Below are 144,179 nucleotides of genomic sequence, written 5' to 3' on the forward strand. Positions count from 1 at the left end.
ACTGGTCACCATACCTGTGTTTGTAAGGATAAAAATTTCGTATGCTATTATATGCAAGGTTTTCTGAATAAGTAGTCTACTGTTCGAATGAATTCCTCATTATCTTCGTGGCCGTGTTTTATTTCCTTTTGGTATTCATACGTTTGGCGTGACTAGTCTGTAGCGAGGTACGCTCCATAGTGGTATAAAGAACACGGTGTTTCTCCAGCCCAAACGTCTACTGAATGCAACCGCTGCATTCACTAACCTAGTGGGTATTCACTCCGTACTTCCGTGTATATTTCTTTATATTTCAGAATTACATTGACATCATGTACGATCCCGAATTTTTTGTAACAAAAAATTAGGATTATACATATCTCAGATTTTTCTTTGAATACAGACAAGTCCGGTGGATTGGGCACTGCCATAGGTGACTTCAGTTCAATTTTCACTCTTGCTCTGCTGAGACACTAATATGTGTGGAATCGTTTTAAGATTGGTGCAGTACGAATACTTCGATTTATCGGTAGATATGGGATGTAAATGTGCAGTATATTTGTCTAGCCTTTCAGTAAACACAATAAATGGTACCACATCATTTCTGCTGACCTGTTGTGATTTTGTTTATGTTCATGCACATTTTGTACTAGAGGAGGTTACTGATACTCCGCATAATTAGTGCTTCTTGAGAACGTACTACTACGGGTCTACATTGAGCAGGATGTGCATCTACTGTCTGAACCACGTCGACATCTATATCAGATACTGTGTTATATTCAGCATGAAAAAGTTTATGTTGCAGTCCAGTATCTTCTTGGACTGTGGTAGTTGCACTTACGCCTGTAAATAAGAATGTGCTGCTTTTGGGGTAACATTCATCGGACTGAGCTGTTATTCAGTTCGTTGCTGTGTTAACACATTCTGATGTTGTTGCCGCAGCTACTGTTGTTACTCTTGGTGTTGTAAACGCTAATGGTACTGTATATAGAGCAAGATGTACGAAATTCTGAGGAAAACAGTGTAAGCGACAGGGAGAGACGGGTGATATACAACATCTACAAGACCCAAGAGCGAATAATAAGAGTGAAACACCAAGAACGCAGAGCTCGGATTAATAAGGGTGTACTCATTCACTCCTACTGTTCAATTTAGACATCGAAGAAGCAATGACAGAAATAAAAGAAAGGGTCAGGTGTGGAATTAAAATTCAAGGTGAAAGAATATAAATGATAAGATTTGCTGATGTCATTACTATCCTCAGTGAGAGGGAAAAAGAATTACATGATTTCCTGAAATGAATGAACAGTCTAATGAGCACAGAATATGGATTGAGAGTAAATCGGCGAAAGAAGAAAATAATGAGAAGTAACAGAAATGAGAACAGATAGAAACTTAATATCGGGATTGATGTTCACGAAGTAAATGAAGTTAAGGAATTCTGCTATCTAAGCAGCAAAGTAACCAATGACGGACGGAGCATGGACGGTAACAAAAGCAGACCTGCACTGGCAAAAAGGGCATTCTTCGCCAAGAGAAGACTACTGGTATCAAACATAGGCCGTAATTTGGGACAGAAATTTCTGAGGACGTACGTTTGGAGCAAATCGTTGTATGGTAGCGGAATGTGAACTGTGTGATAACCGGAACAGAAGAGAATGTGTGTATTTGGGATGTGGTGCTACAGACAAATGTTTAGAATTAGGTGGACTGATAAGGTAAGGAATGAAGAGGTTCTCCAGAGAATCGGCGAGGAAATCAGTAGATGGAAAACACTGACAAGAGGAAGAGCTAGAGTGGTAGAACATCTGTTAACACATCGGGAAAAATTTCCACGATACTAGAGAAAGCTGCAGAGAGTAAATGTGTACAGGAAGACAGAAATTGGAATACACCCAGCAAATAGTTGACGACGGTAGTTGCAAGTGCTAATCTGATATGAACAGATTAGCACAGGAGAGGAATCTGTGGCGGGCTGCATCAAACCAGTCAGAAGACCCATAATCTCAACAACAACTCCAACAAAAAATGTAGTACAGGGTGGTCAAAATAAAACTGGCCCAGAAAATGCATGTAAGACTAACGCAGAATTCTGCCCACCATAAACAATTTCTGTAAACCGTGATTCCGTGTACCAATTGGTTGCTGTCAGGTATTTGCGCATCTCCTGCATGCTCAGTCCCAAATACTTTGCAGTGTCATTACTCTTGAGCGAGTGAGAGGAGCAAACGTGTTCAATGGCAAGTTCGCTGCAAGACCAAATGGTGCTTGCGATAAAACATTGGGTGTTCATTAGCGATCGTTACGCGAAGCACAATTCCTGGAAACTATTGCGGAAAAATACACTCCTGGAAATTGAAATAAGAACACCGTGAATTCATTGTCCCAGGAAGGGGAAACTTTATTGACACATTCCTGCGGTCAGATACATCACATGATCACACTGACAGAACCACAGGCACATAGACACAGGCAACAGAGCACGCACAATGTCGGCACTAGTACAGTGTATATCCACCTTTCGCAGCAATGCAGGCTGCTATTCTCCCATGGAGACGATCGTAGAGACGCTGGATGTAGTCCTGTGGAACGGCTTGCCATGCCATTTCCACCTGGCGCCTCAGTTGGACCACGTTGCAGGCCGCGTGAGACGACGCTTCATCCACTCCCAAACATGCTCAATGGGGGACAGATCCGGAGATCTTGCTGGCCAGGGTAGTTGACTTACACCTTCTAGAGCACGTTGGGTGGCACGGGATACATGCGGACGTGCATTGTCCTGTTGGAGCAGCAAGTTCCCTTGCCGGTCTAGGAATGGTAGAACGATGGGTTCGATGACGGTTTGGATGTCTGTGCACTATTCAGTGTCCCCTCGACGATCACCAGAGGTGTATGGCCAGTGTAGGAGATCGCTCCCCACACCATGATGCCGGGTGTGGGCCCTGTGTGCCTCGGTCGTATGCAGTCCTGATCGTGGCGCTCACCTGCACGGCGCCAAACACGCATACGACCATCATTGGCACCAAGGCAGAAGCGACTCTCATCGCTGAAGACGACACGTCTCCATTCGTCCCTCCATTCACGCCTGTTGTGACACCACTGGAGGCGGGCTGCACGATGTTGGGGCGTGAGCGGAAGACGGCCTAACGGTGTGCGGGACCGTAGCCCAGCTTCATGGAGACGGTTGCGAATGGTCCTCGCCGATACCCCAGGAGCAACAGTGTCCCTAATTTGCTGGGAAGTGGCGGTGCGGTCCCCTACGGCACTGCGTAGGATCCTACGGTCTTGGCGTGCATCCGTGCGTCGCTGCGGTCCGGTCCCAGGTCGACGGGCACGTGCACCGGTGTCAATGTGTTCTTTTTTTCCATTTCCAGGAGTGTATATGAAAATGTCCGGAAGAACAGATGGCATCAAGGCTCACCGGCCATGATGTTCTTCTGTGCAGATGCACAAACAGTGCCCAAAGTCTTACGGGAATCGGCGAAAAGCCGCGAGTAATGAGTATAATGGGCAGGGGCGCTATGAATATAGTGCTGGATAGTAAGTTGGGAATGTGGGTCTCATGGGAGGCGTGCCAGAGATAAGTCCCTGCAGTTGTATTATACTCAGTGTCCTCGGTGGCTCAGATGAATAGAGCGGCTGCCATGTAAGTAGGAGATCCCAGGTTCGAGTCCCGGTCGGGGCACACATTTTCAGCTGTCCCCGTTGACTTATATCAACCCCTGTACGCAGCTATGGGTATTCGGTTCATTGTAAAACTTGTTAATGCTATCCCTCAGACACAACTGCTACGCGTGTCTCGCAGTTTGATAAATCGAGCACAGCGCTGTATAGCCGTCAACGGTGGCCATTTCCAGCATAGTTTGTGATGTTCATTGACAAGGATCAATCCAACGTCAGTTTTATTTTGTCTATACTGTTATGTGATGGGGTAGCTCCTGTTGTTATTGCTGCAGAATTCGCCGCTACTGTCCTTGTTGTTCGAACTGGTGCAGTGCCTGCTGTTGTAGTATCCACTATGGAGGATGTTGCTGCTGCAGTGTAACACGTTGTACAAGAGCGTGTACATGACCTGACAACAGCCTTCTAACTCTGCCTTTACAACTTGACCCGCGTCAGGCGGATCTGCTATGTCTTCCGCCGACATTGCGCGCGTAAGCACACTTGAACGAAACACTATGCCACAGTCGCTCGCTGGAAGGAAATACTAGCAGTTCAATATAAAAGCAAAACTTTTATTCTGAAAGCAGGTTGTGTTCATTTAAGATTCCAAATCACCATATCGTTCCCCACTTTTTTGGCTACAAAAGCCTATTTTTCAACATAATCTCTGTTCAATGTGACGGCCTTACGGCAGCTAACAGGGATGGCATGTACGGCCGCATGGTACCAATGTACTGGTCGACGTCGGCGCCAACGTGTTGCTGCCTCAATAACCTCCCCATCAGCCACGTACTGCTTTCCGCACAGTGCACCTTTCATTGAGCCAAACAGATGGAAGTCAGAAGGTGCCATATGCGGGCAGTAGCGTGGATCTCCATACTGAGCAAGCAGTAAAGAAAACAAAAGAAAAACTCGGAATAGGAATTAAAATCCATGGAGAAGAACTAAAAATTGTAATTCTGTCAGAGACAGCAAACGACCTGGAAGAGCAGCTCTACGGAATGGACAGTGTCTTGAAAGGAGGGTATAAGATGAACATCAACAAAAGCAAAACAAGGATAATGGAATGTAGTCGAATTAAGTCGGATGATGCTGAGAGTATTAAATTAGGAAGTGGGACACTTAAAGTAGTAAAGGAGTTTTCCTATTTGGGGAGCAAAGTAACTGATGATGGTCGAAGTAGAGAGGATATAAAATGTAGACTGGCAATGGCAAGGAAAGCGTTTCTGAAGATGAGAAATTTGTTAACATCGAGTATACATTTAAGTGTCAGGAAGCCGTTTCTGAAAGTATTTGTATGGAGTGTAGCCATGTATGGAAGTGAAACGTGGACGATAAATAGTTTAGACAAGAAGAGAATAGAAGCTTTCGAAATGTGGTGCTACAGAAGAATGCTGAAGATTAGGTGGGTAGATCAAATAACTAGTGAGGAGGTATTGAATAGAATTGGGGAGAAGAGAAATTTGTGGCACAATTTGATAAGAAGAAGGGATCGGTTCATCATCATCATCATCATTTAAGACTGATTATGCCTTTCAGCGTTCAGTCTGGAGCATAGCCCCATTATAAAATTCCTCCATGATCCCCTATTCAGTGCTAACATTGGTGCCTCTTCTGATGTTAAACCTATTACTTCAAAATCATTCTTAACCGAATCCAGGTACCTTCTCCTTGGTCTGCCCCGACTCCTCCTACCCTCTACTGCTGAACCCATGAGTCTCTTGGGTAACTTTTCTTCTCCCATGCGTGTAACATGACCCCACCATCTAAGCCTGTTCATCCTGACTGCTACATTTATACAGTTCATTCCCAGTTTTTCTTTGATTTCCTCATTGTGGACACCCTCCTGCTATTGTTCTCTTCTACTAGTACCTGCAATCATCCTAGCTACTTTCATATCCGTAACCTCAACCTTGTTGATAAGGTAACCTGAATCCACCCAGCTTTCGCTCCCATACAACAAAGTTGGTCGAAAGATTGAACGGTGCTCAGATAACTTAGTCTTGGTACTGACTTCCTTCTTGCAGAAGAGAGTAGATGGTAGCTGAGCGCTCACTGCATTAGCTTTGCTACACCTCGCTTGCAGTTCTTTCACTATGTTGCCATCCTGTGAGAATATGCATCCTAAGTACTTGAAACTGTCCACCTGTTCTAACTTTTTTCCTCCTATTTGGCACTCAATCCGTTTATATTTCTTTCCCACTGACATTACTTTCGTTTTGGAGATGCTAATCTTCATACCATAATCCTTACATTTCTGATCTAGCTCTGAAATATTACTTTGCAAACTTTCAATCGAATCTGCCATCACAACTAAGTCATCCGCATATGAAAGACTGCTTATTTTGTGTTCACATATCTTGATCTCACGCAGCCAGTCTATTGTTTTCAACATATGATCCATAAATAATATGAACAACAGTGGAGACAGGTTGCAGCCTTGTCTTACCCCTGAAACTACTCTGAACCATGAACTCAATTTATCGTCAACACTAACTGCTGCCTGACTATCCATGTAAAGACCTTTAATTGCTTGCAAAAGTTTGCCTCCTATTCCATAATCACGTAGAACAGACAATAACTTTCTCCTAGGAAACCGGTCATATGCCTTTTCTAGGTCTATAAAGCATAGATACAGTTCCCTGTTCCACTCATAATACTTCTCCATTATTTGCCGTAAGGTAAAGATCTGGTCCTGACAACCTCTAAGAGGCCTAAACCCACACTGATTTTCATCCAATTGGTCCTCAACTAATACTCGCACTTTCCTTTCAACAATACCTGAGAAGATTTTACCCACAACGCTGATTAAAGAGATACCTCTGTAGTTGTTACAATCTTTTCTGTTTCCATGTTTAAAGATTGGTGTGATTACTGCTTTTGTCCAGTCTGATGGAACCTGTCCCGACTCCCAGGCCATTTCAATTATCCTGTGTAGCCATTTAAGACCCGACGTTCCACTGTATTTGATGAGTTCCGACTTAATTTCATCCACCCCAGCTGGTTTATTGCACTGCAATCTGTTGACCATTTTCTCCACTCAAATGTGATTTTATTTCCATCCTCATTCCTAGCCCATTCTACCTCGAAATCTGAAACATTGCTGATCGCATTTTCACCTACATTGAGCAACTCTTCAAAATATTCCCTCCATCTCCCCAAGGCATCCACAGGATTCACCAGCAGTTTTCCTGACCTGTCCAAAATACTTGTCATTTCCTTCTTGCTCCCTTTCGAAGACTGCTAATTACACTCCAGAATGGTTTTCCAGCAGCTTGACCCACAGTCTCCAACCTGTTTCCAAAGTCTTCCCAAGATTTCTTCTTGGATGCTGCAATTATCTGTTTAGCTTTGTTTCTTTCTTCAACATAACTTTCTCTGTCTACCTGAGTTCTAGTATGTAGCCATTTTTGATACGCCTTCTTGACTGTGTCATTCCACCAAGCTGTTTGCTTCATCCTACTTTTACACACTACTGTTCCAAGACATTCTTTAGCCACTTCTAGTACTGTGTCCCTGTACCTTGTCCATTCCTTTTCCAATGTCTGTAATTGACTACATTGAACTAACTGGTATCTTTCTGAGATCGCTGTTATGTACTTGTGCCTGATTTCCTTATCCTGAAGTTTCTCCACTCTTATCCTCCTACATATGGACCTGACTTCCTGCACTTTCGGCCTCACAATCCCAATTTCACTGCAGATTAAATAATGATCAGTGTCATCAAAGAATCCCCTGAATACACGTGTGTCCCTCACAGGCTTCCTGAATTCCTGATCTGTTATTATATAGTCAATAACAGATCTGGTTCCCGTGCCTTCCCAAGTATACCGGTGAATGTTCTTATGTTTAAAAAAAGGAATTTGTGATTACTAAGCCCATACTGGCACAGAAATCCAAGAGTTGTTTCCCATTCCTGTTGGCCTCCATGTCCTCTCCAAATTTACCCATAACCTTTTTATACCCTTCTGTTCGATTTCCAATCCTGGCGTTAAAATCACCCATGAGCAGAACACTGTCCTTGTCCTTTACTCTAACAACTACATCAGTGAGTGCCTCATAAAAACTATCCATCTTATCTTTATCTGTCCCTTCACAATGCAAATATACTGACACTATCCTAATTTTCTTGCTGGACACTGTCAGATCTATCCACATCAGTCGTTCGTTTACATACCTTACTGCAACTACGCTGGGTTCCATTTCTTTCCTGATGTAAATCCCTACACCCCATTGTGCTATTCCTGCTTTGACTCCTTACAGGTAGACCTTGTATTCTCCCACTTCCTCTTCTTTCTCACCCCTTACCCGAATGTCACTAACAGCTAAAACGGCCAGCCCCATCTTACTTGCAGCCTCGGTCAGCTCTACCTTCTTCCCAGTGTAGCCCCCATTGATATTAATAGCTCCCCATCTCATTACCATTTATTTGCCAAGTCGTATCTTAGGAGTCCCTAGTTTGTCAGTTAGAGGTGGAACTCCGTCACCTCCAAAGGTCCGATGCATTTTGCTCTGATTGTTGCTAGCATCATATTTAAAGTATCGGGAAAGCAGATTGCTAGCCTTACTTGCCCCGAGTCCCATTGAGTTTTACCCCTAACGGTTGAGGGACTAATCGGTGGATTTGGTAGTCTTTGCCGTATGAGCACAAAGGTGACCACGACTCAGTATATGTCCGAGATGCCCTGCCTTATTCCAAAGGAACTGGTATCCCGACTGTCGGGACCACTTACTTGGCCACTCATACGTTGCCCGTGGTTCATGAACTAGGACATGACTACAGGAACCCACACCATGAACGGGATCGGTTGGTAAGACATATTCTGAGGCATCAATGGATCACAAATTTAGCATTGGAGGGCAGCATGGAGGGTAAAAATCGTAGAGGGGAGACCAAGAGATGAATGCACTAAACAGATTCAGAAGGATGTAGGTTGCAGAAGGTACTTGGAGATGAAGAAGCTTGCACAGGGTAGAGTAGCATGGAAAGCTGCATCAAACCACTCTCTGGACTGAAGACCACAAAAACAGGGTGGATGAGTTCAAAGAAGTTTTCTGATCTCCTCTCGGGCTGCAGACTTGTGTGAGGCCTTGCGTTTGCATTTTTCTGACGATGATGTGCTGAATCCGTTTCTTGAATTTCCTGAGTTTAGTACAGTACACACCAGAACTTATGATTGTACCACGAGGGACTGCATCAAACAGAATAACACCTTCTGGGTCACAGGAGACCGTCGCCATGACTTTACCGGCTGCGGGTACCGCCCTGAACTTTTTATTTGGAGAAAAGGTGGTGCAATGCCACGCCGTTTTGTTCCGCTTCGAAGTGATGAACCCGTGTTTTATCGCCTGTGGTGACGTTCTACAAAAATTTTCACGATCAGCTTCATAACGACCAAGCAATACCACAGAGATTGTCCTTTGTTGCTCTTTATAGTTGTATGTAAGGCGGCGAGGATCCCAACAGAAACACGCCTTTGTGTACCCCAAATGGTGGTCGAGTGTGCCAGCACTATCAACAGAGAAGTCCAGTTGAGCAGCGAGGTGCTTGGTTGTGATCCGCCTATCACGTTGAATGAGAGTTTATATTAAAAATGAAGAAATGCCTCCAGCTGTATTTAAGGTGTCGATTTTATTTTGACAACTAGTTTCAACGTTTTACCAACGTCATCTTCAAGTCCGTACACTTAGTGATGTCAACTGCGTGCGGCTGATACTAGAAGTCAGTGGTGAGATACGGACGTACTCCGTGTGGAAGTTGGTTAGTAACTAACCACCTTCCACACGGAGCACGTTGGTTAGTAACTAACCACCTTCCACACGGAGCACGTCCGTATCTCACCACTGACTTCTAGTATCTGCCGGACGCCGCTGACGTCAAGTGTATGGGCCTGAAGATGACGTTGTTACAACGTTGAAACTAGTTGTCAAAATAAAATCGACACCTTAAATACAGCTGGAGGAATTTCTTCATTTTTAATATAAATTTATACCGGTTGACGTCCCACTGTCCTCCATTGCAACTATGGATGTACGAAGATCAAATGAGAGTGTCCGCACGTTCCAACATTGGAGGAGTCGCAGCTGTGTGCGACCGGCCTTACTCGCGTGAGATCGGACTTCGGTGCGGTGATCAACTCGCCCAACGAGTAACCGTGCTTTTCTTCGCTGCCAGGTCACCGCAGACGATCTGCAAGGACCTATGAATATCTGCGATTCTCTAGTTTTCGGTGAAAAAAAACTCAAAGACAGCTCTCTGCTTGGAGCTCATCTCCATTACAGGTGCCACTTTAAAGGCTACGTACGGCGCCGGCACCTATCGGAACTTCATGAAACTATAGGGGCTGAAGCGGGAATATTTAGTGGTGTCCCAAAACACATTCCTAATTTTTTTCAACCGAAATCGGCTGAGGAAAAAAATTGTTCCATTCCTTACTGCACACCCTTCGTAATTTTCGATCACGTGGTCCGCACTGCGCAAGACCCGGAGGTGAAGGGAGCGACACACCTGAGCAGCTGGGACACCAGTGCTTCTGGCAACCTCAAAGAGTTTTCTTTTTCGCTGTAACCGTTTTTATTAACCATTTCTTCTTATATGTCATGGTTTACAGATTCGTTTATCAGTCCTTTTCTTATGATCCCTTCTGTATCTCACTACCTCTGCTGAAGCTCTCACTGGTTAACCCCAAATCAAACATCTTCGTTATCGTTACCCCACCCTCACAACTATACCGAGGAGCCATTATCGTGTCAGATATACCTTAATTCGAACTCTTTACGTTTTTATTTGATCTCGATCCGTAGTGCCACAAAAATATTGTCTGTCTAATGTGTTATTTTCCATCTCATTCGCGTAGTCCGTGTACCAGGGTTGGAACTTTAATAGTGGCAATTATTTATTTACAGTTAATAAAAAATAGATACGTGTTTCAAAGTTTACTGACCTTCAAAGTAGTCACCAGCGTTGTGTATAACCTGTTGCCAGCGTTGTGGAAGTCGTAGGATACTCTTAGCAGTGCCAGTTGTGTTGACAGTTCGAGAGGCGCGGTCTACTGCAGTTCTGAAGGGAATGCCGTGAAATGTTTCCTTCAGTTTAGAAATCGAGTTGAACTCACGAGGGCTTAAGTCAGGGGACTGCAGTGGATGGTATAGCACTTAGCACCCCCTTCAGTCAAACAAATCAGCAGCATCTTGCACTGTACGTGCTTGAGCATTGTCCTGCAAAATGAGGGTCAGATCCTGCAGAAAGTGTCATCACTTCTGTCTCTAAGGTGGTGATTGGTTGCGTCCCAAAAATGAATAGCATAGAGACAAACCTCACCATCATTTTGCAGGACAATGCTCAAGCACGTACAGTGCAAGAGTGATTTCCCTAAATCGCTCCAGGCAAATGCCGGGATGGTTCCTTTAAAAGGGCACGGCAGGCTTCCTTCCCCGTCCTTCCCTAATCCGATGAGACCGATGACCTCGCTGTCTGGTCTCCTTCCCCAAACCAACCAACCAACCAACAGTGCATGATATTACTGATTTGTTTGACTGATGAAGCTGCTAAGTGCTGTACCTCCTACTGCACACCCCTGACATAAACCCTCGTGAGGTCAACTCGATTTCTAAACTGAAGGAAACACTTCACGGCATTCGCTTCGGAACTGCAATAGACCGAACTGTCAACACAACTGGCACAGCTAAGAGTTTCCTACGACTTCCACATCCCTGACAACTGGTTATACACAATGCTCATGACTACTTTGAAGGTCAGTAAAACTGAAAAGCTACAAGTTGAAATGATCTTGTTATTGCATTTTTATTAAATAATAATAATAATAATAATAAAGTCTGCAAGTCTTTTAAACCCATATTATGGTATTCAACACTTGTTGAACTTGTCAGTTTTAACGTTGAAGTTAGCAAACAGATGTCGCTCGAATTAGACTAATTCGATTAGATAATAATTTTGTATTCATTATGTCCTATAATTAATATCGTAGACAGTTTTTCCGAAACAACTAAAGAATTAACTCCTCGCAGAAATCTTTCACCGGGGTTTTACACGTACTAGAGATTGTTTAGCAGATTCGAACAGTGAGTCACGGTGACAAAGCTCTATTGTAGCCCTACGTGATGGGGTGCCACCCATTCTCTATCCAGTACATCGTGTTAAGCCAAGCAGGAAAATTTCCCAGCTGTAGCGGATAACATTAGACATGCCTTAACACGCTGCCGAAACGATTTCATCTTCTTTATTATAAGGCACTAGGAAAACAGACGTTACTGACCCCGATATACTACTTTTTCTGCGCTTCCATCATTTTCTTTAGTCCTTTCCTCCCTGCGGATCTATCCTGAACTGTAACGCATGGAGGGAATACGTCAAAGACATAAAGTCATGCAGAACTGGAAACTGTCTTCTTCCGAGGCCACGTAAAACAAGCTGTCTCGCCGCTCCTGGTCGTACTTTCCCTGAAACATCATTTGTTACTCCTATCGGAGCTTCGCTAACCACTCTGAAGCTTTTAATTTCTTATGAGAAAATTTTACAACCCAAAGCTATTCGAGTGGCTTTAAAAGGCTTCAGATTTATTGGTAAGCAGAAACGCATGGTCAGCATCAAACAGTATTCAATTTTACAGTACATTTTCTAACCAGATTTTTTAAATGTATTGCAGAACGAATTCCACTCCCTTTCACATTGTGATAAGCTGGTTTTTTTTTTATCTATGTACAACACGCAAGTACCTACAACATTTTTCACGTGATCTTCTTTCTCTATTCTTCTAATGCATTTATTTCCTAATTTGACGATACCATAAACATTTGTAGATGGTAAAACAGATGTTCCAAAAAGAAATCTCTTTTACTGTGCCTAATAATAGGCTTTAGGCGACTGTGGGAGAAAAGATAAGATCAAGACAAAGAAGTCATTTGAATAATAATGCAGTACTCCATTACTACCCACTGTATTCGTCTTATGTACTGACACATCAACAACGTTACGCTTTGATTGGAAATACTGTTACGAAAGACTCTTTCCCGTTTTTTTTTCCCTAACATGGGCATTATTTCTGTCGGCAATGTGAGTAGATGCGTCTGTTTGTAAACTGATTTGAAAACTAAATAGGGTATTATCCGAATATAAAACACTAATTGAAAATAAAAACGCACTTTCGTTTGTGGTAAATATTTTTGTTTGATCAGGCCGCGAAATTTTTGGAGCAGTACTCGTCATTCCTGTGGTCGCAGCAGCTGTTACGAGTACACACGTAGCATGACAAAAAACAAGCTGATTATTCTTTTCGACTCGAGTACATTCATTTCTGGCACTAGAAATAAAATACCGCTTTTTCCTAGAGCTATGGTTTGGATCCGGCCTCTCTAACCATATCACTCTTGATAAATCAGCACTTTTTCTTTTACATTTCTCAATAAACGGTTGTCTAAACAACATGAGAACAGATAAAACAAATAAATTTTCTCAATAGAACATACCGACTTCACTGTCTGCATCTAATGTTAAACGAATATTCCTCGCGGCCGACGTATCTTTACAACCATTTGTACCAAGATATCACGTGTCAGCCAGTTGTAAGCTTTCATTCCAACTATAGCCTATATATTTCACGAACATTATCGGCCGATAATTTAATGAAAATCAATGTGAATTAATTCAGTTGGAGACCAGAGCTCATACACACTGAAACATGAGAATGTTAAGTGTTAAGTGCCTCGCACTCATATCAATTTCCTGTGTCGATTTAAATGAATTTTCATTATTATTCATCCCAGTTCAGCCAATTACGTGACAAATGTCAATATTCAATCATTCAGAACGAGCAGAATGCATAAATATGACCACTGTTTGTACAACAAACATGATAACCACAACAGCTGCAGTTCGTGCAGACGTTTGTCACCATTGTTACAATACAATTTTCTCTACGATTGGAGTAACTGTGAATTGTTTCTCATGAAAACCCGAAAATTTAGTTGAAACTCAGTATACGATACTTATTGTTTAGTATTGTTCTCACATGACATTTAATGTTAACCATTTGAGCTAAACTGAAAAATATTATTACGATAAAAATCACATCACTACATCTTTCAGCTAACGGCACAGTAACCTCTTGAGATGTTCAAGAAAGAACAGGCACTCTCGGTTGCAAAATGGTCTTTTATTTATTTAATTTGTGAAGCGTTTCACTCTCACAAGAGCAACATCAGACATCTGGGAGAAAACAAGTTTCCTCAGTACAAATTTATGAGCCAGGAATAAAGTTACATTGTCTGTTAAACAAAGCATCAGGGAAACCACGACCCGAATTGTGGAAAGAGCGTAACCAAACACAAACTCAGCTGGTTAAAACACTCGAGGACCATTGGCGAATGTACAGAACGTCCCACAATCGCCAAAAATGGCCTTTTATTCAACAAAATTTACAGGACACATTCACCAATGAAATAAATGAGAACATGTTCCAAGGTGAAGAGCGGTAAATGGAACAAACATATGAAACCACGTAAATAAGGGTGGAAATAAAGAAAGAAATATTGAGGGCTAAGAGACCTTGCTTGTGGTCCTCGAGTGTTTTTATCCATTGAATATCTCAAATCTCTTCAGCCACAGCTCTTTATTTCGATTAAATTTTTTTGTGACTGGCGTTTCAGCGAGGTGAGTGTAACCGACGGGACGTCAGCCAATTGCAACTGTTTCTCAGATACCATATGCTTGCCGTGTTGCATATTTTGTTGGCGTAAGTAGCAGAAGCCTTGTTGTGTGTGTGTGTGCGTGTTGTGTGTGTGTGTGTGTGTGTGTGTGTGTGTGTGTGTGTGTCGGACGCACGCGCTACTGTCGTACGTTCCAAGTTGCTCACGAGCAGGCAATCCCGGTCCCATTTCAGATCGCTGTCAGTCACAAAGTTATTTTAATCGAAGTATAAGTAATAATCCTCTTCGCATCACGTTTTCTCTCTATACTCGTTAATTCCGTACTTCACCTTCTGTTCCACGTAACGCTACTCCTCCAAATTCTGACTGCCTCCACTCTGCTTCAGTGCCTCATTCGCCATAAAACGCTCGATCGTCAGATTCAAGAAGTTTACATTCTCAACACTGCAGTGCCCAACCACCAAATGCCTGGTTACCAACGAAATAGATCTGGTTGGATATGACACACGTACCTAGTCATTCATTTACTGGTGTTTTAACTGCAAAGGCATCATAAACTGTTATACAAGTTCAGACATCTTCGCCAGGCCGCTCTGGGCCTGGCATAATATTTTAAATTTATCATACTGTCCAAAAAAGAACGAACTATAGCTATAAGAATTTCAATAGTTAATGTCTGAACCTGAACTTCCAAAAGTCGTTTTGAACTACTGGAACTACGCCGACACAAAAGAAAAAATTAAAACATTCTATTGAAAGTGTTTCCAAGCTTTAAAAAAAACCATGAGCTGTAACATAGTGCAAAAACTAAAATGAAATGTACCTTATAGCTTACTGGTGACATACGACACGTAATGAATCCAAAAAATGCTGCATGTAAAGGTTACAGAGTGACTACTCTCAAAAATATTAACAGCAGATATTAACCCTGAGAAAGCAAATTGCGAATCGTGCAAAAGATACATGGAACATGAAATTAAGTGACTAACTAACAGTTTGCAGAGAAGTGAAATAGTTTTTGGTGGCAGCTTAAAGATTGCAGTCTTTATAAACACGTTTTCTACTTGTTCTATACAATTTATCTGAGTTCCAGAACTGTCGTCCATGAAGAGAAAGTCTGACCAAATAAACCTGTGTAGAAGAGTGTCAGATAGATTAGGTGTACTTTTCATTCCATTTATCCGCTGTGAGGAGATCCATTATTGGGAGATCCTCAGGGAATTACAACATGTCAAAGTGAAAACACATAATATCTGTTATACAGATAGATGCCAGAACGAGTCAAGACCAGACCATAGAAGGAAAAGAGAAGAAGATAATAATGATCCTTCCAAAAATCATAAGAGATAAGGTGATGTGTAATAAGACTGAAATATGAAACCCATCTTCATTTAAGAGGTAAAACCATATTTCTCTCTCTCTCTCTCTCTCTCTCTCTCTCTCTCTCTTTTTCTGTGTCTCTGTCTCTCTCTCTCTCTCCCCCCCCCCCCGCCCACCTGTCTCTCTCTCTCTCTGTCTCTCTCTCTCTCTCTCTCTCTCTCTCTCTCTCCCCCCTCCCACCTGTCTCTCTCTCTCTCTCTCTCTCGCACACACACACACACACACACACGACAGAGAGAGAGAGAGAGAGAGAGAGAGAGAGAGAGAGACAGAGACAGAGAGAGAAAGAGGAGACATAGAGAGAAAGAGACAGATAGTGCATAAGATAATAATTGTACCAAGCGGCAAAGAAATAATCCGTTAAGATCATAAGATAATTTTCTTCGGCTGTTGTAGCCATACAGCGTCGAACCTGCAGTTTAAAACACTTATTTATGTAGATCACAATGCACTGGCGATGTGCAGAAGTCAAGTGTTACATAATGCTCACGTTATTTGATATTAGTAATTATTTATTTATCAGTTGGTCCTTGTAAGAAATTCGTTGGTGGAGACGAGTTTTAAAACGAATTTTGTTGGTAGCAAATTAGTGTATGGCTCCTGGCAAGTTATTGAAAAAATGTGTTGCGAAATAACGGGATATCCCAATGCAGCACAATAAACGACTTTAAGTCTTTGTGAACCACAGGCATATTTGTAGTATTGATTGCGTCAAGTGAACGGTTGGTTTGGAAAAAAATATTATTTATGACGAATTTAATTAAGAAATAAATACAGTGGGAAGAAATAGTTAGTAACTGCAGTTTTTTGTACAGTCCATGGCAGGATGTTTATGAGTTAACACTGCAAATAATTCGCAGTACACGCTTTAGTATTGGAAAAATTTTCCATGGCTTGATGAGTTACTCCAAAAAATGAATCCTTCTGACTTTATGGGATGAAAGTAAACGAAGTTTTAATAGCTTCTCTACTTCTGTATCACTTATGTCTGATCTCATCGCCGGGGTAGCCGTGCGGTCTGAGGCGCCTTGCCACGAATCGCGCGACTCCCCCAGTTGGAGGTTCGACTCTATCCTCGGGCATGGGTGTGTGTGTTGTCCTTAGCGTAAGTTAGGTTAAGTTAGATTAAGTAGAGTGTAAGTCTAGGAACCGATGATCTCAGCAGTTTGGTCCCACAGGAACTTACACAAATTTCCAAAATTGTCTGACCTCATCCACGTTGCAAATAAAGATTTGAGATGATGCTGCGGCAGTTCTGTGGCACTCTCTCCCAACTGAATTCATTATTAAGTTTTATTCCGTAGAATGTAAAAGCAGCAACCTTTTCTATATGAAGATGGTATCTGTTCTTTCGGACATGTCCAAAAGAACAGATACCATCTTCATATAGTTAAGTCTAACCGGCCATTGACCTTGAACTCTTACGGGACTCTGTAAGATTGTCTGCGGTGAGTAATGAGTGTAATGGGCAGGGCACTAAGAATTTAGTGTGTGGATATTAAGTTGGAAATGTGGGTCTCACGGGGAGCGTGCAATGGATAAATCCCTGCAGTCACACTATCATTTGTGCCCTTGGTGGCTCAGATGGATAGAGCGTGTGCCATGTAAGTAGGAGATCCCGGGTTCGAGTCCCGATCAGTGCACACATTTTCTACGGTTCTCGCTGATGTATAACAACGCCTGTCGACAGTTTAGGGTCTTGATTTAATTATAATTTCAGCAACCTTTACTGTCTACTTGTCGTCATATTTACACATATGTTAGGAGGAAACTTCTTACCAGTTCTCAACTCCATATAGTGAGTTTCTTCAAAGTTCAGTGAAACATAATTATCTAGGAATCATTTATAAATGCCAAAGAAAATTTCGCTAAGTGTTCTTTCTAAGCTAATGCTTCATTTGCCACTTATTGTAATACAGGGTGTTCTGAAATGAACATTCTGCTTTTAAGGCTTTGTAGCATTTATTGCTTATAAACTTAACAGATTTGTGGGTATGCGTATACACTAAGGGAAGAGTATGGACCGACGAAGACTAACTGAATAACGTGTTGAACCAGTGAGAGTCTTTCAAGCCTAGGCATAAGAAAACAGTTCGTAAAGCTAATCGTGAATTAGGAATTCCAGTGGCACCTGTGTGGAAACTTTTAAGGTGACGTTTACAACTACGATTTTATCGTTTGCACTTTCTTCAACCTCTAATGCCTACAGACTACGGTTTACGTGTCAACTTTTTTAAGAACAAAATCTTGCTATATGACGATGAAGATTTTCTGGATCGTGTCGTCTTCATTCATGAATCGACATCTCACCTAAGTGGAAATATGAACACACATAAGGTGCACACCTAGTGGCCAGCAATTCCCCACGAGCTGGTACAGTTGCAGCGACAGCATCCTAAATTCAATGATTTTTGTGCCATAAGCCGACGGAGGATTACTGGGCCTTCATTTTTTGGTGAGGCAACTGTAACTGGTGTTTCTTATCTTGATCCGCTATAACTATGGCTCTTCCCTCGCTGGGAAGAAGATGAACCACAGAACGTTATCTGGGATAACTCAGTATGCGACTCGTGATGACTGGGTGTTGTTTGATGTCCTTACGTTAGTTAGGTTTAAGTAGTTCTACGTTCTAGGGAACTGATGACCATAGCTGCTAAGTCCCGTAGTGCTCAGAGCCATTTGAACCATCAGTATGCGACTGGTTAAGTGATGCCGTGCCCGACCGCCGGATTGGGCTTAAGGGCCTTGTGACAGAGCTTATTCTGCATGACCTCTGCGTTCACACAATATCTGAGGACACGCGATATTTACCATACAGGATCATGTGCATGTGCCCCTACCAGCTGATGTATCCAGCTATTGTTGCAACAATTATTCCAGACACGTTGATCATGGTAGAAGAAATCTTCTATTGACTTGATGCGTGACAAATGGTGCTCACATTAAACACTTGCAAGATAAACTGTCTGAGTTGCTCTTTTTAAGTTGATGATGCATAATTGTAAGTGAAATGTAATAAACGCTACAAAGCCTTCAAACCGGTGTACTGATTTTGAAACATCCTGTATTTGTATCATCTGCAGACAAAACAAACTTCGCAACCTGGCAAAGCTATTGACTAAAGGTCAATAATATATCCAAGTTAAAGTAATGGCCGTGTGAGGGAACCTTGTGGCACGTGTAATTACTTTCCAGAATGGTTGTGACTGACATCTTATTATAAGACTCTTTCTTGTTAACACCCTTCGTTTGCCATCAGACATACATGACATACCTACATCCTTTGTTTCTCATCACAGTTATATGATCTGAACCATTCTGGACCTTTAGCTGTGACACCACATGTATCATCTATCTTTAATCTATGTATTATTTTTCCTTTATTGTTATTCCGTCCCCCTCACCTCTTATGAACAGGAGATGGGCTGTCAGCCAATACAAATAGCAGATCTTCAACCATATGATAGTAATAAATTCCAAAACACATTACAAAACTTGACAGTACGACATTAAGCAGAGAAATGGAAAACAGCATGCTGTTTGATATTTTGTTTTAGTATATAAGCTTATCTCGGCTTTATTACCTTCGTCAGTACATCCGCAAATAATTGCATTTGTTTGTAATATATATAATATATATTTTATAAACGTTTTTTACGTTTGATGTTGCACTCACGCCCTGACTTTGCGGGTGGACATAGGTCAACTTTGAGTAAACTCTTATTGCTGTCTAAAGTTCTTGGCTGTAATATTATTCTCAATAACATTTCAAAGTTGTTCGATAATTTGCTGTTGCACGTATATTACGATATGTTTTTTACCATCTAACTGTTGTAAATTTGACAGCTACTTGTTTACTCAAAGATATTTATGTTGTTTGGGGTAGTATAGCTTTTGAACTGTTACTGATGTGTTTGTAATCTCTGGCATTTTTGTTACCCGTTATCCCCACACCACAGTCCAATACATTCAGTCACGACATTCTGTGGTGTGAAAGCTGTTACCGTTTAATAGCCAGAGCGACACTAGTGCTCCATGTGGTGAGAAAGCAGTCAGGAGCGTCGTAAGGGTAACGTTCGTTTTTAATTATTTTCTACTTAATTAACGAAATAGTTGCTAAATCTTTGCGTTCCATGAGTTAGTAAATTAGTAATAGACATGAATTACCGTGAAATAATTGAAAAACAGCCGAATCACACTGAGTCAGTGACGTGTGCTACAACGTATTCATGAAGAAATAATTTCGAGTAAGCATATATTTACTGCTAATTCCGCTCAAAGCAAGAGAATATAAAAACATATCTCATGCATGAGAGGCATATATATTTACGTTGTTGTTTGTTGTTATTATCGTAGGCACTTTCATTGATACTGTAAATATTTTTATGGAGTCTAATGATTAGAAATTCTTACACTTCACTCGACTTTCTAATAGACGAATGTTTTTCTAAACGTAATTACTTTTGATTCAAAACTAAATATGTTAAGGATTCTTACAGTTTGCGGCTCAGATTTAGCATCTATTGTGAAATTGGTTTCTTCTGTACTGGGAAACAGTTTTATTGCTTTTGACGATTTGTCATCACGTCTGTGTCGTTTTTCCTTAAGCTACAGTTGTGGTGGCTTATGTGGAAAGTTAAATAATATCTGTCTACATTCCGTATAGGGTTCCTACGTTCCACATTCACCAATTTGGCTGAAGTGTAGAGAACAAAACTCTACTGTATTGGGTAGATATACGACGACCTTCTATAAAAGGCCATGTCTTCTGGTATATACTAGCTTTTTTTATTAAAGGAAAATGACATTATTCATCAAATGTATGTACGCTAGAAGAGAACCGTGCATAAACTATCCTGTAACGTGCCGTTTCGCACCTTCAAATTTCCTTAGGAAACTGAATGACAGAAATTGTGTAATTTTCTAGTTGTTGTCGATTTTTATGGCATTACATACATTCTCTATTGTAAGAACTGTATTAAAAATCTATATAAACGTTAGTATTCGCTCTCATCAGATAATGTATTCAGAAGTGCCACTTGCTGGCCGCTTGGGGCGCTGCTATCGCTGTCGGTAACAAAAAAGAGACGGAGTGTCGCGACTGTTATGTTTGACTCTGCCTATAGAAAATCGATTTGTTCATTTAATATATCGTAAGAATAATCCTTGATGTGTTTATGTATATCAAATTCTTCCAAAATATTCATCATTGGACCTTTTGGACATGGCAGTTTACAAGAATGAATATTTTGACACACTAAACAGACAGATCGTCAGTTATATACGTTAAAATATAAAATACTGATTTCTCGAGTAGTTATGATATTGACACAGATGAAATGGCAAATGAATGTTTCACAAAATATAAAAGAGTATTGGGAATTTCATAAGTTATCGGGTAAAAAGCCGATGTGGTGACTGATTAAGATAGAGACATAGGGGTGACTGCATATAGATCGCCAAGAACAGGGTTATGATGAGAACATATCAGTCGTGGTACTGAATGAGAGGGTGTTTGTGACGGCAGACGTTTGGAGGAGGGATTTAAGCGAGTGAAGACGAATACCGTTCCGGACCAAGGCCTAGCATGTGGAAGGAGAGCAGTGGAGAGAAAGGAAGCCCTTACCAGGGGAGGAGGTGCGGATTTCATGGTCAGGGAAGGGAAAGCGATGAAAGTTTCGGTGGGACAGGATGTGGAAATGTGGAGGTGTGGTGCTGGGGGAATTTGATAGCAGAGGTGTGGCAGAGTACCTGGATCACTGAGCAGGGAGAAAATTAGCGGGTGGGCAGTGTCAAGTTTACTGGGAACATGGTGTACTCGGGATTAAAGTATTCGGGTGGATGAAGGGAAGCGGATCTGAAAGGCTAGGCGGAGAGCATGGCGTTACAGGATCTTGTGGGAGCGATAAAAGGAGGCAAGAGCGGTAGTTCAAGCCACATTTGCCTAGCAAAGATCCGTCAGCCTATACATAGGTTCTATATGAATTGAAGTCTCCTTTTCGTGTTCGTCTGTATCTATTTTACAGGCTAAGCCCAATAACTGCTGGAGGGATTTTGATCCGGTATTCACTGAGAGAAACACTGATTCATGAGGAAGGTTTTTGTATATCATTTATAGATATTTCGTACAAACTGCCTCATTTATGACGAACTGAAGTTATGTTGTGAAAGTCATGAAGTCGCCACCCAGCGAACAGCCGCCATGACTCGACAGAGCAGCAGTGACTTGAAGATGCAACAAGCGTGACCAAATATGCCCCTGGATTGGTGGACCAGCGGCCGCTCTATTTTTACCACTGTGATGCGATTTCGGTTGCTGAAGTCACTTCTGTCCATTGTGCCTTTGCCTTTTTGGATCTTAATAAAGGTTTCGATCGTGTAAATCATGACTTCCCCTTCAGACTCTGGAGATGACGGGTTTACTGTTGAGGCTCGTAGAGTATTATCAACCATGTTCACGGGGATTCCAGTTTTGGTAGTTGTGAATGGGCAACTGTCAACCCCGATTCCCGTCCGTCGTGATGTGCCACAGGGGAGCCCACTCTCGATACGTTTGTTTATCTTATCTCTGGAGCCCTGCTTCGCAACGTTGCATCCCAGCTTTAGGGTTGGACACTTTCTGGAAGGAGTCTCGCTGTTCGCGCGTACGCTGATGATATGATGGTTTTACGCCGTCGACGTGCAAAGATACTTCTGCTGAAGGCGATCATCGATGATTATTGCTGTGTATCGGGAGCGCAACTTAACGAGAGCATAAGTAAAGTCCTTAATTTACGGGATTTTGATGCATCAGTAATCAAATAGGCCATTGCTGTGGACCGTCACGCATCACTACGACTTGTTATTGATCGTTATCCGCTCCATATGGTGACTTTCAATTGATAATCGGTTATTGATTAGATTCAGAGGGCACTACTGGAACCTGAACGCCGCCCTCTTAACCTTCTTCATGAGGTACGAATTTTGGATACTTATGTATTGTGCAAGGCGTATTACACATCACAACTTTTCCCTCTTCCCTCAGTGATGGCTAAGAAACAGAAGCTGTTGTCTGGTCGCTTTTTATGGAAGGGTCATATGTTCGCGTTGCGATACGAGACTGACGAAGCCACGTTCCCTCGGTTGATTGGGCCTTTGTCTTACACATTCGGTGCACCATTTTGATGATTACTCGGGAATTACATACCTTCACGCCACGACCTTAGTGCTTCCAGCGACTCCTGTTGATGTTGGTCATCTGGATATTACGCTGAGCCACATTCGAGAGTTCTACCTAGCCGTGAGATATTTATGGACTGACGTGTTGCAGCTACCGGTGCTGACGACCAAGTTTTTATTGACTGAGTGGGAAGGGATTCCATGCCCCAGTCAAGCGGAACTATTATCACCGCATATTTCCTGAAAAGTTTTGTGGGCCTACATCAGCCTCCCTGTCCTATTAATAGAGCGCCCTCCTCCTGCTACAGGGTGGTCAGTAATTTGATTTTCACAAACGAGCGTATATATAGTATAGGGATTGCTGATACGGACAAATGCGGTATCTGTACATCCCTTATCTGTACATATACTGCAGCGTCAATTTACTTGTCGTGGTCACCTAGCAAGATGGTCCTGGCTCAGGACTGACTTTCCTCACTCGCTCTGTTGAAAGTGCGTATTCCAATGATATCATTTTGGAGCCGGCTACTTCAATTTTTCAAGGACAAAGACAAATACGGTAATTTGGCTGGTCGGTGATTTTGTTCATTTTGTCGTTCCTGGTGAAGAGGTGATAACCAGAATGAGATTTTCACTCTGCATCGGAGTGTGCGCTGATGTGAAATTTCCTGGCAGATTAAAACTGTGTGATGGACCGAGACTCGAGCTCGGGACCTTTGCCTTTCGCGAGCAAGTACCCATACAGGCCTTCGATGTACTCTTTCCACTACCCGCTCTCTCCTCTCCACTTAACAATGGAATTCCGGTTTCACTCTTAACGTTACCAACCTTGCTTTTAATTTCACGGCAAGTCCTTTTGAATTTCCTATATGCTGAGACAGTCCTTCCGACAATCATTTCTCTTTCGATTTCTTCACATTTTTCATGCAGCCGTCTTGTCTTAGCTTGCCTGCGCTTTCTATTTATTTCATTCCTCAACGACTTGTATTTCTGTATTCCTGAATTTCCTTGAACATTTTTGTACATTCTTCTTTCATCGATCAGCTGAAATATTTCTTCTATTACTCATGGTTTCTTTGCGATTACGTTCTTTGTACCTATGTTTCTCTTTCGAGATTTCCTATCTTCCCAAGATTTCCGCGACGTTATTCTTAAACAAGGTAATGCGGAACGCCACGTTGTCTTTACTGTCATATCTCAATACGGTGGATATTCATCTGCTGCCCAGCCCAGCACCTTCTCCTGATGTCTCACGCGCACGTAGCACCTGGGCATAGGTTCTCTAGAGTCTGGGCGGCCAAACTCAAGCCAAACACTCTGACATTGTTGAAGTATCTGTATCTAAGATCCAAGATGAATTCGCTTCGATGCCCAGTCGGATTAGAACACTTCTTGCAGCCACAGATGGCACCTCTGACTCTGTACATCCCGAAATCACCAACAAATCATATAGATTTGCCACTATACACAGTATGCACAATAAGTAAAATAAAAGTACATGCTATCTTGTTGTAATACACACTGGTGTGCAAAACTTAAGGACACAAATAACTTTCGTATGATGTAACACAACCAATTAACAGAGTTGAAAGAAATTTGGGCCATACACGGAAATACTTTCTACGGGATATCACAGAAGATAACTGAAAGAAATACGTAATGAGATGAACATAAATAAGATTTTGTTTTCTGAAAGACAGTAATTACATTGGAGTCACCACGTTCAGTGATGGTCCCCTGGACATTACAGAAGGTGGGACTTGGTTCTTAATACGGTTGCTCGCTGCCAGGTCTCCGTAGACATTCTGCACGCTCTGCAACGTGCTCCAGTCCTGCCACAAGACAGGTAAGTAGGTCTTGTGGTAAGGCGTTACATTCCTGCACCAGCGCCGATGAAAACTAAAAACACTAAACCTCCTCACACCATAAATCCTGAACCACCAAAACTGTTATGTTCGACAAATGTGCTGCGTCATTGCGGGTCACAGGCTGGAGCCATCCGGCACAGACCTGGGAATCTTTGAACAAGGTACACTCGTTTCCTGCGTGTTTCTTTTCATCGGTGTATTCGGCCATGTCTTCATTTTCATGGATGACAAAGCGCAACCACTTCGAATAGCTCTGGTGAAGGAGCTCTTGGCGAATGGACTTTTGCCTGCCCATTACCCCGACTTAAATCCCACCTAGCCCTTGCGAGATGCTTTCTATATCTACATTTACACTCCGCAAGCCACCCAACGGTGTGTGGCGGAGGGAACTTTACGTGTCACTGTCATTACCTCCCTATCCTTCTCCTGTCTCGTATGGTTCGCGGGAAGAACGACTGCCGGAAAGCCACTGTGCGCGCTCGAATCTCTCTAATTTTACATTCGTAATCTCCTCCGGAGGTATAAGTAGGGGAAGCAATATATTCGATACCTCATGCAGAAACGCTCCCTCTCGAAACCTGGACAGCAAGCTACACCGCGATGCAGATCGCCTCTCTTACAGAGCCTGCCACTTGAGTTTGCTAACCATTTCCGAAACGCTATCACGCTTACCAAATAACCTTGTAATGGAACCCCTCCGCTCTTATTTGGATCTTCTCTATCTCCTCCGTCAACCTAACCTGGTACGGATTCCACACTGATGAGCAATACTCAAGTATAGGTCGAACGAGTGTTTTGTGTGGTGACACCGCCAGACACCACACTTGCTAGATGGTAGCCTTCAAATCGGCCGCGGTCCATTAGTGTACGTCGGACCCGCGTGTCGTAACTATCAGTGATTGCAGACCGAGCGCCGCCACACGGCAGGTCTAGTCTAGAGAGAGTCCCTAGCACTCGCCCTAGTTGTACAGCCGACTTTGCTAGCGATGGCTCACTGTCTACATACGCTCTCATTTGCGGAGACGACAGTTTAGCATAGCCTTCAGCTATGTCATTTGCTACGACCTAGCAAGGCGCCATGTTCAATTAACGCGTGCATTTCGGCCTTCACTCGCAACACGGTGTTGGCTCTTCTGCTAACACAACATTTTTTAAGCCACCTCCTTTGTTGATGGACTACATTTTCTAAGGACTCTCCCAGTGACTCTCAACCTGGCACCCGCCTTACCAACAACTAATTTTATATGATCATTCCAATTCAAATTATTAGGCATCCCGTTTTGTATTATCGCGAAATATGGGAGAGAATGTCACAGCAATCATACAGGATGTGTGCTGGCCAGCATTAAAAGAAAGACGTTTTTCGTTGTGATGGAATCTTCTCACGAAATTCCAATCACCAATTTTTTCTTCCGAATGCAAAAATGTTTTGTTGACACCGACCTACATAGGAAGGAACGATCACAACGATAAGATAAGGGAAATCAGAGCTCGCACCGAAAGATATAGTGTTCATTCTTTCCGCGCGCTATACGAGATTGGAATAATAGAGAATTGTGAAGGTGATTCTATGAACCCTCTGCCAGGCACGCAAATGTGGTTTGCAGAGTATCCATGTAAGTGTCGATGTTCTGTACTGAACAGCCGATACAGAGTTGGTGATACAGAGACCGACGTACTACGTCTTCCAACACACGCAAAAAGGATTCAGAAACTAGTGAGCCCATCACCACGTTATAAAAGGGGAATGAAGTTACATAAAGCACCCTACTACCAGTCCATGAAAACATTCTCAATGTATTCCCCTTCGTTATCATCCTCTAATCACGTAACAAGTGTCAAATTAAATCCGAAGGGCATGCAGATTTGATTGCTACGTTTCAGATTTAACGCGGGCTCGCAGCTCGACACCTCTACTGCTGAACTTGCACGTCGAACAAACAATAAAGGTAATAGAAGAAAGTTTCGAAGGAGGAATCATAGTTGGAAGTCTGCAGACGACTTGGCATTTCCGGACAGATGACTGTGGGCCAGGAGCCAGCCAAAGCTAGTGGGCAGTGGGTGAGTACACTGAGGCAGGGCAGTGCTGTGCCAGGCTAACAGCTGACGGTGCTGACGACAGCTTTGCTGATGCAGAACAAGTGTCTGCTCCACAGTTACAGCGTGCTTATGATTGGACTCGCGTACATTGCAAACGATCAAGGCATCTGGCAGGGGACTTCCGGAATCTGGCTGGAGTGTCAGGCGATGGCACCCAATGGTTGGCCTCGCCTTGGCGGATCCAATTCAAAGTCCTAAACAATCACGGCTAGCTGACAGATTATAAATCAGTAGCTTCGCGCTTATGACGCTGTAGCTGCTTGGCAGAAATTTGATTGATGACAGGCTCAGGGACTATGCCATCTGAATGCAAGGCGGTGATGAAATCCGGCAATCGGCTGGGCTGGGAGCACTCATATTCGCGATATCCAGCCGTGTTACCACTAGAGGCAGCGTCTGGTAATCAGGTGCGGAAACACCATGTTGTGCTACGGTACGTACAAGGAGCTTTCGGCAAGTAATGCAACACTTTTCTCTGAAAGTAGGTTGGTTTTGTTCAGGTTTCCAGTAATCAGTATTATTCTCGTGAGAAGATTCCGTCGCAAGGAACAACGTCTTTCTTTTAATGCTGGCCAGCCCACATTCTGTATGATTTCTGTGACATTCTCTCCCATATTTCGCGATAATACAAAACGGGATGCCTTTCTTTGAACATTTTCGATGTACTCCGTGAGTCCTATCCAGTAAGGATCCCACACCGCGCAGCAGTATTCTAAAAAATGAATGGACAAGCGTAGTGTAGGCAGTCTCCTTAGTAGGTCTGTTACATTTTATAAATGTCCTGCCATTAAAACTCAGTCTTTGGTTAGCCTTCCCCACAAGATTTTCTATGTGTCCCTTCCAATTTAAGTTGTTAGTAATTGTAATACCTAGGTGTTTAGTTGAATTTACGGCTTTTAGATTAGACTGATCTATCGTGTAACCGAACTTTAACGAGTTCCTTTTAGCACTCCTGTGGATGACCTCACACTATTCGTTATTTAGGGTCAACTGCCATTTTGCACCATTCAGATATCTTTTCTAAATCGTTTTGCAGTTTGTTTTGATCTTCTGATGACTTTATTAGTCGACAAACGACATAGTCATCTGCAAATAACAGAAGACGGCTGCTCAGATTGTCTCCCAAATCGTTTATGTAGATAAGGAACAGGAAAGGGCCTATAACACTACCTTGGGGGATGCCAGAAATCACTTACACGATGACTTTCCGTCAATTATTACGAAGTGTGACCTCTCTGACAGGGAATCACAAATCCAGTCACAAAACTGAGACGATATTCCATAAACACGCAATTTCACTACGCTTTCCGGAAATCCCTTGTCAATAGCACTCAACGCTTCTTGTGAATAAAGAGCTAGTCGTGTTTCATAGGAACGATATTTTCTAAATCCATGTTGACTGTGTGTCAATAGAACGACAAATCAAACATATTTCAGCCGTCCAAATTTTCTAACAGTTATTTTATTGGGCTACCAGTTTCGGCGATATATCACTCAATATTCAGGCACTCTGACCGACGTGTAGGAAGATTCCAGCCTCAGTTCCGGTCAACATTAAAAGACTGGTATTTGTAGATTTTTGATACACCGATCCAGTTCATGGCGTAATATATCGCCAAAATTGATAGCCCAGTAAAATTACAGTTTGGTAATTTATAAAAGTGTTTAATTTGGCATTCTAGAGCTCATTGGGATTGAGACGAAAACCGAATGCAACGGAAAACAGTACTTCCTTAGAGTGTAAACGCGAGGCACACGTGGACTTCACGAAACTGGGGCTCCTCTAGGGGTAGCAAACCATTGTCCAGCTTTACAACCTCACTCAGGCTAGTGTCTGCCAGGGGACAGAGAGGATCCTTGAGCAGTAGACGGCGGCTCTTCCTCATGTTTTGGCTGCAAAACCCTGTTTTTCAACTTAATCCACGTTCATTGCGACGGTCTCACTTCACCTTATAGGGAGGGCCTGTGTACCCGCACGGTACGACCCTAGTGATCGACATCGGAGACAACGTCATAGTGCATCAGTAGCCTGCCCATCATCCACACATTTCTTCCCGCAGAGTGCAGCCTTCATAGAGCCAAACACACGGAATACAGCCCCCCTTAGTGTAGTAAATAACATCAACAAAAGAGGCACCCTATTTATGAAAATTAGCCAGATACGTGCATATGCTGATCACATTACTATACTAGGAAGAAATATCACTACATTCCAAGAAACATACGGGGTAATTGAAACACAAGCCTTAAAAATTGGCCTCATAGTTAGTGAAAGCAAAACAGAGTATATGGTGACGTCACAATCTGAAGCAAGAGGAACGTCTAGAAACCTAAACATCAATGGGAAATGCTTCAAAGGAGTGTCCTCTTTTTAACAACTTGGGAGCCCTAACAAAAAACGATAAAAGTCGTGGAAAGGTTATAAGGGAAAGAATACAAGCTGAAAACAGAGCTTACTTTGAAAATATGCAACTTTTCCGAAATAGCCTTGCTACAAGAAAAACAAAACTGCTAATATATAATTTCCTAGTACGCCGCCGGCCGCGGTGGTCTCGCGGTTCTAGGCGCACAGTCCGGAACCGTGCGACTGCTACGGTTGCAGGTTCGAATCCTGCCTCGGGCATGGATGTGTGTTATGTCCTTGGGTTAGTTAGGTTTAAGTAGTTCTAAGTTCTAGGGGAGTGATGACCTCAAGTTAAGTCCCATAGTGCTCAGAGCCACTTGAGCCCTTAGTACGCCCAGTTATCACATATGGTCCAGAGGCATGTACGTTGACAGAACATGATAAAAATGCACTAAGAATCATTGAGCGGAAAATACTACGCAAAATCTATGGGCCAATAAAGGGGGAAGAAAGCTGGAGAAGACGCTACAGTGCCGAATTACATGGGTTAATTAAAGGTAAATGTAAATCTCGTGTGACTCGGGCCTCCCGTCTAGTATACCTTTCACCGGGTGCAAGTCTTTTGATTTGACGCGACTTCGGCGACTTGCGCGTGACTGGGAATGAAATGATGATGATTAGGACAGCCCAACAGCCACTACCTGAGCTGAGAATATCTCCGACCCAGGCGGGAATCGAACACGGCCTCCTAGGATTGACAGTCTGTCGCGTTGACCACTCAGCTACTGAGGGCGGACAGTTAATTAAAGGTAGGGACATACTAAAATTTGTGAAATCACATCGAATACGATGGCTAGGACATTTGGAGAGAATGGCAGAGTATAAGTTCCAAAGAAAATGATGAAAGGTGGGATCCATTTAGCTAGGCGAAAAGGGAGACCTAGAAGAAGATGGATCGACGACGTAATAGTGGGTTTCCCAGTATGGGAGTCCGGGAGTGGAAAAGATCAGCAAATAACCGATAAGTGTGGAGGAAGATCTTTGAAGGGGTCAGGGCTCAACAAGGGCTTTAGCGCTACTGCGGAAGAAGAAAATGAAGAAGTGGAGTGCGTAAAAAAAAGAAAAGAAATTAGAAACACTTTACAAAAGTTGCAATTCGGGAGCACTAGCGACAAAGAAATTGACGCGCAGACAAAGTCTGGTTTGGGTAAATAAATTTAATTGCGTGGTAGACATGGTAAATCAACAGAAAGGGAATCAAACCACTCGACTGACGAGAGGAGGAAGAGAAAAAGAGGGGCGAGCAGCGTCATAGATTGTCGATATCCGGATTCTCCGGAAAAGAATCCCGATTTGCTTAGGAACGTGTGGCTTGACTGGGCCACGTATCTGTGCGCCTGCAGCGGGACTGCCGCTGAGGCAGTGGCTTCATTTCCGCCGTACGTGTGAGGCTGGGCTCACGCGTGCGGGAGGCAGCCCCATGTATCGCCGACCGCCGTGAGCTATGTGGCGGAACCGGCCGATAGGCGCTGCAGCCGCAAGCGGGCTGAGCCGGGCACGCCCACCCTCTGAGCAGTGCTCGACGCACCTAGTACGGGACATCCAAGCAAGCCTACACTGTCACAAATTTATCTTCAACAATCGTAGTGACGTGCCTGTAAGAAATACGTAGGGACGCGGTTGAAACCTTGTCCCACAGCCTAGATTTAATTTCTCCGTGGTGATCCCCAACACAATGATGCACGGAAAGTAAGGACGAAAGGAACTTTCTCATGATGTCTGAAACGCCCGCTAAACACGCTGGGCAGAACAGGTAATAGGATTGTGGAAAGGGCCAAGTGTTGAGGTCAGTTTCTGCTTGATTGTCATTTATTGTAATTTAGCAACTCTTTCAAGGCTGAAGGCCTACAACAAGAAATCTCAACAAGATAAAAATCCAATTAAGACAACAATAAAACAATTCAAATAGCAACATACTTAAAGTGCAACACAAATGGCTGAGGGCCACAATTAAATTTCAAAATTTTGCAATATATTACCATAGACCTTTAAAGCAGAAGGTCAAAAAAATAAATATTCAATTAAGATTTGGTCTTCTGATGACTTTATTAGTCGACAAACGAAATCGTCATCTGCAAATAACCAAAGACGGCTGCTCAGATTTTCTCCCAAATCGTTTATATAGATAAGGAACATCAAAGGGCCTATAACACTACCTTGGAGGATGCCAGAAATCTGTTTTACTCGATGACTTTCCGTCAATTATTACGAAGTGTGATCTCTCTGACAGGAAATCACAAATCCAGTCACAAAACTGAGACGATATTCCATAAACACGCAATTTCACTACGTCTACGCCTTCCGGAAATCCCTTGTCAATAGCACTCAACGCTTCATGTGAATAAAGAGCTAGTCGTGTTTCATAGGAACGATATTTTCTAAACTTATGTTGACTGTGTGTCAATAGAACGACAAATCAAACATCTTTCAGCCTTCCAAGTTTTCGAACGGTTATTTTATTGGGCTACCAGTTTCGGCGATATATTACGCAATATTCAGGCACTCTGACCGACGTGTAGGAAGATTCCAGCCTCAGTTCCGGTCAACATTAAAAGACTGGTATTCGTAGATTTTTGATACACCGATCCAATTCATGGCGTAATATATCGCCAAAATTGATAGCCCAGTAAAATTACAGTTTGGTAATTTATAAAAGTGTTTAATTTGGCATTCTAGAGCTCATTGGAATTGAGACGAAAACCGAATGCAACGGAAAACAGTACTTCCTTAGAGTGTAAACCCGAGGCACACGTGGACTTCACGAAACTGGGGCTCCTCTAGGGGTAGCAAACCATTGTCCAGCTTTACAACCTCACTCAGGCTAGTGTCTGCCAGGGGACAGAGAGGATCCTTGAGCAGTAGACGGCGGCTCTAGAGATCATGCGCTGTAGAAAATAATATATTGTTATGTGTATTGTGTATTGAAACCGGGGACCTAGAAACGAAGAATTTGTTTCGTCCCGCTGTAGCCCTCAGTGGTTCACAACCCCACAACAGACCACAGTGGTCCACCCACCCCACCGCCGCCCAGCATTGAACCCAGGTTTGTTGTCTAGTTCAACACCGCCGGTGGACCACCTGGGAAAGTCTAATACCAAATGAGTATAACCCCAAATGTTTGTGTGGTAGAGTAATGGTGGTATGTTTGTACATGGAGACAGTGTTTGTGCAGAAATCGCTGCCATAGTGTAACTGAGGCGGAATAACGGGAACCAGTCCGCATTCACTCAGGCAGATGGAAAACCGCCTTGGAAGCCATCCACAAGCTGGTCGGCACACCGTACTTCGACATTAATCCGCTGGGCTGATTCGTGCTGAGAATCGGCACGCCTTCACGCTCGGGAAGAAACGCGTTAGACCGCGTGGCTAGTCGGGCAGGCTAGCTGTCGTTCCTAATTTCAGACGTCCTCTCCCACGAGTCTAGTACGGTACGTGTGGAAACGCGTGACTGGTGTATTAGAGTGTGATGTCATGAACACAGAGCTGGAGCAGACGTTTTTTTAGTAGTAGGGTAGATGATTGGCTTCTGATCACGAGCCAGTGTTTTGGCAGAGTTCTCTGTGCTGGAGGGAGACCTGGCTACTGGGTCACATTGTTTTGAATTTTCGTTATTGGGGACTGGCACAGTTTGGCGGGAAAGTAGACCATGGCGTAATAGAAAGCCAAATAGTAAGGGCTACAGATCGAGTCGCGGTGGAAGTGGCATTAACTTCGGCTGAGACGTAGTGCAAACCACAGTGACTTCTGAGTTAGAAGACGTCCAGGGAACGGTGTTGCAGACGTAGCAACGCGCCTCGTCTTATCGAGACAGTCTACACAACAGCGGTTTTCATCACACGGCACGACAATTAAATTACAGTGAATGTTCATAGCGGCATCGGCAAGCTAGACCATTCCTATTCCACACTTGAGGAATTACACACGATCGCCTTTCTCAGATTCAATGCACATTGTTGAACGCATGAATGTCTCAGCCAGTCACCCACATTTAAGACACTGTTCTTCCGTCAGGAAATTGCGATTTTTGAAATTGAGTTTCACCGTCAATTTTATGTTAACAGGGCGTAATTTCTCATGCAGTTGAGTAACACTGCTGTCCGTATAATCGCTACTATAATCTCCAATCAGAATTTTAATACAGATGACATTTTTCAACTGTGATTGTCTCCCTTTTATGAGTTGTGATCATCAAAATTTTAATGAACAAATTAGAGTGTTTAGATAACAGATTGTTTTTCGTCAGACACTTCCCTGTCACATTAGATTGTCGTGCAAATCCCTCACGTTAGAATCTACGCTTAGGGCCTAATAGTCGCGTTATCCAGTAGAAGTTGTGCACATTAAATTCGTAGGATAGGTCTTAAACGAATGGCCCGTCCACAATTAGTTTTCTAGGTTAGGGAAATTTTCCACGTTGGGAGGATTTCGTGCGTCATTCTTAAGGTGAACTTGTATTTCATGATCATTCAATTTCATTACTCCTACTTGGTTGTTATTGTTGTTGCGGATTATTCCTTTGTCGCTATACTTGATCCTCAACGTTGAAACAACTTTTTTCCACCTGTCATTGTCTAAATCTTTCTCTAAGTCCACAAACGCTAGAATCATATTCAGATCTTTATAACTCTGCCTTCCTATACCAAGCGGTATGTCAGAATTACCACAGTGGCTTGAAACACGTCAGTTTTTTGGGCAAATCGCGTACTCGCGTGACTTGCATTAATTCCCTTGTCAACTCACATATGATGTGACGCTAGCCGACTCTCTCTACTAGAGCGGTGCATCTTTGAAAACGAATCGGCAGTTACCTCCTTGTGACACACGGAAGCTTTGATCGGTGCCAGCCATGTAGAGCGCTGGTCACGTACATTTCTGTATGGACGTCCCGTGCAGTTTCGTACAAAGCACTGTTGCTCCTGCCAGCAAGTCTGATGTACGTGGTTTAGACACATATCTTGTGTTTCGACATGTGCGAATTCAACCCACAACTGACAGCGATACTGTGAGAAGGCAGCAAGCGAAGTGTATTCTGGATGGATTTATGTGTTCGGAATTTACTCCTGCTTTAAGGTTGTGGGAAATTATGTTTCTTTTCGCTTTGCATTTTGAATTTCTTCTTGCCTTGGGAAGTACTATACCTTTGTTTCTCTTTTGATCTTATCAGCATATGCTGTAGCCGTGAGTGGTCTGCTACAGACGATGGCATGGTAGCTAATAAAGTAATTAATGAAGCAGGCGAATTCTCCGTTCCCTGCAAGCGGTGAGATCTGTCTTCCATCTACTTGTCGGCTACTGTCCCGGCTTTGGCTGGTACCGAACTTCCTTTCTTCTAGCAGGGGTTCAGTTGTTGGTTAACTGAAGTAATGACAGGGACAACAGGAGAAATTACACACCAGTTAAAAAATGGCTCTGAGCACTATGGAACTTAACATCCCCTATAACTCAGAACTAGTTAAACCTAACTAAACTGAGGACATCACACACACATCCATGCCCGAGGAGGATTCGAACCTGTGACCGTAGCAGTTGCAGAGGTTCCGGACTGAAGTGCCGAGAATACAGACCAGAGAAAATAAGTCTGTTCTAGTAAAATCATAGTATATTGTACTTCCAGTAGCACACAAAAAGAATCCAAGATAAACTAATTTGGTAGTTTGACGGTAAGTATGTAAAAAGCAGTTCCTGTCTCTTCTTGCTGCAGACCAAGTCCTGTCTCTTTTGCTGCAGATCAAGCATACTACACAGAAAACATTCAGTTGACAGTAAAACCTTGAATTAGCTTGGTCCAGGTCCTGAACTACGCCAGAGCGCGCGGAGGAAGTCCCCGGAGAACGTTGATTATCGGCAAGAAAGGGAACGGAAGCCCGGACAGGGCACATCATAAAATCACTTACCATCTTAAATACCGGCCAGACTACGGAGGGCAGAACGATAGCCAGTACATCGGCGAACGCCGCTGAATGTAGGTACTGACAAAACTTACCCTCTGTCATCTCGTGACTGGAACGAACATGACGGTAAGCCGTCCTCTGTGGCCGTGAGGCTCTAGGGGCTACAGTCTGGAACCGCGCGACGGCAACGGTCGCAGGTTCGAATCCGGCCTCGGGCATGGATGTGTGTGATGTCCTTAGGTTAGTTAGGTTTAAGTACTTCTAAGTTCTGGGGGACTAATGACCACATATGTTAAGTCCCATTGTGCTCAGAGCCATTTGAACCATTTGAACAGCGCCGGTAAACGTTGTACCGAGATGTCGATGTGCTGGTTGGCTCCTAACCGACGACCCTTGTAGCTCAGTCCACTATTAACATCTGCCTTTTAGTGCCAACTCTCCTCATTTCACTGATGGAGGAGCTCTCAGCACAGTACATTTCCGCCGCCGAGAAGAGGGGTGTATAGCCAATCTAGCCAGCGTGGCTTGGCGTTCCTTGGGCAGTGGTCAGAGCCGAGGTTCTACATCAACATCTACTTGATTACTCTGCTATTCACAATAAAGTGCCTGGTAGAGGGTTCAATGAACCACCTTCATGCCGTCTCTCTACCGTTCCACTCTCCAACGGTACGCGGGAAAAACGAGCACTTAAATTTTTCGGTGCAAGCCCTGATTTCTCTTATTCTGTCGTGATGAACATTTCTCCTTATGTCTGTGGGTGCCAAAAGAATGGTTTCGCATTCGGAGGAGAAAACTTGTGATTGAAATTTCATGAGAAGATCCAGTCGCAAAGAAAACTGCCTTTGTTTCAATGATTGCCACTCCAATTCACGTATCATGTCTGTGACACTATCTCCCCTATTTTGCATTAATACAAAACGAGGTGCCCTTCTTTGTACTTTTTCGATGTCATCCGTCAGTCCCACCTGATGCGGATCCCACACCGTACAACAGTACTCCAGAATAGGACGGACAAGCGTAGAGTAAGCAGTCTCTTTGGTACACCTGTTGCACCTTCTAAGTGTTCCGCCAATAAATCGTAGTCTTTGGTTTGATCTACCCACAATATTATCTGTGTGATCATTCCAATTTAGGTTATTTGTAATTGTAATTCCTAAGTATTTAGCTGAATTTACAGCCTTCAGATTTGTGTAACTTATCGCGTAATCGAAATTTAGCTGATTTCTTTTAGTACTCGTGTGAATAACTTCACACTTTTCTTTATTAAGGGTCAGTTGCCTCTTTTCGCACCATACAGATATCTTATCAAAAGCTGGTGCTCTTACTACGGTGAGAATTCCGCGGAAACGGCAGGCCGTTGTGTGTTCTTGCGCCGCTAGTAGCCGTGGCCTGTACTTGAAACTAATGGATGACTGGCCTCTGCCGATATTCGCCATCTCGTGGTATTGTAGAATTAATTGAATTTGGACCCTGAAAATCCGACCGCCCCCACGACTGCGTACTCCGCTGGTTAGGCATGCCGACGGCGGTCTGAAATCGTCGAGGGAAACTAATTTTAGATCGTATAATTAAATATTAATTATAACGAATGAAGAGATAAATATTTGATTAGTTCTAGTGGCATACCAAACAAACAGTTAATTTAAAGAACAACCCGAATCTTAAGTCAAAATTATCAATTTAATTTAATCTGTGCTCTGAGGTCCTTTGTCACTGAGCTGTGCCATGCGGCTGTGTAGACTGGTGACACCTCCTGGCCAGTCCACGAAAAGTCTGCACTCAACGATGTGGTGATCGTTATCCATTTATGACTTATGAAGCTATTGAATTAAAGCGACTTACAAACAGTGTCTCTCTCTCGTAAGATCATGTTTCAGAGACGACCGGAGTGGCCGAGCGGTTCTAGGCGCTACAGTCTGGAACCGCACGACCACTACAGTCGCAGGTTCGAATCCTGCCTCGGGCATGGATGTGTGTGATGTCCTTGGGTTAGTTAAGTTTAAGTAGTTCCAAGTTCTGGGGGACCGATGACCTCAGCAGTTATGTCCCATAGTGATCAGAACCATTTGAACCATCATGTTTCAGAAGCTTGTAACTTTAATTTGACTTTTTCTTTGAGCCACAGTGTTTGGTGGGAATGTGAAACGGTTAGGATCCTATACTTGTATTTATCTAAGACTAACAGCCTTCTGTGTATCTCTTTCTAACATTATATCAAAATTTTCATACGGTCGGTCTTCGCGAATTAAATGCACAACTTCCCTTGTTCACAAGTTCCACCAAGTGTCCCAAATCTCTATAGAGAGGGTTTCAGTACAACGGTTACAAACACATAGCATTCCATGGTCAGAAACGCTTTTCTGAGGCAATAGTGGCGACACCACATACAAGAAAATAAGGACACGAACAAGGTGAGAACACATGTTTATTGGGCTTACTACAGTAGAAAGCAAGAAATAGGAAGAAATTGGGTCCCCACACCGAGATGCAAGCCCGTCATGTCTGGTGCGTGGAAGGTCTGATATTCTGGAAAATAGCAGCCGTTTCCCAGACTTACACAACAACTGCCACGATGTGTCCCTCAACAGTGTTAAAGGGGGCTACGTACACCATTATCTTGACGTACCACAGGGACACAGCCGTTATTTTTCAGATCATATCTTCCATGGTCCAGACATTAGACACGTGCATCAAGGTCCTGAGTCGTAAACTCAAATAGCTTTTTTCATGACGATAGTTGCTGATTTTGCTCGTATTTATTGGTTGCTGTTGTACTAAGCACAATAACCATGTTTTCTCATCCTGTTCGTGTTCTTCCTTTTTTGTGCTTTGTGACGCCACTATTGTCAGGAAATCGTTTCCTACTACACGTTGCTAGTTATTTTCCATCGTCTAGATCAAATAACCTTTTTTTTTTCTTTTTCATCTACCACCCGCATCTGTATTTGGTTGGTGATTTAGTTCCTACCGTTGTTCGTAAGTTTACTAAACACAACTGACACATTTTACGGAGATTGTAGTTATCAACCATATTCTGATTCACTATTTACAATAGTCGGTCAACACTGGGGTAACTTTTCGATTCCGAGACTGTAGAAATCACGTGATCAGCAAAATGCTGAGCTCCTGCGCCGTAGGAGACTGGTGGCGTCGTGGAGATGCAGCGTGACGTCCAGAAAACAAATGCGGCTACACAATGAACATATTATTACGTCCGAAAACTCCTATGGTAGGAGCTACTCAGTTATCGCTATCGTTTAGGGGACTGCAGTCTGCTTACCTACAGTGGCCAAGAGCAGAAGCGTGTCTCTGTGCACGAGCATAAATAAGCATTTCTCAGTATTATAAGCGACACAATGAAGTACCAACCTGTTCCTCTCTTTCTACAGAGAAACAATCTGCTCGTACATCAAGTAGTGCAGCCAGCACTGCACTAAGTAAGACAAAGACTAGTTAGTGGACACGTTGCCAGCAACGTATCGGAGCAGTCTTGCTCTGTGACTGTCTCCCTCCCCTCCTCTCGCTACAATAGGTTGCACCTTCGCTACCAAGCCTCCGTTACTCCAGTGTCTGTTTTGAACACAGCCTCTAAACATTCATGGTGGTGTCTGTTTGTTCTATATCGTGTCTCCCTACTACTTTCGCGCAACGACGCTCTGAGCGTGTTTTTCAGGGAATTGACTAGTTTGAACCTGGGACCTGTTGCTGATAAGGAGACGCCAGACCACACATGACATGTAGATCTCAGAAGAGTTCAGTGAGACTAGCGATGATATAACCAAATACTTGATGATTTCAGCGTCAGCTACACTGCACTCTCTGTAAAAGAATCTTAATACTAACTAAATTTAGTGGAAGGGGTTCAAGGCTTTCCTATTTTTAGTTATCTGGTAAAATAGCTTCGAAAAAGCAGTTAAGTTTACCATGGGAAATTTTATTCTACTCACAAAACATTGTTTATAAATTGCACTATTGATAAAAGGAAGTGTTTCAATACAGGATGGTAAGAAACCAACTGCGTTTAACAAAAATGTGAACGAATATTCCCTGAGTGGTTTTCCAAGTTCTACAATGGATCGAAGGATGACCTATGCCGTATCACATCTATAATCTAGGTTTAAATTAAGTTTCACAAGAAAAATATCAATCTTTAATTACTTATCTAACTTGTCGTAAATTACAGTGGCTGATGTGGCTTCTCAATAATTACATAACAGAGAAATCATCGCGTTTCAGATTTTTACTTCAACTGGCAAATGTGAACACCATGAGCTTTAATTGACGATCGATACTAGTATTACCCAAAAAGGGGGTGTAACAGATGAGACTTCTGCAGTTCTGAGTGTTTTAAAGTTTGCAACGTAACAGAGACGCGAAAAAGTCTCACGCTAAAACTCGCAGCTGGTGTAGTCCTTTTAGCGTTATCGTAAGATCTATACTGTTCTTCTGGAGGGCTGTAGCTTTTAACATGGGCTGGGGGGGGGGGGGGGGTCCTTGACGTAACAGAGACGCGATAAAGTCTCACGCTAAAGGTTGCAGGTGGTGTGGTCTTAGCGGATAGCTGGCGACATGCGTGTCCGTCCATCCCTTATCGTAGGGCCTTCCAGCTTAACACGGTTCTGCTCTCGGCTTCTGTTCTCGTTTCTCCCCTCGTAACTGCTCTGTCTCACAGTGGGAAGGTATGACATGCATTTAGGCATTCTTGTGTCTAGTCTGTGGTATTCCATTTGCTCACTCGATACTCGTATTACTTCGGTTAATTTAATGTCACGATTTATTCGGAGCTATGTGACATACTACTGGATTTGCTTATCATGTCAGGGTTTTCATGGAGGGTGTCGGATTTGCCTGATACCTTACAAGCCAATCACGGCTCTCCTTTTGAAACGATTTCCTCCCAGCCTTGTAGGATGTGAAACCGCTCGCCAGCCTTCCAGAGCCTTCGAGGTGTTTCCCTAAAGACTGTTGCAAACGCGTGCTTAAACCTCCAACCAACCGTTTCACAGCCTTACCAGCCGGCCATGGAGGCCGAGCGGTTATAGGCGCTTCAGTCTGGAACCGCGCGACTGCTACGGTCGCAAGTTCGAATCCTGCCTCGGACATGGATGTGTGTGATCTCCTTAGGATAGTTAGGTTTAACTAGTTCTAAGTTCTAGAGGACTGATGACCTCAGCTGTTGAGTCCCATAGTGCTCAGAGACATTTGAACCACAGCCTCACCTTGGAGCGAAACGGCCACTCGCCGAAACAACGTCAATAAAGTCAGATTGTGTTATTAACGGGCCATGTTCAGTATGTGGCTTTGCTGGGGCGGCTCCCACGGTCCACATCCGCAGCAGGCACCCTTCGCCGCCCACAGCGCTTAGACCCACTGCCTGCCTCTTCGTTGCTATGGCCTGTCAAAAATTTAATTTTCCCAGCTCATGTAATTGTATTGTTTTGGGGAGAAGGTAGCCAGTATCAACCCTTTTCCTTAATAAGGAGACCACTTTCCAAAGCATCGATCTGTCTTCATATAAAGTGTGTGTGTTAATTAACATGATTGATGACCTTTAACTAACAATTATTACAAGTAAGGTGACCAAAATACCGTAGCCTTAAAGTAATAATTACTTGCCAAATGTGAAGAGGTTCAAAAATTACCCAACCGGTTGAAAGCAAAGATTTATTTGCCCTTGACCTAGGTTTCGATATTTGTAAAAATATTTTCTTCAGAAGTGAAACTTCCTGACAGATTAAAACTGTGTGCCGGACCGAGACTAAAACTCGGGACCTTTGCCTTTCGTGGGCAAGTGCTCTACCAATTTTTTTTACCTTTTTTTTTCTCCAGGAACAGGGTAATTGAACAAAAGATCTTTATTGGTACAAACTTAAATACAAGAAAAATGCCATCCTTCCGGCGAAAATAACACAAGACATGATACTCGTACAAGGTGAGCAAGTTTTTTTTATGAACAAGGTGTACGGAAAAAAACTAATAATACTGATGGAAGCTAAGCGGTGTAAAGCAATATACAGTGGAGTGAGGGAAAAACCAGTGTTTATCTGGTGTAGTGCATAAAAGAAAGGAGGCGCGTGTCCATGCGCCTACTCCACTATGGGTTACAATGTAGAAAGCAGCGCGAGGGGTCTCAGATGTCAGCAGGGGGGGGGGGGGGGGGGAGTGCTGTTGGCGTGTGGCACCATCCAACGGAGCGGAGGTGACGTAAGGATTGCGTGTAGGTAATTAGCGAAGAAGGCGCGGTAACGCGGTCGCTGTTCGACTTCACTGTGGGCGGTTTGTAAGTACTGCCAGAAATCAAGGCGTGATTTGTCGCCATCATTATACATGTAGGTGGCGGTCCATCCCTTGACCCATACAATCGCATGATTTTTGGTGGCGGGGAAATAAGTATTCTCAGGATGGATAAAAGTCTATGGGTCAATCGAGTTCGGCGGAACACGGAGGTAACAGGCAACGAACTGTCGGGCAAGTTTCCAGACGTCACTGGTGGCAGCACAAGTCAGTTGATAGACATCGTCATCCATGAGGTGGCAAATGGAGCAGAGTGGAGAGTCCTTTAGTCCGATGGCGTGAAGACGATGATTTGTGGCGAATTTTTCATTTGCGATGGTACCATGTCGCCCGGACGTTGGAGGGAAGAAAAGGCTGGTGGATGTGACCCCAAACCGTGGGCCACCGCGTGGACGGATGTCGCAGTTCGATATTGTTGCTGGATATGGAACGAAGGAGTGGGGTGTAAAAATCTTTAGGTCGAGGAGAACGCGTGGTCGGTAAGTGTGTGTGAGCATAACTGAAGTCGACGATGAAATCAGAAATGTGTGTCTGATGGTGCTTGATGTGTCCGACTGGTACTGGTGGTGTTATGGTCGCGGGCACAAGAATTTCCAGCAAGCTGCGCGTAAGGGAGGTGCCCCCGTGCCACTGCTTGTGCATGGTGGACATGTACAAGGACGCCGCGTGGAGTCGCACATTGACAAGACCGAGGCCACCCGCTCGCAGGGGAAGGGTGAGCGCGTCGCTGCTGCACGCCGCTGCCAGTGCAATTAAGTCGCGACATTCTCCTATCTACATCTACATGACTACTCTGCAATTCACATTTAAGTGCTTGGCAGAAGGTTCATCGAACCTCAATCATACTATCTCTCTACTGTTCCACTCCCGAACAGCGAGCGGGAAAAACGAACACCTAAACCTTTCTGTTCGAGCTCTGATTTCTCTTATTTTATTTTGATGATCATTCCTACCTATGTAGGTTGGGCTCAACAAAATATTTTCGCATTCGGAAGAGAAAGTTGGTGACTGAAATTTCGTAAAAAGGTCTCGCCGCGACGAAAAACGTCAACTCGTGTATCATATCTGCCACACTCTCTCCCCTATAACGCGATAATACAAAACGAGTTGCCCTTTTTTGCACCCTTTCGATGTCCTCCGTCAATCCCACCTGGTAAGGATCCCACACCGCGCAGCAATATTCTAACAGAGGACGAACGAGTGTAGTGTAAGCTGTCTCTTTAGTGGACTTGTTGCATCTTCTAAGTGTCCTGCCAATGAAACGCAACCTTTGGCTCGCCTTCCCGACAATATTATCTATGTGGTCCTTCCAACTGAAGTTGTTCGTAATTTTAACACCCGGGTACTTAGTTGAATTGACAGCCTTGAGAATTGTACTATTTATCGAGTAATCGAATTCCAACGGATTTCTTTTGGAACTCATGTGGATCATCTCACACTTTTCGTTATTTAGCGTCAACTGCCACCTGACACACCATACAGCAATCTTTTCTAAATCGCTTTGCAGCTGATACTGGTCTTCGGATGACCTTACTAGACGGTAAATTACAGCATCATCTGCGAACAGTCTAAGAGAACTGCTCAGATTGTCACCCAGGTCATTTATATAGATCAGGAACAGTAGAGGTCCCAGGACGCTTCCCTGGGGAAGTATATTAACTGAGCCGCCCGGAGTTGTCTGTTCCGGGGATAGAATGCTAGGCAGGACCTTGCGGCATAGCGTTGCCAGGAGGTGTGTAAAAATTTTACAGTCTGCGTTAAGCAGAGTCAGGTGACGGTAATGTGCTGTCGTCACACCTGGTGTCGGTTTGTGGATGGGTATAATAATTCCCGTGACGAAGAACGGCGGTACGGCGTTCCCCATCGTCAGCAGTTCATGAAACATCGTTGTCCACCGTGACGCCATTAGTGTGAAGAAAGCGCGATAAAATTCTATCGGCAATCCGTCGACACCAGGTGACTTATTCAGAGCACCTTTTTTGATTGCATCGTGGATTTCGTCACGCGTAATAGGCTCCATCAGCTCATCCGCTTCGTCGCTGGTGAGAGTGCGAGTTACGTGTGGTAACACAGACTCCTCAGCGTGGTTGTTGGTAGTCTTCTCCTGGTACATTGTGCGGTAGTGGTCGACAAAGGCACTGACGATTTCGGACTGGCAAGTGACGTGCTGGCCACGACAGGTTGTGATCTCGGTGATGAGTTGTTGTCGCCGATGTTTCCTATCGGAGGCGATATGATGCATGGTCGGATGTTCCTGTTCCGCCGAATCTTGATATCGGGTTCCCACCATAACCCCCTGCAGTCGACGGCGTGTCAAAGTTACAATTTGGGCCTTAATCCTGCTGCGTTCCCTCTGGGTGTCGGGTGTGGGCAGTTGGGCGTCCAGGTCGCGGAGAACGGTGTAGAAATAGTCGGTAGTGTGCCGGTGCCGCATAGCAACTTCCTTTCCATACTGAATCAATGTACGTCGAATGGCAGGTTTGGCACATTCCAGCCACCAGGTCAAGGTCGTGCAGTATTTAGATAAGCGACGTTCACAGGTGGCCCATGTCTCGGTAACACGTTGAAGACATTCGGGATCATGAAGATGGGAGGTGTTTAGCTTCCACGGCGCACGACTGCGCCAGACCACTTGCTTATGGAAGAGAATGTTGTAGATGTAGGCACAGTGGTCCGAAAACGCCAGGGGCCAAAGTTCTGCACCTTGGACTGCAGGTGTGAGTTCCCGAGAGACGTAAATTCTGTCCAGGCGGCTCGGGAAGTGACTCGTCTGGTAAGTATGTTCAGGGGCGTCTCCGTGCTGAACTTCCCAACTGTCGCGGAGCAACATATCTCCGACGACAAGACGCAGTTCTTGACAGGTGTTGTAGTGGGTCCCTTGATCTTTAGGGTGCAAGACACAATTAAAATCACCTCCAAGCAAGTAATGGTTGCAGCGCCCAAGAAACAAAGGAGCGATTTCTTCTGAATAGAAGAGTGCCCTGTCGCGTTTGCGGGTGGAGCCTGACGGAGCGTAAATGTTGACGATACGAGTCCCCATGACGGTGACGGCCATGCCTCTGGCAGATGGAAGGTTTGTGATATCGGTCACTGGAATGCCTTCTCTGGCGTAGATGGCTACGCCGCGTCCCAGGTGGACACCAGGAGAAGGATAAGTGTTATATCCCGCGACGTCTGGAAGTGTGGCCAAGTGTACTTCCTGTAGTAGTGCTATATCGACGTCCGACGCCCATATCATCTCTCACAGCAGTTGAAGTTTCATGGGTGAGCTGATGGTGTTAGTGTTGATCGTCGCTATTCGGTAGGTTTGGAGCCGTCCCCCGCCGTGAAGGGGAACTCCACCAGCGGAGGATGAAGAGGGGCGAGGCAACGGCGAGTCGTGCCGTGCGCCACCTGACGGCGTTATCAGCGGCGTAACGATGCTTCCGTCTGGGGTAACTCTGTCCCCAGCGTGTGGTCCGGGTCCTCATCGATGTCCTCACTCCACACCATTGAGGGCGCTGTCGTTGTGATGGTCGTACGTTCCACTTCGGTCGTAGGGGCGGAGGACGTCTCGGCGGCAATCGCATCGGTGGAGTCTATTGGTTCAGGAGCACCTAAGCGAGCCAGTAGAGTTGGCATCGAAACATCCACAGTCGGCGTCATGTTGTCGTCATTCGTATCGTCGTGTAGGTTCTCTGAGGCCTCGTCGTGTCGGACGGCCTCTGGAGCATCAGGGGGAAGTGATCCGTCTCGTTCCGAGACCGTACGGCGCCTCCTCTTGCCCCTCTTAGGTGAAAGTTGTTTGCGGGTTCGTCCCTCTGTGTCGGAAGACGGGAGGGAGTCGCGTCGCTCTGAGAGGAAGGCCGTCGCGGGAACGTCAAATGAAGGGGTGTCCATATGTTCAGGCGGGTGGGTGTCGGAAGTCGACGCTGTTGGTAGTGGCGCCGTAGTAGCGTCTGGCTTTGAGCGCGACGTGTCGGCCCCCGGCGGTATCCATAGCAGCTGGAAGGGTCACCGGTACGTGGTCCGATGAGCGGCGGCCGGTGGGAGGAGAAGAGAGTGCCGATGCGTAGGTGATCGGTAAAATCGTCGTCGGAGCCGTAGGTGCCACGGTAGCGCCTGGCAATTGGGTGATCCGTCGCTGAAGACACTCAGATCTGAGGTGGGCTTCTTTTCCGCACCCGGAACAGGTCTTGGGTTGGCCGTCGTATATGACAACCGCTCGACACCCGCTAATTTGCAAGTAAGATGGCACATGGCGATGGAGGTCGATGGTGATCTGCCGTACACCGTTAAGAGCGGGGTATGTTTGGAATTGCGCCCAGCGTTCGGCAGTGTGGCCATGTACAGTGCCATAGGAGCGGAAAACCGCGATAACGTCTTCCGCCGGTAGCTCGAACGGGAGTTCGAAAACTCGTATGGTGCGCATGGTCGACAGTGACCGCTCCGACATTGCCGTCGGCGTGGCAAAAGCGTAATCCATAGTTGGTGTCACGAAGTATTCTTTCATACACCGCGTCATTGACGACTTTCACGTACACAGTACTGCTTAATATGGACAAATGGATGCCCATGATGTCGGAAGCTGGGATCTTAGCAACGTCGCGTAGGAAGCGTTCCACTTCCAAGGCCTTTGGTCGTGCGTATTCGTTGCAGAAGTTGAATCGTAAAGTTGGTTTTCGAAAACGATTGGCCATGGCTCTAGTGCACGTAAGCGACACGTAAGTGACGGCCAATGAAATGTAAACAACAGCGAGCGCACGCGCTCCGCAGGCGGAAACAACACGTCCGCACTGCACGGTGGCGAAAGCCGGACTAAACCAACTGAGCTACCCAAGCACGACTCACGCCTCGTCCCCACAGCTTTACTTCCGCCAGTACCTCATCTCCTAACTTCCAAACTTCTTCAGAAGTATTGGGCGTTGTTGCATCACATGACCCGAAGTACGCTCTACATCTACATCAACATCTACGTCATTACTCTGCTATTCACAATTAAGTGCCTGTCAGAGGGTTCAATGATCCACCTTCAAGCTGTGTCTTTACCGTTCCACTCAGGAACGGCGCGCGGTAAAAACGAGCACGAAAATATTTCTGTGCGAGCCCTGATTTCTCTTATTTCATCGTAATTATCATTTCTCGCTATGTAGATGAGTGCCAACAGGATGTTTTTGCAATCGGAGGAGATAACTGGTGATTGAAATTTCATGAGAAGATACCGTCGCAACGAAAAACGCCTTTGTTTTAATTATTGACACTCCAATTTCCTATCTTGTCTGTGGCACTCCCTATTTCGTGATAATACAAAACGATCCGCCCTACTTGGAACTTTTTCAATATCATCCGTCAGTCCCACCTGATGCGGATCCCACACCACACAGGAATACTCCAGAATAGGGCGGACAAGCATACTGTAAGCAGTCTCTTAGTAGTCATGTTGCACCATCTAAGTGTTTTGGCGATGAATGAGTCTGCGGTTTGCTCTACCCACAACATTACCAAATGGGATCGTTACAATTTAGGTTATTTGTAATTGTAACCCCTAAGTATTTAGTTGAAAATACAGCCTTCAGACTTGTGCGTCTTATCGCGTAATGGAAATTTAGCGCATTTCTCTTAATACTCATGTGAATAACTTCAGACTTTCCTTTATTCAAGGTCAATTGCCACTTTTCGCTTCACAGAGGTACCTTGCCATTTTGCAATTCATTTTGGTCCGCTGATGACTTTACAAGACGGTAAATGACCGCATCATCTGCAAATAATCTAAGAGGGTTACTCAGATTGTCTCCTGTGTGTTAATGTAGATCAGGAACAATAGAGGGCGTATAGCATTTCCTTGGGGCGCCAGATATTACTTCTGTTTTACTCGATGTCTTTCCGTCTAATACCACGAACTGTGACCTTTGTGACAGGAAATCACCAATCCAGTCGCACAACTGAGACGATATTCCGTAGGCACACAGTTTGGTTAGAAGACGCTTGTGAGGAACTGTGTCGAAAGCCTGAAAATCTAAAAATATGGAGTCAATATGACATCCCCTGTCGATAGCACTCATTAAAAAAATGTTCAAATAAGTGTGAAATCTTGTAGGACTTAACTGCTAGCTTACACACTACTTAACCTAAATTATTCTAAGGACAAACACCCACACCCACACCCACCCACACCCACCCACACCCACACACACACACACACACACACACACACACACACACACACACACACACCTATGCCCGAGGGAGGACTCGAACCTTAGCCGGGATCAGCCGCCCCAGACCGCTCGGTTATTATCGCGCGGCAGCACTCATTACATCTACATCTACATGACTACTCTGCAATTCACATTTAAGTGCTTGGCAGAGGGTTCATCGAACCACAATCATACTATCTCTCTACTATTCCACTCCAGAACAGCGAGCGGGAAAAACGAACACCTAAACCTTTCTGTTCGAGCTCTGATTTCTCTTATTTTATTTTGATGATCATTCCTACCTATGTAGGTTGGGCTCAACAAAATATTTTCGCATTCGGAAGAGAAAGTTGGTGACTGAAATTTCGTAAGAAGGTCTCGCCGCGACGAAAAACGTCTATGCTGTAATGACTTCCATCCCAACTCGCTTACCATATCTGCCACACTCTCTCCCCTATAACGCGATAATACAAAACGAGCTGCCCTTTTTTGCACCCTTTCGATGTCCTCCGTCAATCCCACCTGGTAAGGATTCCACACCGCGCAGCAATATTCTAACAGAGGACGAACGAGTGTAGTGTAAGCTGTCTCTTTAGTGGACTTGTTGCATCTGCTAAGTGTCCTGCCAATGAAACGCAACCTTTGGCTCGCCTTCCCGACAATATTATCTATGTGGTCCTTCCAACTGAAGTTGTTCGTAATTTTAACACCCAGGTACTTAGTTGAATTGACAGCCTTGAGAATTGTACTATTTATCGAGTAATCGAATTCCAACGGATTTCTTTTGGAACTCATGTGGATCATCTCACACTTTTCGTTATTTAGCGTCAACTGCCACCTGACACACCATACAGCAATCTTTTCTAAATCGCTTTGCAGCTGATACTGGTCTTCGGATGACCTTACTAGACGGTAAATTACAGCATCATCTGCGAACAGTCTAAGAGAACTGCTCAGATTGTCACCCAGGTCATTTATATAGATCAGTAACAGTAGAGGTCCCAGGACGCTTCCCTGGGGAACTCCTGATATCACTTCAGTTTTACTCGATGATTTGCCGTCTATTACTACGAACTGCGACCTTCCTGACAGGAAATCACGAATCCAGTCGCACAACTGAGACGATACCCCATAGCTCCGCAGCTTGATTAGAAGTCGCTTGTGAGGAACGGTGTGAAAAGCTTTCCGGAAATCTAGAAATACGGAATCAACTTGAGATCCCCTGTCGATAGCGGCCATTACTTCGTGCGAATAAAGAGCTAGCTGCGTTGCACAAGAGCGATGTTTTCTGAAGCCATGCTGATTACGTGTCAATAGATCGTTCCCTTCGAGGTGGTTCATAATGTTTGAATACAGTATATGCTCCAAAACCCTACTGCAAACCGACGTCAATGATATAGGTCTGTAGTTAAATGGATTACTCCTACTACCCTTCTTAAACACTGGTGCGACCTGCGCAATTTTCCAATCTGTAGGTACAGATCTATCGGTGAGCGAGCGGTTGTATATGAGTGCTAAGTAGGGAGCTATAGTATCAGCGTAATCTGAAAGGAACCTAATCGGTATACAATCTGGACCTGAAGACTTGCCCGTATTAAGCGATTTGAGTTGCTTCGCAACCCCTAAGGTATCTACTTCTAAGAAACTCATGCTAGCAGATGTTCGTGTTTCAAATTCTGGAATATTCCATTCGTCTTCCCTGGTGAAGGAATTTCGGAAAACTGCGTTCAATAACTCCGCTTTAGCGGCACAGTCGTCGATAACAGTACCATCGGCACTGCGCAGCGAAGGTATTGACTGCGTCTTGCCGCTTGTGTATTTTACATACGACCAGAATTTCTTCGGATTTTCTACCAAATTTCGAGACAATGTCTCGTTGTGGAACCTATTAAAGGCATCTCGCATCGTAGTACGTGCCAAATTTCGCGCGTCTGTAAATTTTAGCCCATCTTCGGGATTTAGCGTTCTTCTGAACTTCGCATGCTTTTTCCGTTGCCTCTGCAACAGCGTTCGGACCTTTTTTGTGTACCACGGGGGATCCGTTCCATCTCTTACCAATTTATGAGGTATGAATCTCTCAATTGCTGCTGCTACTATATCTTTGAATTTGAGCCACATCTCGTCTACATTCGCATACTCAGTTCGGAAGGAATGGAAATTGTCTTTTAGGATGGCTTCTAGTGGCACTTTATCCGCTTTTTTAAATAAAATTATTTTGCGTTTGTTTCTGATGGGTTTGGAAGAAATGGTATTGAGCCTAGCTACAATGACCTTGTGATCACTAATCCCTGTATCAGCCATGATGCTCTCTATCAGCTCTGGATTGTTTGTGGCCAAGAGGTCAAGTGTGTTTTCGCAACCATTTACAATTCGCGTGGGTTCGTGGACTAACTGCTCGAAATAATTTTCGGAGAATGCATTTAGGACAATCTCGGAAGACGTTTTCTGCCTACCACCGGTTTTGAACAAGTATTTTTGCCAACATACCGAGGGTAGGTTGAAGTCCCCACCAACTATAACCGTATGAGTGGGGTATTTATTTGTTACGAGACTCAAACTTTCTCTGAACTGTTCCGCAACTGTATCATCGGAGTCTTGGGGTCGGTAGAAGGAGCCAATTATTAACTTAATTCGGCTGTTAAGTATAACCTCCACCCACACCAATTCGCACGGAGTATCTACTTCGACTTCACTACAAGATAAACCACTACTGACAGACACAAACACTCCACCACCAATTCTGCCTAATCTATCGTTCCTGAACACCGTCTGAGACTTCGTAAAAATTTCTGCAGAACTTATTTCAGGCTTTAGCCAGCTTTCTGTACCTATAACGATATCAGCTTCTGTGCTTTCTATTAGCGCTTGAAGCTCAGGGACTTTTCCAGCGCAACTACAACAATTTACAACTATAATTCCGACTGTTCCTTGATCCAAGCACGTCCTGTAATTGCCAAGCACCCTTTGACATTGCAGCCCATCCCGCACTTTCCCGAGGCCTTCTAACCTAAAAAACCGCCCAGTCCACGCCACACAGCCTCCGCTACCCGTGTAGCCGCCAGCTGAGTGTAGTGAACTCCTGACCTATTCAGCGGAACCCGAAACCCCACCACCCTATGGCGCAAGTCAAGGAATCTGCAGCCAATACGGTCTCAAAACCGTCTGAGCCTCTGATTCAGACCCTCCACCCGGCTCTGCACCAAAGGTCCGCAGTCGGTTCTGTCAACGATGCTGCAGATGGTGAGCTCTGCCTTCATCTCGTAAGCAAGACCGGCAGCCTTCACCAAATCAGATAGCCACTGGAATCCAGAGAGAATTTCCTCAGATCCAAAGCAACACACGTCATTAGTGCTGACATGTGCCACCACCTGCAGCTGGCTGCACCCTGTGCTCTTCATGGCATCCGGAAGGACCCTTTCCACATCAGGAATGACTCCTCCCGGAATGCACACGGAGTGCACACTGGATTTCTTCCCCTCCTTAGCCGCCATATCCCTAAGGGGCCCCATTACGCGCCTAACATTGGAGCTCCCAAATACCAGTAATCCCACCCTCTGCGATTGCCCGGACCTTGAAGGCTGAGAATGATCCTCTGAAACAGGGCAGGCAGCTGCATCTGGCTCAGCCAGAGACAGTGCCTGAAACCTGTTTGTCAGACGCGCCGGGGAGGCTTTCTGATCAGCCTCCGGGGACGCCTTTCGCTGCCTGCCACGCCTTGGAACGACCTCCCAATCAACCACAGGCGAGGGCTCAGCCCCACTGCGGGCAGCAACCGGGGCAACCACAGCGGCAGACCGATCTGGGGACAGACGGGACGAGGTTGACATCCCCGTGATACCCGAGTCCGGCTCCCCACAGTGGTGCCCATTCATGAGTATGAAGAGTGAGTTGTGTTCCGCAAGAACGATACTTTCTGAACCCGTGCTGACTTTGTGTCAGTAAATCGTTTTCTTCGAGATTCTTCATAATGTTCGAATATAGTATATGTTACAAAAACCCACAGCAAATCGACGTTAGTGATATGGGCCTGTAATTCAGCGGATTACTCCTACTTCCCTTTTCGGGTATTGGTGTGACTTGAGCAACTTTCCAGTCTTTAGGTACGGAACATTCTGGGAGCGAAATATATTTACTCTGGATAATATTTAAATCCACGGTTTGGGATTGGGATAATCCTTGTTTTGTCAATTTTGTGTACGACAAGAGCCGCTCGGCTTCATCTAATATAGTGTACTATCATGTGATGTAATAAGGTCCAGTACTTCTGAAAAAGATATATTTACGAGTACAAATATTGAAATCTAGGTCAAGAGCTAATAAACCTTTGTTTGCACTGGTTGCCCGATTTTTCAGCCTCTTCATATTTACACAGTTGTTATTTCGCAGACATGTTTAACATTTTAAATACTTTACATAAACATTTTATAAAGACTTAATGAAACTAGTTTAAAACGCCTCCCGCCTAGCGGCCACTATGAAAGCTGGATAGCCCACCAGTGAACGGTAGGGATCAGACTGACCACCACTGTTCAAGATGTACCCTATCTCTCTTGAAAGTTTGTAACCGCCGTGCTGAAACACAGTGTAGTCTGTATGGGTACTTTAGATTTCCTTGACAAACCGTTCCCCATACACTTTCTTCGCACTTAATTCGGAGGATACGGGGCATAAATGCGAAGTGCTTGCAATTATCTTCCGTTTTATAACATAGCAGATAAGACTACATAATGCAGTACCCCGAGACACGTAGCGGCACAGACGGCATCGTCGGCGTTTATCTCATCCACTATACTAGCTCATAAATGTCCAGATTCCAAGCAATATGCGTCACAAATGACAAACGTATTTGTTCTGCACAAGCCGAACCAATTAGAATCAGCCTATTGCAGGTGAAGCGGCATACTGTTTGCAGTCAGTTTTACTTCCGAGTAGCCGGCCGCGGTGGCCGATTGGTTCTAGGCGCTTCAGTCCGGAACGGCGGGACTGCTATGGTCGCGGGTTCGAATCCTGCCTCGGGCATGGATGTGTGTGATGTCCTTAGGTTAGTTGGGTTTAAGTAGTTCTAAGTTCTAGATGACTGATGACCTCAGATGTTAAGTCCCATAGTGCTGAGAGCCAATTGAAACATTTTTTTTTTTTTTACTTCCGAGTAACAGCACTCCATCTTTCCCGTTATGCTTTGCGGTAGTTTTGTCATCTTCGAAACATCGTCACTGAAGTCATATTGTGTTATTAATTGGTCATGTTCAGTGCTTGGGGTTATACATCAAGGTATGAACCAAGTTCATACATCTTATTTTTTTCTCTATATAGTTCTATTTACTATTCTGTTTAGCAATTTACACATACGCTTTATCTGACTGATCACCCGTGAATTGTCACGTTTATCCGCAAATGGGATATTTGGAAATCTTTTCCTGGAACTTTGGTGGTAAGTCATCCGCTTCATTTATCTTCAATTACGAAACGCAAATAATTTTCTAGTTCCTTCACTTCCCATATATTTCGATAAATCGAAGGTACACCATTAACTCCAACTGAACTGCTCGATCTCAGGTCCTTCAGTACTCTGTAAAACTCTGGCCGCATTTTTGTATCAATTATTACTTTCACATGGACTTATTCCTCCTATAACGCGTCGAGAAAGTTCCTCTCCATCGTACAGGCCTTCTACGTACTCTTGGAATTTTTCTCTTCTTCGACATTTAATGTCAGTTTTTCACTTTCACCTCGTAGGGAAACGCCTTTACATTTCAGTTGTTCAGATTTACTTGTCATATTTCTGTACGTGTCGATTTTTCCTACAGTTCTCATTATTCTTACATGACCCTCACACCCATTCTGCTTTGGCACGTATGCACTTCTTATTAATTTAAGTTCCAAATAACCTACACATTTGTCTTCGTACCTCATTCATTAATTACTGTTATTGTTGTTTCGTCCATAAATTCAGTTATCTCCTGATTAAAACATTACTTCTTCCAGTCTACTGTCACTATACCTATGATGTGCTGTCTTGCTTTAATTATTCATTCTGCATTACAATTCACTCCTTTTCCACTGAACTATTCTCCATGATTTTTTATATAGGCCAATGATCACTGCGATAATTTCCTCTCTGTCCTTATATTCATCAGTTTATGATGTGAGCGTATAGACGCTCACAGTGGTGACTGGCGTAGAGTTTGTTTCGATCCTCAGGAGACTAACTATGTCATTATGTTACTTGTAGTACTTACTTTCCTGTTCCAAACGACGTCACCACTTGTTACACAATTCATTGATGATGCCTATATTACCCTATGGTCATCTAACCAGAAATGAATCTCCTCATTCAAAAAAAATGGTTCAAATGGCTCTGAGCATTATGGGACTTAACATCTATGGTCATCAGTCCCCTAGAACTTAGAACTACCTAAACCTAACGAACCTAAGGACATCACACACATCCATGCCCGAGGCAGGATTCGAACCTGCGACCGTAGCGGTCGCGCGGCTCCGGACTGAGCGCCTAGAACCGCTAGACCACCGCGGCCGGCTCTCCTCATTCGTTTTTACTTCAATAATTCGCACTACTCTACTTTGACCTGCTTATCTCTCTTTCCTGCTTTTCCGTTTATCCGACAGCATTTAGATTTCTGACATTCCACGGTCAGGACCGTAAAACTGTTAAACTCTGAGAGACTGTGTTGCTATAAGAACAGATTCAAACTAAAGCAAGGAACGCCTGCACTGAACTAAACTCATTTATTACAGTGAAGAATTTCAAGTTAGTTTTGAAAATGTAGAGTCTGTACACGAGATTTCGCAGTTATGCTAAAGAACGTACAGTGACGGAAAAACTGTTAGTGCAGTCTTTCAGAGGTTTTCAATTCATTCAAGATTTATAGTTGTAACAGTGCACATGGAGTAAATGAAATGCTTACACTTACAGAATAATAACATAAGCGGTTCTGAGGTGCCAGGTATCGATCCATGCTGAAACACCCATATTAGTACGTGTAGTATCATCCACAGACGCTGGATCTAGCATCCAGTCGATCGTAGAGATGGCAAATATGTCCTGGGATATGTTATTCCACACCTTTCTAATCTGGTCACGTAGTTTTGTAAGAAATGTTAGCTGAAATGTCGCATGAGTCACTTCTCGTCCCGTCATATAACACATTTGCTCCATCGGAGACATTTCCGGAGGTCATGCTGGCCAGTGAAGTTGCTGCATGTGTTGCAGAGCACATTGAGTTTCAGAGGCAGTATTGTCCTGTTGAAATCACATAACAACTTTCTACTGCACTGATGGCGAAAGAACGGGTGTAACAACATTTTGCTCCTACCGAGCTCTGGTTAGCGTCCTCTTCATAATCGCCAAGGGAGACCGAGGGATGTAGTTTATCGCACACCAGACCATAAGGCCTGCGGTGGGGCCAATGTACTCTACTAGACAGCCCTCAAAGAGTCTATGTCGTATGCGCAAACGACCATCAATTGCGTCAGGAAGAATCACTGAAGAAATGGTTCAAATGGCTCTGAGCACTATGCGACTTAACATCTGAGGTCATCAGCCCCCTAGAACTTAGAACTACTTAAACCTAACTAACCTCAGGACATCACACACATCCATGCCCGAAGCAGGATTCGAACCTGCGACCGTAGCAGTCGATCGATTCAAGTCTGAAGTGCCACTGCGGCCGGCTCATCACTGAAGACCGCTGCGCGCCATTCTAAGTGATCCGTTGAGGGCACCAGTGGAGAAGTGTATGTTTATGGTATGTCCTAAAAGGAATACGGGCTAGAGGTGTGCTTGTCCGTAGTCCCACTGCTGACAACCGGTTCACGAAAGTTTGTGTTGACACGTTCACAAGCCCTCTTAACGTAACTTGCCAGTGAGTGGCTTGGAAAAACAGTAATAATTTTCGTAAAGTCTATGAGGGTGTAACTACATAATGTGAATTCTGAATACAAAGAATTTTTTTCCTGGATTCGTAAGACTTTATGCACACATTTATGACATTGTTGTCTAAAAAGTAGACCACAGTCAAATTATTTCAATCAATAGTTTTTATAGTATAAATACATAAATCAGACAATCAGAATTTCAGAGGTTTTGCTCATACAGCTTTTTTTGAGGGGGGGGGGGGGGCGATAGCTCATAGAACATGGTTGTCAAAAAAATTGATCCTTGGGAAATTCAGTTTAAAGGTACATTACTCTCTAGCTTTCCCGTTATAATGGAGCAAATCCAAATAAGTGACAGCGAGAGAATGGCATTAATTAGACACATCGAGAAAGCATAAATTATCCTAACTCCTCGCTGCCTTCACTTATAACCTTCAAAGTTTGACACCGCCAAGCGACCACCGACCTTAGTAAGTGATATCAATTTCAACTTGATAGACGCTTACTTTTCCAGGAAAAAGCTATCAAAGACGGAAATACAAACCGAAAAATGGATTAAAGGAATTCAGAGAAAAGCTGTTCTTACGTCTTATGTAATTACAAATTAAAAACTTTCCGTTACTTTCCTTCAGTTGTACTGTGAAACCTGGTTTCTTTTTGCGTCTCACGCTTCTAGGCCAACGCAAATAATAATGACGCCATTTGATATCCGACCGCAGCGGAAACACCGTCGTTGACGCATATCGACATATATTTAAATTTGTTCTTAAAGATGTTCCCTATGTCCGAATCGATTCATTTAACTAGCATTTTTCTTCGAAAATCACCAAAATTTATTTAAAATGGGAAAAAAATTCGAAATTTTGAAACAGGTTCACTAGCAAGTGGCCTCAACTTGCTGTGGTAACTGTAAAACCTGACAATGCTGCCGTTACAGTACAACGACCCAGACGGGCGTCTGTGCTGCGTGAATGTCCAGAACCTTGTCTACGGGCGTGATAATGTCACATGATACCAGCATAGTTCCAAATCTGACGTAGAACGTTCAACTTGTGTAGCATTTTTCCTAAGGGAACATTCCGCCATTAGGGAGGCCACAATATGCCCGTTTGAAGGACTCTCACGTGGCTGTAAGAAGCACGAGTGCGTTCCCATTGCATGGCTGCCTGCATGCTTCACACAGTTGCACCACACTGGGCTTTGTGGCTGTGAGCATTACATCTTAAAGGGTAGAAAGAGATAGCGCTCTGGTAGCTACGCCACTACGCTGTCTGTTGGCGAACGACGTTTGAATCATTATGAATACGTCTACTGTACCCCTGGTGGGATGTGCCGTCATCGTATCTCAGTCGACCTCTCCTTTCCAGGTGTACAATTTCCTTTTTTTTTTTTCGCGGCAGTCTAGCAATTGAAACTAGAACCTAAAGAACAAAGAATACTCGTCGGTACTATAGTTAAGCAAGTGTTAACCGAGTGCAAATCGATTTGCTGCGTGGTGTCGGTGAGTGAATTCTGCTGCTTCTTTTGAACAAATGTTGTTTATTCTCAGACGAACCTGTCCGCTACTCATGGTCTACTCGATTGAGTCGCTCACTCTATGTCACTGGGTCCTTGGTTCAATACCCAGTGGGCTCGATATTTTTCTTCGCTCGGGCACAGCGTGTTTGTGTTGTCCTAAACATTTGATCTTATATTATGTGGAAGTCGCCCAAGTGTCGTCAAATACAAAGACTTGCACCAGGTGGCCGGCAAACTCCAGACGGCGTTTCTCGGCCAATGGTGCCATACTATAATCTCATTTCATTTCATTTGTGACGAGTGCTTATGTTATCTCTCTCGCTCTCTCTCTCCGCCCGCCCGCGGGTCTGTTTGTTTGTGTGTCTGTGGATTTGCCGAGAACTGAACGAGTCATTTAATTTGGTACGTGCCGCCACAAATTCCTGTAAATGACTGACGCACTGTAGAGCAACGCAAATCGGAGTCCTTCAAAGGAAGCGATAATTTGAATGCAGTGAGTAAATATGGCATGGCGTTTTAAATATTAATATGCAAACTCTATTTACTCACACCGCACATTCATTCAATATACTGGGCATATTTTATATCTTTTTAGTATGGTGGAATTCGTTTTAATATCTGTCTGCGCGGCACTGTTAACCGATATAACAGTATAGCTTTATACAGTTGTCCCTTCAAGAGAACTTCAAAAATTTGTAACATTTTCAATAGACTACTGTCAACAGCTGTTATATACCTGGAAAAATTCGTCAAACACAACTGTATGTTTGTTCACTTTATTACGAACGGTTTTGGGCCACATTCATAGTGATCAGCCACCGACCTACTATCAATATAAACCCGTCCAGGCAATATCACTGTCACCAGGCGAGGAATGACTGCGAGTCATACACACGCACGATGCATGCAGTATCAAAGAGCATGCTTGTCCGTATGTAGAGTGGGGAAGGCGCGTGATCTATCTGAGTAGATTGTGATGGCTCAGAGGCTTGGCAAGGACATTTCGGGAACTGCACGCCTTGTCGAGTGTTCGAGGACTGCTATGGTGAGTGTCTTCAACGCGGGGCGAAACCAAGAACAAACCACGTACAGACGTCGTGTGGTTGGACGGCTACCGCACATGATATACTACTGGCCATTAAAATTGCTAAACCAAGAAGAAATGCAGATGATAAACGGGTATTCATTGGACAATCATATTATACTAGAACTGACATGTGATTACATTTTCACGCAATTTGGGTGCATAGATACTGATAAATCACTACCCAGAGCAACCACCTCTGGCCGTAATAACGGCCTTAATATGCCTGGCCATTGAGCCAAACAGAACTTGGATGGCGTGTACAGATATAGCTGCCCATGCAACTTCAACACGTTACCACAGTTCATCAAGAGTAGTGACTGGCGTATTGTGACGAGCCAGTTGCTCGGCCAGCATTGACCAGACGTTTTCTATTGGTGAAAGATCTGGATAATGTGCTGGCCAGGGCATCAGTCGAACATTTTCTGTGTCCAGAAAGGCCCCTACAGGACTTGCAACATGCGGTCGTGCAGTATCCTGCTGAAACGTAGGGTTTCGCAGGGATCGAATGAAGCTTAGAGCCACGGGTCGTAACACATCTGAAATGTAACGTCCACTGTTCAAAGTACCGTCAATGCGAACAAGGTGACCGAGACGTGTAACCAATGACACCCCATACAATCACGCGGGGTGATACGCCAGTATGGCGATGACGAATACACGGTTCCAATGTGCATTCGCCGCGATGTGGCCAAACACGGATGCGACCATCATGATGCTGTAAACAGAACCTGGAGTCATCTGAAAAAAATTACGTTTTGCCATTAGTGCACTCACGTTCTTTGTTAATTACACCATCGCAGGCGCTCCTGTCTGTGATGCAGCGTCAAGGGTAATCGCAGCCATGGTCTCCGAGCTGATAGTCCATGCTGCTGCAAACGTCGTCGAACTGTTTGTGCAGATGGTTGTTGCCTTGCGAAAGTTGTCATTTGTTGAGTCAGGGATCGCGACGTGGCTGCAAGATCCGTTACAGCCATACGGATAAGATGCCTGTCATCTGGAATGCTAGTGATACGAGGCCGTTGGGATCAAGTACGGCGTTCAGTATTACCCTCCTGAACCCACCGATTCCATATTCTGCTACAGTCATTGGATCTTGACCAACGCGAGCTGCAATGTCGCGACCCGATAAACCGCAATGGCGATAGGCCACAACCAAACCTTTACCAAAGCCGGAAACGTGATGGTACGCATTTCCCCTCCTTACACTAGGCATCACAACAACGTTTCACCAGGCAACGCTGGTCAACTGCTGTTTGTGTATGAGAAATCGGTTGGAAACTTTCCTCATGTCAGCACATTGTAGGTATCGCCACAGGTGCCAACCTTGTGGGAATGCTCTGAAAAGCTGATCATTCGCATATCAAAGAATCTTCTTCCTGACGATTAAATTTCGCGTCTGTAGCACCTCATCTTCCTGGTGTAGCAATTTTAATGGCCAGTAGTGTAGATGTCGGATGACGTAGGCTGGGCAGACTGGTGAAACAGGACAGGTGGTGAACTGTGGCTGAGTAATATCAGAATTTAATGCTGGGCTGAGTGCAAGTATGTCTGAACGCACTGTACACGGGACACTATTAAATATGGGCCACCGCAGCGGACGACTCGTGCATGTACGAAGTTAACACCGCGACATCGGCAACTACGACTGAAACTGGCACGTGACCATCGGCACGGGACGTTGTCGCAGTGGCAGAGCGTTGCATGGTCTGATCAACCACAGTACCTTTTTCATTACGCTGATGGGTGTGCACGAATCGGTCGTCTTCTAGTGGAACAGCTCCTTGACACAGTACTGTGGAACTGGGACAAGCTGGCGGCAGCTCCATTATGCTCTGGGGGTCACTAACGTCGGCATCCGAGAGCCCAGTGAAGCTCTTGGACATCGGCAACTACGACTGAAACTGGCACGTGACCATCGGCACGGGACGTTGTCGCAGTGGCAGAGCGTTGCATGGTCTGATCAACCACAGTACCTTTTTCATTACGCTGATGGGTGTGCACGAATCGGTCGTCTTCTAGTGGAACAGCTCCTTGACACAGTACTGTGGAACTGGGACAAGCTGGCGGCAGCTCCATTATGCTCTGGGGGTCACTAACGTCGGCATCCGAGAGCCCAGTGAAGCTCTTGGAAGACACAATGCTGACCAAGGAATCTCGTACAAGGGTTGCATACCACGTACACCCCTTCATGGCGATCATGTTTCTCGTTGGCACTGACATTTTTCAACAAGATAATGCGCTATGTCATAAGGCCAGGAGTGTTCAAAATAGTTCAAATGGCTCTAAGCACTGTGGGACGTAACATCTGAGGACGTCCAGTAGACTAAGAACTGCTTAAACCTAACTAACCAAAGGACATCACACACATCCATGTCCAAGGCAGGGTTCGAACCTGCGACCGTAGCAGCAGCGCGGTTCCGAACTGAAGGGCCTAGAACTGCTCGGCCACAGCGGCTGGCGCCAGGAGTGGTTTGAGAAACACAGTGGCGAGTTCCAATTCCTGCACTGGCCCCCCAACTCGCCAAATCTGAACCCGATCGAACACATCCGGAATGTGATTGAACGCGGCTTCAGAGCTGATCGCCCCCTGCCAGAAATTTGCGGGAATTAGGTGACGTTTGTGTGCAGATGTGGTCCGAACTCTCTCCAGCAGCCTACTAACGCATCATTGGTTCCACAACATGATGCGTCGCCTCTGCTATCCGTGTCAAGGGTGGACATACCGGCTAACAGGTAGATGGTCATAATGTTCTAGTGGATGAGTGTATTAGTCACATTAAAACTGACGTGTTTTTAAGTACAGTGCTTCTGCGTTCAAGTCGAAACCACTGCAAGAAACGAAGAAAATCACAAACAAGTTCGTAAAATACGTAAAATATTTCAGACTATGTTGCCTCCGTTCGCTGCCCTTGGATGTTCCCCACAAGAGGACTCCCAAGACATGTAAACAAAGGCAATATAGTCTGAAAAAAACCACCTAAATCTTAGATGATTAAAACGGTTAACGTGGTTGAAGACCAGTCATATAACGAGACCGTAATTGTACTGATTATGAGAGGAGCATCCAGCGAAAGTATTGCCTGAAAGATCTCCGTATCTGAGGTAGTTGGTATGTACAATCACGTAAACTCCCAAGAACTATTGAACGACCTGGCGCGGTTGTAATATATTCGGGAGGGTAGCAGTTCATGTCTCCATACTTTCATGGAGACTTACATTTTCTGTGTTTTTCCCAAATCTAAGCTTGTAACCCATCTCTAATAACCTTATCACGGCCGTAGCGCCGGCCAGAGTGGCAGAGCGGTCCTAGGCGCTACAGTCTGGAACCGCGCGACCGCTACGGTCGCAGGTTCGAATCCTGCCTCGGGCATGGGTGTGTGTGATCTCCTTAGGTTAGTTAGGTTTGAGTAGTTCTAAGTTCTAGGGGACTGATGACCTCAGATGTTAAGTCCCATAGTGCTCAGAGCCATTTGAACCATTTCAACGGCCGTAGCCTCCTACAAAGAACGCGGGATACTAATGAATGTTCTTTTTAAGAAATGTGGCAAAATAGGTGCTTATGCAGAAGATTTCTCTGTTTCCCAATACGTGGTGAGGTTTATCATTCACCTACCTGTCGGCTGCGTTCCCGGCCGTGGCTGGCGCCGAACTACTTCTCTTTTGACAGTGGTTCAGTTGATGATTAATTAACAACAGAGAAAAGCTGCAAACAAGAGGAAATGTGTCTTTTCTGGAAAAATCTTCTCTGTTGTTCCTCCAATAATACGGAATATACTGTTGAGGTAGTCTGATGCACGCATATATCTGTAAATTTATGAAGCCCGGCTCTTACTGATTCTTCCTACAGAACAAGAACATAAAATATTCAGTCGCATGAAAAGCGTTGAAATAAAGCGGTCTGGCCTTAGCCCTACGAGACAGTGTGAAGAGAGAAAACTAGAACTTTGTTCACTAACATGAAAGGTAACGGGCGCCTTGTCATGGCACTTGCAATAACTTTTCCGTTATCTTATAATTGTAAATAGCATCACGTCTACTGCGCTCTGAAAAATTAGCAGCATAACTGCAAACGCTAGCGAATCTGGACTCGTAGATGAATTTAACTATCTGCATCCTTGCTAGTGCAGCTGCCCATGACGGCAAAAGATGTAAAAGGCATGCTCACCGACGCTAAGGTAGTGGCTGGTGCCGAACTCACGACCGTCGTAACTATTCACTTCCGTTCATCGTGATCAACAAATAGCAACTGGGCGATTATGGCGTCTCTAGTCACTTTTGTCGCTGGGAAGCCCTCGACACAGTAAACTTTCGCCGACAAGAAGGGGACCGTACAGCCAACCTAACCAGTGGTGCGTTTAACGTTAGCAACCCAAGAGTTCGAACTGCTGAACGGGCAGCGAATTGCGCGAAAACGGCGGGAACTTTCGTATCCTCCCGCGGCAAGTAGCCCTGACCTGAATTTGAAAATAACGGCTGACCAGCTTCTGCCAGTATTCGTCCTCTTGCGTTATTCCAGAATTAATCAAATTAAGACCCAAAAAATTCGTCCTCCCTTCGATCACACTCTCTGCTGGTAAGGCAAGCCGACGGTGATCTCAAATCGTAAGCGAAAATTAGTTTGATAGAGAATATTTAAGGATAAATTGTGACGACTTTTGAAATAACAATTTAATCAAGTCATGCATATCTGACTGAAGGTAATATTCTGAATAACCCGAATCTGATATTAAAAGTATTGATTTAACTGACTTATTGCACTGTCGCTTCGTCACAGAGCTGCACCATGCTGCAGTAGAGCTTGGATGTAGTCCCTGTGGCCACTCCAAGAAATATCTGCACTAGAGTTGCACAATGGATTAGCATTCTGTGGGACGACGGTTCGTATCCCTGCCGAGGAATCCACATTTATGATTTCTGTTTTTTTTTTTTTTTAATGGTGATAGTTCTTTGAGCAAAAGGGCATTCATTCTTGTAACTTTCACTCGGAAATCGTCTCCATTAAAGAAAAAAGTCCGCTACAACAAGGGGTTCTGAAAGTCTTCTTGAATTTTCAGGTATTTGTCGCCAGTCACTTGCCGTTTCGCATGTTGGCTTTGTTATTTTCTAGGCTCGTATATTTGTCACATTCAACACAGTAATGACTTTTCATTGGAAAAGTTGTGTGGAGGCGGTTAAACCTTTCTGCTGCATGGAAGTTGTTGTTCTGTTCTGAGCAGGAATTGCATAATACACTGAGTTCACGTACACAGTAATGCCAAAGCATAGAACAAACTTCATATGAGCCTTCCTTTGAAAGGATTTGATCGTAGGCAAAGAACACCGACTTCCCTGTAGAAAGGCTGTGTATATTATTTGCTGACGGTAATAAAACTCACTTGTTGACATACTGGGAACTGGCAGATTTTCCCGATACTCCATTGTAATTGCAACCCTGTTTTCAATTTTTCTACACTTTCGCCGTTATGTTCGTTTTATTTCAAAAGACTTGTCAATCTTTCTTATGTGTAGCTTATTTAGAACAGACAAGCGTTTTCTTTCTTAATGATGTCCTATAGAGAAATCTCGTCGTGAGTGCTAGCTATGGGTGAATCAAGTTCAGCAACGTCGGCCTGAAATTTATTGCACAAGATGCAGTTATCAGTCTGTGGATAGACAAAGCTTACGTTATATTTTGTCACACAATTAAACAATATAGCTCACAGGGTACTGGGTTGTCCAGAGGGTACATCTGGGGTAACTTCTTGACATCGAGGTCTTCACATAAATAGAGTTCCTTACTGTCATTCAAGCTACACTCCTGGAAATGGAAAAAAGAACACATTGACACCGGTGTGTCAGACCCACCATACTTGCTCCGGACACTGCGAGAGGGCTGTACAAGCAATGATCACACGCACGGCACAGCGGACACACCAGGAACCGCGGTGTTGGCCGTCGAATGGCGCTAGCTGCGCAGCATTTGTGCACCGCCGCCGTCAGTGTTAGCCAGTTTGCCGTGGCATACGGAGCTCCATCGCAGTCTTTAACACTGGTAGCATGCCGCGACAGCGTGGACGTGAACCGTATGTGCAGTTGACGGACTTTGAGCGAGGGCGTATAGTGGGCATGCGGGAGGCCGGGTGGACGTACCGCCGAATTGCTCAACACGTGGGGCGTGAGGTCTCCACAGCACATCGATGTTGTCGCCAGTGGTCGGCGGAAGGTGCACGTGCCCGTCTACCTGGGACCGGACCGCAGCGACGCTGTTGCTCCTGGGGTATCGGCGAGGACCATTCGCAACCGTCTCCATGAAGCTGGGCTACGGTCCCGCACACCGTTAGGCCGTCTTCCGCTCACGCCCCAACATCGTGCAGCCCGCCTCCAGTGGTGTCGCGACAGGCGTGAATGGAGGGACGAATGGAGACGTGTCGTTTTCAGCGATGAGAGTCGCTTCTGCCTTGGTGCCAATGATGGTCGTATGCGTGTTTGGCGCCGTGCAGGTGAGCGCCACAATCAGGACTGCATACGACCGAGGTACACAGGGCCAACACCCGGCATCATGGTATGGGGAGCGATCTCCTACACTGGCCGTACACCTCTGGTGATCGTCGAGGGGACACTGAATAGTGCACGGTACATCCAAACCGTCATCGAACCCATCGTTCTACCATTCCTAGACCGGCAAGGGAATTTGCTGTTCCAACAGGACAATGCACGTCCGCATGTATCCCGTGCCACCCAACGTGCTCTAGAAGGTGTAAGTCAACTACCCTGGCCAGCAAGATCTCCGGATCTGTCCCCCATTGAGCATGTTTGGGACTGGATGAAGCGTCGTCTCACGCGGTCTGCACGTCCAGCACGAACGCTGGTCCAACTGAGGCGCCAGGTGGAAATGGCATGGCAAGCCGTTCCACAGGACTACATCCAGCATCTCTACGATCGTCTCCATGGGAGAATAGCAGCCTGCATTGCTGCGAAAGGTGGATATACACTGTACTAGTGCCGACATTGCGCATGCTCTGTTGCCTGTGTCTATGTGCCTGTGGTTCTGTCAGTGTGATCATGTGATGTATCTGACCCCAGGAATGTGTCAATAAAGTTTCCCCTTCCTGGGACAATGAATTCACGGTGTTCTTATTTCAATTTCCAGGAGTTGTTAACGGGCAATAAGCGCTCTGAGCGATTGTGCACTGCCGGAAATAAAAATCACTGGAAATATAACGTCGATTTGGATCCGATCAGGGCAATACCAACTGGGGGATAGTATATGTACTGATAATGGTTTCAGCGTTGTCCGCCAGCAGATACTGTAGTGGCATAGCTATCAGAGCACCATCTGTGTCTGCCCCTTACTGGGGAATGTTCACAACGAGAAAGCTCGGTGTGGTGTGAATGTGCGAAGCGAGTAGGCAGCCATGACATGGAAACACACTCGTGCTTCCTACAGCCAACTGAGCAAGTTCGAAAGAGGTGGTCTTCCGAATGGCCAGATGGTCCTTTAGGAGAAATGCCACACAAGTTGAACGTGCTTCGTCAGTTGTGCTATGATGCTGGTAAAAGAGGCCACTGAACATTCTCACACGTGTAGACGGTGTTCCGGACGTCCTCGACGCACGGACGCTCGCCAGGATCATCGTACTGGAAGGCCAGCAGTGGCAGATCGTACAGCTAACACTGCGCAGATAAGAGGGCCTCTGAGCCCAGACGTGTCAGCACGAACTATTGTGAACCGTTTATAAGCAATGGGACTCCGTGAACGCACACCACTAGGCCGGAGTCCACCCACGTCACAGCAAGGACGTGTGCACCTCAACTGGTGGAGTCAGAGGATTACTTGGAAGACGGAATGACGCAACCAGGTCTTTAGCGATGAAGCAAATCAGCGCGCACGCAAGTAATGATCGTTTGCGTCGAAGACGTAGAACTGGTGAGAGCTGCCTCGTAGAGTACATTCGTCCAAGACACACTGCCCCAACCCAGGCCCTTTTGGTCCGAGGTGCTACAACTCTTGTTCACGTTTGCTGTTTTTATTTTTTTGTTTTTATATATTTATTTCTTTTAGGGCTCATCAGTCTTCTGACTTGTGCCATTCTACCCGCCACGAATCCCTCGCATGCGCTAACCTCTTCATCTCAGAGTAGCACTTGCAACTTACGTCCTCAATTATTTGCTGGATGTATTCCAATCTCACTACAGCTCCATCTAGTAGCATGGAAGTCATTACCTCATGTCTTAATAGATGTCCTATATCCTGTACTTTATCCCTATCAGTGTTTTCCACATATTCCTTTCCTCTCCGATTCTGCGCACAACGTCATCATTCCTTACCTTATCAGTCTACCTAATTTTCAACATTTGTCTGTAGCATCACACCTCAAATGATTTGATTCTCTTCTGACCCGGTTTTCCAACAGTCCATGTTTCACTACCATACAATGCTGTACTCCAAACGCACATCCTCATAAATTTCTTCCTTAAATTAATTTGATATTAGTAGACTACTATTGGCCAGAAATGCCTTTTTTTGCCATACCGAGTCTGCTTTTGATGTCCTCCTTGCTCCGTCCGTCATTGGTTATTTTACTGCCTAGGTAGCAGAATTCCTTAACTTCATTGACTTCTGTGACCATCAATCCTGATATTTTCTCGCTGTTCTCATTTCTACTACTTCTCATTACCTTCGTCTTTCTCCGATTTACTCTCAAACCGTACTGTTTACTCATTAGTTTGTTCATTCCGTTCAGCAGATCATTTAATTCTTCTTCATTTTCACTCAGGATAGCAGTGTCATCAGCGAATCGTATCATTGATATCCTTTCACTTGTATTTTAATTCCACTCCTGAACCTTTCTTTTATTTCCATCATTGCTTCCTCGATGTACAGATTGAAGAGTAGGGGCGATAGGCTACAGCCTTGTCTTACACACTTCTTAATACGAGCACTTCGTTCTTGATCGTCCACTCTTATTATTCCCTCTTGGTTGTTGTACATATTGTATATGTCCCGTCTCTCCCTACAGCTTACCCCTATTTTTCCCAGAATTTCGAATATCTGACACAATTTTACATTGTCGAAAGCTTTTTTCAGGTCGACAAATCCTATGAACAATTCAGGTTACAGTCTTAAAGTTACCTCACTTGCGTTTAATTTCTCTGGAAGTCGTTTTAAATTTCCTATATGCTGAGACAGTCCTTCCGACAATCATTTCTCTTTCGATGTCTTCACATTTTTGCTGCAGCCATTTCGTCTTAGCTTCCTTGCACTTCCTATGTATTTCATTCCTCAGCGACTTGTATTTCTCTCTTCCTGAGTTTCCCAGAACGTTTTTGGACTTCGTCCTTCCATCGATCAATTGAAATATTTCTTCTGTTACTTATAGTTTCTTCGCAGTTACCTTCTTTGTACCTAAGTTATCTTTCCCAATTTCCGTGATGGCTCTTTTTACAGATGTCCATTCCTCCGCCTACTGAGCGATTCCTTTTTGCTGTATCTATAGCTTTAGAAAACTTCAAGCGTATCTCGTCTTCCCTTACTACTTCCGTATTCCACTTTGCGTATTGATCCTCCCTGACTGATCTCTCAAATTTCAGCCTACTCTTCATCACTTTTACTTTGTAATCTGAGTCTATTGTCTGCTCCTGGGTACGCCTCTGATTTCGGAATTTCTGTCTGACCGTGATATACTGTACCTGAAATCTTGCCTATCACCAGGCCTTTTCCAAGTATACCTCCTCCACTTGTGATCCTTGAACAGAGTATTAGCTATTACTGGATGAAAGCTGTTACAGAATTCAATTAGTCTTTCTCATTTCTTGTCCCAACCCCATATTCTCCTGTAACCTTTTCTTCTACTCCTTCCCCTACATCTGCATTCCTGTCTCCCATAACTATTAGGTTTTCATTTTCCTTTACATACTGTATTACCCTTTCAATATCCTCATACATTTTCTCTATCTCTTCATCTTCAGCTTGCGACGTCGGCATGTATACCTGAACTATCGTTGTCGGTGTTGGTTTGCTGTCGATTCTGGTAAGAACAGCCCTGTCACTGAATGTTCGCAGTACGACACTCTCTGGCCTACCTTCCTATTCCTAACGAATCCTACTCCCGTTATACCATTTACTGCTTCTGTTGATATTATCCTATACTCATCTGACCAGAAACCTTGTCTTCTTCCCACTTCGCTTCACTGACTCCCACTATATCTGGATTGATCCTTTGCATTTCCCTTCATTTCCCTTTTCAGATTTTCTAGCTTCCTTACCACGTGCAAGTTTCTGACATTCCACGCCCGACTCGTAGAATGTTTTCTTGTCGTTGATTATTCAATCTTTTTCTCGTGGTAACCTCCCCGTTTGCAGTCACCCCCCCCCCCCCCCCCCGGGATATCCGAATGGGGGACTATTCCAGAATCTTTTGCCAATGGAGAGATCATCATGACATTTTTACAATTACAGGCCACATGTCCTGCGGACACACATTACGTGTTTTTAATGTAGTGGTTTCCATTGCTTTCTGCATTCTCATGCCGTTGACCATTGCTGATTCTTCTGCCTTTATGGGCAGTTTCCCAGCCCTAGGACAAGAGGTGCCCTGAACCTCTGTCCGCTCCTCCGCCGTCTTTGACAAGGCCGTTGGCAGCGCTCGGTTGGTGCAGAATGTTGGTAGGCCTGTTCTTTTGCCGTGCTTGCAACAGGAAGGTGATGTGTTGTTCGATCAGGATAGTGCTCGCCCACATACTGCCTGTGAAATTCAACATGCTCAGCAAGATGTGCAGCAACTTCTCTGGCCAGCACAATTTCCAGTCGAGCAAGTGTGGGACATGATGGGCCAAGTGCGACTCATCAACTAACAGCTCTTACAGAACTACGGGAACAGGTCGAGCAGGCGTGACATAACGCATTCCAGAACTGTATTCACCGTCCATATGATCGACTGGATTCCAGAGTCAGCGCCTCGAATGCCTCCCGTGGAGGCTACCTCACATACTTTAATATTGGTGTTTCGGCATTGGTCGATATCTGGTACCTCAGAACCATTTGCCCTATTGATCTGTAAATGTAGTCATTTCATATACTCCACATGTAATTATGCAATAATAAATCTTGAGTGAATTGATAACGTCTAAAAGCGTGTACTACTTTCTTCTGGCAGTGTATATTCATGAACTTTGACTACTGTTATGCCATTACGTTGCTGTCACCTGTTACCATGTTTACTCCGGCTCTCGATGTGTCTTTCCATGCCTTAGTAGCCTAACTTTATAACTGTAGGAGAAGCCACGATATTGTGCTTCATCAGAATACTTTCTCGGTCTCCTGCACAATATAGACCTCATGTTGATTAGACCAAATAGGTTACGCATTTTGTTTATCATAAGGTGCTACTTCATTAAACTCCCTTATCGAAACGTTTCCTTCTGAGTTAGTTGGATTTACAAAACATTTCAAGCGTGAGCAGTTACAATCATCAACGGTACTGTGATTCATAGCTCGGATTCACACCATCTGAAACTCGGCAGTGAAGCGTTCTCTTCTTTAACCGGGTCGCAGATTTTGCAGTGGAATTTTCATCGTAACTACTGCTTGATATTGTGCAAATTCTCGCACACTGTCTCAGCACACAGCTACAGCACAACTAACAGTCCACTAAAGATGTAATTCTCACACTGTTTTCAACAACGAAAAAAATAATGGATAATTAATCCCTGAATGTTAGTACTCTTATCGCCCTTCAAAAGGAACAATCTGAGTTTTTTAATTCTTCCAAAGTACATCGCGTAGACATCGCTCATTTCTCCAAAGCTGAAGTTTCACAGTGTGGAAGTTCTTCAATTCTACTGCGAGATGGCAGTAAAAGCTAAAATTCGATCTGGGTTGTACCCTGCCTGGTATTCCCGTGTACCCTGCACTTGGCAGGAGGCTCTAGCGTTCTTTATACCTTTACGCCTCTTTATGTGCTCACTATGCACTGAGAACAGAAAAGTGCAACATTACGTGATTCATGGGCATACCAGAGATGCTGTGCAACACATTTGTGCAGAGTTTCATCACATTTTCACTGTGGTTTTAATTTCTCGACCGATCGGGTCTTAAAAGAAGAAGAAGAAGAAGAAGAAGAAGAAGAAAAAAGACCTCTTATCCGCAGAGTGGAAAAAGGGGTAGTTGACATTAAAAAATAAGACGTCTTAGGTCCTCCACATCAGTCGACTGCTAAAATAATTGTTTTATATTCGATTAGACAAAAGACCACACCGATGAAAATGTTGTCAATCCAATTAAATACTTTGTTATTACGAACAACTTATATTAAAGCCATCAAATAGAAAATATTGTGAGGAAACTGAAAAATACTTGGTTTTATTGGATTAAAGGGAGCAACATATTATTGAAAGAGACTGCCTACACTATACAAGTACTTTCTCTTTTGGAGTAGACAATTGCTGCACAGTATGGGATACGTACCAGATAGGAATGACGGAGAACATCGAAAAAGTTCAAAGAAGTGCAGTTCGTTTTCTACTATTACGAAATAGGGGAGACGATCGCGGATATTTTGTTGACTGCCACCTACTAATAGAGAAAAGACCATAGTGATAAAATCAAGAGACATCAGAGCTGTCGTGAATGATTTAGTTGGTCACTTTTCCCACGTTCTGTTAGAGAGTGGAAAGATAGAAAATAATCCGTGAATCTTCTGCCAAGTAATTAAGTTTTTAATTGTACCGTAATGTTGTAGATGTACTTGGTAATCTTTCTGTTGCATTCGAAGTCTCGTCAGCACCTTGCGGAACGTGTGTCTCTAAGAATAGCCGCTACTGATGGATGAGGAAGAGAACAGAATACTGCTGTCGTTTCGTCTATCGGACAGCGGCAATGAATAAAAAAGAAAGCCTTCCGCTAGACAACCCTTGTCCTAAAGACAACTCAATGAGCGGAAATTAAATAACAGCAACAATAAAAGAGGCTCGGAGCGGATGGACGGCCGGCGCTTGGCAGTCAGTCGGCCGCCCGCGTAATAACTCGACTGTTATTGGCCGCTTCGCCGGCCGGAGTGTCGAGAGGGAGGGGGAGGGGTGGGGGCGGGAGCGGGGGTGGACGAGCCCGCGGCACAGTGGAGCAGTGGGGTGGGCTGCGGCAGACAGATGCGGCTCCGCGGCGCTCGGATTTAATTCAGAGCCCGTGCCTCTGGCCGCGACCGCCAAACAGAAACGGGGAAAGTTCTTTCCTTGCCGTTACTCGCCCCCAGCGGGCAATCCCGCGGAAGCGGGCGCGACGCCTCGAGACCCCAAGTTGAGGCCGGACTCCGCTCCCCTCCTCAAGGGGCCACCCTCCCCATCTGGCGCGGCTGTTCCGCTGCGCCGGAGAAAGATGTCTGCCGCATGGCCGGTCCCAGTGACATAAAACGTCTGTGTCTCACGGAAACTCTCAAGTTCTTGTACTCGAGCGTGGCTCATTAGCATATTGAAGGAATAACAGCGCCTATCATAATGTAACTCCTAGTTTGGAAAACAATTTTTAAATATACAGTATGTTTCATTGTGCCAAACGTGAAGGAGAGGTAAGTTACGTCAACGGGAACAATTACGTTACAGTAAAATGCTCCTTGAAGCATTGCGAGTTCCTTTCTCAAGCGTTCACTGGCAGAAAAAATTATTAATTGCGTGAGACGATAATCTGCGTTTCTTTTTTATACATGTCGCTTACCTCCAGGCCAAAGGGTCATGTGAGATATAGGAATGCTGGACATTTGCCACGCCGGACATTTGCCACACTTTCCCCTTCGCCAGGTAGCGATCCCTCAGGTAAGCGATACCCTTCCTCGTACTTCTTGTGCCAGCTTTCAAACCGCCATCTCTACATCTTACTCGATACAACCAGCACGTAAGGCACCTTCTTCTTCGACATCTTGACCAATTACAGAGCTTCTTTTCAGAAATCAAAATATTTATAACTTTTGGGAATCGAAAGCAATACCGACGATTATGTCAGTATGCAATTAGTTCTGACCAGTATAAATATAGATCCCTCTGTCTGTAAGGTAGCTTCCTTTCACGCTTACTGCAGTAGAAACAGTTCATCGCCATGAGAACAACAAGAAAGGAACGATGAAAAGAGAATACAAATGTTGTTGTTGTTATCTTCATTCCTGAGACTGGTTTGATGCAGCTCTCCATGCTACTCTATCCTGTGCAAGCTTCTTCATCTCCCAGTACCTACTGCAACCTACATCCTTCTGAATCTGCTTAGTGTACTCATCTCTCGGTCTCCCTCTACGATTTTTACCCTCCACGCTGCCCTCCAATGCTAAATTTGTGATCCCTTGATGCCTCAAAACATGTCCAACCAACCGATCCCTTCTTCTAGTCAAGTTGTGGCACAAACTTCTCTTCTCCCCAATCCTATTCAATACCTCCTCATTAGTTACGTGATCTATCCACCTTATCTTCAGTATTCTTCTGTAGCACCACATTTCGAAAGGTTCTATTCTCTTCTTGTCCAAACTAGTTATCGTCCATGTTTCACTTCCATACATGGCTACACTCCAAACAAATACTTCCAGAAACGACTTCCTGATACATAAATCTATATTCGATGTTAACAAATTTCTCTTCTTCAGAAACGCTTTCCTTGCCATTGCCAGTCTACATTTTATATCCTCTCTACTTCGACCATCATCAGTTATTTTACTTCCTAAATAGCAAAACTCCTTTACTACTTTAAGTGTATCATTTCCTAATCTAATTCCCTCAGCATCACCCGATTTAATTTGACTACATTCCATAATCCTCGTTTTGCTTTTGTTGATGTTCATCTTATATCCTCCTTTCAAGACACTGTCCATTCCGTTCAACTGATCTTCCAAGTCCTTTGCCGTCTCTGACAGAATTACAATGTCATCGGCGAACCTCAAAGTTTTTACTTCGTCTCCATGAATTTTAATACCTACTCCAAATTTTTCTTTTGTTTCCTTTACTGCTTGCTCAATATACAGATTGAAAAACATCGGGGAGAGGCTACAACCCTGTCTCACTCCTTTCCCAACCACTGCTTCCCTTTCATGCCCCTCGACTCTTATGACGGCCATCTGGTTTTTGTACAAATTGTAAATAGCCTTTCGCTCCCTGTATTTTACCCCTGCCACCTTTAGAATTTAAAAAAGAGTATTCCAGTCAACATTGTCAAAAGCTTTCTCTAAGTCTACAAATGCTAGGAACGTAGGTTTGCCTTTCCTTAATCTTTCTTCTAAGATAAGTCGTAAGGTCAGTATTGCCTCACGTGTTCCAACATTTCTACGGAATCCAAACTGATCCTCCCCGAGGTCCGCATCTACCAGTTTTTCCATTCGTCTGTAAAGAATTCGTTTTAGTATTTTGCAGCTGTGATTTATTAAACTGATACTTCGGTAATTTTCACATCTGTCAGCACCTGCTTTCTTTGGGATTGGAATTATTATATTCCTCTTGAAGTCTGAGGGTATTTCGCCAGTCTCATACATATTGCTCACCAGCTGGTAGAGTTTTGTCATGACTGGCTCTCCCAAGGCCGTCAGTAGTTCTAATGGAATGTTGTCTACTCCGGGGGCCTTGTTTCGACTCAGGTCTTTCAGTGCTCTGTCAAACTCTTCACGCAGTATCGTATGTCCCATTTCGTCTTCATCTACATCCTCTTCCATTTCCATAATATTGTCCTCAAGTACAATGCCCTTGTATAAACCTTCTATATACTCCTTCCACCTTTCTGCTTTCCCTTCTTTGCTTAGAACTGGGTTGCCATCTGAGCTCTTGATATTCATACTAGTGGTTCTCTTCTCTCCAAAGGTCTCTTTAATTTTCCTGTAGGCAGTATCTATCTTACCCCTAGTGAGATAAGCTTCTACATCCTTACATTTGTCCTCTAGACATCCCTGCTTAGCCATTTTGCACTTCTTGTCGATCTCATTTTTGAGACGTTTGTATTCCTTTTTGCCTGCTTCATTTACTGCATTTTTATATTTTCTCCTTTCATCAATTAAATTCAATATTTCTTCTGTTACCCAAGGATTTCTAGCAGCCGTCGTCTCTTTACCTACTTTATCCTCTGCTGCCTTCACTACTTCATCCCTAAGAGCTGCCCATTCTTCTTCTACTGTATTTCTTTCCCCTATTCCTGTCAATTGTTCCCTTATGCTCTCCCTGAAACTCTGTACAACCTCTGGTTATTTCAGCTTATTCAGATCCCATGTCCTTAAATTCCCATCTCTTTGTAGTTTCTTCAGTTTTAACCTATAGGTCATAAACAATAGATTGTGGTCAGAGTCCACATCTGCCCCTGGAAATGTCCTACAATTTAACACCTGATTCCTAAATCTCTGTCTTACCATTATATAATCTATCTGATACCTTTTAGTATCTCCAGGGTTCTTCCATGTATACAACCTTCTTTCATGATTCTTAAACCAAGTGTTAGCTATGATTAAGCTGTGCTCTGTGCAAAATTCTACCAGGCGGCTTCCTCTTTCATTTCTTAGCCCCAATCCATATTCACCTACTATGTTTCCTTCTCTCCCTTTTCCTACACTCGAATTCCAGTCACCCATTAGTATTAATTTTTCGTCTCTCTTCACTATCTGAATAATTTCTTTTATTTCATCGTACATTTCTTCAATTTCTTCGTCATCTGCAGAGCTAGTTGGCATATAAACTTGTAGTACTGTAGTAGGTGTGGGCTTCGTATCTATCTTGGCCACAATAATGCGTTCACTATGCTGTTTGTAGTAGCTTACCCGCATTCCTATTTTCCTATTCATTAATAAACCTACTCCTGCATTGCCCCTATTTGATTTTGTGTTTATAACCCTGTAGTCACCTGACCAGAAGTCCTGTTCCTCCTGCCACCGAACTTCACTAATTCCCACTATATCTAACTTTAACCTATCCATTTCCCTTTTTAAATTTTCTAACCTACCTGCCCGATTAAGGGATCTGACATTCCACGCTCCGATCCGTAGAACGCCAGTTTTCTTTCTCCTGATAACGACATCCTCTTGAGTAGTCCCCGCCCGGAGATCCGAATGGGGGACTATTTTACCTCCGGAATATTTGACCCAAGAGGACGCCATCGTCATTTAATCATACAGTAAAGCTGCATGTCCTCGGGAAAAATTACAGCAGTAGTTTCCCCTTGCTTTCAGCCGTTCGCAGTACCAGCACAGCAAGGCCGTTTTGGTTAATGTTGCAAGGCCAGATCAGTCAATCATCCAGACTGTTGCCCCTGCAACTACTGAAAAGGCTGCTGCCCCTCTTCAGGAACCACACGTTTGTCTGGCCTCTCAACAGATACCCCTCCGTTGTGGTTGTACCTACGGTACGGCTATCTGTACCATGTACGCTAATCATTTCTTTTTAGTCGCTGCATTTTCGCCTACTTTAATTGCTACAACTGTATGCCGAAAAGACAATAAGGAAAGAAAAAATCGGTATGTGAATGTTCGAAAAGAAGAACGACACACTCCATATTAATTTACTCTCTAAAATGTGATATCCCTTGGGGCGAAACATTAGTTAATAAAGTGTAGCGGGACAATGTTCAAAACATGACTGCAAATACGTTCACTAAATAGAGATAAGAACATCTATGATTGACATGTCATCTAAAATCGGCGTGCAATTTTAAAATGTTAGAAATAAGGACATGAAGTCATACTGAATGCTATGCTTATAACGTACGTTGTTGTTCTACAATGTTTAGCTCTGGTATTTACAGGGTCACAGAGAAAGCATCCTAGGTTTTGCATGGAAAAGCCGTAATTGTAATAATCTGCACTACAACAGAAATAAGAAGCACAACTTACGGAAAAAGTAATGTAATGTGTGTTCCAACTCACAAGCGACATTGAAGCAGATAGTTCCTGTGACTTAGTATGGGCAGAGGTTATATTCGACAACCGGAATAAATTAATAACTGGTTCCTTTTACTGACCACCAGTCTCAGATGAAATAGTTGCTGAACAGTTCAGAGAAAACTTGATTCTCATCACAAATAGGTACCCCGGTAATACAATTATAGTTGGGAGTGTCTTCAGTCTACCTTCCGCACGTTGATAAAAATCCATTTCCAGACTCAATTGTAGATAGAAAACAACTTTCGTAATTGGCCTAAATACTTTTTAAAATTAGTTTGAACAATTAGTTCACGAGGACATTCAAATTGTAAATGGTAACACAAACACACTTGACCTCTCAGCCACAAATAATCCTGAGCATCACGACGAATACAGGGATTAGTGAACACACAGTCGTAGCGAGGCGCAATTCCGTAACAAAGAAATTCATCAAAACAAAACGTGAAATATATTTATTTATAAAAGCCTAAAAATTCTGTTGACGTCTTTCTAAGAGACAGTCTCCAATCCTTCCAAACTATGTAAGTGAAGACCATGTGTGGCTTCAGTTCAAAGTAATAATATCAACAGCAGTCGAGAGATTCATACCAAATAAATTAATAAGAGACGGAACTGATCCCCCATGGTACACAAAACACGACAGAAAGCTGCTGCAGGAGCACCGAAAAAGGCAACTATAATTTAGACGAACGTAAAATCTCCAAGATTGGTGAAGTTTTACTGAGGCTCGAAATTTGGTGCGGATTTCAATGTGAGATGCATTTAACAGTTTCTACAACGAAACTTTCTCTAGAAACGTGGCGAAAAAGCCAACGAGATTCTGGTTCTATGTTAAGTAAACCAGCGGAAAGGCTCGGTAAGCGATGAGGAGGAGGAGGGGGAGATAAGAGACCCAACCCTGCAAAGCAGGTAAAATCGTGGCAAATGTCCGGCGTGGCAAATGTCCGGCGTCGCAAATGTCCGCACACCAGACATAGGACTATTCTTTTTTTTCGTGACCGGTTTTATCCAACTCCACGAAATTCCAGTGACACGATTCTTTGTGCATTTAGAACATTCCTTGTGCCAAGAATGTGCAGCGTGGAAAAGGTATCACTTTTTTCTTGTATTTGTTAATAACGTCGATGAAGATAAGAAATGATCTGTGCCCTGTCGTGACGTAATTCTTCACACTCGCCTAACTTAAATTTTAACTCGAAAGAATACTACTGGAAATGAATCTCAGAACCTTAATTTCTACTCAGATAGTATGAAACACTACATAGCAGATAGATGTTCAATTTGGGAAGGTACAATACTGTTGAACTACATATTTTATGTTTACCTCTACCAAAACACAATTATTGCGGTTGTATACCATTACCTCCTTATACACGGTACCTGAAGAGGAATAGTCAATATCCAGAGATATGGAAGTGTGGAGATACCTTTTCAATATTTCTTGATAAACCAAAATGTAAAATATTTGCCAGATATCGAACGGTACGCATTTCTCCTCCTTACAAGAGGCATCAGAATAGCATTTCACCAAGCAACATCGGTCAACTGCTGTTTGTGTATGAGAAATCGGTTGGAAAATTTCCTCGTGTCAACACGTTGTAGGTGTCGCCACCGGCGCCAACCTTGCGTTAATGCTCTGAAAAGCTAATCATATGCATATCGCAGCATCTTCTGCCTCTAGGTTAAATTTCGCGTGTGTAGCACATCTTCGTGGTGTAGCAATTTTAATGGCCAGTAGTGTACTTTTATAAACTTCTCTTCCCTGTACTTTAGTTTATTGTGGTTAACAACTAGTTTTTCAGGGGAAAAATGTCCTTCTGACTCTAACTTCGGTGTCTCCAGCCAGTGATTGGGTTCGTTACAAGTTCTGACATTTACTTTCCTCCCTACCAACTATTCTCTCGGTTGAAACTATTTTCCGTCTCCTACCCCCGCCCCTGCCCCCAATTGCTCTGTATTGGACATTTTGTTGCTGTTAACGAATGGGGAGCTTGTACTTCAAGTGGTAAAAATGAGCGGATTCCGGATTCCTATTCGAGCGGCTAAAGTCGAAAAATCCTGTGTTTTGGCAGCAACCTGTTCTCTCAGGGCTGCCACAGGTGTATACGTCTGACATTCTTCCAGCTCGGGCATTACCTTACAGTAAATTGGAGTTGCTTCAGAACAGAGCGATCAAGCGAAGTCTCCGGGCGTGCACTGGGCCCGAAGGCCTTCGGATGGCCTGGCCGTCCTCGCGCTTCCGACTTGAGCCCGGGGAATATAAGCGACCACGGCCGCGAAGACAATCTGGGGTTACCGACATGAATTCACGGGCTGCTGCTGATTGCAACTTCAAGTGAAATACATGCTGTAACTCTAAATGACTTCCTATCAAGCGAGATAGCATACCATTCATTTCAGATTCGTATAAGTTCGCAGCACTGGGGCGGAATAACAGTATATTTATACGAGGAGTTACTATCAGGAATAATAGCGATTCCAGGAAAGAGCATAATGGTCGCATTAGAACGCTATAGACCAAGCCGGCTTCACGTGTGCAGTGCATGTGGGCTGCGTGCGAACTAAGGCCCGGTCTGTGACTGGGCTTTGCTCGGTCTTTGTCGGAAGTACCCGGAACAACGCAATATTTCATTTAGCATTACGGTGCGGCATTTTGCGGTCGGCACAGCTCTCTGAGTTCTGCACAATCATTGCGTCAGTGCCATTTACCCTTTGCTATTTGTCTGTGGTATGAGGGACACTCACAGGTCGAATGGCTGGCTGTTTGCACAAAAAGAGGCATTCTAGCGATGTACCAACGCAATCCTTTAAAATGAATGGGAATGACAGAAGACAAGGACGAGAATTCTCCATTCGAATAACCGACGTGTACTCTTTATTTTATGCCAAGCGACGTTGTACACATAGTACCATACAGAAATAATTTAAACTTTTAGGTGATAATGAAAGAACAAAAAATTACAATGATCGACAGCGGGATTCATTGTTCCATACATCAAGAGGCACTTTTTGCTAAATTTCCAGACCTGGAGCACTCGAAGAAGTTGGTGATACGAGTAGTAAAATTTGTGAACTCGCACCCATTATTTCATTTTAAGTTGCAACAGTTCTCGATGGAAATGGACGAAGAATATGGAGGCTACATACACGAGTATTAGTGCAAAGCGTGTTGGTTGTACCAAGGGTCACGTCTATTTAAATCTCCCGACTGTTGAATTTATGAAGGAAAAAGGAGTTAGCAACGAAAATTAGAACATCCGGAATGGAGTGCAGACTCCGTATTTTAACTGGACTTCATTGCACACTGTCCACAGTAAGACACTGCAAGGGCAGTTCCTTCTGTTTTGATGCGGAATTTGATGGGGATGGATTTAAAAAGAAAATCTCGCTGTTGAAGGGACACGTTCTCACTCAGACAATCCAGTTTCTTAAGCTCACTGGCGTTAAAGGAAACATGTGGTCTGAAGAATTCATTGTGGCCTTGAAAGAATTACAAGGATAGTTTTATAAAGCTTTTGGGACACTTTCTAGCATCTGTTTACCAGTTTTTCGAGACTGTTTACCGTTTCATTTCAAAGCGCGTACTTTGCATGACCTACAAGGTAATTCTAGTTTTAATTACAAATCTTTTTACGTTAAAAGTCTCCAGGACGTCTTTATACGTGGTCGTGCGGTAGCGTTCTCGCTTCCCACGCCTGGGTTCCTGGGTTCGATTCCCGGCGGGGTCAGAGATTTTCACTGCCTCGTGATGACTGGGTTTTGTGTGGCGTCCTTAGGTTAGTTAGGTTTAAGTAGTTCTAAGTTCTAGAGGACTGATGACCATAGCTGTTAAGTCCCATAGTGCTCAGAGCCATTTGAACAATTTTTGAAGTTGCAAAAGTGTTACAATATATCAATCGCCGTATTTGTGTGAAAAACCTTTTCTCGATTATGAATCTAAATAATTCACGATTACGTGGAAGCTTGAGTGCGCAACTCTGTGAAATTGTCTGCATCTGCCCATATTTGACAGTATGTACCAGACAAAAATTATATTATGTCTTTTGCGAACCAAAAATAATTAATTAATATTGAAAGCTTGTTTTGTTTGTGATCTACATTGTTGAGAAATGTGAAATACACTCCTGGAAATTGAAATAAGAACACCGTGAATTCATTGTCCCAGGAAGGGGAAACTTTATTGACACATTCCTGGGGTCAGATACATCACATGATCACACTGACAGAACCACAGGCACATAGACACAGGCAACAGAGCATGCACAATGTCGGCATTAGTACAGTGTAAATCCACCTTTCGCAGCAATGCAGGCTGCTATTCTCCCATGGAGACGATCGTAGAGATGCTGGATGTAGTCCTGTAGAACGGCTTGCCATGCCATTTCCACCTGGCGCCTCAGTTGGACCAACGTTCGTGCTGGACGTGCAGACCGCGTGAGACGACGCTTCATCCAGTCCCAAACATGCTCAATGGGGGACAGATCCGGAGATCTTGCTGGCCAGGGTAGTTGACTTACACCTTCTAGAGCACGTTGGGTGGCACGGGATACATGCGGACGTGCATTGTCCTGTTGGAACAGCAAATTCCCTTGCCGGTCTAGGAATGGTAGAACGATGGGTTCGATGACGGTTTGGATGTACCGTGCACTATTCAGTGTCCCCTCGACGATCACCAGAGGTGTACGGCCAGTGTAGGAGATCACTCCCCACACCATGATGCCGGGTGTTGGCCCTGTGTACCTCGATCGTATGCAGTCCTGATTGTGGCGCTAACCTGCACGGCGCCAAACACGCATACGACCATCATTGGCACCAAGGTAGAAGCGACTCTCATCGCTGAAGACGACACGTCTCCATTCGTCCCTCCATTCACGCCTGTCGCGACACCACTGGAGGCGGGCTGCACGATGTTGGGGCGTGAGCGGAAGACGGCCTAACGGTGTGCGGGACCGTAGCCCAGCTTCATGGAGACGGTTGCGAATGGTCCTCGCCGATACCCCAGGAGCAACAGTGTCCCTAATTTGCTGGGAAGTGGCGGTGCGGTCCCCTACGGCACTGCGTAGGATCCTACGGTCTTGGCGTGCATCCGTGCGTCGCTGCGGTCCGGTCCCAGGTCGACGGGCACGTGCACCTTCCGCCGACCACTGGCGACAACACCGATGTACTGTGGAGACCTCACGCCTCACGTGTTGAGCAATTCGGCGGTACGTCCACCCGGGCCTTCCGCATGCCCACTATACGCCCTCGCTCAAAGTCCGTCAACTGCACATACGGTTCACGTCCACGCTGTCGCGGCATGCTACCAGTGTTAAAGACTGCGATGGAGCTCCGTATGCCACGGCAAACTGGCTAACACTGACGGCGGCGGTGCACAAATGCTGCGCAGCTAGCGCCATTCGACGGCCAACACCGCGGTTTCTGGTGTGTCCGCTGTGCCGTGCGTGTGATCATTGCTTGTACAGCCCTCTCGCAGTGTCCGGAGCAAGTATGGTGTGTCTGACACACCAGTGTCAATGTGTTCTTTTTTCCATTTCCAGGAGTGTATAAAACCAAGACGTATGCAGTATGACTGCACTGCGATTTAAATGTCGGCGCGTTCGCTCTTTTCTCCTCTTCCTCTCCCCGCGCTCACACAGCGTGGTGTGGCATTGGGGAAAATGTGAAGCGAAGCTGGGGGCCTAGCACGCGAGCCCGGGGAGCTCTTCTGCAGACTAAGTATGACTAGTACAATGCAGCCACGCGGCCCTTCACCGCTCATGTAGTTCGTGCTTGTCAACTGGTGTGTACGGGCCAGACAGTTCTATCCAGTCAATGCAGTAATGGGAAATGTGAGGGATTTGCAGAAAAAAGTTAGAGTGTCCTGAAGAGCCCATGACCACAGAATGAGGGATCTTGCTCGATTTGTCGATATGTCAACGTGAACTGTCAAGTTTGTGTACACAGAATGAGGCACCCACGCCCACGTAACACTGCGAAAGAACAGTGTCCATGAAAAGATCCTAACCGACAGGGACAACAGACAAGAGTCACAGCTTGTCTATGACAGTCGCCTTCGGACAAGGACGTAGCTGAAGATATGGAGCGGGGAGGGGGGGGGGGTCCAGACCCCCCCTATCACCTGACTGAAATTACACACAACCTAGTTGCCATGTAATTACAATGGAAGATATAAGGGCCGATCAAAATGTTCCCATTTGAGGGCATTACTGCAGTTATATGCAACATTTCGCAACTCCGATGTAGATATATAAACAACATGTCGGCAAGGGATTAGTCTGGCAGTCATGTCTTTCGGACGTGCGTGTGATAAATGCGGAAACGTGAACCATTGCGACGTTATTACCAAGTGCGTTCAAACACGACTAACGAGCTGTTATTCTTTTCTTGTCTGCTGAACGACAGATACGGGCAGACAACCATCAGGGAATGAAGAATATTATGGGGAAGCAGGTCCGTCGAAAAACACTGTTATGGAATGGTTCCACAAGGGGTGCTGCTGCTTCATGGTAACACACGTTCCCATATTGCAAATGTCGTAATGAAGAATTAGCCAGCTCAAGAGGGAGACACTCCAGCACCCGCCGTATGGTTCTCATCAATCCTCATGCGATTACTAGGCCTTCGGACCCTAAAAAAAGACAAAATGTGTGGCAGGCAGTTACGAACTTCTTCAGGTAGCAGGATACGTTCGTTTTGCCAAACGGGTATCTTCAACTTTGTACGTCGGTGGGATAATTGCCACCGTGCCCACGGTCATTTTGCCTGAGTGACTTACCGATTCTGGATTGTACAGCCTCGAACAGAAACTTTTGCATCACCCCTTATACACTCCTGGAAATGGAAAAAAGAACACATTGACACCGGTGTGTCAGACCCACCATACTTGCTCCGGACACTGCGAGAGGGCTGTACAAGCAATGATCACACGCACGACACAGCGGACACACCAGAAACCGCGGTGTTGGCCGTCGAATCGCGCTAGCTGGGCAGCATTTGTGCACCGCCGCCGTCAGTGTCAGCCAGTTTGCCGTGGCATACGGAGCTCCATCGCAGTCTTTAACACTGGTAGCATGCCGCGACAGCGTGGACGTGAACCGTATGTGCAGTTGACGGACTTCGAGCGAGGGTGTATAGTGGGCATGCGGGAGGCCGGGTGGACGTACCGCCGAATTGCTCAACACGTGGGGCGTGAGGTCTCCACAGTACATCGATGTTGTCGCCAGTGGTCGGCGGAAGGTGCACGTGCCCGTCGACCTGGGACCGGATCGCAGCGACGCACGGATGCACGCCAAGGCCGTAGGATCCTACGCAGTGCCGTAGGGGACCGCACCGCCACTTCCCAGCAAATTAGGTACACTGTTGCTCCTGGGGTATCGGCGAGGACCATTCGCAACCGTCTCCATGAAGCTGGGCTACGGTCCCGCAGACCGTTAGGCCGTCTTCCGCTTACGCCCCAACATCGTGCAGCCCGCCTCCAGTGGTGTCGCGACAGGCGTGAATGGAGGGACGAATGGAGACGTGTCGTCTTCAGCGATGAGAGTCGCTTCTACCTTGGTGCCAATGATGGTCGTATGCGTGTTTGGCGCCGTGCAGGTGAGCGCCACAATCAGGACTGCATACGACCGAGGTACACAGGGCCGACACCCGGCATCATGGTGTGGGGAGCAATCTCCTACACTGGCCGTACACCTCTGGTAATCGTCGAGGGGACACTGAATAGTGCACGGTACATCCAAACCGTCATCGAACCCATCGTTCTACCATTCCTCGACCGGCAAGGGAACTTGCTGTTCCAACAGGACAATGCACGTCCGCATGTATCCCGTGCCATCCAACGTGCTCTAGAAGGTGTAAGTCAACTACCCTGGCCAGCAAGATCTCCGGATCTGTCCCCTATTGAGCATGTTTGGGATTGGATGAAGCGTCGTCTCACGCGGTCTGCACGTCCAGCACGAACGCTGGTCCAACTGAGGCGCCAGGTGGAAATGGCATGGCAAGCCGTTCCACAGGACTACATCCAGCATCTCTACGATCGTCTCCATGGGAGAATAGCAGCCTGCATTGCTGCGAAAGGTGGATATACACTGTAATAGTGCCGACATTGTGCATGCTCTGTTGCCTGTGTCTATGTGCCTGTGGTTCTGTCAGTGTGATCATGTGATGTATCTGACCCCAGGAATGTGTCAATTAAGTTTCCCCTTCCTGGGACAATGAATTCACGGTGTTCTTATTTCAATTTCCAGGAGTGTATTTTGATTTTCAGTCACACGACGAAAAAGAGATGTCCACTACCCTTAGGCAACAAGACCATCGACAGATTTAATAGTTTTAAACTATCTATGCAGTTCTTCGGAAGAACTCACACAGCATGTAGGAAAGTAAAAATAAGCTTCGGTGAAATTAAAAGCAAGAGTAGCAACATTCAGTGCATAACGGAATTCCCCTGTTAAATGCAGACGAGAGAGAGAGTAGGTGGAAAAAGTACATAGAAGGCCTCTAAGAGGAGGATGATCTGTCTGATGTGATAGAACAAGAAACAGGAATCGATTTAGAAGAGATAGGGAATCCAGTATTAGAATCAGAATTTAAGAGAGCTTTGGAGGAATTAAGATCAAATAAGGCAGAAGGGATAGATAACATTCCATCAGAATTTCTAAAATCATTGGGGGAAGTGGCAAGAAAACGACTATTCACGTTGGTGTGCAGAATGTATGCGTCTAGCGACATACCATCTGACATTCGGAAAAATATCATTCACACAGTTCCCAACACAGTGACAAGCAATTTGGCTTTAGAAAAGGTTAAGGCACTAGAGAGGCAATTCTGACGTTGCGGTTGATAATAGAAGCAAGGCTAAAGAAAAAGCAAGATACGTGCATAAGTTTTGTAGACCTGGAAAAACCGTTTGACAACGTCAAATGGCGCAAGATGTTCGAAATTTTAATCTGTGCATCGATGAACGAATATTTGTAATAAAAGTAAGGTCCTGCAGTGGAATTAAAATTTAAGATAAAAGTATATCGATTATAAGATTCGCTGATGACATTGCTGTCCTGAGTCAAAGTGAAAAAGAATTACATGATCTACTGTATGGAATGAGCAGTCTAATGAGTGCTGAATATCGAATGAGAGTAAATCGAAGAAAGGCGAAACTGATAAGAATCAGCAGGAATGAGAACAGCGAGAAACTTAACATCAGGATTGATGTTCACGAATTAGATGAAGTTAAGGAATTCTACTACCTAGACAGTTAAATAACCAATGAAGGACAGAGTAAGGAGGACATCAGAATCAGACTATCACTGGCAGAAATGGCACTCCTGGCCAAGACAAGTCTGCTAGTATCAAACACAGGTCTTAATTTGAGGACAAAATTTCTGAGAATGAATGTTTGGAGCACAGCACTGTGTGGTATTGAATCATGGACTGTGGGAGAACTTAAGAGAAGAGAATCGAAGCATCTGAGATGGGGTGCCACAGGAGAATGTTGAAAATCATGGCCGGCCAGAGTGGCCGTGCGGTTCTAGGTGATGCTGTCTGGAACCGAGCGCCGCTACGGTCGCAGGTTCGAATCCTGCCTCGAGTATGGATGTGTGTGATGTCCTTAGGTTAGTTAGGTTTAATTAGTTCTAAGTTTTAGGCGACTTATGACCTCAGAAGTTCAGTCGCATAGCGCTCAGAGCCATTTGAACCATTTTTTGAAAATCATGTGGACTGTTAAGGAATGAAGAGGTTGTGCGCAGAATCAGAGAGAAGAGGAATATGTGGAAAACACTGACAAGGAGGAAGAGCAGAATGATAGGATATCTGTTAAGACGTCAGGGAATAACTTCCATGGAACTAGAGGGAGCTGTAGATGGCGAAAACTGTAGACGAAGACAGAGACTGGAATACATCCAACAGATAATTGAAGATGTAAGTTGCAGGTCTTATTCTCAGATGAAGAGGTTGGCACAGGAGAGGAATTCGTGGATGGCCGCATCAAAGCAGTCAGTAGACTGATGACACCCCCACCCCCACCCCCCCAAAAAAGGAACAGTGGATGAGATGTACCTACAATCATCCCGGCAGTTTGATAACTTTACGAGATCGTCGATGAGTATGTTTCGCCTGGTATACCATACATGAAGAAGCTGGTCAACTCTCTTCTTCTTCGAATATAGATGGTATTAACGTAATGTCTACTGAACATGGTTGTTTACTGTAAGTGTGCTTAGTCGTAACTGTTGTATTCAGGTTGAAGACTGGTGTGACACACCTCTGCACGCTAGTCTATCTCGTGCAACTCTCTTCGTCTCTGCGTAACACTGCAGTCGACGTCCATTTGGATCTAATTACTGTACTCATGCTTACGTCTCTTTTTACACTCGAGACTCTCCCTCAGTTCTCAAATTGACTATTTGTTGATGCCTCAGGATGTTTCTTATAATCCGATCGCATCTTTTAGTCGTTTTCTCCCACAAATTTCTTTTTCTCCCCACTTCTGTTGAGTTCCTTTTCATTACTTATTCGATCTACCAATCTAATTTATAGCATTCACATTCAGGAAAATGTGTTCAATTTTCCAGGACATCTTTTTGGTGAGTATGGAAAGTTCTGTAGATGATTAAAGACAAGACAAAAATGTTTAGTAATCATCAGCTCAAAAATGCGTATATATTTAACTACTAGCCTTTGCTGATATTCGCTACTGTGAAACACATCTCTTCTACTGAAAATTCTTCGCTACCACGAACGACCTACAGAACGCAGCTAACAAATCAGGATACTTTCCTCTGTTATTGCCCATGGGTACAGTAAATGGAAATGAACGTTTGGCGTCATTGGCCGGGATGCTTCTTGTGGGGCAGGTCCGGACGCCTTGGTGCACGTCTTATCACATTTGACGCCACATTGGGCGACCTGCACACCGGATAAGGATGAAATGATGATGAAGACAACACAACACCCAGTCCCTGAACGGAGAAAATCTCCGACGCAGCCGGGAATCGAACCCGTGCCCGTAGGACGGCAATCCGTCACGCTGACCACTCAGCTATTGGTGGGCGGATATCGATACAGTATACAGTGAACAACTGCCAGTGTTCTTACTGTAAACCGTTTTCACAGCTCTGTGCAAGTGCAGCCCACACATTAGTTCTAATGCGACCATTTTTCGTTTTGAAAACGTTGATTTGTGGACGGTACCATCAGCTCCTTTCAAAAGACTTGCCTGTCCAATTACAGGCAGTGCCACTCCAACAACGGCTGGAAATGTGATCACACACGATGGAGCAATAGTTCATTACCTCCAAACTGTATAAGATACCTAACACAAAAACTTGAAAAGAATGAGATTATTGGGGAGGTAAAATACGTTGGGTAGCTCGTTTTCTCGATATTAAGCCCTAGAAGGTTTGGTTTTGGTGACACTTGACATATTTAGTGTACATATTTAGTGTACAACATTAATTATGTGCAAACACTGCAGGAATACACCATCAGTGCCTGCCTGTGCGGATGTGGTCAGCTGGAGTTTTGGCTCCATAAGACGTCGGACAGAGAAATGCATTACTGCGATTGGTCTCCACGTCCGCCCCTGGTAGCTGAGTGGTCAGCGCGACGGAACGTCATGACTAACCGCCCGGGTTCGATTCCCGGCTGGGTCGGAGATTTTCTCCGCTCAGGGACTGGGTGTTGTGTTGTCCCTATCATCATAATTTCATCCCCTCGACACGCAAGTCACCGAAGTGGCCTCATCTCGAAAGACTTGCACCAGACGAACGGTCTACCAAACGTTGATTTCCATACTGATTACTTCCTTCAGTGATGACTCACAAGTTCAAATCATGTGTAACAACAAGCAGATTATATTAAAAGATCTGTTGTTTCACAGAAATAAAACAGCATGTTCTCATTTGCTTACTTGTTCGTTTACTGCATTCTGTAAGGCATCCATTGTAGCGAACAGCTTGCACTATAAGGAGCAGGTGTGAACAACTCCTCATGGCTATTAAGATATACGTTTTAGAGCACTTGCTTACTCGACTCTTGTCTTGGTTTGTTCCGTACAACCAACTCTGAAATTTGCCTACCCAGCAATTTTAGAAACAACAATAGTGATGCTTGAATTCCACCGTCAAAGGTATCAGGAAGGTGTGGTCTCTGGGTCCTCTTTATCGGCTGGAGGCGGTCACTGAATCTTACCACGAAGGATGAAGATCCCCTGCCGGCTAGGCAGTTTTTGCGGAAGTAAGGCTGCGGCCTACTTAGTGCACTTGTTCTCCCCAAGCCCTTTACGATACTTTCTGAACAGCACAGCATAAATACTAGTTCTCGTTCCCTCTGATATCACATAATACTGCCATATTCTCTAAATCATTTCTATAACAGGGAGGCGACTTCAGAACAATCTTACTCAAAAAAAACTGAGAATTATCTTTTTTTCCAATCTCGAAAGACATTTAACCATACACTTGTCTGAAGCTCAGTCTCATCAATACCCCTCTCTCCCACAATTTTTCCCTTCGCTTTTTAACGGAGTTCTTTATTTAAGTTCTGTTTTTCCTAACAGCTATGGTCACTGTAATTTGAAACGACTTTTCTTTCCTTATCCCACCTACTTCCGTAATACTACACATATATTCAAATGTCTTAATCCAATCTATATTGTTGTTAAGGCCCTTTACTATTATTATCATTATTATTATTAGTGTCAAATATTATTTTCATTATTATTATTACTGACAATTATTGTCAGCATTATTGTCAGTTATTATTAATTATTTATTATTATTGCTGCGAATGTTTTTGTAACATCTGTAGTGTGTGCTGCTCCTTGTCAGATGTAAGAGAGATCCATAAGGTCCTAATCTGGCCAGGCTATATAAGAAATGCATAAAAAGTAAGTAAATAATATGAGGACACAGGTGGTACAGTTGATATCAATAATAAAGAAGCTCAAACAGTTATGCCGTTAGCGGATTTGGAGCCTGTCCGGACAGATCGGTGCCGACTGATATGTGAGCGTGTGAGGGAAGTAGTTTTTGGAGAAAAGAGTTGAGATAAGTTTTGAAACGGAAATGTTGCCCACACGGTCTTACTTCCAAAAAAGAGAGATGCATTCGCTGTACTTGCTCTTCTCACCAGAAACTGTGTTGATAAATTGCCATGCAAATGGATAACTTGTAGGGCTGAGACAATTAAAGTTTTAGTGGAGCAGTTTTATCATTTACGGTACAGCTTTTGGGATATCCAGGACGGACTTCCGAGCTCCAGCTACGACGACTGGTGCGACTGTTATGGTATTGACGTGGGACACTTTGTATTGGCCCGAAGGTACACTAAGGATACTAACCACCCAAAATTTAACTCACAGTAGTGCCACTCTCAACGCTAAACTTATACATTCGTTAGACAAATTTGTCGAATCAGAGCATGGGAAAATGTCAGTGGAGTGGATGTTACAACAAGTTCAAAATTGTTCAAGAACAAGATTTTATCGATAAGCACTTAAACTACAAGCTGTGGCGTATTTCTACGAGATATATGGGTACTTTATTTCCGTAATAAACGGAAGAATGCACATGCTGCTGATCAACTACGCAGCAGTTGCCAGTGGAGTGGTTGGTCGGCACAGTTAGTGGAAGAAAACCCCTCTGTATTTAATTAGTTTAAACGCTAAAAGGATCGCATTGTAATAAAATTCACTGTTTGCTACTCAACTGAACACCTATCAAACGTGGCTGCCACTATTCTCCAGTTCAACCTAAACCGATTTCAACAAACACTGATGAACAAAATAGCTCCGTTATTGCACTGCCTTGTGTTCTTCACATTAATAACGTCATTATTGACCTGTACATCCAAACAATCATTTCATACAGCAAAAACATAAACATTCGATATTGAATCACAACAACAATAATTAACTACGTAGCTCATGGACTGTATGTTAGAGTGCTGATCAGTTATTGTATTTACATCAACGTTAAATCACGAATGGTGTTAGAACTGGACTCTTTTAATATAAAGCTGCGTTACAGAAATTGTAATTGATTTTTCAAAATGTTCGCAAGTAGTATGAGTGTAACTGGTTGTATATGTATCGACGCTGTATGTCACTTAACAGCGAGAGGCATTACTGTGTCTGTGTCATGCCTAATTTGAACTGTCATTTTAAATGAGTTGCAGTTTAAGACGCTGTTTGATGTGGGTTCCTTCTTGCCTGTTACACAATTTAGCGGTCATCTGCTGTTGTGGTTGATTGTGATCGACCACCTCCTCTCCTCTGGGCAGCAGTGACCGTGGTTTGGAGCGCTACCGATGCATGTCAAACAGTTTTGTGAACAATACCAAACACTTGAGATACACTCGTGACATTTCCTCCTACTTCTGGTTTCCCGATGATTGTTCCCCATGTGGAATCATCCAAATGTTGTCTTCGGACCATCTTGTAAAGAAGAACACCACCTCAGTGGTCCGTAACTGCTCAATGATTGACACACACTGTCTTTTCCCGTTCCTTCAACTTCCTTGAATTGCAGACCCAGACCCATTTGGCGCTATGGTCCGCTGACCTCACGTCATGTGCGTCCATCTTCCTGAGCATGATTGGGAGACCTCTGGCAACATGCTGCCGCACATTCATTCATTTCCATCAAGTAGTTTATAAGTTATATCGTATTATCCAGCTCTAGCGGTTTTGATGATAATTATTACCTAATAGGCACAGTGCTTGATTAAATAAAACACAACATTTACATTAATATAGCACAAAAGTACAAGAAAAAAATTACAAACACAACCTCACAAATTCTAATATGCACGTTTAATTTCACTATTTGTATTAATAAAAATCGGTAATAAATTACTAAAGAAAATAACTTTGAAAAGAAATGTAATTAACAGAAACAGACATTACTATTCGAATCGGTTTATACCAATTACGTAGGAGAAAAATCTCCGCTGTAATATGTGCTGGTATGTGTCACGCTTCCAACTGTCTGAAGAGGGTTGAGACCCGAAATTTTAATCACAATAGGTATGTATAAATAAAAATGTAAATGTTCGTTTCTCCAAAACCTTAAAGCTCCGAAAGTTATTCACCGACTGCTTTGAAATTCTGACACAACAATGCATTCGAATACGCACGAGGTTTTACATACCTACTAAAGGGCCACATGTATTATATATGTAATTATTGTAGAGGAAATTTATATAAAAATACAAATGATAGTTCCTTCAAAATTTTAAGTTCCCGAAAGACGTTCATCGATTGGTTCGCATCTTGTAACAATGTTTCATTCGAATACACGTATATTTTTTCATATCTACTTTTTAATGTATATAATATATAAATAAGTACGTAAAGGGGAAACGTTATTACAAAAAATCTCAAAAAGTTATTGACTGATTCACTTGAAATTTTTAGACAGTACTCTAATTAACATTCGGACAGACTACTCAAACGTTGGTAGCCAAGAAGAAAGTTGGTAGAGGACATAGAGAGAGAGAGGGAGGAATGGAAGGATTACAAAGAGGGGAGGAGGTTATGGACAGAGAGAGTGGGGAGAGCGAGGAGTCAGGAAGGGATGGTGAGAAAGGGAGTATGAGAAGATGAACAGAGGAAGGGGAAGGAGGTGATGGGTAGGGAGGCAGCATGGGAGAGACTGAGCAGGAGGAGTTGGAGAGAGAAGAGGGACAAAAAGATGGACAGAGAGAGTGGGACGAGGTGATGAATAGAGAGAAGGGGAAGGATGCGGAGATGGACAAAGAGACACTGAGGAGGAGTTGGACTGAGATAAGGGGGGGGGGGGGGGTAGGAGATTAGTAACAGAACACTGAGCCATAGCAACGCAGGGCCGGGAAGAGCTAGTAAGAAATAAAATAATGATTGCAGCCGTAAGTGGAAATGATTATGTTTACTAAATAATATACTATGTTTTACTTTACTTTCTCACATAATTTCGACATTATGAGTAAACAAATAGCTTTACGTTTCCACATGATCTACGAAGGACGCTGAAGGCAGGACGTTGGTGGCTAGCGCCATTAGATAATGGTAGGATTTAGAGACATATCCCGGGCTCTGCGAGACAAAGCCCTCGTTCTTCACGAGCGACAGCCGCCCACACTTAGGTGCTGCTGCACCCCCCGAGAATCCTCGCCGGCTCCCGTATGAATATTCAGTGAGATATTTGCTCGCCGGCTGAGAACGAAATGCAAATTGTTTGAGACTGTCGTCGCAGTTTTCAGCGGGCGGCCGGCCATCCCTGCAGAGCGCGGCGTGTGCTGTGGGTGGCGATAACAAAAGGAACCGCGAGTTTGCGGCCGCGCCCGAGGAGCAGCGTGAAAATTAATATAACACGCGATAGCGCGCCTCACAGCGGGAGCTGCCAACACGTTCTAAGGGTTTCGGAGTGGCTGAAACAACGCGATGAAGACGACATGCCGTGAGGTCGACAGGTCATGGTCAGCTTTATACAGTCGGGTGACATAAGTCGTCGGATAGTGATATGCACATATACAGATGGAGGTGGTATAGCGTACACAGGGTATAAAAGGGCATTGCGTTGGTGGCACTGTAATTTGTACTAAAGTGATTCAAGTGAAAAAGGTTTCTGACCTATGATCGCAAGACGGGAATTAACAGAATTTGAAGGCGGAACGATAATTGGAGCTGGACGCATCGGATATTCCATTTAGGGAATCGTTCGAGCATTCAATATCCCGAGATTCACAGTGTCAAGATTATGTCGAGATACCCAATCTCAGGCGTTACCTCTGAGTCGAAACAAGGCCCCGGGAGTAGACAACATTCCATTAGAACCACTGACGGCCTTGGGAGACCTAGTCCTGACAAAATTCTACCATCTGGTGAGCAAGATAAATGCGATAAAAATTCCAATCCCAAAGAAAGCTGGTGTTGACAGATGTGAAAATTACCGAACAATCAGTTTAATAAATCACAGCTGCAAAATATTAACGCTAATTCTTTACAGAGGAATGGAAAAACTAGTAGAAGCCGACCTAGGAAAAGATCAGTTTGGATTCCGTAGAAATATTGGAACACGTGAGGCAATACTGACCCTACAACTTATCTTAGAAACTAGATTAAGGGAAGTCAAACCTACGTTTCTAGCATTTGACAATGTTGACTGGAATACTCTCTTTCAAATTCTGAAAGTGGCAGGGGTAAAAGACAGCGAGCGAAAGGCTATTTACAATTTGTACAGAAACCAGATGGCAGTTATAAGAGTCGAGAGACATAAAAGGGAAGCAGTGGTTGGGTAGGGAGTGAGACAGGGTTGTAGCCTTTCCCCGATGATATTCAATCTTTATATTGAGCAAACAGTGAAGGAAACAAAAGAAAAATTCGGAGTAGGTATTAAAATCCATGGAGAAGTAATAAAAATTTTGAGGTTTGCCAATGACATTGTAATTCTGTCAGAGACAGAAAGGACTCGGAAGAGCAGTTGAACGGAATGGATAGTGTCTTGAAAGGAGGATATAAGATGAACATCAACAAAAGCTAAACGAGGATAATGGAATGTTGTCGAATTAAGTCGGGTGATGCTGAGGAAATTAGGTTAGGAAATCAGACACTTAAAGTAGTAAAGGAGTTTTGCTCTTTGGGGAGCAAAATAACTGGAGATGATATAAAATGTGGACTGTCAATGGCTAGGAAAGCGTTTCTGAAGAAGAGAAGTTTGTTAATATCGAATATAGATTTAAGTGTCAGGAAGTCCTTTCTGAAAGTATTTGTATGGAGTGTAGCCATGTACGGAAGTGAAATATGGACGATAAATAGTTTGGACAAGAAGAGAATAGAAGCTTTCGAAATGTGGTGCTACAGAAGAATGCTGAAGATTTGATGGGTATATCACATAACTAATGAGGAGGCATTGAATAGGATTGGGGAGAAAAGAAGTTTGTGACACAACTTGATTAGAAGAAGGGATCGGTTGGTAGGGCATATTCTGAGGGTTCAAGGGATCACCAATTTAGTATTGGAGAGCAGCATGCAGGATAAAAATCGAAAATGGAGACCAAGAGATGAATACACTAAGCACATTCTGAAATATGTAGGTTGCAGTAAGTACTGGAAGATGAAGAAGCTTGCACACGATGGAGTAGCATGGAGAGCTGCATCAAATCAGTCTCAGGACGAGGACCACGACGACAACAACAACCTCTCACGAAGAACAACGCAGTAGCCGATGGCTTTTACTTAACGACTGACAGAAACGGTGTATGCGTACAGTTGCCGGTCCTAACAGACAAGCAACACTGCTTGAAACAACCATAGAAATCAATGTTGGACATACGACAAACATGTTCGTCAGGATGTAAGGTGTCAGGCAAATCCAACACCTTCCATGAAAACCCTGACATGATAAGCAAATCCAGTAGTATGTCACATAGCTCCGAATAAATCGTGACATTAAATTAACCAAAGTAATACGAGTAATGAGTGAGCAAATGGAATACCACAGACTAACACAAGAATACCTAAATGCATGTCGTACCTTCCCACCGTGAGACCGACGCAGTTCCGAGGGGAGACACGAGAACAGAAGCCGAGAGCAGAACCGTGTTAAGCTAGAAGGCCCTACGATTGGGGACGGACTGGACACCCACGTCGGCAGACTACCACCCGCACATTTTAGCGTGAGACTTTTTCGCGTCTCTGTTACGTCAAGGAACACCCCCCAGACGATGTTAAAAGCTAGAGCCCTCCAGAAAAACAGTATAGATCTTACGATAACACAAAAAGGGCCACTACCACCCGCAAGTTTTAGCGTGAGACTTTTTCGCGCGTCTGTTACATTAGGACAATCCTCCAGCCCATGTTAAACGATAGAGCCCTCCAGAAGAACAGTATAGATTTTATGATAACAGTAAAAGGGCCACACCAGCTGCAGGTTTTAGCATGAGACTTTTTAGTGTCTCTGTTACGTTGCAAACTTTAAAAACATTGCCCCACCACGAAAAGTATAACGTTTCGCATTGGATAGACAGAATTTTTGAAGGCAAAGCTTAAGGTTATCATTGAGACCCTGATTGGTCAGATGAAAACACAGCCAGATAGTTTTTTTAAAACAACTTCGGTAAATTGTAGTAAGGAGAAGTTAGCAAAGAGTTGCTTCCGAGATGGCGATGTGAGCGGAGCTGTGCTGCCCGCCGCTGCCCTGACGCTGCCTAAGCACCGACAAGGTAATGAACGCACGAGATGCCGCATTTTGGAGCGCATAAGGCTTCACTCAGAACTGCAGAAGTCTCATCTGTTACACCCCCTTTTTGCTTAATACTAGTGTCGATCGTTAATTAAAACTCATGGTGTTCACATTTGCCACTTGAAGAACAGATCTGAAACGCGATGATTTATCTTTTGTATAGTTATTGAGAAGCCACATCAGCCATTGTAATTTACGACAAGTTAGATAATTAATTAAAGATAATTGAGCATCACTGTAGACCATTTTCATAGTTTTCTCTTTTGTAAAACTTAAATTAAACCTAGGTTATAGATGTGATATGGCATAGGTCATCCTTCGATCCATTGAAGAACTTGGAAACCCATTGAGGGAATATTCGTTCACATTTTTGTTGGACGCTGTTGGTTTTTACCATCCTGTATTAAAACACTTCCTTTTATCAATAGTGCAATTTATAAACAATGTTTTGTGAGTAGAATAAAATTTCCAATGGTTAACTTAACTGCTTTTTCGACGTTATTTTACCATCTAACTAAAAATAGGAAAGCCTTGAACCCTTTCCACTAAATTTAGTTAGTATTAAGATTCTTTTACAGGGAGTGCAGTGGAGCTGACGCTGAGATCATTTAGTATTTGGTTATATCACCGCTAGTCTCACTGTACTCTTCTGAATTCTACATGTCATGTGTGGTCTGGCGTCTCCTTACCAGCAACAGGTCCCAGGTTCAAACTAGTTAATTCCCTAAAAAACACGCTCAGAGCGTCGTTGCGCGAAAGTGGTAGGGAGACACGATATAGAACTAACAGACACCACCATGAATGTTTAAAAGGACAGTGTGACGAAATTTGTCGTTAGTGGGTTATGGCAGCAGACGAAGACGCGAGTGCCTCTGTTAGCAGCACGACATCGCCTGCAAAGCCTCTTCTGGGCTCGTGACCAGTTTCGGCTGGACCTTAGACGACTGGAAAACCGTGTCCACGAGACATGGATCATTGACAACAAATAGTTCGGATACTTGGAAACCATTTGTAACCAATCATGCACTTCAACTTCCCAAACAGAGGTGGAATTTTATAGATGACACTGCACCATGTGACCGAACCAAAAATTGTTGGCGATTGGTTTGAACAACTTTCTGGAGAATTCGAGCGAATGATTTGCTCACTCATAGAAAATTTGTGGGATGTAATCGAGAGCTCAGTTCATGCACAAAATCCTGCACCGGCAACACTTTCACAATTGTGGACGGCTGTAGAGGCAGCAAGGCTCAATATTTGTGCAGGGGACTTCCAGCGAGTTGTTGACTCCATGCCACATCGAGTTGCTAAGCACTACGCCACGGGAAACGTAGTCCGACACGATATTAGGAGGCATCCTATGACTTTTGTCACATCACTGTAAATCTCTATTCGTCACTTTTCAACGAAGTACTTCCGTCAAATTATGAACAAAATTATTTAGGCAAGATATGTGTATGGTGCGAAAGGTGGCAATTGACCCTAAATAATCAAAGGTGTGAGATCATCCACATCAATATGTGTATGGTGCGAAAGGTGGCAATTGACCCTAAATAAGCAAAGGTGTGAGATCATCCACATCAATACCAAAAGAAATTCGTAAAATTTCGGTTACGTGATAAATCACACAAATCTACTCAAATAAGTATCTACAAATTACAGTTACAAACAATTTAAATTAGAATGATCGGATAGTTGTGGGAAACTCGAACCAAAGACCGCGTTTTAATGGCAAAACACTTTTAACAGATGCTCTAAAGAGACTGCCTACACCACGCTTGTTGGCTCTCTGCTAGATTATAGCTGCAGCGTATTCTTATCAGATGGGACAGGCGGAGGACACGGAAAAGTTCAAAGAATGGCAGCTCGTTTTGTATTCCGTTACCAACAATCTCCTATGAATGCTAAAATATTTTGTTGACACTCCTCTTCACAGGGAGAAATGATCATGGTAACAAAATAAGAGAAATCCGCGCAACTGCGGATTCATGTAAATCGTTCTTGCTGCGTAGGGTTCGAGAGTGGAAGCTGACAGAAGAAGTATGAAAATAGTTCTATAAAGCCTCTGGGAAACACCTGGGTGTGAACTGCAGAGCAGTCTTGTAGATGCAGACGTAGATAGGGTCTTGCAGTGGCAGTATTATGCTAAGGTGTTATCTATAATCATCAAATGAGAATACGCCAATTGAACAACCTTTGGTAGGGTTCCTGGCCTTGGAGAAGCGTAACCACGTCGCACACAAAAGTCTATATGTTCATAGTTTGAAGATGAGGAATAAAGAATTTTCCATGAAAGATCTCAAAAGCCGGATAGTCAATGTCAGTGGTGGCGGGCTGCACTTTGTTATTCCAACTACGGGAATTAAATGTATGAAATGATGCTTTCGTTAATCACGGCCTGGAATGTTTTTATGTGGTGAAAGGTTTACTATATTATGATGTTTACATTTAATTATGTACATTATACTGAAGTTCAGCACATGAAATCAATAAAATGCTGTTAGTATACAAAAAAAATCGAAAATTCTTGGTAAGATCTTATGGGATCAAACTTAATCTAACTTCAACTAACTTACTCTATGGACAACACACACACACACCCATGCCCGAGGGAAGACTCGAACCTCCGACGGGCCTGAGCGGCAGTACGCCAAGTTTACCTGCTTTTAGGGCAGCGGTTACATTTGCAGTGATGATCATTTCCACTGTTCCTGAATAGCTTACTCTGAAGTGTTTTAACCTACTAATTACCACTGTTCCGTCACACACCAAGATTGAAAGGAAAACTGTGAAATAGTCATTCTGTTAAAGTATGGAGCGCAGCTCTCAGAATATATGTTTACGCGAGACGACGACGACTCGCCTTTGCTTCAACCAACAGTTAACGCCTCCGACTGCTGCTGCCCACAGCGTGAGAATATCAAACTCTCCTTGCCGATATATGGATGCCTCAGCAAAATGCACCGACGATATGAAACCACTCAGGTAGGCTCCATCAATATTACCGTTAGTTTGAGAAGCAAGTGCCCCGGGTTGATTTCCTTACATCGTTAGTGTCAGAAGTATTGAGTTACATTATCCCGTTAGAAATGTATTTTGTCAAAAACTTACTGCCGGAAAAACAAACTATTCCTTTTTATTAATATGATAAATGAATTCCACAGTATGAGTCTGCGACCTTATTGCGTTGTAGCTAGTCATCATTCTCTCGCGAAACGCCTACCTTATCCCCAACACGCAAAGTGCTGCAGCACAGGTTCTACTTGTGTGCAGCTAAAAAAATAAAGTGAAAGAAAACAAAATATAAACAGAAAACACCGTTCATTATTTTTTTAGTGGAATGACAACACACAACATCTCACAAAAGGAAAGTGGGAAATCCATTTACCAGCACAGTTTTAATACCTCACAAAGGTGCCGTGGGGATATACAAAAGTCCTGTCCATGAACTCTTCACAGAATTCCTGCAGTACCGATACCTTCTCAATGAAATCAAAAAATCTGTGTCGTTCGTGGGAACAGAAATGTTCCACTCTCCCAAAGCCTGTCTTGTAATTCGATATATCTTCAGGCTGTTGGATTGTTATGAAAGTAGAATTTTGTTACCTGTGTGCCCACAACTATGACATCCCTAATACGGTCACTGTTGAAGAATGAGATTTTCACTCTGCAGCGGAGTGTGCGCTGATATGAAACTTCCTGGCAGATTAAAACTGTGTGCCCGACCGAGACTCGAACTCGGGACCTTTGCCTTTCGCGGGCAAGTGCTCTACCATCTGAGCTACCGAAGCACGACTCACGCCCGGCACTCACAGCTTTACTCCTAGGAGTTGGAGACGGATACTGGCAGAAGTAAAGCTGTTAGTACCGGGCGTGAGTCGTGCTTCGGTAGCTCAGATGGTAGAGCACTTGCCCGCGAAAGGCAAAGGTCCCGAGTTCGAGTCTCGGTCGGGCACACAGTTTTAATCTGCCAGGAAGTTTCACGGTCACTGTTATTGACTTTTATCATTATACGATTTAGGTGCTTAATAACTAAGTTTTTTTTCATATCTGTATGTTTCCACAGCAATGATTCAAAGCAAAGCACTCGGGAACGTTAGCACCGTAGCCTCAGTGGTTCACAACCCCACAACAGGCCACAGCAGTCCACCCACCCCACCGCCGCCCCACACCGAACCCAGGGTCATTGTGCGCTTCGGCAGTGGACCCCCCCCCCCCCCCCCATCCCCTCCTTCCCCCGAGAACGTGTCATACCAGACGAGTGAGCCCCGAATGTTTGCGTGGTACAGCAATGATGGGATGGTCTACGCGTACATGGAGACAGTGTTTGCAAAGAAATCGCCGACATAGTGTAACTCAGGCGGAATAAGGGGAACCAGCCCGCATTCGCCGAGGCAGATGGAAAACCGCTTTAAAAACCATCCACAGACTGGCCGGCACACCGGACCTCGACACTAATCCGCCGGGCGGAGTTGTGACGGGGATCGGCAGGCTTTCCCTCTCGGGAAGCAGCGCGTTAGACCACGCGGCTAGCTATTCAGTAGTATGACTGAGATGTCACTATCATCACTCTCCAATTACAGACTACTGAAACGGTATATTTTATTCTTACTCAACATCAGTGGTAATTAAAATGTTTCCCTCCTTTCACACAATTAAGGATGGCAATTTATGTTATGAAAAATTTTTTTTCTTGTGCCATAATTAAATATGTGCAGTAATGAAATACTGCGTACGTGGTGTCGCAATATTTGAACCAATGCTGACGCTAGCATTCGCTAAACAGACACAAAAAATAGAGATTTAGCAAACGATTTAAACCAGTAGCGAATCCCCTATCTACCTGCTATCTGAACGGCGGTACCCATTCACCAGAAGTCTGTGAGGTCACTCCAGGCTTCTGAGAGGGCTGTAAGGGCATATTCTCTAGGTAGCCGGTAGATTTCTCTCGATGCAAATAACACAAAAGAACTGATATCTATAACAGCAAATCGACCAAATAAATTTTCGTATGGAAGGGTATTAAATAAAATTCCGCCATGCACACAAAATTCGATTGCGCAATATCTATTAAATTACATCTAAATTAATTAATCATTTTAAAGTAACAGTAGTTGAATGATGAAATTAGAATGGGAAACGATACAACAAATGATAGATTTCGAGGCAAGGCACTAAACGAGCAAGTCAGATCATACACTCTTACTAATCTACTCTGTAAAAAGAAAGAATGTTAAAATTATTTAATATTTAATGAGCTTCACATTAACTGGACAATGTACGTGGAACTAGGAATTTGATTTCGGGTAGGTGTCGATGCAGGTTAAGAGAGGACACAGCAGGATATCGTTAAAGTGTAGATTAAATATTTTTAGCGTCCGTTATAAAAATTCATTAATTACATAAGAAAAGTGAAAGATACTGAAACTCTACAGACACAAGTGAAAATGACATTTAAAACCAGTAAAATATTATTCTTCATTGATTACACTGAGATGACAAAAGTCAGGGCATACATCGTAATATCGTGTCTGACTTGCTTTTGCTCGCCCGTAGAGCAGCAGCTGAACGCACCATGGATTCGATTACTCGTTGGAACTCCGCTGCCGAAATATTGAGCCATGCTACCTCTATAGTCGTCCATAATTTCGAAAGCTTCGGCAGCGCAAAGATTTTGTGCACGAGCTGACCTCACGAGTATGTAAATGCTCGATGGAATTCATGTCGAGTAACCTGCGTACCCAAATCATTCACTCTAATTCTACAGAATGTTCTTCAAACACGTTGCATTCTCAAACATGGTACATTCTCGTCGATAAATATTTCATCGTGTTTGAAAACAGGAAGTCCATTAATGGCTGCAAATGGTCTCCAAGTAGCCGAACATAACCCTTTCCAGTCAATAGTGGGTTGAGCTGGACCAGAGGATGCAGTCCATTCCATGTAAATTCAACCAACACTCTTATGGAACCAATACCAGCTAGCGCAGTGGCTTGTTGACAACTTGAGTCCATGGATTTGTGGTGTCTGTGTTACACGCGAACCCTACCATCAGCTCTTACTAACTGAAATCGGGATTCATCAGACCACGTCACTGTTTTCCAGTCGTGTAGGATCCAACCGATATGGTCAAGAGACCAAGAGAGTCGCTGCAGGCGATGTCGTGCTGTTAGCAAAGGCACTGGCGTCTATCGTCTGCTGACGTAGTTCATTAGCGCAAATTTCATCATAAAAGACACGTTCGTCATATGTCCGACACTGATACTGCGGTTATTTCACGCAGTGTTGCTTGTGTGTTAGCACAGACAACTCTACGCAAACGCCGTTGCTTTCCGTCGTTAAGTGAAGGCCGTCGGCCACTGCGTTGTCCATGGCGAAAGGTAATGCCTGAAATTTGGTATTCTCGGCACACTCTGGACGCTGTGGATCTCCGAACGCCGAATTCCCTAACGATTTCAGATATGGAATGTTCCATACGTCTAGCTCCAACTGCCTTTCATCGTTCGAAGTCTGTTAATTCCTGTCGTACGATCATAATCATGTTAGAAAAGTTTTTACATGAATCACCTGAGTGCAAATGGCAGCTCCGCTAATGAATTACCCTTTTATAACTCGTGTGCGCGATCCTAAAGCCATATGTATACATGCATACGGCTATCCCAAGATTTTTGCCGCTTCCGTGTACAGTAGGTTTTCTTAATTTATATTTGTTGATAAATTAAATTTTCTAATAACAACGTGATTATTAGCATAGATGCACCAAATAGCTACTTACAGCAACAAATCTTTATTTACGATAGACTGTTTCAGCATTTAACACCATTGTCATGTACCTTGGTGAGAACGTGTTTAACTGTGAATGCCAAGTATATTAAGTGACTATATTGTACTCATGTCCAGAATGATGTGACGTCCATATTACCTCGCTATTGAACTGTCTTATAACCGCCACCGTTTTGATAAGATGGTAAATGACTGAATATATTGAAAATAAAAAGTTGATTAAGGTGCGACAGTAGTTTGATAGATCCGCTCTTACAACGCTATATATTTACAAAGATTATGCAGCTGAATGGCGATATTATTTTATTAATTAAAATTCCTTGCGATTGTCTTCCGATTTATTTATTCTCGTCTTCTAAAAGTTCAATAACGTTTTTTTAGCTACTACTTGTGTCTATATTCTGTATACTCATTTAATATTTCTTGCAAGTTTTTTTATAGTGTGCATATAGATTTTCAGTTCTTCAAGAACGTTCATTGCAAAACCTTTTGGTATTCTGTGCAGAATCTGGAGTGTATTTTCGACCGCATCAACACCATGGGTTTGATTTTTCAAGTACAGAAAGAAGCTCGACTGATTATTTTCACTGTCTCTATTGAATTACTTGTATTTCACATTAAAATTTCTTCTTGTTTGGCAAATATAAGAGATATTACAGCTGCCACATATAACTTTACATATGCCTGAGTTATCATATTTCGATGTTCCAGTGGTGGCGGAACGTAATTTTATTGAAAGGTTCCTATTAGTTCGAAAGGCTAGGTGAATATTTGTGGCGTTAAAAAGTGGATTACTTTTGTTGGAGATTCTTCCAAGGTAGACTGCTGGTACGTATCTTATTTCCTGTGGGGGTGAGGTTTCTCGAGGTTAGCCATATCTTCATCATCATCATCATTTAAGACTGATTATGCCTTTCAGTCTGGAGCCCCCCTTATAAAATTCCTCCATGATCCCCTATTCAGTGCTAACATTGGTGCCTCTTCTGATGTTAAACCTATTACTTCAAAATCATTCTTAACCGAATCCAGGTACCTTCTCCTTGGTCTGCCCCGACTCCTCCTACCCTCTACTGCTCTACCCATGAGTCTCTTGGGTAACCTTGCTTCTCCCAGGCGTGTAACATGACCCCACCTTCTAACCCTGTTCGCCCTGACTGCTACATCTATAGAGTTCATTCCCAGTTTTTCTTTGATTTCCTCATTGTCGACACTCTCCTGCCATCCTAGCTACTTTCATACCCGTAACCTCAACCTTGTTGATAAGGTAACCTGAATCCACCCAGCTTTCGCTCCCATACAACAAAGTTGGTCGAAAGATTGAACGGTGCACAGATAACTTAGTCTTGGTACTGACTTCCTTCTTACAGAAGAGAGTAGATCGTAGCTGAGCGCTCACTGCATTAGCTTTGCTACACCTCGCTTCCAGTTCTTTCACTATGTTGCCATCCTGTGAGAATAAGCATCCTAAGTACTTGAAACCGTCCACCTGTTCTAACTTTGTTCCTCCTATTTGGCACTCAATCCGTTTATATTTCATTCCCACTGACATTACTTTCGTTTTGGAGATGCCAATCTTCATACCATAGTCCTTACATTTCTGATCTAGCTCTGAAATATTACTTTGCAAACTTTCAGTCGAATCTGCCATCACAACTAAGTCATCTGCATATGCAAGACTGCTTATTTTTTGTTCATATATCTTAATCTCACCCAGCCAGTCTATTATTTTCAACATATGATCCATAAATAATATGAACAACAGCGGAGACAGGTTGCAGCCTTGTCTTACCCCTGAAACTACTCTGAACCATGAACTCAATTTACCGTCAACTCTAACTGCTGCCTGACTATCCATGTAAAGACCTTTAATTGCTTGCAAAAGTTTGCCTCCTATTCCATAATCTCGCAGAACAGACAATAACTTCCTCCTAGGAACCCGGTCATCTAAATCAATAAAGCATAGATACAATTCCCTGTTCCACTCATAACACTTCTCCATTATTTGCCGTAAGCTAAAGATCTGGCCCTGACAACCTCTAAGAGGCCTAAACCCACACTGATTTTCATCCAATTGGTCCTCAACTAATACTCGCACTTTCCTTTCAACAATACCTGAGAAGATTTTACCCACAACGCTGATTAAAGAGATACCTCTGTAGTTGTTACAATCTTTTCTGTTTCCATGTTTAAAGATTGGTGTGATTACTGCTTTTGTCCAGTCTGATGGAACCTGTCCCGACTCCCATGCCATTTCAATTATCCTGTGTAGCCATTTAAGACCTGACATTCCACTGTATTTTATGAGTTCCGACTTGATTTCATCCACCCCAGCTGCTTTATTGCACTGCAATCTATTGACCATTTTCTTCACTTCCTCAAATGTGACCCTATTTCCATCATCATTCCTATCCCATTCTACCTCGAAATCTGATCGTATTTTCACCTACATTGAGCAACTCTTCAAAGTATTCCCTCCATCTGCCCAAGGCATCCACAGGATTCACCAGCAGTTTTCCTGACCTGTCCAAAATTCTTGTCTTTTCCTTCTTACCTCCCTTTCGAAGACTGCTAATTACACTGCAGAATGGTTTTTCAGGAGCTTGACCCATAGTCTCCAACCTGTTTCCAAAGTCTTCCCAAGATTTCTTCTTGGATGGTGCAATTATCTGTTTGGCTTTGTTTCTTTCTTCAGCATAACTTTCTCTGTCTACCTGAGTTCTAGTATGTAGCCATTTTTGATACACCTTCTTTTTCCTTTTACAGGCTGCCTTGACTGTGTCATTCCACCAAGCTATTTGATTCATCCTACTTTTACACACTACTGTTTCAAGACATTCTTTAGCCACTTCTAGTACCGTGTCCCTGTACCTTGTCCGTTACTTTTCCAATGACTGTAATTGACTACATTCGACTAACTGGTACCTTTCTGAGATCGCTGTTATTTACTTGTGCCTGATTTCCTTATCCTGAAGCTTCTCCACTCTTATCCTTCTACATATGGACCTGACCTCCTGCACTTTCGGCCTCACAATCCCAACTTCACTGCAGATTAAATAATGATCAGTGTCATCAAAGAATCCCCTGAATACACGTGTGTCCCTCACAGCCTTCCTGAATTCCTGATCTGTTATTATGTAGTCAATAACAGATCTGGTTCCCCTGCTTTCCCAAGTATACCGGTGAATTTTCTTATGTTTAAAAAAGGAGTTTGTGATTTCTAAGCCCATACTGGCACAGAAATCCAAGAGTTGTTTCCTGTTCCTGTTGGCCTCCATATCCTCTTCAAATTTACCCATAACCTTTTCATATCCCTCTGTTCGATTTCCAATCCTGGCGTTAAAATCACCCATGAGCAGAACACTGTCCTTGTCCTTTGCTCTAACAACTACATCAGTGAGTGCCTCATAAAAACTATCCATCTTATCTTGATCTGTCCCTTCACAATGCGAATATACTGACACTATCCTAATTTTCTTGCTAGACACTGTCAAATCTATCCACATCAGTCGTTCGTTTACATACCTTATTGCAACTACGCTGGGTTTCATTTCTTTCCTGATGTAAGGCCCTACACCCCATTGTGCTATTCCTGCTTTGACTCCTGACAGGTAGACCTTGTATTCTCCCACTTCCTCTTCTTTCTCACCCCTTACCCGAATGTCACTAACAGCTAAAATGTCCAGCCCCATCTTACTTGCAGCTTCTGCCAGCTCTACCTTCTTCCCAGAGTAGCCCCCATTGATATTAATAGCTCCCCATCTCATTACCATTTGTTTGCCAAGTCGTATCTTAGGAGTCCCTGGTTTGTCAGTTAGAGGTGGGAGTCCGTCACCTCCAAAGGTCCGAGGAATTATGCTCTGGTTGTTGCCAGCATCATATTTAATGTACCAGGGAAGCAAGTTGCTAGCCTTAATTGCCCCGAGTCCCATTGGGTTTTACCCCTAACGGCTGAGGGACTAACCGGTGGATTTGGTAGTCTTTGGCGTACTAACACAAAGGTGACCACGACTCAGAATATGTCCGAGATGCCCATCCTTATTCCAAAGTAACTGGTATCCCGACTGTCGGGACCACTTACTTGGCCACTCACACGTTGCCCGTGGTTCATGAACTAGGACATGTCTACAGGAACCCACACCATGAACCACTTAGCCATATCTCACTATGTATTTTTCTAATATGTTTAATCGATCGAAACTATCGTAGTAATTAACGCACGACAACTTGCCAAATAACCCATGTTGGCGGAACGAGTCTGATAGCAATGTTAATATGTTGTCAGGTACAATAACTTCAGAAATAAGAACTGTACTCAGTGTAAGCTTGAAGCTTATAAATGAAGTTAGTGTGGATCAGGAAGCAAGTTCTTACTGACGCGAAAGATCACTCTGTGGAAGCGGTCTGTGTTTTGTGAGCTAGGTGACGGAACTTCGATACTGAGGGGCAGAGTGGTTGCATACACACGCAATTTGGGACTTGGATTTGCTTCACTGCAACATGTTCAGCATTTTAAAATTTTTATTATTTATTAGTAACACTGTTTAACGTTCAAAATACACTGTGAAGTTGTGGTGCAATTTAAATGACCTGAAGAAACTTTACTATTGCACAGTTGCACTTTGTACCATACCTGAAACACACTGAGGAGAGTTTAGCGTAGTCGAAATCTTGACTACAGAGTATATTCAAACTGGCTTACCTTTTGACAGGTAGCTAAGAAACTCATACGTAATAACAATTTATTTCAAATAAATCAAGTAAATAACGTGTGGCGTGATTTCTTAAGACACAAGAGGTGTCAGGGAATAATTTTCGTTGACGTTCTACAGGATATTTATGCTTTGTCTCATAGAAATTATGTTAATTTTCGAGTTGATTTTGGGATATAAGTTACGAATACACGAAGTAGAATATTATAAGTCAATAATACATGGAAAACAAGCAGATTTTATTTTTAAAAAAGGGTGAGAAAATGTTAACGAAAATGAACAGAGATTTTTTTCTATTCTATTGGTTTGTATGACAATATTTGACCGAGAGCCCCAAAAAGTAGCACCTCTACGTCGTGATCTGTTAGTATTTTAAGAGCAGAGTTTTTAGAGAACAACTTTTCATTCGCAATGAAAATGGAATATTTTTACCGCTGACATATGCGTAAACCATAACCATGACCGGTTGAACGATTGTAGTAATAAGTATGTTTTAAAAGAAATTTGACTCACATTTTAACTACTGTCTGATAAGGATGTATCGAAACATAAAATAGCAAAATGTATGAAGAAATAAATGAAGAATACTGCGAAAAATTAATTGAAAAGATTAAAAATTCTGTAAGTCAAGAGCATTAATTCGAATATACATCAATAATTTTCTGTATGTGAGATTTGCGTTACTATAGCTTTTGTTTTGATTTGCTTTGTCTTCTGATTTTAACAAATGTGGTATGACATGCTACACAACAAGAAAAATTCAACTTTGTTATTTAAAAGAAAAGGGAAATAAAACCGAAACTATTACACACACACACTCAAACAAACAAACATACAGGTTATTTACGTCTTCTTCCTTCATTAATCAGACGTCAATTTTAAGTTATTTGAGAAGGCATCCAGGCTTACTACTCCCTTACGCAATGCGTAAGTATCGATGTGTTCTCAGAGGCTATTAAAATTGAAATCTGATGAAGGAATGAAATGCTTCCTTTATCAAAGAGTTAATTTAGAGGTGACATGTGTCTTTCTGTGTGGAATGAGTTCATTTTGTATCAGTTATAATGCACTTCTGTCATAGGATACATGACGATTAAATGCTTACCAATAACACTCCACCATCGGTTCCTTAAATACTCGAACACTTGAGCTCCGTTTTAAGGAAAGCTAGTTCTTCACGTATCTCAATGTTTACAATGTCGTACAATGATATAATTTTGCCGTTACATTCAATGGTTCATGAGAATGCTATATTCCGAATTTTTTGCGGATAGAGTGTGTAGTAAAGCAGTAATAAATTAAAAAGCCATGCTTAAAACTGAAGTTTTACTGTATGAACAGCGAAAATGTAGTAAGCTATAACGTTTCTTTCTTACATTGATTAATGGGAGAAGGTGGCGGAGGCATCAAAAAGGGTTAAAATTACGTGTAAAGTATGCTGGAAGTCGCTAATAAGTGTCATTTTGAAATAGTGAATGAACGTAATCTGTGTGGTGTGGGTTACGCTGCCTCAAGGAATATACGCACTTCCTGACTATAATACTTGTCTTACTCCGTTAAACCATCAAGGTAAAATCGTTGTTGTTGTTGTTGTCTTCAGTCCTGAGACTGGTTTGATGCAGCTCTCCATGCTACTCTATCCTGTGCAAGCTTCTTCATCTCCCAGTACCTACTGCAACCTACATCCTTCTGAATCTGCTCAGTGTATTCATCTCTTGGTCTCCCTCTACGATTTTTACCCTCCACGCTGCCCTCCAATGCTAAATTTGTGATCCCTTGATGCCTCAAAACATGTCCTACCAACCGATCCCTTCTTCTAGTCAAGTTGTGCAACAAACTTCTCTTCTCCCCAATCCTATTCAATACCTCGTCATTAGTTACGTGTTCTATCCACCTTATCTTCAGCATTCTTCTGTAGCACCACATTTCGAAAGCTTCTATTCTCTTCTTATCCAAACTAGTTATCGCGCATGTTTCACTTCCATACATGGCTACACTCCAAACAAATACTTTCAGAAACGACTTTCTGATACATAAATCTATACTCGATGTTAACAAATATCTCTTCTTCAGAAACGATTTGCTTGCCATTGCCAGTCTACATTTTATATCCTCTCTACTTGGACCATCATCAGTTATTTTACTTCCTAAATAGCAAAACTCCTTTACTACTTTAAGTGTCTCATTTCCTAATCTAATTCCCTCAGCATCGCCCGATTTAATTTGACTACATTCCATTATCCTCGTTTAGCTTTTGTTGATGTTCATCTTATATCCTCCTTTCAAGACACTGTCCATTCTTTCAACTGCTCTTCCAAGTCCTTTGCCGTGGCTGACAGAATTACAATGTCATTGGCGAACCTTAAAGTTTTTACTTTTTCTCCATGAATTTTAATACCTACTCCGAATTTTTCCTTTGTTTCCTTTACTGCTTGCTCAATATACAGATTGAATAACATAGGGGACAGGCTACAACCCTGTCTCACTCCCTTCCCAACCGATGCTTCCCTTTCATGCCCCTCGAGTCTTATAACTGCCATCTAGTTGCTGTACAAATTGTAAATAGCCTTTCGCTCTCTGTATTTTACCCCTGCCACCTTTAGAATTTGAAAGAGAGTATTCCAGTCTACATTGTAAAAAGCTTTCTCTAAGTCTTCAAATGCTAGAAACGTAGGTTGGCCTATTCTTAATCTTTCTTCTAAGATAAGTCGCAAGGCCAGTATTGCCTCACGTGTTCCAACATTTCTACGGAATGCAAACTGATCCTCCCTGAGGTCTGCATCTACCAGTTTTTCCATTCGTCTGTAAAGAATTTGAGTTAGTATTTTGCAGCTGTGACTTATTAAACTGATAGTTCGGTAATTTTCACATCTGTCAGAACCTGCTTTCTTTGGGATTGGAATTACTATACTCTTCTTGAAGTCTGAGCGTGTATCACCAGTCTCATACATCTTGCTCACAAGCTGGTAGAGTTTTGTCGGGACTGGCTCTCCCAAGGCCGTCAGTAGTTCTAATGGAATGTTGTCTACTCCGGGCGCCTTGTTTCGACTCAGGTCTTTCAGTGCTCTGTCAAACTCTTCACGCAGTATCTTACCTCCCATTTCGTCTTCATCTACATCCTCTTCCATTTCCATAATATAGTCCTCAAGTACATCGCCCTTGTATAAACCTTCTATATACTCCTTCCACCTTTCTGCCTTCCCTTCTTTGCTTAGAACTGGGTTGCCATCTGAGCTCTTGATATTCACATACGTGGTTCTCTTATCTCCAAAGGTCTCTTTAATTTTCGTGTAGGCAGTATCTATCTTACCCCTAGTGAGATAAGCCTCTAAATCTTTACATTTGTCCTCTAGCCATCCCTGCTTAGCCATTTTGCACTTCCTTTCTATCTCATTTTTGAGACGTTTGTATTCCTTTTTGCCTGCTTCATTTACTGCATTTTTATATTTTCTCCTTTCATCAATTAAATTCAATATATCGTCTGTTACCCAAGGATTTCTAGCAGCCCTCGTCTTTTTACCTACTTTATCCTCTGCTGCCTTCACTACTTCATCCCTCAGAGCTACCCATTCTTCTTCTACTGTGTTTCTTTCCCCCATTCCTGTCAATTGTTCCCTTATGCTCTCCTTGAAACTCTGTACAACCTCTGGTTCTTTCAGCTTATCCAGATCCCATGTCCTTAAATTTCCACCTTTTTGTAGTTTCTTCAGTTTTAACCTACAGGTCATAACCAATAGATTGTGGTCAGAGTCCACATCTGCCCCTGGAAATGTCCTACAATTTAAAACCTGATTCCTAAATCTCTGTCTTACCATTATATAATCTATCTGATACCTTTTAGTATCTCCAGGATTCTTCAATGTATACAACCTTCTTTTATGATTCTTGAACCAAGTGTTAGCTATGATTAAGTTATGCTCTGTTCAAAATTCTACCAGACGGGTTCCTCTTTCATTTCTTAGCCCCAATCCATAATCACCTACTACGTTTCCTTCTCTCCCTTTTGCTACTGACGAAATCCAGTCACCAATGACTATTAAATTTTCGGCTCCCTTCACTCCTTGAATAATTTCTTTTATCTCAGGATACATTTCATCAATTTCTTCATCAGCTGCGGAGCTAGTTGGCATATAAACTTGTACTATTGTAGTAAGCATGGGCTTTGTGTCTATCTTGGCCACAATAATGAGTTCACTATGCTGTTTGTAATAGCTTACCCGGTCTCCTACTTTTTTATTCATTATTAAACCTACTCCTGCATTACCCCTATTTGATTTTGTATTTATAACCCTGTATTCACCTGACCAAAAATCTTGTTCCTCTTGCCACCGAACTTCACTAATTCCCACTATATCTAACTTTAACCTATCCATTTCCCTTTTTTAATTTTCTAACCTACCTGCCTGATTAAGGGATCTGACATTCCACGCTCCGATCCGTAGAACGCCAGTTTTCTTTCTCCTGATAACGACATCCTCCTGAGTAGTCCTCGCCCGGAGACCCGAATGGGGGACTATTTTACCTCCGGAATACTTTGCCCAAGAGAACGCCATCATCATTTAATCATACAGTAAAGCTGCATGTCCTCGGGAAAAATTACGGCTGTAGTTTCCCCTTGCTTTCAGCCGTTCGCAGTACCAGCACAGCAAGGCCGTTTTGGTTAATGTTGCAAGGCCAGATCAGTCAATCATCCAGACTGTTGCCCCTGCAACTACTGAAAAGGCTGCTGCCCCTCTTCAGGGACCACATGTTTGTCTGGCCTCTCAACAGATACCCCTCCGTTGTGATTGCACCTACGGTACGGCCATCTGTATCGCTGAGGCACACAAGCCTTCCCACCAACGGCAAATTCCATGGTTCATGGGGGGAAGATAAGATCATAGCTGTTAATAAGCACATTGCGACAGCAGTTTGATTTCGGTCAATAACTGAATGACATTTTGAAAAAACCAACTTTTTTGCCTCTGGAAGCCAGTAGACAGGCAATCTGTACCCGGGTCTCTGCACGGTGCACCGGGTTATCCATGAAGTTGCATAGATTCTAATGCTACTGAATTTATTGTGACATTACAGTTACTTTCTTAGAGCAAAATAGACATAATTCTTCTTTTGTACAAAATTATTTCCGATAATGGACTTGTGATGCTGAGTTGCTGAAGCTACAGTACTTAAGTTGTATGAAAAGTGCTTCAATGAACAGCCACCAGTCAAATTATAGACTCATTGTTGAGAGATCATTACAGGTCGACCAGTAAGCATTTCCCACGTGTACCCGCTAATGAATACGTAACACATACCTTTAAGTAATGTGTTGGCTTAATTCCTTTGTTTAGCAACTATCTGACTAACTTCGCAACAGCAGGAAGTGTTCGGTTTTCATCACGACAGGAAGAAAATATAAATGTGACAAGGCAGTTTACAACGCCATAGTACAACTTTGTAATAATCATTTTGTTTTTTTCTTTGTAATGACGATGTTTCGGCCAGGAGTACACACTAAAGAAGAAATATGGATGTTTATTTAATCTTTTATTGCAATCTAGATAGTTACACACCAATCGGCCATTTGAGCTCCTACTTACTAATCAGTGCAAAAACAAATACAGTTTTACTCACGCACTACATAACGACAAAATGTATAAAAGTGTTATCAGAACGCGAAAAAGGTTGTATACAGTCGGACAAGAGTTTGCACGTGAAATTCTTCAGCATTGATCACAAAGATAACGCCTTACACCTCGATATTATGTCGCCGTGCCACCATACTTTACTTTCATCCAACTGCATCGTCACCAGAACCACATCCGCACCCTGGGCAAATGCATTGTGTCCACGGAATCAGTTTTCTCAGTAGCTATGAGCAGTTTACTTACTCGCAGAATGATGGTTGTTTTCTGTTCTAGAAAAGTCTTTTTCTGTCGTCCATTCGGTTTTCCTTCTCCTCCTTACCGCTTTGTTTCTCTTCATGAATGTTGTTCGCCGGTAACAATTTCCTATGTCTGCGTCGTCCACTTTCTTCTGTTATATGACGAAAATTTTTACAGAGAGCAGTTAAAGTCAGAAACGGACGTATGAGTTTGCACGCTTGCGGCACTGACTTCTACAACTCCCGTGAAAGTTTTCTTCACAGGATCTTTCTTCTTTATTTTATTTAGAGCTACTCTCTCTCTCTCTCTTTATATGAGTATAGTCGGCCATTTTTACAACTTTTTAAAAAAAATTGTTACATATTTAGGTTGATTACAAAGTTGTGTCTCAGCACGGTAATCGTACTAACAACAATGATAATACTAATGATAAAGTAAAGTTAAAAATAAGAAATGTCTGTGTACTTGAAAATGAATAGGCGCGTTCAAAAAGTAATGCAACACATCTTTTTCTGAAAGCAGGTTGGTTTTTATTGAGGATTCCAACATACCATATTATTCCCCACTCTTTTGGCTACAAATCCCCACTTTCCAACTTAATTTCCTGTCGACACGACGGCTTTACTCCACTATGCCTGAATGGCACCACTATACTGGTTGACGGCGGAGTCAACATGTTGCTGCATCAATAGCATTCCCAACCATCCACGTACTGCTTCCTGCAAATTCTTCCTTCATTGGGACAACCAGAAGGGAGTCGGAACGTGCGAGATCCGGGCTGTAGGGAGGATCAGGAAGAACAGGCCTTTGATTGTGTAAATCATGGAATTCTTTTAGATAAGCTAAATCATTATGGTTTGAGTGGGGCAGTGCACAAATGGTTTAATTCATACTTAACTGGAAGAATGCAGAAAGTTGAAATAAGTGGTTCGTGTAATGTTAAAACAGCTGATTCCTCAAACTGGGGTGCTATCAAGCACGGGGTCCCACAGGGTTCGGTCTTAGGTCCTTTACTGTTCTTGATATACATTAATGACTTACCATTCCACATTGATGAAGATGCAAAGTTAGTTCTTTTTGCTGATGATACAAGTATAGTAATAACATCCAAAAACCAAGAACTAAGTGATGTAATTGTAAATGATGTTTTTCACAAAATTATTAAGTGGTTCTCAGCAAACGGACTCTCTTTAAATTTTGATAAAACACAGTATATACAGTTCCGTACAGTAAATGGCACAACTCCAGTAATAAATATAGAATTTGAACAGAAGTCTGTAGCTAAGGTAGAATTTTCAAAATTTTTAGGTGTGTCCATTGATGAGAGGTTAAACTGGAAGCAACACATTGATGGTCTGCTGAAACGTCTGAGTTCAGCTACGTATGCTATTAGGGTTATTGCAAATTTTGGTGATAAGAATCTCAGTAAATTAGCTTACTATGCCTACTTTCATTCACTGCTTTCGTATGGCATCATATTCTGGGGTAATTCATCGTTGAGTAGAAAAGTATTCATTGCACAAAAACGTGTAATCAGAATAATTGCTGGAGCCCACCCACGGTCATCCTGCAGACATCTATTTAAGGATCTAGGGATCCTCACAGTAACCTCACAGTATATATATTCCCTTATGAAATTTGTTGATAATAATCCAACCCAATTCAAAAGTAATAGCAGTGTGCATACCTATAACACCAGGAGAAAGGATGATCTTCACTATGCAGGGTTAAATCTGACTTTGGCACAGAAAGGGGTAAATTATGCTGCCACAAAAGTCTTTGGGCACCTACCAAACAGCATCAAAAGCCTGACAGATAGCCAACTAACATTTAAAAATAAATTAAAAGAATTTCTAGATGACAACTCCTTCTACTCATTGGCTGAATTTTTAGATATAAAGTAAGTAAAAAAAAAAAAAATTAATCATTAGTGTCATGCAATATTTTGTGTAATGTAATTTCTTGTACAGACATCTTTTATTAACCTGACACGTTCCACATCATTACGAAGTGTCGTATTCATGATCTATGGAACAAGTATTAATCTAATCTAATCTAATCTAATCTGAAGTCATCTCGGATGCGAAGACCTCCGTGAGGCCCTATGTTCTGGTGGTGAAGGAGAAGTTCTTTTCCATTTTTGTGGTAACGAACACATTACAGGAGTCATTGCTGAGTGCAGTCGGCCGGCACGCTTGATATCTGATAGGACTGCTCGACCTTGTTGCTATGATGACAGACGGCTCGTCCAACGACTCGCCGTGCTTTTGTACACTGCCAGGTCTACATAAAAATTCTTCAAGCGCCGAAGAATATCTGCGATACTCTGGTTTTCCGACAAAAGAAACTCAATGATTGTTCTCTTCTTGGATCGTACCTCCGTTAGAGACGCTATTTTGAAACCTACCTGTCGGAACTTCATGAAACTATAAGGGCTAAAGTGGGAATATTCCACGACGTATCACAACGAATTCCGCAGTTTGCTACTGAAACTGACCGAGAAAAATGTGTTGCGTCACTTGTTTAACGCCCCTCGCATTATGAATCTGTAACGATATTAGTAGAGGATATAGGCTTATGTATTGAATAAAAGTGACAAAAATGGAAGTTCAAAAAGAAGTATGAATACTGGTAAGGCAATATTTGATAGTAAAAGCCATTATACACTAAGTTGTAACTACGGGTAGCGAGAAGCTTTTAGAGTCAATAGTATCACCTTACGAAGTATGAGTTCACTTGTATACAAGTCTGTATCTGCTCTGGAATGTCGTCAAAGCACGGTACTTTTTTAACTCTGCGCGTTCCACTCACTTTATTTCATTTTTTTGTGCTTCGTCTCTGAAATGCGTCGGGACTAGTTACGGTACTGTACTACATTTGTGTGTTATGAACCTCCCTTCCGACGGCTGTCTCCTCGTCACCGTCGCCGAGATACAACTGGATGCTGTGTCGAAGTGCGGCTGATATGGTACTGCGAGTTCTCCCTTGTGTGGCTCTGTTATCTTGACCGCAGACGCAAATTCGGTAACGCAAATCTAGCATTCACATATTCCTCAACACTACATGCACTCGACAGCACTTCGTTAATCACTTCCGAACTACTATGGTGTTGCTATGCAGTAGGGAGGGACTTTGTAGTTGCCGTACAGTGGCGAAATTGCCTTTTTCATGCTTCGAAGGGGTACTAGCAACATTGTCTAGTGTTGTCAACCATTCACAATTTCTTAAAGATCTTGTAGGGGTTAATTAGTCTCTGTTGGTTTGCTAATTTCAATAAAGGCGTCACAGTTGATAACGAGATCATGAGATCACGCATGATCACTTCGGCGAATGCCATTGTCTTTCTTGTTCAGTTTGTAATCTGGCTACCGACTCTGTCCAATTAGGTAGTGTACCATGTCGTGACCGGAGTTTAGATGGCCAAGGGCTAGGCGTTCTCGAACCCACGGAAAATTAAACTCTTCGGCCTGTTTCACTGTTGTGCCATTCATTCTGCCATAAACTAATTTTCCAGTTCAGTTGTTGGGCATTAGTTATGTACCTTTGGTTTAAAAGCTGTTGGACTTTGGTCAGATTCCCTTTACGAAACCAGTACTAGGCTGCTCGACGTCTTATCATAGTGTCTGCTACGCAGATTCCGAGGATCACTAGTAAAGCATCTGTTGAAGTGGAGCCAGAGGAGCATACGCCTGTGTGCACGTCACTGGATTTCCCTGTACTGCACCCACTGAAATATGTAAGCCCAGACACTAGCTGCGATGCCTGTGATGGACGTGAAAATGTCATCGCTTGTAGACAGCTGTCGAGGTGTGCGTTCTTTAATGCGTAATGTTGCTTGCTTCGTGTGCGATTAATTGAAGTGTTGTACGAAGTTACGCTTTATGCCCAATTAGGCTCCAAAGTATCTTGTGACTATCTGGTGACAGAGATGTTTTCCATTTCAAATGTAGGACTGCTACTTAATGAAATCTGACTGTCAAGAAGTATGTCAGTAGTTTTCTGTGAGGTTACGGTCAGCTTGTTGTTTACACAATTCACCATTTCCTCCAGCTGAAACCACAGCTAAGACATTATCGGCTTATGCTACGACCCCACTGACTTCATCCTATTCTCCAGTTGGAACAGAAAGGTTCGATTGTCAAATTCCAAAACACTAGTTGTCGGATAGCCCCATGTGGGTACCATTTCATAGTTCTTTTTATTACCTTTTTATATGTTGGCTGACCGTTCCAGAACTGGTCAGTTGAGTACAGGGAACTATCAACAGCAGCAGAGAATGCTGTAACGGAAGTAGGCTTTGTTACGAATAGAAGAGTAGGGCAGAGAGTGAGCTACTGTGAAGAATCAGTGATAGGATTCTTCTCATCAGATTCGACAGCACGGCAACCCCGACAACATCAGTTCAGTTATACATGTCGACGTCGCAAGCACCAGATGAAGAGGAAGTGTATCAGGATATTCAATGCGTAACTCAGTATGTAAAGGAGGACGAAAATCTGATAGTCATGATGGATTAGAATGCTGCTGCACGGGAAGGAATAGCAAAAAAGTGTTATGGGAGAATCAGGGCTTGGCAGCAGGAATGCGAGAGGAGAAAGACTAATTGAATACTGCGATATACTTCAGGTGGCAATGCAAATACTCTCTTCAAGAATCACAGCAGAAGGGGGTAACTCCGAAAAGGCCGGGAGATACGGGAAGAATACAGTTAGATTACATCATGGTCAGGCACAAATTCCGAGAACAGATATTGGATTTTAGGGTGTATCCAGGAGCAGGTATAGACTCAGATCACAATTTAGTACCAATGGAGAGCAAACTGAAGTTTAAGAGTATCTTTCGAAAGAATAAATGTGAAAGGAAGTGAGATACTGAAGAGTGTGAAACGACAAGACGCGTTTGAAGTTCGCCAAGGATGTTAATCCGATAAGGAATACCAGAGTAGGCAGATCAGTAGAAGAGGAGTGGACGTCTTTAAAAAGCGCAGTCGCAGGTGATGGGCTGACAAGTATAGGTGCAAGGATTGTAAGTGCAAAGAAAGCCTGGCTAATAAACGAAGGACAAAAATGTTTGCACAAAGATCGAAATACAGCAATATAAATTCCTTAGGAATGAAATAAAAAGCAAATGCAGCGCAGCCAAGGCGAAATGGTTGCAGGAAATATGTGAAGAAATGGAAAAAGTAGTAATCGTCAGGAGGACTGATTCATCACACAAAAAAGCAGAAACACTCGGTGAAATTTAATACAAAGGTGATAACATTATGAGTGCAATGAGGATTCCACTATTAAACGCAGAAGACCAAGCAGATTCGTGGATGGCGTTCACTGAAGGAGGACGACTTGTCTGGTGATGTGTTAGAAAAAGAAACTGGAGTCGACAGTGATGAAATAGGGGATCCAGTATTAGAGTCAGAATTTAAAAGAGCCCAGCAATGCAAGAATTGCGATCGGACAAGGCAGAAAGGAAGGATAATGTTCCATCGGAATTTCTAAAATCAATAGGGGAAGTACCAACCAAACGGCTATTCAAGTTCAGTGACAAATTAGGCAAGTGCTGTTTCCTATGTGTTTCTCTACTATAACAATCTTGGAATCTAAATAAAACAGTTTGTTTACTGATTACTGACTGAAAACTTTACATGGCCTTAGGTTCGTGGTGTGATGAGCAGCTGAGAATCTCTTAACGTAAGTAACTAAACTGAAGTTACTGCTTTGTCAAAATCACTTAAATTGTAAAGCGTCTGTGTTACTTTCCATCGTAAAGAAAACGTTTCTTTACCTGAATACAGCAAGTAATACGAGGGCTACATTTCTTTCAATCTCCGATGTGTCGCGAAATTAAAATCACATTGAAAATCCAGTGAAGGTTTCCGAAGAGCGCATTATTCCTAGTATGGCCTCCATCTCACTTTGCACCTTTCATTTCTGAGTGCACAGTGAGGACGTACAGATCCCTAGAAAATAGCGTATCCCGATGAGTGAGAAGTTCATGTAGTCTACATAACACAACTGGCATGCGTTTCTTTTTTCATAAAAGTCCTCGGCCGCATACTGTAGGTGCAACGAAGATGCTCCTGCAACATTTTCGATGGCAAGTGTTTGATTACCCACCACACAGCCCGGACTTGAGTCCCTCTGATTTTCCTCCCTTCGCTCACTTGATCCGCTGGCTACGAGGACGCTATTTTGAAATAGATAAGCTGCAGAGCAGCTTAGGGAATTGGTGGAACTCACAGGTATCTGGAAGTAGCTGGAAGGATTTAATTTTTTTTGTGGTATTCAAAAATTTTAAAAACCTCTCTCACACCGGCCTGATTTAGCTTCACTGATCAGGATAGTAAAAACATGCGTATGTTAGGGGAATTTTCATTCACAAAGCAGGCTTATCACATTCACACAGTTCAATAATGTTCCGTACTGATTAAATTGAGCTGAACTTAAATTCCATAAGGCAGTGAAGCAATTTCGAAGTCTCTGTGCTACGAAAATTGTCAGTCGATCTCCTGAAAACATTTGTAATAATTATTAACTTTCGATGATGACATGGGGAATACCGGAGATCTGCTGGTAAGACCGTGTTAGCCTATTTATTTGAAGTAACTGGATATCTTGAGCATACAAGACGGCAGGTTCGTCCAGTGTAAATCAGACGTTCCCCACTGATCCCGTGCAACACAGCGTAGTAAGCGGACACTGTCAATAATAATCAGTTAAATAATACGCGAAAACACTTACTTTAATTTAGTTCATGTATTACATTCCTTCTCATACAGAATCTCGTCAAGATGGAGACTAGCTCAACAATACATACATATACATCCTCCTTCTTTCACGGCTAATCGACAAGATCTCTCATTCTTTTCATAAGAGAAAAGAGGTGGCAGAGAAGCTATTCCATGGAGTAAATGGACGCTCCAAGGAATAATAGCGCTTGAAACTACTTTTCATTGATAATTATCGTATATTAAAGTTTAGGAATCGGTAAGATAAGAGATATTTTGAGATATGTATTGAGTTATATAATTTATAAAATTTCTGAAAATATCGCGGAGAGACCGCTGCAAGAGGCATTACAAGGAGTAGCTAAATATTGCAAATTAAACATTGTTTTTATTTTCACTAGTTTCCATTTGGCAATAGATTAGAGGTCGAAAAAAATAAATAACTCTCGTAGATTAGCAAGCGCAAACATATTGATTTTATGACGCTACATACGGCTACAGTGGCTAGCCAATGCCAGTTCCCGGCTAATGCAGATAAACGTAAAGTACGTACTCTGAGACGATTTTACGTGCGTCTGACTTATGAATTATTTCCGTGGATTCTTCTCTGTTTAATACAGTAGGTAGCGAGTAAGTTTGAGCCGTCTGTTCATGGAGCTCCTGCAACAACGAAGGAGACGGCCAAGTTGCCCTGTACGGAGAATTGCGGCGCGCCCTCCAGATTGGGCAGCCACGCGGAAAGAGATTTGTTACGGGAGAGCGGCGAGGCCCGTGCGCTGACGGCGCGCTTTCCGGGGGCGCTTAGTATTCGCCGCTGGCGGCCTGGCCCTGGCGCCCCAAGACGGAGTGGCGGAGCGAGGCGGGACGACGCGGGCCGCCCTTCTCTTGCGCCGCACGTCCTCCTGGCCCACTTCTGCGCGGCGGCGGCTCCGCGCATGCGCAGTGCAACGTAGCGTTTCCGCCTCCCCCTCCCCCTTCTCCACCCTCTCTTCATCCTAGCGGTAATATCCCTCAGCCAGGGCCAGGCGGCACGCAACGCGGAATCTCTTCGCGCCGCGTCGCCCCCAGCTGACGCCGCAGCCACGGCTTTACGCCTAGCGAGGTACGTGCACGCAACCCGCGGAACTACGGCGTAGTTTGGGTCTCATAACGTAACAGGGGCACAGAGCTGGTGTCAAGGGCTGCGATCAAACCAAACGCAGTGCATGTTACTGTGGTGTCTGCAACTCAAGGCTGAATGTAGTTCTTGTATTTTCTCAGAAGTCCGTTCCGGTTGTTGAAGGATTAGTCGCTGATAAATTAACGTTTCCCGGGCTGCGCCCGATTGCGGTATTGTTTGTGCTGCTAGATTTCATAAACGCATGTGCAGAAAGGCTCCATATTCCAAAGATGTGGAGGAAAGCCCGAGTGGTTGCACTTCTGAAACCAGAAAAAGGACTCTTCTATGTCACTGTTTTAAGGTCTTGGAACGCCTGACGCTAAGTCGCATAGAAAGCGTCTTGGAACAACAGATCATCCCATAGCAGGCATGTTTCCGACCAGGCAAATTGTGCTGCGGTCAAGTGCTGAACCTGACCCAACATATCGAGGATGGATTTGAGAGGAAAGAAATCACGGGAGTGGCATTCATAGACCTTTCAGCTGCATTTGATACTGTAAACCACTGGAGGCTCCTTAGGAAAGTATATAATATGACAAGAGATTACCATTTAACATCACTGATAGGTACTTCCCTGCATAATATGAGAGTTTTCGTCTGTCTCCAGGGAAAGAAGAGCAGATGGACAAAACAGAGAAATGGCCTACCTTAGGGAAGCGTCCTCGCCCCAGCTGTGTATAATGCATATACAAACGACCAAGCCGGCCGCGGTGGTCTCGCGGTTCTAGGCGCGCAGTCCGGAACCGTGAGACTGCTACGGTCGCAGGTTCGAATCCTGCCTCGGGCATGGATGTGTGTGATGTCCTTAGGTTAGTTAGGTTTAAGTAGTTCTAAGTTCTAGGGGACTGATGACCACAGCAGTTGAGTCCCATAGTGCTCAGAGCCATTTTGAACCAAACGACCAACCATTGCCAAACATCACTCGCCAATTTATGTATGCCGATGACACTGCAGTTGCAGCCCAAGGTAACAATTTTATGGACGTAGAGGAGAAATGAATCAGTACCTTAGAAGCTCTCTCCCAGTATTATGAGGCAAACCAACTAAGGCTGAACCCTTCCAAGACGCAGGTCTGTGCATTCCATTTAAAGAACAGGGAGGCAAATCGTTAATTAATTGTAATATGTAGAGGTGAACGTCTCGAGCATTGTAAAACGCCCAAATATCTTGGTGTCACGTTGGATCGCACACTGTCCTTTAAACATCATTGTAATGCCACAAGGGAAAAAGTCTCAACTAGAAACAACATCATCAGGAAACTAACCAGCGGATCCTGGGGTGCAAACCCCAAAATCCTGAGAACTTCAGTCCTTGCGATCAGTGTGTCAGCTGCGGAATAAGCCGCTCCAGTATGGTTTGCATTAACACACGCGAGAAATGTTGATGTCGCGGTGAATGAAATGGCACGGTTCGTTACCGGATGCTTTAGGCCAACCCCAGTGCACGAGATGTACTTCATCATGGGGATCGCACCGCCCAACATACGACGTGACATCGCTGCCGAAGCGAAAAAAACCAAACAAGAAAAGGACATGTGTCACACTTTACATAGACACCAGCCTGCTGACCGACGGCTTTGTTTGAGGAAGAGTTTCCTATCACATACCCGAGCCCTGGAAGGGTCGGCTGCAGAGAATCGTTTGAAAAGATGGGAAATCGACCTGAGAAACCCCCATAAAGGAGTAAAAGAAGAACTGGCGCCTGGTGGAGACCTACCATACACAGTCTGGAGAACCCTAAACCGTATGAGGGTAGAAGTGCCGAAGTGCAAGACAAACCTGCAGCAATGGGGTTTCCTAAAAGAGAATGAGAACACTCTCTGTCTGTTTGGTTCTGTCCAGGATCCTCAACACCTACTTATCTATCCATATTTACACCATCCCCGCACAGTGAATGACTTATGGGAGGAAAATGACCAGGCCATATTGGCTGCTGATTTTTGGAAGTCTGAAGTCTAGTTCCAGACAAGGAAAGTAAGTAAGCAAGCTCTTGTATTATGTATCACTGCCATGTAACACAGCTGGATGAAACTTGGACCATGCACAAAAAGAACTGCTACAATATAGTACGAAAAGCAGCTGACAGAAATATGCCATGATACGAACTAAAGTGACACTTAGATTCAAAGGCAATAATTATAATGAAGTCTCGCTATTTATGGCGGCCCCCGGTAAATAACAATATGGGGGAGGGAGGGGGCAGTGGCTCTTGATAGGATGTGTGAGCACCACGGACGGAGATACATGCTCTGCAACGTGCTCCCATGCTGACCACACAGTTGGTAAGGAGTTGTTGTGGTAAGGCGCTCTAGTCCTCCTCCACGGCGGTTGACAACTGCTTCATACCCGTTGGTGGACGTGGACGTGCCGTAATTCGTCCCCCAAAGCATTCCCACGCCTTTCTCAGTGGGATTTAAGTGGGGTGGAACGGGCAGTCCAGTCCATTCGCTTATACTCTGTCGTTCCAGTAACCTGTGTGAACCGTGGTACTACCCATTTTTTTCAGAAAATCAAAATTACAATCTCACCACAGTTATTTAAAGGAAATAGGAAGCCCGGGATTACTGGCAATGGAAAAGCTTGTGATTGTTTTACATTTTTAATTTGACTCAAAACAGACTTTATTACAAACTTCAATTCGGACATTTGCCTTCTTACTGATGCAATATATAAATCTTCACTTTGATTGAATTGCATAAACAAGAATAAGAATCATATTATTTCGAGTCTGCAACCAAAATAATTGAGAGTAGGCACGGTGAATAATCAGTCGCAAACAATCGTTCTTGTTCAACCATCTCTCAAGAGACTAAAAACACTATACACTTCCAACTAAAGTTACACATGCACATAATACCACCGCTTCATAAAGAACAAAAAGATCTTAAGGCTTAATAACACTGAACTGTCCACATAAAGGTCCACAGAAAAGCATGCTTATACTAAAAATACAAAGTGGGCCAACCAAGGTCGCAAAACGTGCACACAGGAATAATAACAAGTTGCACGTTCATTACAGATACACAAATAATTAACATGAGTGTTAAATAAGAAGGGCTAGTAATAACTCAACCAATAAAATTACTTACAGAAACACCAGTATTAACAAAGTGGCGTCACTTAACTAACGGACATAATGACTCAGAATGATTTCCAAGCTGCACTTAACTTTAGAGAACAGCGTTAAGGCCCACTGCAGTGTTTGGAAGCAATAACGCTACGGCCGGCAGGCAATACGGTCGTTCACTCCCCACGGCTTGTGCACAGGGTCACATAGCAGGCGGTATACATTTATATAAAATCCGACCAGCCCCACAATGAGCGATACTAAAAAGGATTTGCCATTTTATACTTAAACTCAGCGTTTTAAGACGGTACGTGTTTATCTTCTGTGTCGTACATAACGAAAGAAAGTCAGATTTATGAACAGTTTAAAACGTTTGTTAGAAAAGAAAACATACGATAACGTCAATTTGAAACAGTAATGAAATTTCATTAATTTCTTTCCGTCACAACCTTGTGAAAACGGTGCTTATACTTCGACTCCGATTCAGGGTAAACGATGGGGCTACTGGGTTAATGGACCAGTTGTTATGATCGGTGAGATAGTTTAAAGCATAGTGTTACTTTTGAGGGAAAAAGAAGAATTTATACGTAACTTACAAAATTCGACAAGGTGTCTCAGTTTTAAAAATTCAAATGGCTCTGAGCACTATGGGACTTAACATCTGAGGTCATCAGTCTCCTAGACTTAGAAGTACTTAAACCTAACTAAACTAAGGACATCACACACACCCATGCCCGAGGCAAGATTCGAACCTGCGACCGTAGCAGCAGCGCGGTTCCGGACTGAAGCGCCTAGAACCGCTAGGCCACAACGGTCACCTGTCTCAGTTTTAAGATCAAAAACATGACCTACATTCAATCACTCTTTCAGAGGGCCTTGGTTCGTCCCAGGCTGTTCCTGGAACCTAAACTGTCCGTCGTCGAAGAATCTTACGTCACTCAGCGGATTATCAGCCTTTCCAGGGATAACTGTCACCAGCTACGCACGCCACACCTACATTTCTGCTGCTATTAAATTGTTACAAATTGTGTAGCGTAGTGGATTAGCATTCAACACAAGTAATTATTGGGAAAGGTGATTGCAGATTCGTTTAATCCAGTCCAGAGCCGACTATGGTAAACCCCCATTTGCCAGTCGGTCTTTTTAAGTTCTAGTTCTTCTCATTTCTTGTCCCAATCATAGTTGTTCTGTAATGGATGTATTTCTCAGGAGTAAACGAATCTGCAACCACCTTTCCCTATAATTACTTACGTATAATGGTAATCCAGTGCGCTACACAATTCGCAACACTTTAATAGCACCAGAAATGTAGGTCTGGTGTGTGCAGCTGGTGGCAGTTATCACCACAGAGACAGATGGACCGTTCAGTGACGTAAGACTCTCCGACTACGGACAGTTTAGGTTCCAGGAAGAGCCTGGGACGAAACAAGGCCCTCTGAAGGAGGGATGGAATCTAGGTCATGTGTTGGTCTTTCTTTTAAACTGAGACACTTTGTCTATTTTTGGAAAAGTTACGTAGAAAAATTTTTATCTTTATTTTTCCTCATATCTAACGCTATGCTGTAAACTTATATATATATATATATATATATATATATATATATATATATATATATATATATATATATATTATGGCTACTGCAGACGAAAGAAGTTGCCTCGTGTGTTCCTGAGATATGCAATCATCTCATATTACATACACTTCGTCATACAAACAAATGAATATCTGCAGAATGTATATTGCTGCTTGTACATTAAACAAGTAAGAGGGCAATTTCCTTAACATTCACGTAATAGGCACCACTCTGAATTGTTTAGACACCACCTGCTGTTTACGCAGCTTCATAACACAACCAGAGGTTCGTTAGTCAAGTTGTAGGTGAAACTTTAGTAACTTCTGCAACTTCTCGCCTGTTGACTGTGTACTAAATGTACCGAGTAAAATTATTTCTATGTACATTACGCATTTCAGGCCTTCAGAATGCTGGGAATGGTAAATATACATACATCCATTAACAGCTCTTACAGTCATGCTCTTGGCAAAATGGATGATCCGATAAAAATAGAGAGCTAATACAGTTGACCAGTTATTACGATTACTGCAAATACTCTTTAACTGGTCCTTTGTTGCACTTGACTCAGTTTTTGTGACACTTCTGCGGTACAAAGAGGTCACGTCGCAAGGCACACACTACACTCGACCAAGTTATAGATGTGTGATTAACGATGACACGTTACAACAGTCGCCCTCATTAACATTCAAAAAATATTAATGAAATGCTATGCTATACTATCCTCAACAGCATGTGAAATGATTCATATAGTACATGGTAAGCACCAGTTATTTCGTTTTATCATTCCAAAAATAAAATTTTTATTGTTTTTTGGTACTTTTGACTTCAATTTCATTTTCTGGCAACGATTCACGAAAGAGAGCAAATTTATGTTAGTAAAGGAGGGACGTGTAGCCAGATTCACATAATGTAAATGTTTCATGACGTGATTACTCCATTGTTAATTTATAACTATTCATCCCTCACCAGAACGCCAGGTGTTAAAATTCGTTCAACATCACGTGGCTGTAATACATATCACTGGCGATCGTAAATGCTCTACTATATGAACCCCAACGAGCAGCTCCTGTAGCCAGTAGGTGACAACTGCACTTGTCGGCATAGGAAGCTCAATTGTTGTGTCTGCTAAGTTTGCACAGAAATACTTGGATTAACCAAAGGATCACTACAACTCCTCCATGGAAGAGTTCGCTAACGCACACCATTAGGTAACGCTCGGGCTTAAAATAGTCTCTTAGTAGTTAGGTGAAGAAAATATATCTACCAGTGGGACAGCTTTTCCTGTGCTTGATTTGTGTGAGGAAAGTATGATGCTTCAAGTTTGTTTTTTACGTCAATGCCATCTCATACACAATTTGCAAAGCTGCTTGTAGCCGTAATGGGTAAATCAAATGCTTTGCGACACAGAGATAGGAGACATACACACGGGCGCGCGCGTACACACACACACACACACACACACACACACACACACACAGAACTGGAGAGAGACAGATTACTCAATTAATGACAAGCAACAGGCACTACATTAAAAATATATCTGCTCCACAAAAAAATACTTGCCACTAAAACATTCTCTGTACGTTTCACTCCTTATAGGTAACTCAGTGGAGGAGGAGATTAGTGTTTAACGTCTCGTCGACAACGAGGTCACTAGAGATGGAGCACAAGCTCCGATTAGGGAATGATTTGGAAGGAAATCGGCCGTGCCCTTTCAAAGGAACCATCCCGGCATTTGCCTAAAACGATTTAGGGAAATCACGGAAAACATAAATCAGGATTGCTGGAGACGGGTTTGAACCGTCGTCCTCCCGAATGCGAGCCCAGTGTGCTAACCACTGCGCCACCTCACTCGGTAGCTAACGAAGTGTTAATTTCATTCATCATGTTCGGTGTATTTCGATAGCCTGTAACTCCCATTAAGGATTTAAATAGTAATTATTTCCATGTGTAGCACGACGCGATTCAGGAATTTATCCTCGCTTTCAAATGCCCTATTTACAGTAGTACTCTACGTTACTATGCATTACAAATGGTGTCCATGTTTGATGCAAATGTCTGATCAATGGTAAGGCTCCTTAACTACTAGTTTTTATTTAACTACAGGATCTACAATCGCTTTTTTAATTGGTTTGGGAAATTTTACCAAAGAAAGTTAATGCGTCACATCATTTAACCGGAAGTGGTCTCTTGCGAAAAAGGTTAAAAGACTGGCGAGTTTCCGACTTTGGGAGTTAGCGTTAAGTAGAGAGGGATGGAAGTAAACCAGCTGCTGAAAGCATCGACTGCGGGACGCGGGAAGGAAATAAATATGAAGTGTGTGAAAGAGCAGAAACGCGGTGATGATACAGCACTAATGTGTTGTACCATTGAAACAAAAGGTGGGTCATGCGCAAAGGAATTGGCAGGAACTGTTGCCAAGAGTAAAAATTATTAAATACATGGAACAATACACCAGTATTAGTAAGGTAAGTCAGTTCGCAAACATACGGTTATCTATGCCGAAATATGTTTGCCTAAGCCCACTTTCATTTTTGAAGGTGTCGACATGTAAACTCGCTTATGTGCTGCACAGATTGTTTTTAAGATTCCATGCATCGGTCAGAAACCCTAATAAAATAGCTCTGATGTCCGACTGATAAGACCCCTTTATATCAAGAACAGTCAGATGCATCTGGTTCAAATTTGTGTCACGTATTAAGGTCTACGGTCCCTTCGCGGTGTAAAATTTTGAAGCTTATAAGTCAATACAGACAAAAGATACGACCATTTATGCCCCCCTTTTTGATACTCGCCATCTGACTCATCAAAAGTTATGGGATAGTTCCAGTTGACTTAGAGTGATGAAATTTGGCAGTATAGGGTTTCACAGTGCAAGCAAAGAAACTAATATGAAAACTGTTAATTTGTAACCATACAACACGAAAAAACATTTTTCCCTCAGTTTTATCCGTCTCTCTGTTTGTCTGTCCGTCTGTTGAGACCCTTTTTCTCCGAAACAGTTCGACGTATCAAGTGTACGTCATAAACTAAGGTCTATAGTCCCTTATCGGTGTAATAATTTTAAGCTTCTAAATTAATTCCATCAAAAGATATGGCCATTTATGTCACATACGTCAATATTCGAAAAGTCACCCATGAAATCTTACACCGTTCTCCCTGTTGAGCTAGAATCATTAAATCTGACAAAAAGTCAGGTTTCACCTAACAAGTAAAGGACAGAATCTTAAAACTGTTATTTTTAATTGTATCACATTAAAAAAACGTTTCTGTCCTTTTTTTTCCATCTGTCTGTCAGCTTGTCTGTTAACAGCAATTTTCTCTGGAATTGGTTGACGTACCAACTTCAAATTTGTGTCACATACTAAGGTCTACGCAGGGAAGTGGGGTACGGAAGTTCTAAGGAATGACGAGATACGTTGGAAGTTCTCTAACGCTATAGATACAGCAATAGGAAATAGCGCAGTAGGCAGCACAGTTGAAGAGGAATGGACATCTCTAAAAAGGGCCATCACAGAAGTTGGGAAGGAAAACATAGGTACAAAGAAGGTAGCTGCGAAGAAACCATGGGTAACAGAAGAAATACTTCAGTTGATTGATGAAAGGAGGAAGAACAAACATGTTCCGGGTAAATCAGGAATACAGAAATACAAGTCGCTGAGGAATGAAATAAATAGGAAGTGCAGGGAAGCTAAGACGAAATGGCTGCAGGAAATATGTGAAGACATCGAAAAAGATATGATTGTCGGAAGGACAGTTTCAGCATACAGGAAAGTCAAAACAACATTTGATGACATTAAAAGCAACGGTGGTAACGTTGAGAGTGCAACCGGAATTACACTGTTAAATGCTGAGGAAAGAGCAGATAGGTGGAAAGAATACACTGAAAGCCTCTATGAGGGTGAAGATTTGTCTGATGTGATAGAAGAAGAAACAGGAGTCGATTTAGAAGAGATAGGGGATCCAGTATTAGAATCGGAATTTAAAGAGCTTTGGAGGACTTACGGTCAAATAAGGCAGAAGGGATAGATAACATTCCATCAGAATTTCTAAAATCATTAGGGGAAGTGGCAACAAAACGACTATTCACGTTGGTGTGTAGAATATATGAGTCTGGCGACATACCATCTGACTTTCGGAAAAGTATCATCCACACAATTCCGAAGACGGCAAGAGTTGACAAGTGCGAGAATTATCGCACAATCCGCTTAACAGCTCATTCATCGAAGCTGCTTACAAGAATCATATACAGAAGAATGGAAAGGTTGAAGCGTCTGGGAGGGTGTCAGAATGTAAAAAATTGTTGGGATATGCAGGACGCCTAGACTTTTTATTTTCTATCGGGAAATTTGTTGCAATCAACGATCCAAGAGAAAGAGTAGTTCGATTGACGTCCCTTATGACACCCCCTAAGGTATTTTCTTGTAGATTCCTATCAGTGGTGCTTTTGAAATGTTTCCTTTGGACAACCATAAGCAAACCACCTGATTTCAACGCTGGGCGTAGCAGATCTGACCTCCATCACAGTAGCATCGAAAGAAGAAGTGAAATATGTAAAACGGGATGTGACGACCTTCCCATCATGTGACACGTCCACTGTGCCGTTGAGCGGAATTTGGTGCCAATGTGACATCACTGAATTACTTTACACATCGCATGAACGTCTGAACTCTGTCCTTTCCTTGCTGTTTGAAGCATCGCCGAACCCGAGAATGACGTCGCAGGACGCCTTGCATCCGCACCATTAGGAGAAGAAGAGTGTAGGCACCTTTCAGCCGAATACGAACCTTCTGCGTCGCAGTGGGAGACAATTGCGGGGTTTCTAAAAAGTGGTTCTTTAATTGCGCTATGCAGTGTAGTTCCTTAAGTAATAATTTTGATTTATCCTTTATTGTTATTAAGCCTATTTCTAAAATAAAAAAATTTACAATTACTGTATAGATAAAAGTGGCTGAAAGCGGAGGGTGTGGATGTGTACCTGGGGAGGGGGCTAGCACAGTTTTGCCAGTTCTGCCGGGAACCGGGCGACACCTCGATACGGTTATGTTTTCATTACGGACTCTTTACACTGTGTGGCAGAAAAAAAACTGTACGAAGACTAAAAGCCTACGAAAGTCGAAACTAAACAAGTAACCGGGCCTGGGAGGAAGTGGGAGGACCCCAAAAGTCTCTGATGTATGGCGCCGTCGTCTGTAAATCCTGCCCTGGTGATGAAGTTAGGATAAAGGGTCCTATAACCAGAAAAATATTAACAGTCCGCATTCTGAAGTGAGGCAATTTAAATTAGTACTGAGCATCAGCGGTTATTGTACAACTTCACCCCATCGACTTTTCTTGTACGATGAAGACTTAATTTACGTAAATAGGATATTATATATTTTAAAGTTTCAGTTAATAAATGATTTGTGAATAAAAATCTGAAAAACAGCACATACTCTTATGAGGTTCAGCCGTAGGCGAGATTTCATTGACAGTCTCCAACGGTAGGAGCGCAAATAACGAGCAGAGGAATACGATCGTGAGACCTGATAAGCTCGCGTCATACCGGGCGGCCATTTTCTTTAATAGCTCTAGGGCTTTAGTAGCACGCAAATAGTAATTACGGCGTCGCCTGCAGCCACTGTGAGCAAATTTTCACAACGACAAAATTGCACTTAAAGAATTTTTATTGTCGAGCTACAAACTGTGTTCGTTAAAGTCGTAGACGTCCGGATATTTTATGGGCGGAAGTTATGGTTGCAGTGTTGGCGGCGATGGAAATGCACCGCGGTTCCGTGGCTCTACGGCGTTCATTACGAGTGAGCAGGTATTGGTTTATACTCGCTGGCGCGCCGAAAGAGGAATTCGCGAGAGAAATCTCCACTGTTATTACTGAAATTTTCTAGTGGTAAAGAGTGAGATAGTTTCGTATTATTGAATAATTATATCTGCTGTAATTATGATGAATCTGGTATTTGGGTCGGCAACGGCATAGCTCTGGAAAGCGCGGAACAATGTAGACCAAGCTTAATACACTTGTAGGTGACACAATTACCGAAAGGACAAGACATTCTTGAAACTTTATTTTCAGGATTAAGGTTGGAAGTGTTGTATGTAAGAACATCTCTGGAACGTCTACTCTAGAGGAAACACTGGAGGTATATCTTGTAATTAAGTTTTGTGTTAAACATTGCAGAGAACTGATCTTTTTTTTCTCCGCAACTGGCAACATAGCCATCAAATACTTGTTAAACCAAAACATGTTTCCGCTGAGGGTGTAACTTTATGGAATGCTTTTCTCTGCTATCAGCCAGTTTCAACCTCATTATCGTTATCAGTCATTTGCTTATTAACTCAAAAGGACAAACATGAATCAAATACGTAACGTTAAATAAAAAAAGACAGATCCTAGTTACAAAGTCTCAGGTAATACATTGACAACATTAAGAACGTGGTACATATATGCGAGTAGTCATAGTCCGGAGTCTGTAGACTATACGTACATGACGGCAACGTTTTGGGTTCAATACTTATTCTTTTATAAGTTATTTGTTAATATTACTATTAATATGTAAAATATGTTACGTAATCCTTTTAATTGTATATATACACCTTCAAAAATATATTGAAAGTATCTTTAGTTTTATACTATAGAAAGGTGTCATTCTTTTACCAGTCTAATACGAGACTGGAATAAATAAATATCCAGGAAACGCTGGGTAATCCATAGTCCAAATACAATTCAGTGTACTTACGAAGCGCTAGCGTTCCTGTCTACATGAATACATGAATTAACTTTCCTCTAGCTAAAAAATAAATCCGGTTTCATATATTTACCTACACTTGTGTAAACAATTAAAAATATTTAATTTTTAATTTTGCATGTGAACAAATTAATGGTGAAAGCAAAAGGTCCCACTCCCCAGACTGATGTACTTTCGTGATGCTCCGACAGCTACCATTACGCTTCCATTCCATCTCATACTGTGCAAAATAGCTGCTTCCGAAGTATCCAGGTAACTAATGGTCTCGGTGATCTTCTAACAAATAAACTCAGTATGTCGTTCCTACTATAACAACCGCTAAGTATATAGCAATATGACCTGTGGGCGATTTAGGGTAGCACTAGCGTTAAAACTACCTATAAGAAAGGTAGGTTACAGACTGAGACTTATCGGAAAAATATTGAGGAAGTATATGTCCCTCATGAATCAAGTCTCTTCTAATACCTTTGTTCTACCAGTTCTTGAGTACTGATGCACAACATTCAAAGAAGTGTTGACCCATTCGCAATGGGTTTGTGAAACCAATGCAAGAGTGTCACTGAAGTGCTCGACAAACACCATTGTAAGAACGGCGTTGTGTATTGCAGGTAATGTTATTTTCAAAATTTCCAGAGCCTACATCCCAATACAAGTCAAGAAACATATTACATCCTTCTATGTACGTCTATCGTCGCAGCTCTGACTTAAATTAATCAAATTCAAACTTATGATGAAGTGCGTCATCAGTCTTTTCTCCCGTGTGCCATCCACTAAAAAAATACTTCTCTACCGCCAGTCGTAGGCTGCTTGGTGAATATCAACATAGATGTAGATGGAGCTGCAAAGAAGTCAGTATTGCAACGTTACTTCTCCTACTAGAACCTGTGATTTAAACGTTGACTGAAACCTCCGAGTGCAAAGTTGTTGCTCCGTTTGTAATATGGCAGGAGAAATGAGATACAAGCTCACTGTTACTTTGTTTAAGTGTGACCTCGCCCTACTTGAAGAAGTAACCCAGGAGGACTACCTGTTGTCATGCATGAGTAGTAAATCAAGCTGTCATATGTCATAGGCTTTGATGTTCACCCTGGGGTATCGAAGTGAAGAAGCAAGTAAATAATGTAAGTCTCCTTTTATTCTTAGCCAACAAGCGCACAATGTAAACCGTCTGGTACACATTTAAAACTTTATCGAGGTCCTACTGTTAAACTCGTAACTGTTAAACACCAGTAATAAGGCTCGACTGCATGGTGACGAAGTGCCCTTCTCAGAGACACTCACTCCCCACAAACTCTGATTAGGTATTGACGTGAAATGTGCTGCTACCAACTAGATGTGAAGATACATGGCTTGGGGGAGACATCTGAAAGGCAAACATGATTACGACGGTGAATTTATTACAATGATTGATAACTCACAATGAATATGAGACCTAATGTAAGATTAACATTCGGTGAGATCCAGAATGAGATTTTCACTCTGCAGCCGAGTGTGCGCTGATATGAATCTTCCTGGCAGATTAAAACTGTGTGCCGGACCGAGACTAGAACTCGGGACGTTTGCCTTTCGCGGGCAAGTGCTCTACCAACTCTTTTTTTGTTTATTTTTTTGTTCTTAGTTTGTTCTTGTGTATTTATTTGGATTCGAAACGCAGGTCTCCTGCCCATTTTTTGTTATCTTTTTTATTTATATAGGTATCAATGTGCGAACAGTCATAGTTAATCAAACCTGGAAAACCTAAACCAGAATGAAGACACCATCGAAGATGTTAAACGTAAATGACATGAAAAGAAAGCTACCACGTCGTAGTTAGGCTTCCCAGCAACTGATCCCACTGATAAAGATTGTTCAACATATGCTCGTTTGCAGTTTGTTCTGACCTCATCTCCACTGACTGGAACATTCCAGCTGCACGTCGGGCTGTGAAAGGCACTCCATAGGTAGTTTGCGAAGCATTGTCGATATCTGGTATGCCCGGAAGCAGCATGATGTCTTTCTTGCGTATAGAGACAGAAGTCAAGGAAATTCTTGTGTCCGTCACGACAGAGGTAATGGACCGCATGTCCACGTATCCAGGTGACGGAGTTGGTTCGAGTCTTGGGGTAAAATGTCTCATCCGGAAACAATAACGTGCGTGTAGATATATGCTCCGGCCTAACTCGCAAGAGATAAGCCAGCATCTGCCGCACTAGGTGCCAAACCGGTTCCGCCTCTCCGCAGCTGAGGCGGTGCTCGTCAGAATCTACTGTATTTCAACCCACACAATTAGGAGATTCTGCCATGTGGATATTGTAGAGACGTTCTTGCGTCACCAGCTTCCCATTAACGACTACGTACCATTGGGAAACAACGTCGGAATCAAGCATGGCATCGTGTACAGTCTTCCACACCACGCGCCACCGTACGTCAGGATATTTTAGTTCGACCACATTTAGGGGGCGGCGTTGCAGCATGGCGTGATATATACGTCGAGTCGTGGCCATTTGTGGTGTCGTGAGCGCTACACTGCAATAACTTTGTTCTAAATAGAAACGTCCTATATAAAAGAGGGGCGCTGGGATGTCCTGTAGTGGCAACGGCGCTCTTAGTGAAGCAGGTCGTAGCGCCGTCAGAAGCAGACTCGTGAGGCTCGTAGGACTACGGCGCAGCAGACATAAATGTGAGCTAACATAGAGGGCAATGGTCCTATCATGGACATTGACTAGACCGAGACCACCTTTTTCCTTGGGGAGGGTAAGAGATACGTATCTGATCTTCAGTAACATACCAGCGGTGACGGAGTATCCCAGCGCTGCCATAATGCTACGAGCCAAGGGTTTCGGAATGGGTAGCGTTTGGGCGACATGCGGTATGCTGGACGCAAGGTATATATTGGCATAATACGCCCGCTGAACGATGTTGAGGGATCGCACGCACTGATTTGCAATTCCGGTCCTTATTTGGTGAAGAAGGCGTCGATAATAGAGCGTCGTCGCGCGTCGCATGTCGTTCATGAACTCTAAGCCCAAGCAGCGGACAGTATCACTGAAGCGTAAGGGAGCAATGTGTTCCTGCGGTAGCCCAATCCCGATGCTCAAGGCGACAGACTTGTCAACGTTGATTTGGCTACCATAAGCTGTACCGTAGGTTGCAATCCAGTCCAACGTCGCGGCCATATCGTCAGCTCCTCGTATGACGATCATCAAATCATCCGCATATGCGGTGCAGCGATAGATGGAGCCGCCCAACTGTATCCCAGTGAGCCTGTCTCGGAGACCACACAACAAAGGTTCTAAGGCCAATGCAAATAACAATGTTGATAATGGACATCCCTGTCGTACTGATCGGCGGATCGGCGTGGGTGCCGTCAGTCTTCCATTAACAAGAACTCGAGAAGTAGCCCCATGCAGAAGGCGTGTCAACACTGTGATAAAGGGATCGGGGTATTCCATGCGCCGTAGAACGGCAGTGAGGAAAGTGTGGCCCACATGGTCAAAAGCCTGGCTAAAGTCGATAGACGCCAGGGCTGCCGGCAAACGTCTCACCCGTGCAAGGAAGATGAGATCTCTGTAACGACATAACGCAGTTCTGATATTGTTGGGTCCCCCCAAGGACCTCTGATCGCTGGACAGGACGTGCAATAGTGTGCCCCGAAGACGTTCTGATAGCAGCCTCGAAAAGATCTTGAAGTCGCTGTTCAATAACGTTAAGGGGCGATAATCGCGGACATTATTCCGTCCCTTCGGCTTATGGATAGGGACAATCAGTCCTTCCAAGAACGGTGCAGGCAACGGTATACCCGGGGACATCAATTCCTGACAAATTTCAGCACAACACGGTACCAACAGTTGTTTAGATGCTCTATAGAATTGTAATGGTAATCCATCGATTCCTGGTGATTTATGGGGAGCACCTTTACCGATGGCGTCGAGCACTTCCTCTTCTGTCACTTCTCTCAGTAAAGTCGGTACCATTTTTGGTGGAACTGTACCGTGGACATGTGCTGTAACGATGTCTACCGTCGCCATATCAGGGAGCACTGCTGAATAAAGTTGAGCGTAATGCCCATAGAAGGCTTCTGCTATATCTGCTTGTTCTGCCACTTGTCGTCCGTCGTCCGTTATCATGTCGGTTACCAGTGCCCTACGGCGCCTCCTACGTTCTAGGAGCACGTGGTGCATAGATGGCCTTTCTGATTGTATCATGTCTGGAGCACGCGACCGTATAACAGCACCTTGCAAATGATATCGTGCTAAGGAGATGAGCTGCGCTTTCGCGCGATTGACTATGATCTGCCGGTCAGGTGAGGGCTCCATAGCAAGACATTCCCGTAGGACGGTGTAATAAAAGTTTTCCGTGCTCCTCCTCCATGCCGCCGCTTCCCGGCAGTAAGCCCTGAAGGTACGCCTAAGAGCAGGCTGCGCACATTCAATCCACCAACTGAGGGTCGATCGGTAACGACCACGACGCTGTAAGGACGCGTTCCACGACTCTTCGATAGCACCTTTACATGCCGGCTCGTCCAGATGGGCGACGTTCAGTTTCCAGGGGGGCCTACTGCGCCACACACGTGTAGGTTGGAGGGCAATGGTGCAAATATAGGCTGTGTGGTCGGTGAATGCAGTGGGCCAGAGCTCTGCTCCTCTCGTCGCCGTCGAAAGGGTGCTTGTGACGTAAATCATGTCTAACCGACTTGATGAATGACTTGTATAGTGGCTGTATGAAGGAGCTGGGCCATGGATATGGCGCCACGTGTCAATCAGGTGGAGGTCACGCACTAGCATTTCCAATTCCGCACACGGGACGTGATGTGGCTGGTGATCAGACGGAGATAATGTACAGTTAAAATCTCCTCCGATCACCATATCGTCTATGCGGCCCATAAATAGACGCGTGATATCTTCCGAAAAAAAGCGGGCCCGATCTCTCCGTCTCCCTGATCCTGAAGGGGCATATACATTGATGAGTCGTACACCGTTGGCAGTTACTGCCATGGCTCTTGCACTCGGTAAGTACAGTACGTCCGTAGCCGCCAAACCGTCCCGTAGCAGAACAGCCACACCACAATCGGTAGAAGAGGCGTGGGAGATGTGGGCGGTATATCCGTAGAAGTCAGGGAAACTAGCGACACATACTTCCTGTAAGAGGGCCACGTCGACGTCCGCCGCATCAAGCATGCGTTGTAGCATTATCAGTTTGTGTGGTGCCCTTATCGCGCTGATATTGATTCTGGCAAGGCGAAAGGTGTGCTGCCTAGCCTCTTCACCTAGGGTAGACGCCATGGCAATCAAAGCTAACCGCAAGAGATGCCGGACCCACCAAACCCGTTACAAATTATGCGTCTTTTACACTAGGAGTGGCATCTCCAATGCCACCCCCTCCCCTGTCACACGTGCCCTCTTCAGGAAGTTCCTCAACATCGTCCGACCACAGTGGCTGCAACACGATGCTGTGTATCTGATCGGCACCTAAATCTACCGCACGTACGTCGTCTTTGGTAGAGGTAGACGGAGCGCCATCCATCGACGCGACCTGCTGAATCAGTGATGCAAGAAGTAACTAATGCCACTAAAGCACATTTTATTCGGCATACATTTGCGGTGGATATTATATCCCTATATTCGCATATATTCTGATATATGTTTCTGTCTTTGCCTACACATGTTTGGTACGTGCCAGTTACAGAGTTAATAACCATTTTTATTCTTCTGACTAATACGCGGGCCATAATTTTGTAGTCACTGTTGAGTAATGTTACTGGGCGAAGGTTTTCAATTGCTTTGCTAAGTGAGTTTTTAGGAATTAGAACTATGATCCCTTCAGGAAATTCTTTGGAAGCGTCAACAGTGCCATTCATTATTTCGTTGTACATACATAGCAACTTGCTTTTCATTTGTGACCAGAACACTTGGTAGAATTCCACGGGGATACCATCAGGTCCTGGAGACTTATTTTTAGGATTCTGTGCTATTGCGTCTTTCAATTCGTCCTCTTCTATTTCAGCCGTGAGATTTTCTTCTTGCTCTGTACTAATTCGTCCTTATACGTTTCTAACAAGATGACGCTGCACCTCGTCGACGGTAGGTTTAGTGGACATCATATCTGAGATATATTTATGAATAGCGTTTCGAATTACATGCTGCTTTGTGTGCCTGGTCCCATCAGGTAACTTAACTTCTGTCAGTATTTTTCTGTTTCCTCTCTTATTCTCACGCATTACATGGTACATAGCTGTTTCTTCCTCTTCTTCAATGTTGTGTATTCTCGCTTTGACTTTAAAACCTTCTGACTGTCGCCGCTTCAGTGCTAAAAGTTTTGCTTTAACTTTCTGAATCCGGCTAAAGTTCTCCATTAATCGTGTGTCCAAGGTGTACAGGTCTCTAAGGCAGCCAAAATAAAATTCAGTCTTTTAATCCAGAAACTTTTCTGTCGTGAGTAATCGATCAGCATTCTTTTTATTTTAGGCTTCGCACATTGTAACCACCAAGCTATGGCAGAACTGTATAGCGGGAATCGTTTCTCGCATTCTTGCCACACATTAGTAAATGCTACGCGACATTCCTCATCTTTTAGATGTGTAATGTTGAGTTTCCATATGTCCCTCGCTCGGTAAGTCTCTTGTTTTTCCAAATTTACTGTGGTGACGTACGCGGCGTGATCAGAAAACATAGTGGGCCAGACCTCAGACTGGAGTACATGGTTCTTAAGGTTGGACGAGACGTAAATTCTGTCTAGCCTGCTTGCTGAGTGACTGGTAAAATACGTGAAACCGGGCTGTGCGCCATGGGTATGTTCCCAGGTATCGATTAACTGCATTTGGTGGACTATTCTTTCCAGTGCTAAGGACTTGTTGAAATTCGGTGTCTGGTGTTTCGGGCTAAATACAGAATTAAAATCGCCGGCTAAGATTATATAATCTTGACGTGTACCGAAGAGATGAACGATTTCACTTTTAAAAAAATCCGCTCTAGTACGCCTGTTATTGTTGCCTGACGGTGCATAAACGTTGATGATGCGGGCATTAACAGTCACTGCAACCCCTCTGCTGTTTTCAAGTTTTGCTATTTGTGTGACACGGATGCCTTCTTTCGTGAGAACTGCGGTTCCCAGCTCTCCACCGATACCGGGATTTGTTATGGCGTTGTATCCACGTATGTTTTCTAATTTAATATCCGTTACTTCCTGTAACAGTAGTATATCAACGTCAGCTGCGTATACAAAGTCTTGCAGATGATGTAAATGCAGAGAGCAGCGTATATTATTAATGTTCAACGTAGCGATTTTGTACGCTTGTGCTGCGTTCATATTGTCCTATTCATTACCGAAGTCAACATTCGTCATACGAAGTGCTGTCGGAGGAAAATCCTTTTCCACATGTATGTTCCGGCAAAGATGTATCCATCGTGTTCAGTTGATCTATGGGGGCAGGAGTCTGATCCGTTCCTCCAGTTTCATTCAGTTCTTCATCTTGATTCATTTCATCCGATTCATCAGCCCAGGTTTTGTGTTGATTAGCTTTCGATGTCTCTTTTTCTGCATTGCTAGTATCATGGAAAACCTTGTCTGCATCGAAATTTGCTAGCAGCTTCGACCTCTCGTGTGACGAATGGTCCGTTGACATGGGGCATGGTGCATTTGATTTGGCTTGCAAGGGGTCAGGTGCCTGCATACTCAGAACCGGATTACTATGTTGTTCTTCATGCAGTTTGTTGCTAATCTGCTTTGCTTTTTGTCGCGAAGTCGGTGCCAGTTGTTTAGCGCCCTTATGAGCTAGTCTCCTCTTTTTATGTTTCCTTGGAGGACTGACTCTTGAAGTTTCATCGTTTTCCATTACCTCTTGGCTGTCTTGCGCTCAGTCCTGTTCGCTGGCAAGTGATGGGTTGGTTTCCTTGTGGTTTTCTGGAGACTGCTCATTCTGAAGGACTATAACCGGTTCAGGAGTTTGGTCTATTTGAACAGAGATATTTGGTTCTTCTCCTTCACCCTTTGGCTGTGTTGTCACCGTCGAGTCGCTAACTTCCACTATCACTTCATTATCGCGAGCGGCATCATCCTGAGTAGCGTCCCGAGTAGCGTCAGGAGCGTCACTCGTATGGAGTTGTCCAGCGGCTGCCGCTACATAAGTTACAGGCAACGTTGACATGGCTGGGGGTCTCACTGCTTCGCCCGCAGGTAGCTGGGCCACTCGGCGTTGTATACACTGCGAGCGGACATGGCCTGTACCGCCGCAAGACGAGCAGGTTCTTGGCTGCCCATCATATATTACTATAGCCCGATAACCACAAACATTTATATACGAGGGTATGTGCTTGTGTAAATCAACTCGCAGTTGCCTGATACCATTCACGACGGGGAACGTGTGAGCAGGTGACCACTTTTCTGCAAAATTGCTCATTATTCTCCCATAAGGAGCTATCACCGAACTGATCTGCTCAGCGGTGATTTCAAATGGTAGCTCAAAGATACGGACAGTCCTTAATCCAAAGGCAGCCTGCGTAACACGAACTTCACTAACATTGCCATCGTGATGTTTGAACTTAAATGTTCCGGCACTAGATTCAACAATTTTGTCACACAAGTCCGTGTTTTTAAGCTTGACATACACAATGCTACTCACAATTGAAAGGTGAATACCTATAATATCCTCAAACGAAATTTTCACAACTTCCTCTAACCATGTCTCAATTTCGAACGAATTCGGTCTCTGCCCTTTCTGATCAAAAACAAATTTCAGTGTGTCTCTCCTATTAGGCTGATCCATCTCGCCTTCTGATATGAGTCCATCAAGAGTCTCAAATGGCGCACCAAACTACTGCAACAGGCGCTTGACTTACCGAGCGGAGCGCAGCAGACCGCAGCGCACAGCACACGCCGGAGGTTCGCACACCACGGCCGCCAAAAGCCGACTGCCATTCAGCTACCGGGGGTGGACGCTTCATATATCAGACACCAGATCGCATTCTATGTAGAATGTATCAATGCGAACGTTATACACAGCGAGCAAAAGACTTTCTCTGACAGCCGAAATTTATTTCTAAGGATCTGTCCTAGACACTGCTGTTCGGTTTGTTGCAGTTGGTAGCCTTATTAATTCACCCAGTCTTTATAGATACACTTCTGCACGCGTTCTGACACCATCTGATTTCTTTTCTCCACGTTTTGTTACAGGTAGCGTAATTTGGGAGTGTTGCTGTCACAACGACGTCATCTGCATGACTGCTCTGCAGCACACACTTACAAGATGACTATTATTGAATTATATGAAATAAAATCGTCATAACTTGTGAACGGTTTGCGTTAGGACGTTCAAATTGCACGGTTGGCCACGGGGCATGATGGGAATTAGTATTCGTGTGCGTATGCGCCTTGTTGTTGTCGGCCATTTGCGCGTGAAAATATCTTGGTACAGCGTGCCTCAGCGTATAGGGCTTTTGAAGGCCTATGCTAGCAATAACAGCCAACCTACTGCTCAAAGGAAGTTTGCTTCCGAATTCAAGCTGAATACAACAGGTCCAAGTGTGCTAACAATTAAGAATTTGATTCGCAAATTTGAGGGAACGGGTAGTGCTCGTGATGACATTGTTGGCAACGTGGGTCGTCCACAAAGGATAAAACGCATGAAATCATCGAGAAGACCACCCTGTGTTTCAAACCAACCCCAGGAAATCGATCAGACGAGTTGCATAACAGATGGGAATCAACCGGGAGACACAGGGACAAATTGTTTTTGAAGAGCTGCATCTCTCCTCCCACACAAAATTCAAACCTATCAGCCATTAAGCAACAGGGCCATGGAACAGCTGTTGTGTTTTGCCAACACCATTCTCCATAGAACTGACGGACTTCGATGTGAATATGGTTTGGTTTATAGACGAAGCTCTCTTTCATTTGGATGGGTTTGTCAATAAGCAAAATTGGCGCATTTGGGGGACTGAGACCTGCATTTCGCGATTGAGAAGTCTCTTCACCCTAAGCAGGAGACTGTGTTTTTCAATGTCCAGTTGGGGAATAACTGGAACGATATTCCTTGATGGCACGGTAACTACAGAATGGTGCATGAAGGTTGTGGAAGATGATTTCAACCCCATTATCCTAAGTGACCCTGATTTCGACAAGATGTGGTTCATCCAAGACGCAACTTGACCACGTCAAAGTAGGAGAGTTATATCCTGCAGGACCGCATGCTGGACCTGGGGTACCCAGAGACCACTGGCATGGGCCTAGATTTGCCGCCATATTCTCCCGATGTGAACACATGAGACTCCTTTTTGTGGGGTTATAATAAAGACAAGGTGTACAGCAATAACCCCCGGTGCAGAAGTGCTACACTTGCCATGACTAGGCAACTAGTTGAGCGCTGTAGGCGAGACGCAGCAGTGTGCTACAAATGCGCCAAACCGGGACACGTCCAAACCAATGAAAAGGCGGTTGGGTGCGTACCGTGTAAGTGCAGAAGCCGTACTTACAACAAAGCAGGCGGTCTGGAATGAACCACATACAAACAGTTACTTGAAAAACGGATCGCTAACACATACTTCAACCGTCAAAATTGTGTCTACAAAGACCACGACACGTCAAGAGGACCTTAATCCCACGTATCTCGACAGCGCATACGAAGTCATTCACCGGAAACTTAAGTCTCCACCTACCAGGGCGTGGTCGTGGTGTCGCCCAGTTGCATGGCGGCAACAAATGGGCTTCCTCCCAGAGAAGTTCGACGACACTGAAATCCTCCCGTCATTGGTTGCCAGCGACGCGGTTCAGCGTCATTACTTGCTGAGAACGGAACACATCGACCTACTCTGCATGCAAGTTGCCATGGACTACGAGTTAGCCAGGCACCTAAAACGTGTAATGTTCCAGTGGGCTACCATGCAGATATGCTTCTTGTTAAGCATAAAAGAATTAGAAGCAGAATTAGTTGATAATCATTGTGGTAAGCGTAGACATCAGAAACAAGAACAACACGAAATTAATGACGAAATGTGCACAGTCACCCAAGTATACTACCAAAACACACGTATAGGAAACAGCACCGTGACAGAACACAAAGATGACACACTGAAACACAACAGGGTATGCAACACCGAAAAGTGCAAAACTAACATCAAACCAGTGACGTTCATCTCAGGGGGGTTCAAAATCACAAATAACACAGCATACAATATCACAATGCACTATGATGAGCTACGTGGAAGAAAAATAAGAGACTACTTGAGTATTCCAAAAGAATACAGACAACCAAACACAACTTCAGCCACATAAGCTCGAATGTAAACAAGAATACGACACAAATACAGACACCAATAACACACTCGCAGTCCAAGCAGACAGCGATCAGGCCCAGACGAAGAACACATAACTTGGAGAACAGACGACATTTTAAAGTTGGAAAAAAGTATTTGCCTTTTGAGGCTAGAAAACAGAGACACCTTTCAAACAGAACTGCGACTTCCGACAGGTATTGGTAACTCAAAAGTTGCCAAAATATGCTATCGATGATTGAGTGGACAGACAGACTTTTGCTGGCATCAGCTAATATACCGACAGACATAATGAACTGACTGTACTTCTACACAAATCCTACACAAGAAGGGACGAAAAGCTCATTATAAAAAATGTATACAAAGACCTTGCTAGGGCCCACGGACGAGTATACTTCGATTACAGAGAAGAGACATCGAAGTGTTTTGTACATACCCGACATCAACGAAACTCTTACAGCTGAATGCAAACAACCAGACACTATTTAGTATGGAGCTTCCTAAACTGGTGGATGAAGCGTACGCGGAGGTGGTCTGCTTGCAGGAACCCTACAACAGGAACGGAAACCTAGTAGGTTTTGACCACAAACAAATCATCGCAACAGATACATCCGATGTGGAGGCTGCGATCGTTGTCACAAATAGCAACCTTACAGTTACACAGATAGCTCAACTATGTACGGAGTACCAAGCAACAGTGGAAATAGTACACGAAGGCAAGAAGTGGATTATTGCGCCGTCATACACTCAGTAACCGCACAACATTGAACCATATCTCAGTTACATCAGAGACGTCGTCGAATATTCCAATACAGAAACTTACTAATAGCTGCAGACATAGATGCCAGGTTGACTACAGGGCACTCTGACATAACGGACAAAGTCCATTAGGTGCTAACTGAAAGCAACCTATACATCGTGAACAGTCGGAATCAGTCGCCCAACCACATAGCACAATCGGCAGCCAACAGCAGGACTGGTATAAAAATTGCAAATGTAAATGCACTTCCACTTATAACGGCGCGGGAGGTCACGGATGGCACTACCCACAGCGACCACAACGCTATCATCATGAACACAGATATACAAATGTACACACCTACACCGAACAGACATCAGCGCTTTTTATTTCATAAGGCGGACTGTTCAAA

The sequence above is a fragment of the Schistocerca gregaria genome, chromosome 5 (genome assembly GCF_023897955.1).
Source record: "Schistocerca gregaria isolate iqSchGreg1 chromosome 5, iqSchGreg1.2, whole genome shotgun sequence".
In the NCBI taxonomy this organism is placed as follows: Eukaryota; Metazoa; Arthropoda; class Insecta; order Orthoptera; family Acrididae; genus Schistocerca; species Schistocerca gregaria.